A 135,675-nucleotide genomic window follows, 5' to 3' on the forward strand; every position below is an offset into this window, starting at 1 on the left:
TCCTCATAAGAGTGAAGCAGGAGGGTCTGAGTCAGAGAAAGGAGACGTGAGGACAGAAGCAGAGGCTGGAGGGATGAGCACTGAGGCTGGAGGAGGGGGCCACGAGCCAAGGGATGCGGGCGCCTCTAGAAGCTGGAAAAGGCCCGGAAACAGATTCCCCCCGACGCTGGAGTGTCCAGAAAGAGAAGCCCTGCCCACACCCTGATTTTTACCTGTAAGACTCATTTCAGACTTCCGGCCTCCAGAACGGTTAAGAGAATACATTTACATGGTTTTAATTAAGGTGTTGGGTCTGCGACAGTTTGCTAACAGCAGCCGTAGGAGACTGTGCTAGGGAGAAACAGCCCTGCAGCTCAGCTGGGTCCTTCTGGTTTGTGTCCACAGAGCCCGGGGCTCTTTATTGCTCCCGCAGGCCCTGCTCTTAGACCAGGCCTTCAGTGGCCTCAAGAGGCCTCTTTTCGGAGCCATCCTCTACCTCTTTTTGGAGCCATCCTCTACCAAGCACAGACTTAACTTCCGCTGCCCAATGACAATCATATGTAACCTGGATAAATCGCGGGCCCCATGGGGCCCAGCAAGTCCTCAAAGAACCCGTCAACCTCTGCCTCGCAACTGCCAGGGAACTTTGAGAGAGCATTCGAGGGCATCCAATCCAGCGGTCACTGCAATAGCGCTAGATACCCCTTTTCCTTCCTCCCTGTTCTCTAACAGAGTGGCTGGTCTCACTGAGCCCCCCAGGCCAGGCTCCGTCTCCCCAACTCCCAGTGTCCGCTCTCATCCAGGCCTCAGCAAGCCCAGCGTCCGGCGGGACCACAGCTCCTGGCCCCCACTCACTGAGGAGCCCTCTATCCTGACTCCAAAACCAGTTCGCTTGTACTCTGCCTGTTCCTTGAGGATTCCTGATGATTTCTACAAATAAGCAACCTTTTTACAAATAAGTGATATTCACCGAGGGTTTCCTGTGTGCTGGGCACTCTGCCCAACACTCGCTGGCCTACATGACCTTTAAACTTCATGACCATCCTTCAGAATAAGAGTGGGTGTTATTACGCACTCCTCGCCCCTGCTGCAGGAAGGAAATGGGTGGAGAGGTCCGGTGCTTTGCCAAGGTCACCTTACTGGGAGGCAGAGGAGGGGGGGCTGGGCCCCGGCCTGGCCGGGCACAGTCTCCAGCCGCTCCACCGCTTGCAGAGGACCATGTCCTCCGCCAGCCGGAACAGCTTGTCCATGTTTGCTTCCAGAAGGGTGGCCCTCGGGGTCCCCTAAGGCCACGGCTCTCTTTCCCGATGGGAAGAGAAATGGCGCTGGCACTGGGGGTCGGCAGCTGGGCGGGGGGCAGAGGGACTCCGGGGCCGGGAGTGATGACTCAGCACGCACACAGCCCGGCCCAAAGGACGGTTCTTCTCTGCCAGAGGACACGTGACCTCTTGCTCTGGCCGGGCCGGGAGGCTTTGCCGAAACAGCATCCTTTCAAGGAGCCGTACGGGCCACAGAGGGGCCGTGGACGGCACCACCCTCGCCCTCTCCCACCGTCTTGGAAACCTGGGAGAAGCTGAGGAGGAGGAGCCCAGAGACTCCGTTTCTTATCTGTAAAATGGAGCAATAGCCTGTTCCCTGTGCCCAGGTGCCGGGGAAGACGCAGTGAGATCGTGGAAGAGGAAGTATTTTGGAAACTCACTCACTCCCTTAAACACTTCAGTAGAAAGCCTGTGACAGGCTAGGCTGGGGAACGGGACATGCAAGGGGGACCGTCCCATAAGCCCTGCCCTCCAGGTGTTGTCAGTGTGGCCAAGAAGCAAACAGGCCACCAGACCATCACAGATGGGCCTAGGAACCTGAGAGTGCCAGGACATTCTAGAAGGTTCCAACATCAGGAGGGGAGCTGCAGCTGGAAGGATGAGCGGGCAGTTAGCAGTCTGACTCTGGGGAAAGAGCAGTCCTGGAGGAAGCTCCTCAAATGACCAGTGAGGATCCGAGGCCCGGGAGGGAGTGACTGTCCAAGGGCACAGAGCTGGCACCTGGTGGAACCTTCCCACGACAGCCTGTGCAAAGGCCCTGGGGTGTGGGGGACTTAGGAGAAGTGACACGTTTGTACTGGGGGTAGGGGCAGGCTCTGAGACCTTAGGGCCACCCCCAGCCCTGAAACTGAAGTCGTGAGACGGTGATGGGAAGGTGTGGGGTGATCTGAGCCGGAGGGGAGACTGCGGACAGGATCCTTCAGTCCCCGTGGGAAGCACACGTGCCAGGAGCCCCATCCATTCCCTGGTGACTCTCCTCCTCCAGAGTGGGGTGGGGGGAGACTTTCTGGCTGGGGATGTGGGACTCTGCTTGGCCCTATCCTTCTGCAAAAACATTTGGAGCAGGGTGGGGACATTTCCTCCTGGAGATAAGGCCAGGGCAGGCCTCCCGGGCAGCTGCCTGCAAGGACAGCTGTAGACACAGAGCCTGGCTCCCTGGGCCTGGAGATGCTGCAATTTTTCTGCTGATAATTTAGCCCCAAGCCCCCAAAGATCTTAGGGGCTTAACCCACCTCAGGGACTGTATGACGTTTTCAGACAAAATCCAGCTGGAAAGTCTGTAGCCTTAAAAAAAAAAAAAAAACCCACAATTTGATGGGCTGCTCTACTTTGCTGTGTTATGAAGGGCTGACCTTGAAAGAGGGGCTGCAGGACAGAGCCCTAACTTGGAGATGAAATTGAACTCAGGTACCTTTTCTAAACTTTTTTGCTTAGGGGTCAATTTGGGAAAAAATCAAAAGGTTCACAGGTCACTCTTTCCCTCCCCGCCCCTCATTAATTAATAGCTTTAGGGCGTCTCATGGGGAAAACGTGGGTTTTTTTAAAGGAGCTCTTTTGGGGATATAATTCACAGGCCACACGATTCACCCTTTTAAAGTACACAATTGGGTGGGTTTTAGCATATTCAGAGTCTTGCAACCATCAGTACAATGACTTCTAGAATATTCCATCACCCCTAAAAGAATCCCTGTACTCTTAGCCATCCCCTCCGATCCCCCCACCCCCATCCCAGCCCCAGCAACCACTAATCTGCTCTCTGTCTCTATGGATTTTCTTCTGGACGTTGCGTATACATGGAATCCTACAAGCTGTGCTCTTCCGTGTCTGGCTTCTTTCACCCGAGCATAATGTTTTCAAGGTTCCTCCACGTTGCAGCCTGTGTCCGTGCTTCATCCCTTCTTATGGCCAATATACTATTCCATTTTGCAGAGGACCACGTTTTGCTTATCCACACATCTGTTGATGGACATTTGGGTTGTTTCCACTTTTTGGATACTGTGAACAGTGCTGCTATGCACGTTCATGTGCAAGTTTTTGTGTGTACCTAAGTTTTCGTTTCTCTTGGGTGCATAAGCAGAATGGCTGGATCATACAGTAACTCTATAACTTTCTGAGGAGCAGCCAGACTGACTGGGAAACCATAGAGTTTTACAACTTAAACGACCCATTTATTGAAAACTCACTAACACTTGTTGAGCACTTACTCTGGCCAGAGTGTCACATGAATTATCATACTTCGTCCTCAGGACAAGCTTATATGGAGTGTACTATTGTCGTCCCCATTGTCTAGGGCAGGAGCTGGGGATCAGAGAGGTTGCATCACTGAATAGGGTGGCCCAGCTTCAGAGCAGGGATTTGAAACCAGGTAGGGGGTTCCCCTCCTTCCTGAACACCCCTGATGGGCAGCCTCTATTCTAGTGTCAGGAAAAGGACTGGGCTTCCTTTTTCGCTGTAGACGTTCTCATTTTGGAGAACTGACAACCCGAAGACCACTTTCTAATTCCTCCTCCTGGGAATGGATTAGGGACTGGGTCACGATGCTGTGTGACCCCAACTGACTCATTCATCCTTCACATTAACTACCCACCTGGCCCAGCTCCGGCCAAGTCCTGCCGGGCTGGATCCCTGCTCCAGAACCACATCCTTGCAGCAAACTGCACCAAACTGGGCTTTTCTTCCTCAGAGCAGTATTGACACGTGACTGAACACGAACCAGTGTTACCATCTTGCCTGCTACATTGAAAGCAGTGGTTCTCAACCCTGAGCCGATCAGAATGCCCTGGAGGGATGTTAAAACCCAAACTGCCTAAACAACCTAAGTGTCCATCCACAGATGAATGGATAAAGAAGATGTAGGTATCCACAATGGAATACTACTCGGCCATGAAAAAGGACAGAATAATGCCATTTGCAGCAACACGATGGACCTAGAGATGATCATATGAAGTGAAAGAAGTCAGAAAGAGAAAGACAAGTATCATAGGATATCACTTATATGTGGAATCGAAAATATGACACAGGGAATTCCCTGGTGGTCCAGCAATTAAGAATCTACACTCCCAATGCAGGGGGCCCGGGTTTGATCCCTGGTCAGGGAACTAGATCCCGCATGCCGCAACTAAAGATCCTGCATGCTGCAACTAAAAAAAAAAAAAAAATGACACAAATGAACTTATCTATGAAACAGACACAGATATAGAGAAAACACTTGTGGTTGCCAAGGGGGAGGGGGTATGGGGGAGGGACGAATTGGGAATTTGGGATTAGCAGATACAAACGACTATATATAGAATGGATAGGGCTTCCCTGGTGGCACAGTGGTTAAGGATCCACCTGCCAATGCAGGGGACACAGGTTCGAGCCCTGGTCCAGGAAGATCCCACATGCTGCGGAGCAACTAAGCCCGTGCACCACAACTACCGAGCCTGCGCTCTAGAGCCCACAAGCCACAACTACTGAGCCCGTGTGCCACAATTTCTGAAGCCCATGCACCTGGAGCCTGTGCTCCACAACAAGAGAAGACACCGCAATTAGAAGCCCGCACACTGCAACGAAGAGTAGGCCCCGCTCGCCTCAACTAGAGAAAGCCCGCGTACAGCAACAAAAACCCAACCCTGCCAAAAATAAATAAATAAAATAAAATAAAAATGAATAAAATCTATCTTTAAAAAAAAAAGAATGGATAAACAAGATCCTACTGTAGAGCACAGGCAACTATATTCAATATCCTATGATAAACCACAATCGGAAAGAATAATGAAAAAGAACATATGTATGTATAACTGAATCACTTTGCCATACAGCAGAAATTAACACAACATTGTAAATCAACTATACTTCAATAAAATAACTAACTAAATAAAACAAAAACAAATTGCTGGGCCTACCCTCAGAGAGTCTGATGCTGTGGGTCTGGGGTGGGACCTGAGAGTCTGCATTTCCAGCGAGCTTCCAGGTGAGGCTGACTCTGCTGGTCTGAGGCAACAGGAAGTCAGCAGTATTAGGGCTGGTCCGTATGACTTGAATAAGGTGTAAAGTGCTTCTTTCTCTAGTTGGGCAAAACTGCATGTGAGGAATGAGGTTCCTGATTCATTTGGGACCATTTTGGACCTCCACCTGAGGGATGCTTGGAGAGAATGTGGATTCAATTGGAAGGAGGAAGAGGGGCTGCCTAGACGGGGTGGGCAGGAGTTTCACAACTTCTCAAAGTACCAATTCAGACCCCTCCCTTTGTATTTGTAAATTGATCCCTGGTGCTGTGCTGCCCCCTAGTGGTGGGCAATTCTGTACCGCCTCCTTTGGGAGGTGCCCCTTGATCGCTGACTGTAGGTCGGGGGGTGCCTGCTCCCCCGACCCCAAGGCCAGGGTCCTGGTACTTCCTCCTTCTTGGGAACTGATCTGCTGTCAGTCATTTACACTTTAGTAAGAGTCAGTTCAAGTCCTTGAGCTCCGTTCCAGTGGAGACTGCCACTTAAATCCCAAAGCTTATGCTGGAGGACAGGAAGGATTCCCCACTGGCTTCAAGTTTCACGCACCAGAGAATAAAGGGAAGGGTCCTTCCAAGAACCTTGGAGAGCAGCTGCCTCCTCTGACCTGGGAAGGTGGGAGAACCTGGCCGAGGCCCTGTTTCCCAGCTCTGGGCACTCCAACCTGGAAGGACGGTTGTGCATTTTACATCTGCCTTGTGAGACGCTCACCTCTGATTCTGGGCACTTGCCCTGTGCTTAGCATGATTGCTGCATCTTACAGCAGCCCTCCAAGGTCACGGCTACTAGCGGGGGCTCAGACAGGCTCAGAGGCTTGCTACCTTCATAACCGGAAAGCGAAGTGAGTGTCTGGAAGACACCTGAGTGGGCAGGCCAGTGTGGGGTTGGCCCTGGAACTCTATGGACCTGGAACTCAGGGAGGCAAAAGCTGAAGGGGGATGTAGGGTGACCTGCACGTTACTGGCACTTAAAGCTTTTCAGGGAGGGTGGGTCCAAGGGGGAGGGAAGAGGCCCAGGGTCAAGCGTCAGAGGGGAAGGGAAGGAGCTGGCAGGAGACGCCAGGAGGGAGGGGAACAGGGCGGGGGGAGAGGACTGTAGTTGTTGACAGGCAGATGCCAGCTGGAAGTGTGCGGTCTCAGAAAAATCTGTCGTTTGATCAGCCACTTTGCTGGCTGCAGGGCAAAGCCTGACTGCTTTGAAGAGGGGCCAGGGACCCAGCCTGCGCCTCTGTTCCTGGGGTGGAACTGAACTCAGGCATCTTCCCCGTTCTTTTGCTTGAAGGCCAATTTGGAGGGATGCGGCCACAAGCCAAAGAAAGTCTGGGGGCACCAGCAGCTGGAAGGATCTTCCCCTAGAGCCTTCCGAGGGAGGTGACCCTGCCAACACCTTGATTTTTGGACTTCTGGACTCCAGACTGGGAAAATATATATCCAGGTTTCTTTTGTTTTTTATTTTAATTAATTTATTTATTTTTGGCTGTGTTGGGTCTTCGTTGCTGCGCGCGGGCTTTCTCTAGTTGCAGCGAGCGGGGGCCACTCTTCACTGCGGTGCGCAGGCTTCTCATTGCAGTGGCTTCTTGTGGTGGAGCACGGGTCCTAGGCATGCGGGCCTCAGTAGTTGTGGCACACAGGCTCAGCAGTTGTGGCTCGCGGGCTGTAGAGAGCAGGCTCAGTAGTTGTGGTGCACAGGCTTAGATGCTCTGCGGCATGTGGGATCTTCCTGGACCAGGGCTCGAACCCATGCCCCCTGAAGTGGCAGGCGGATTCTTAACCACTGCACCACCAGGGAAGCCCCATGTCTGTTGTTTTAAGTCACTCAGTTTAGGTACTTTGTTATGGCAGCCCTAGAAAACTAATATAATAAATACTGAAATATCTGTATACATATATAGATATAAAATAGATAGCCTCCCTTGCCTACATGTATCATATATTGTACAAAATGAGAGTATACCGGCTGTGTCAGTGTTTTTCAAAGTGTGGTCCGAGCAACCCCTGCATTGCCCAGGGATCTCATCAAAAATGAAGATCCCCGGACCCCTCCCAGACCTACAGGACAAGGCTCTCTGGGTGCGGCCCCCAAATGGGCATTTTAAGCCAGCTTTCCAGGTGATTCTGAAGGACCCGGAGGACTGGAACTCCAGTGGTCCCTGCATGTAGCCGTGAGGGTTACTTGAGGGCAGGTGGGAGGAGATTCACCCCTGAGGGCCCCGGAAAGCATCTGAGCAGAACAAGAGGGACAAGCACAGACTGTTCTGCTGCGGGGAGGTGGCTGGCAGGCCTTCCTCGAGGCTGGTGTGTGCTGGGCCCAGATGTTCGGGGTCACAGGGACCCAGCTCTTCCCCCTTGCAGCTGCCTGTGGGAGGAGCCAGGAGCACAAAGGCTGCTTGACACGCTCCCTCTGCACGCCTGGCCTTACCAGACACTTCGGCAGCTGCTCCATGTCAGGCTCCTCCAGGAATTCCAGGGCCCAGGAAAGAGGCCGGGGCTGACATCCCAGAAGCAGCTGGTGGGATGGGCCACAGGCCCATCTGGAAGTTTCCGGGCCTCAGGGAACACTTATGTAACCAGTTCAGAGGGGACGTGCGGACGGTGGATTAGCTCGGGGGCTGAGGACAAAGGGGCACCCCACACGCTTCGCCGAGGGTCAGGGCAGCCCCTCCCATCCAGTCCGTGTAACGAGGATCATCCCTTATCCTCAAGTGGGAGCCAGGGAACCCGGGAGAAGCCCTTAGCCCAGCCCTGGGAAGAGACTGTCCTTTATCCCGCATGACCCCCGCGTGCTCCACGCTGCCGGGGGAGAAAGGGCAGACGCACATAAGCTCTCCTTGTGCTTCGTCACTCACAGCTGGGCTTGGCACGCGGTCGGCGTTCGCTAGAGTTTGCTGAGTGAATGCATGGACGCGTGGACCAGGTTTCTGCCCAGGAAGTGGAATCTGGGCCGAGCAGGGCTTCTCAGAGTGGGCTGCCCGGCCAGCAGCATCAGCATCCCCTGAGCACTTAGTGGACATGCAGGTTCCTAGGCCCCGCCCAGACCTCTTGAATCAGAAACCCGATGGGTGGGTGACAAGCTATATAACTTTTGGGGGTCCTGCTGCCTCCCCGAGGGAGAGAACTACTGTGTAGCGTGGTGACGGTCCACCCTGGCTGAGTGCTCACGTCACCTCGGGGGCCCACAGCACAAAACCGGCATCAGGCTCCCTGCAGGCTGGCGGATCAGCGTCCCGGCACGGGGCTGGGGCTTAGCTGCGTCCCAAGATTCTCCTGGGCAGCCGGATTGCGAACACACACCAGGCCTGGGAAGTGGCATGGGTTTGGGTTCAAATCCTGACCCTGCCTCTCTTAGCAGCTGGGAGACTTTGGGGAACTCGGTTTCTTCATCTACAAACAGAGGACAGTAGTGGCAGGACCTTTCTCACAGGTGCTGTTCAGTTCTGTCTCGTGCTCCCAGCAGCGTCTGGGGCAGAGCGACTAGTACGTGGGAGTCGCTCTTCCTGGTAGTAGTCCTATCACTGTTCTTACTCCTCCTCCTCCTAGTACTACTGCTGCGGCTATGACTCATGCCATCGCTCTTAGTACTATTGCTACCAGCATTATCACGGTTAGGACTGGTGTCACTATTGCTACCAGTATGAATACTATTATCACTGGTATGAGTACCACGGCTATTACTACCAGTATCATTGCTACTATTAATACTATTACCGTTATTACTACGATCAGTAGTACATCGCTATTGCTACAGCTTCTAGTATTACTGCTGTTAGTATTATTACTATCAGCATTATTGCTACTATGGCTAGTACTACTGCTGCGGCTATGACTCATGCCATCGCTCTTAGTACTATTGCTACCAGCATTATCACGGTTAGGACTGGTGTCACTATTGCTACCAGTATGAATACTATTGTCACTGGTATGAGTACCACGGCTATTACTACCATTGCTACTATTAATACTATTACCGTTATTACTACGATCAGTAGTACGGCGCTATTGCTACAGCTTCTAGTATTACTGCTGTTAGTATTATTACTATCAGCATTATTGCTACTACGGCTAGTACTACTGCTGTGACTATGACTCATGCCATCGCTGTTATTACTATTGCTATCATCATTATCACGGTTATGTCTAGTGTCACTATTGCTACCAGTATTAATACTATTATCACTGGTATGAGTACCACGGCTATTACTACCAGTATCATTGCTACTATTAATACTATTACCGTTATTACTACGATCAGTAGTACGTCGCTATTGCTACAGCTTCTAGTATTACTGCTGTTAGTATTATTACTATCAGCATTATTGCTACTACGGCTAGTACTACTGCTGCGACTATGACTCATGCCATCGCTCTTAGTACTATTGCTACCATCATTATCACGGTTATGTCTAGTGTCACTATTGCTACCAGTATTAATACTATTATCACTGGTATGAGTACCACGGCTATTACTACCATTATCATTGCTACTATTAATACTATTACCGTTATTACTACGATCAGTAGTACGGCGCTATTGCTACAGCTTCTAGTATTACTGCTGTTAGTATTATTACTATTAGCATTATTGCTACTATGGCTAGTACTACTGCTGCGACTATGACTCATGCCATCGCTGTTATTACTATTGCTATCATCATTATCACGGTTATGTCTAGTGTCACTATTGCTACCAGTATTAATACTATTATCACTGGTATGAGTACCACGGTTATTACTACCAGTATCATTGCTACTATTAATACTATTACCGTTATTACTACGATCAGTAGTACATCGCTATTGCTACAGCTTCTAGTATTACTGCTGTTAGTATTATTACTATCAGCATTATTGCTACTATGGCTAGTACTACTGCTGCGGCTATGACTCATGCCATCGCTCTTAGTACTATTGCTACCAGCATTATCACGGTTATGTCTAGTGTCACTATTGCTACCAGTATGAATACTATTGTCACTGGTATGAGTACCACGGCTATTACTACCATTATCATTGCTACTATTAATACTATTACCGTTATTACTACGATCAGTAGTACATCGCTATTGCTACAGCTTCTAGTATTACTGCTGTTAGTATTATTACTATCAGCATTATTGCTACTATGGCTAGTACTACTGCTGCGGCTATGACTCATGCCATCGCTCTTAGTACTATTGCTACCAGCATTATCACGGTTAGGACTGGTGTCACTATTGCTACCAGTATGAATACTATTATCACTGGTATGAGTACCACGGTTATTACTACCAGTATCATTGCTACTATTAATACTATTACCGTTATTACTACGATCAGTAGTACATCGCTATTGCTACAGCTTCTAGTATTACTGCTGTTAGTATTATTACTATCAGCATTATTGCTACTATGGCTAGTACTACTGCTGCGGCTATGACTCATGCCATCGCTCTTAGTACTATTGCTACCAGCATTATCACGGTTATGTCTAGTGTCACTATTGCTACCAGTATGAATACTATTGTCACTGGTATGAGTACCACGGCTATTACTACCATTATCATTGCTACTATTAATACTATTACCGTTATTACTACGATCAGTAGTACATCGCTATTGCTACAGCTTCTAGTATTACTGCTGTTAGTATTATTACTATCAGCATTATTGCTACTATGGCTAGTACTACTGCTGTGGCTATGACTCATGCCATCGCTCTTAGTACTATTGCTACCAGCATTATCACGGTTAGGACTGGTGTCACTATTGCTACCAGTATGAATACTATTATCACTGGTATGAGTACCACGGCTATTACTACCAGTATCATTGCTACTATTAATACTATTACCGTTATTACTACGATCAGTAGTACATTGCTATTGCTACAGCTTCTAGTATTACTGCTGTTAGTATTATTACTATCAGCATTATTGCTACTATGGCTAGTACTACTGCTGCGGCTATGACTCATGCCATCGCTCTTAGTACTATTGCTACCAGCATTATCACGGTTATGTCTAGTGTCACTATTGCTACCAGCATGAATACTATTATCACTGGTATGAGTACCACGGCTATTACTACCATTGCTACTATTAATACTATTACCGTTATTACTACGATCAGTAGTACGGCGCTATTGCTACAGCTTCTAGTATTACTGCTGTTAGTATTATTACTATCAGCATTATTGCTACTACGGCTAGTACTACTGCTGCGGCTATGACTCATGCCATCGCTCTTAGTACTATTGCTACCAGCATTATCACGGTTAGGACTGGTGTCACTATTGCTACCAGTATTAATACTATTGTCACTGGTATGAATACCACGGCTATTACTACCATTGCTACTATTAATACTATTACCGTTATTACTACGATCAGTAGTACGGCGCTATTGCTACAGCTTCTAGTATTACTGCTGTTAGTATTATTACTATCAGCATTATTGCTACTATGGCTATTAACTACTGCTGCGACTATTTTGTCAAGGCAGAAGAACTCTGTCCTCCAAAATTCTTCAAGGAGGGACAATCACCTCTCCTGCAGGCTGAGTTCTGGACTCTTGGATCAGGAACACAACTAAAAGTCCAATCCTTTGCAGAACCAAAGGGGTCAAGGTCTTCCCGGGCCTCCAGTGCTACAGCACCTGGCTGCACCCACCATGGTGGGGGAAAGCCCTTTGGCAATCACTGGCTGGAGGCCGCAGAGGCCTGGAGCATGGCCTCCTTCCCCTGCATTTGCATTTGGGGGGTTCATCTCCCTGGAATGGGGCCGCGATCTTCCCCAGACGGTCGGCAGGGTCCCCCTGGGCCAGACTCAGGTTTTAAAATGTTTCAACCTTTTGCCCTTCCTGAGCAAACAGATGGGATTTATGGGGGAGGCTGCTTCCCAGTGGCTCTTCCCCACCCACATCCTATCTTCTCAGGGTCAGACGTGAAACAAAACAGTGCACCTCTCCACGCTTTTGAAGCCAGGGAAGGGAACACCTCATTTTTCTAGAAAGACCCAAGTACTGCAGGAAGATGTCAAAAGCACTTGGAGCTGTGGCGTCCTTTGCACGTTTCTTTGGGAGAGAAACGGAGAAAATGTGACACTGAACTCAAAAAAGAAAATTCTTTTGGAATTCAGAATACAATCCACACACCTGGATTTAACAAATGGAGCAAAAATTTCTTGCAGAGATAGTGAGGACAGAGCCTGGCTGGCAGCTCCTGGTGGAAGTGGGTGAGGTTAAACTATGGAGTCCCAACTATGGGACTTTCCTCTCCCTGCTCTGAGCAGCCAGACTTACTCTCTGGGAAAAACTGAAAAACTACCTCCATCAGAGGCAAGGATTGTCCTAGAATTGATTGAATGCATATCGATTTTCACTTGTGGTTTTCCCTAATTATTGTATTAGTACATGATCATTAGCGATCATTTGGGAAACAGAAAAAGGTAGAAAGAGGAGAATCCTGTGTTCAGAGAGAACCTCTGTTGATCTTTGGTGAATTTCCTTTCAGTCTTTTTTTGGTACATTTTTAAACAACGATATTGTACTGCAGATTATGTTTTGTATTTTTAAATTTACCACAACAAAGATTTTTCTTTCCCCCTCCCACCTGAGTTACCTAGCCAGGCAGACACCACCTGGACCAGCTTCTCTAAGCCAGTCACCTGGAGGTGACTGTGACCCTGCCTTCTCCCTCTGCCCAAAGCCCATGAACGCCCAAGTCCTGTCAGGGTGGCCCCCTCAGTATCTCTCAGCCCACCCACTTCTCTCCATCCCCTCGGCCACGCCGCCCAGAAGTGGAGGGAAGCACTTTAGAAATATTTGGCTGTGAGCTTCTCACCAGGGCTGGGCTAAGGTCTCCTCCCAGGTTCCCTGGCTCCCACTCTGACCTCCAACCATCCATTCTCCACACTGTAGCCAGAACACGCTTTCAAAATGCAAATGTGATCATGTCCCCCACCCTGATTAAAACCTCAATTGCTGTAGCCCACTGCTCCTAGGATAAAGACCGGATTCCTCCTCCAGGAAGCCTCCCTGACTGCACACATGAACACACCCACTTCATGGCACCACACGCCCCCGACTGCCATTCTCGAGGGTGTTGGCGGGTCCACCGCCCAGCATCCCTGAACCACAGCACCTTTGGGAACCCCCCCATCGGCAGTGCTCAGCCAAGAGCAAGCACTCCGAGAATGCATCTGTGGATGAATGAGCGCCATCCATAAACAGTGTGGGAGCAGCATTATTATTCACATCGCGATTTCTTAAGTCTTGCCTTCTTGCTGAAAGTTGGGATACGTGATCGCGCAGTGTGGTGCATCTCTACACAGCCACAAAATTTTGGCATTGCCATCTTAAACGCTGAGGGTGGTGTGATCACTCCAATTTCATCTGGTTCTTAGTCTATAGACTTTCTGGGGAAATAGCTCAGCAAAAAAGTGGAGACTAGAGACAGTGGTCCCTGAAAACCCTGTTAGTTACCTGCATCCTTGCCTCCCAGGCATGGAAGGAGCAGCCCCAACCTGGGATGTCCCCTCTCCTGGGGTCAGGAGATGCAGCTGTGCTGTGACCATTATACTAATCACTGAAGACCACTGTCAAAGAGGGAGCCGCCTGGGGCCATTCTTTTTTTTTTTTTGCGGTACGCGGGCCTCTCACTGTTGTGGCCTCTCCCGTTGCAGAGCACAGGCTCCGGATGCGCAGGCTCAGGGGCCATGGCTCACGGGCCCAGCCGCTCTGCGGCATGTGGGATCTTCCTGGACCGGGGCACGAACCCATGTTCCCTGCATCGGCAGGCGGACTCTCAACCACTGCGCCATCAGGGAAGCCCCGCCTGGGGCCATTCTGAAAGGCAGCTGCCCAGGTGAGCTGAAGCCACAGGTCCAGCCCAAACAAAACAACTGTTGGAATCTTCCCAGGGGCCAGCTTCTGAACTGTCTCTCCTCGACTATACTTTGGGGTTAGGTCCCCCTGGGACCAATGCAACAATGACACAGGAAGAGGTTACTGAGGTGAAACGTGGAGCCTGAGGTTTGCTGGGACCCATCCCTGCTGACACTTTAGGGTTTTCCTAAGGTTCCCTAAGGTTTGCCATCACTGTTCTTTTGGTTAAAATAATAATTCTCTTCCAAAGGGGCAGGTGGTGAGGTTTGTGACTTTTGCTTTTGGCAAAGAAACAAGGGGAAAAACAAACCCACACAGTCTGGAAGGAAAGGAGCTGGCCAAAGAGTGAGATTTGGACCTAGTTCCTTAGCATCTGGGCCACGAATGGAGAAAATGAAGTGTTTCAGCCTCAAAATCATCGTCATTCTGATCAACATCACCGCCGTCATCATAAAGTGTGTCCAGCCCTGAGCCAAGGCTGTGGGCACTATTACCGTCTGTATTTTAGGGACAAGAAAGTGGAGGTTTAGACTCAAGATGTCAGGGCTTCTAAGTGGCAGGGCTGGGCCTGCCCCGCACGCAGATGCCTTACCTGGGCATCCTTGTCTGCGGTGTCTGCTCCCCAGACGTCCAGGCAGCTCCAGCAGGTAGAAGGCTGAGAAGTTGAAAGATCAGGTTGAGTGGGGACCTTGGGCCCAATTTCCCCACTGGTGTGATCACTCCAATTTCATTATCAGGGGGAAGAAATCTGGCTCTTAGTCTATAGAATTTCTGGGGAAATAGCTCAGCAAAAAGTAGACACTAGAGACAGTGGTTCCTGAAAACCCTGTTAGTTATCTGCACCCTTGGCTCCCGGGGATGGAAGGGGTGGCCCCAACCCCGGATGTCCCCTCTCTGGGAGTGGGTTCTGGTCTCCCCATAGATGTCACCCCTCTTGCTCATAGGAGGGTGTAGCAGTGTTCCAGTGTGGATCCCAAGGCCACCACGTCCTAGCCACAGCACCTCAGGCAAGTTAATTACACGCCTGGAGCCTCAGTTTTCCCACCTATAAAATGGGCTCAGGGTACCTAACTCACAGATTTGCCAGGAAGCATTTTGCCCCCTCTCCTCCTCTGGGCCTTGGTGTAAATTATTTCCACCTGGAAGCCTTTCCGCTCCCATCCTGCTCGGGACAAGTAGGTTCCCGGAGCACCTCTCCTTGGACCCTCCTCACCCTTGAAATTCCTGTCCTGTGTTTGTTGTTTCCCTGAGGGCGAGGGCGGGGGCAGGGTCTGTCTTGTTGACCCTGGAACCACCAGGGTCAGCTCCAGTGCCTGGCACACAGTGGGTGCTTTTGGCATCTCTGGAGCTGGGTGGGAGAGGCGAGGATGTCCGGGGCAGCCGGGGCCTCTCAAACAATCCGAGCAATGGGCCGCCCACCAGAACGTGGTAACCTGCAGCAGCCACTGGGGGACTGAGAGGGCACAGGTGTGTTTCAGTGTCGGTGGATGTTGAGAATCTGAAAGACAGGTGCCGGGCTGCGCTGTGACATCAGATTTGGGGCTACTTCCTTTTTTTTGGTTGTTATTTTCTGTAACTTTTTATTTTGGTATAATTACAACAGAAAAGTTGCAATAATAAAGGGGATTCCCATGTACCTTCACACAGGTTCATTTACATTTTGCCCCATTCTTTCTCTATATATGTTTTCATGTAAATATAATATATACGTAAGTTGCAAACATCAGCCACTTTTCTCCCTAAACAATCTGGTGTGTGTTTCCTAAGAACACGACTTTCTAAATACAATAAAATGACCCAAATCAGGAAGTTTAACATCTCACCAGAGTATAATACAGCCGAACCTCAGAGATATCGCTGGCTCGATTCCAGACCACTGCAATAAAGCAAATATTGCAATAAATCACCTGAATTTTTTGGTTTCCCAGTGCATATGAAAGTTATGTTTATACTATACTGTAGTCTGTTAAGCGTGCAATTACATTAAGTCTGAAAAAACAACGTACATGCCTTAATTTAAAAATACTGCATTGCTAGAACATTCTAACCATCATCCGTGCCTTCAGCGAGTCGTCCTCTCTTTTGCTGGTGGAGGGCCCTGCCTGGGTGTTGATGGCCGCTGACTGATCAGGGTGGTGGCTACTGAAGGATGGCATGGCTGCGGCAATTTCTTTCTTTTTCTTTTTTAGAGAGCAGAAAAATAATTTATTCCAAAGGAGGGCAGAAATAAGAAATTCATCCTGAAAATATACTTTGGTATAATTCTGGGGGGACAGATTTTCCCTCTGAACATGTTCTACTGACTGCCCCACTGGAGTCTTATTGTCGTGTAACAGTTTTTTTTTGTTTTTTTGTTTTTTGGGGTTTTTTTTGCAGTACGCGGGCCTCTCACTGTTGTGGCCTCTCCCGTTGCGGAGCACAGGCTCCGGACGTGCAGGCTCAGAGGCCATGGCTCACGGGCCCAGCCGCTCCGTGGCATGTGGGATCTTCCCAGACCGGGGCACGAACCCGTGTCCCCTGTATCAGCAGGCGGACTCTCAACCACTGCGCCACCAGGGAAACCCATGTAACAGTTTTTAAACACTTCACGGATTCCCATGTTGTGAGCAGGCAGAGCCATCTTCAAATCCACAGTTTCCAAGGAGAGAGTAATGTTATTTCTCAGAAGAACAGCATTTTCTATCTCGGAAGAGTACATAAACATTTTATAGAGGCAGCACAGTTTAGATTCAACAGGCACATCATTCATCAAAGTGCAAAAAGGGCGACAGGAAAAAATACTGCATTGCAGAATAAGATATTCAAACGTGGTGGGAACGTTTAAGGCAGCTGATGGCCAAAGTGGGCGAGTCAAGGAAGGTGGCCTGGGTCTGGAGGTGACTTCGCATCTAGAGGAGTTCTCTTCGTGACCTCAATGACTGGGCACTGGCGAGCAGGTCTTCTTCCTCAAGGCCAATGATGCTTGAGGTACCAGATAGTTTCATTGTTCAACTGTGGTCCAAAGACAGGGTTGAGTTGGGCCAGAATTGCAATCAGCCAAAAGAGGTAGCCGCAAACGGAACAGGTCACCAACGTGGTGATGGTAACTCCCTGGCTGGGACCCTTAGGGATGAACCAGGGCACCAGGAAACCGACGAAGCCCCAGAACACGCTCGTCACGACGAGAGGCACGGTGCGGCCGGCATACGCCATGGCTGCTGCGGGAGGTGCCAGCCCTGACCCGCCGCCTCCCTCATGGCAATTTCTTTCTTTTTTTTTTAAATTAATTAATTTATTTATTTATTGGCTGCGTTGGGTCTTCGTTGCTGTGCGCAGGCTTTCTCTAGTTGCCGCCAGCGGGGCTACTCTTCTTTGCGGTGCATGGGCTTCTCATTGCGTGGCTTCTCTTATTGCGGAGCACGGGCTCTAGGTGCGCGGGCTTGAGTAGTTGCGGCGCACGGGCTCAGTAGTTGCGGCTCATGGGCTCTAGAGAGCAGGCTCAGTAGTTGTGGCGCACGGGCTTAGTTGCCCCGCGGCATGTGGGATCTTCCCGGACCAGGGCCCGAACCTGTGTCCCCTGCACTGGCAGGCGGACTCTCAACCACTGCGCCACCAGGGAAGTCCCGCGGCAATTTCTTAAAATAAGAGGTCAGGGGCTTCCCTGGTGGTGCAGTGGTTGAGAGTCCGCCTGCCAATGCAGGACACACGGGTTCGAGCCCTGGTCTGGGAAGATCCCACATGCCACGCTCCGTGGCCACGCTCAGCTGGCCCCGTGAGCCACAGTTACTGAGCCTGCGCGTCTGGAACCTGTGCTCCGCAGCAAGAGAGGCCACGATGGTGAGAGGCCCCCGCTTGCCGCACCTAGAGAAAGCCCTAGCACAGAAACGAAGACCCAACACAGCCGTAAAAAAAAAAAAAAAAAAAAGAGGTCAGGTTTGCCACATCGATTGACTTTCGTGAACAATTTGTAGCATATAGTGCTGTGTGATAGCATTTGATCCACAGTAGAACTTCTTTCAAAATTGGAGTCAGTCTTCCCAAACCCTGCTTTATCAACTAAGTTGATATAATATTCTAAATCCTTGGGACATGCCGGGCGGTCCAGTGGTTAGGACTCCGCGCTTCCACTGCAGGGGGCGCAGGTTCCACCCTTGGTTGGGGAACTAAGATCCTGCATGCCGAGCGGCGTGGCCAAAAAAAAAAAAAAAAAAATCTAAATCCTTTGTTGTCATTTCAACAATCTTCACAGCATCTTCGCCTGGAGTAGATTCCATCTCGAGAAACCACTTTCTTTGCTCATCTATAAGAAGCAACTCCTCATCCGTTCAAGTTTTATCAGGAGATTACATCAATTCAGTCACGTCTTCAGGCTCTACTTTTTTTTTTTAAACGTTATTTCCAGTGCACTTTTGTTTTCTTAATTAATTAATTTATTCTTGGCTGCCTTGCGTCTTCATTGCTGAGCACGGGCTTTCTCTAGTTGTGGCAAGCAGTGGCTACTCTTCGTTGTGGTGCGCGGGCTTCTCATTGCAGGGGCTTCTCTTGTGGAGCACGGGCTCTAGGCGTGCGGACTTCAGTAGTTGTGGCACGTGGGCTCAGTAGCTGTGGCTCGCAGGCTCTAGAGCGCAGGCTCAGTAGTTGTGGAGTGTGGACTTGGTTGCTCCGTGGCATGTGGGATCTTCCCGGACCAGGGCTCGAACCTGTGTCCCCTGAACTGGCAGGCGGATTCTTAGCCACTGTGCCACCAGGGAAGCCCCCAGGCTCCACTTCTAATTCTAGTTCTCTTGCTGTTTCCACCACATCTGCAGTGCCTTCCTCCACTAAATCCTGAACCCCTGAAAGCTGTCCATGAGGGCTGGAATCGACTTCTTCCAAACTCCTGTGTATGTCAATATTTGGACCTCTTCCCATGAACCATGAATGTTCTTAATGGCTGTTTCCCCTACAGGGATCATCTCTTGTTCGGTGCAGCCACCTTCACGGATGACCTGAGCCACAGCTTCTGGAGGACTTGCTGCAGCATCCCCCTCAGCGCCTGCGGCTCCACCTGGCACTTTTGTGCTGCGGAGGCGGCTTCTGTCCTTCAACCTCACGAACCGACCTTTGTTTCAGACTTTCCTCCTGCAGCTCCCTCCCCTCTCTCAGCCTCCGTAGAACTGGAGACAGCTGGGGCCTTGCTCCGGACTAGGCTGTAGCTTCAGGGAACGTAGCTGGTTGGATCTTCTATCAGGACCACTCAGACTTTCTCCATATCAGCAGTAAGCCTGTTTCACCTTCTTACCATCCGTGTGTTCACTGGAGCAGCACTTTAATTTCCTTCAGGAACCTTCTTTTGCATTCACAACTTGGCTGACAGTTTGGCAAGAGAGGCCTCGATTTTGGTCTGTCTTGGCTTTTAACAAGCCTTCCTCACTAAGCTTCATCGTTTCTAGCTTTTGCTTTAAAGTGAGAGACGTACGACTCTTCCTGAAACACTGAGAGGCTATCGCAGGGTTATTAATTGGCCTAATTTCAATATTGTTGTGTCTGGGAATAGGGAGGCCCGAGGAGAGGGAGAGAGGGCGGAACGGCTGGTCTATGGATTGGTCAGAACACACGTGATATTTATGGATTAAGTCCGCCTTCTAATATGGGTGTGGTTTGTGGTGCCCCCAAGCAATTACAAGAGTCACATTAAGATCACTGATCACAGATCACCATAACAAATATAACAATGGAAAAGTTGGAAACGTTGTGAGAATTACCAAAATATGACACAGAAACAGGAAGTGAGCAAATGCTGTTGGAAAAATGGCACTGACAGACTTGCTAGACGCAGGGTCGCCACAAACCAGCAATTTGTAAAAAACACAGTATCCACGAAGCGCAGTCAAGTGAAGTGCACTAAACCAAGGTTGGCCTGTACTATTAGGGCATCGTAGCATATTTCGTGTACTCTAACCTGTCACAATACTACTGTGTAACCCACAGCTCACTCTCAAGGTCATCCCAGCGAAGCCTCTAAGAAGCCTTTATTTCCGGGGTCCAGGACCCACTTGTGTGTAGTTACCCCGTTCCTTTGTCCCCTCCGATTTGGAATGGTTTCCTGGACTGTCTTTCTTTCTTGACTTGCTTTTAAGAGTGTCCTTCTGGGACTTCCCTGGTGGCACAGTGGTTAAGAATCCACCTGCCAACGCAGGGGACTCAGATTCGAGCCCTGGTCCGGGAAGATGCCACATGCCACGGACCAGCTAAGCCCGTGCACCACAACCACTGAGCCCGTGTGCCACAACTACTGAGCCCGCATGCCTAGAGCCCGTGTTCCACAACGAGAAGCCAATGCAATGAGAAGCCCGCGCACCGCAATGAACAGTAGCCTCCGCTCGCCGCAACTAGAGAAAGCCTGCATGCAGCAACGAAGACCCAACGCAGCCAAAAATAAATATAAATAAATGAATAAATTTATAACAACAACAAGGAGAGTGCCCTTCTTGTTTTGACGCATGAGTTGGGAACTCTGAAAGCCATTTGGGGCCAAGTTTGGAGAATTAAGTGTGTTATGAAACTGATGCCCACCTTTCTGGTCACATCCTGTCACGTGGCCCTGAAATGTGGCTGTGAGCGACCCTGGGTCAGGGACTCCCTCTGAGGGTGGCGCGGCCTAGCGGTCAGGAGCAGGCAGTTTAACCCCACTGCTCGGGCTCAAATCCTGACTCTGTTCCTTCCAGCCTGTGTGACCTTGGGTAAGTCACCTACCCTCTCTGTGCCTCAGTTTCCTCATCTGTGAAATGGAGATAATACTGGTAGCTACCACACGAGGCTGTTTTGAGGACTGATAAGTTAATATTTGTAAAAAGCTGAGAACAGTGCCTGGCTCGGGTGAAATGGGGAGGATTTTTGGAATATGGTGGCTGTCTGGTTTCAACCATACAATCTTAAAGATGCAGTGTGTGTCACATTAATTCTGGGTACAGTGGCTCGGTCTTATGAAAGTATTCGTGCTCCCCGCTATTCCTTTACCCTGGACTCTCCCTTTACACACACACACACACACACACACGAGGAAACACAAGACCTTCTTTCCTCCGTTGATTTTCTAAGCCCAGAACACCAGGCGGGAAGGACATTTAAACTGTCACCTGAGGCTCCCAGCCTCCAATCCACTGCCTTCCGAGACTCTGGCTGGAAAAGGATTGGTCGCCACTCCCCAGACAACTCACCGGGAGAATTCTTCCTCTTCACTGTTTTCACTATTTTAGCTAGAATCACTGAACGAGGCGGGCAGGGTGAACGTGGGGAAGGGGGCCTTGCAGAAACAAGTCCTCTTCTCGTAGGGCAGAGGAAGCAGCCTGTGGATCCAGCTCACAGGCTTCCTGCACAGGGAAATTAAATTCTCCCCCTTCCAACCGTGTGGGCTCGGTTTACAACCACACACATCCTCACCTACAGCCCAGGGCTCCTGACACCGGAAAACAGGGCCAGGCTCCCATGGGCTTCTGCTGGTCTAGTCTGGTCAGTTTCATGTTCATTCATTCACTCATTTGTTCATCCACGTGTTGCTGGTATGAGCACTTTTTGTTGCTCAGCTATTTTTATAACCATTCACTTATTATTGTGATACAATCAGACACATTTGCAGGGCTTCCTTTGTTATTCATCAGCCTTTAGTAAATAGTCCAGGTGTTGTTTTAAACACCTTACACACACTATCTCATCGACTCCTTGTGACCGCTCTATGAGATAGGTACTATTATTGGGCCCCTTGTACAGATAAGGAAATGGAAGCACAGAGAGGTTAAGGAACTTGCCCAAGATCACACAGCTAGAAGAGACCCCGCAGGGACTCTAACCCGGGGGCTCCTCATACTTTAGTTATACTCCCTTGCTTGATGATACCAGAGTTGAAAAAGATTTTTGAGATGGTGAGAGAAGCTAATGGTCACGTGGTTTGAGGACAAAGCCCAGCTCAGGCCTATCAGCTGTGGGACAAGTGTCCAAGGCGGGTGGGTCTCCCACTGGGGCTCAGAGAGGGACCTCAAAGACCACCTACACTCAGCAAGTGGAGTGGACCTGGGATCCAGCGCAGGTTTGCGGTTCTGGCTGTGCACCTGGGTGCTGTGTGCCCCGACGTAGCGGCCACGGTCACAGAGGGGCAGCTGGGTCTACGGGAAGGTTTGGCTAGCATCTGGTGCTGCCTCTTGTCTGCATGACTTTGGCCCAATGATTTAACTCGCGCCTCTGACAAGTGGGCATAATAACAATTCTTATGTCATGGGGCTGACGTGAAGACAAGATAAAGCATTTCAGCACGCTCATCTCAACAAGGCGGAGGAAAGAGGGCCCTTCACTTTGACACTGCACTGTATTTGTTACCTTGAAGCAAGCCAAGGGAAAGCTCAGGAAAGGCGGGAGTGGAGGGGGTGGCAGTGTGGTTTGAATTAAGCTGTTTATATGCACCCTTGTCCAGTGACAAATGGCTGTAGTGACGGAGCAGCGTGGTTTCAATTTTCCATCTGGGATCAGACGTCTCGTGGCTCTGCCAGCCTTGTCCGGAAGTGGGTAGGTCGTCCTAGCAGCCCTGGGAAGGGGGGAAGGTGGGTCTTGATCCTCCTGTCTGCTCCAGGCCTGGCCTGCCTGCGCCACCAGACCAGCCCGGGGAAGGGGGGGGGGGAAGACAGTGCTCACTGACCTCACCTAGGCCTCTCTGGGACTTGCTGTCCTCGCTGCTGTGTCCACACGCACCCCTGCGTGACAAGGCCATCTTATTTGGGGGGCAAAACCGTGTTAGCCCAGGTCCACGCCCATCAGTAGAGATGCTTCATCTCAATCCACCCATGGGCCAGGGCTGGTGCTTCCAGGCCAGCCCAGCAGGGAGGGTCGGGCCATATCGGCAGCCGGAAGGGCAGGCTGGGCTTCTGGTCATTTCCGTCTTGACTTCCGTAGTCCCACAGAGTGCAAGGGCTCACCACAGGCAACTCAAGCTGGAAAGAAGCTCGTGATGAAGGCAGGTCTGGGATTGAGCTCAGGGGACAGATAGGCCTGGGTGGGACCCGTGGCCTGGGGGCCTGGGCAAGGTGCTTGGCTGCGCTGGGCCTCGGTTTCCCCACCTGTAAATGGGGTATTGTGGGGTGTGCCAAGGAATAAATAGGGGATGCCTGTGAGGTGCGGTGAATTTTCCAGCCACCCGCTCCTGTGAGGAAACTTGACCTTTAGATCTCAAGTCCCCCCCCTCCCCCCCAACTAATGAACTTGGTAGAATAAAACTGGTCATTCAGGGAAAGGCATCATGGGTTTCCTTTTTGTTTCAAGTTTAAATCAGTTCATTCAGAAGGCCCTCCTTCCCCCCTTCTCCTTGAGGTGGCTTTTAATGGCCTTTGAAAACAGGAGTCAGAGCCCAGCCCTCCATGGCCCTGGACCCACCTGTGGCCCCCATTCCCCTGGAGTCAAACCCCAGTCCTTCCCACGGCCCGAAGGCTGTCCCCAGTCTGTTCTCGGCTCTCGCCGCCCCTGCCCGTGCCCTCCCTCCCTGTGGCCTCCGCTGGGCCCTTGGACCAGGCACGCGCTCTCCCCGGCACCTTGGGGCTCGCCGCGCCCTCCACCTGCAACTCTCCGCCCTCTGATGCCACTGCGCTCCTCCCTCCCCTCCATCCCCCTTTCCAAAGGTCACCTTCTCAGGGACCTGACCTCACCTTCCTGACCACTCAGTGTAAAATACCAACAGCCCCGGCCTCGGCACTCCCTGCTCCCTTCCTCGTTCTTTGATCTTTACAGCACTTCTCACCAACTGACACAGAACGTGTGTAACTTGTCTTGTTTCATGCCTGCCTCCCCCACATGAAGGTAAGCTCCATGTGGGAGCAGACACACCTGTATCTATTGTTTTTTTTCATCTGTAGTGTCTCTAGGACCCAGACAGTGCCCAACACACAGTAGGTGTTCAATAAATGTCAGATGGATGGAGGGAGGGAGGAATGGATGAATGGATGGATGGATGGATGGATGGATGGGTGGATGGATGGATGGATGGATGGATGGATGGGTGGGTGGATGGATGGGTGGGTGGATGGATGGATGGATGGGTGGATGGATGGATGGGTGGATGGATGGATGGATGGATGGATGGATGGATGGATGGGTGGATGGATGGATGGGTGGATGGATGGATGGGTGGATGGATGGATGGGTGGATGGATGGGTGGATGGGTGGATGGTAGATGATGGATGATGGATGGATGGATGGATGGACGAATGGATGGATGGGTGGATGGATGCAGATGGATGGGTAGATGGTAGATGATGGATGGATGGACAGATGAATGGATGGGTGGGTGGGTGGGTGGGTAGATGGTAGATGGTGGATGTTGGATGGATAGGTGGGTAGATGGATGGGTGGATGGGTAGATGGGTGGATGGTAGATGATGGATGATGGAGGGATGGGTGGGTGGCTGTCTTCAGGCTGCAGGCTGGGGAATCCTGCAAGTTCTGGAAGGAAGTGGGGCACAAGTCCCTTCTACTCTCCAGTTTCCTGGAACTGACCTGGGGGTTTCCTCCCTTTGTCCCCACCTGACTCCAGCAAAATGAGAGGCAGGCACAGGTGGCCCTTCACAGCACCCTGTACTTATTTAAGCAAAAAAGGGACTTGTTACAAGAACACTGTGGTTCCCACAGAATATCAAGGAGGGCTGGAGGACCAGGCAGGAGGGTTCTGCAGCCAGAAATGACACCCAAAATCACTCCACAGAATGGTCTGGTGGGACCTACCTGTGGGTGGCTGCCATACAGCCCGCCGGGGTGGGAGTCCAGACTCTCCTGTTATCTCATGTCTAGGGTTGCCAGATGAAACAGAGGTGAGCCAGTTCACTTTGAACCACACAAAAACAATAGTATTTTAGTAAAGGTATGTTCCATACAATATTTTAATGTTATTATTATTATTTTACTTTGTCTAAATCTGGTACCCCTACCTGCTATCCCTGAAGTCCCACTGCTCCCCCGAGAAAAGTCTCTGGACACCAGCTTCCTTGCACCAGGGGCTCCCAATTGGAAGTTATAGAAACACGTCCCATGCATACACCCTAGCTGCAAGGGATTCTGGGAAAGCAAGTGTCTCCAAGTTTCTACAGCACGAGGTGGGCTCAGCCTCCTGGGGTTGGGGAGCCCCTCAGACCATGGCCAGCAGCTGGGTTTAGGCTGCTGCTCTCCCATTATCTGCAGAGGCTGGGCAGGGTGAAGAACCAGATTCTCCCCAAATCTGTTGTGTGGTCCATGAGATGTGGCTTTTGAGATCCGAGCATCCTTTTCCTCAACCTATTTTCTCCACCAGAGAGTTTCACGTATCTATTTAGATACAGTCTCCACCAAAAGGAAGTAGGGCTCCTTGGAGAAATGACTGATTCCAGGACTAGAGCAAGGAAAGTACAAGGCGAGCCAGGAACACGCTGTGCCAGAAAAGCTGAGCCCAAACTGATGGGCTGTGTGAAAAGGACACGCGCCAGCTGGAAGGGGTTCCCGCCGCTCGAATCTGGGATGATTTGAGCATCAAAAAAACAAAACAAAAAAAAAACAAAAAAAAACACATTGTAATGCACTGCATAAAGTAAGAATTAATGAGTCCACAACAGTATATGCCTGTGTGTATATATATGTGTATATAACATGCGTGTATATATATTGTATATAACATGTATATTCCAAGTAATACACTTGGAATATACGTTTATAAACTACAATGTGTGTGTGAATAAGTAAACGAATACGGGAGAAGGGAAACCTCTTCCTTAGAGGAAAAGTGCCAACTGATAAATGTGGAAGGTGTAGCATAATTAGAGCAGTTACCATTTGACAGCCATCATAAAATACTTGTTTCAGGGAAGAGGCACCACTAGAGGGTAAAACTGGTGACTGAAGGTTTTCTGGGGATAGGATATTTACATAGTTCCAATGTATCTCTCTGCAAGATAATTATCTATTACCAAAAAATATAGGAACTTCACAGTGGAAAAATCTGGCAGACACCACCTTAATCAAGATCTCAAAATTGACATCAGAGCCCACAGCAAATAGACATATGCCCTTGGTAAGAGGCATTGAGAAGCTTACAATGTCACTTCTGTGAGATTCCTTCCACAAATGTGTCATCTGAATCTCATAAGGAAGAAACATAAGACAAACTTGATTTGAGGAATGCTCCACAAAATATTTGGTCAGTCATCTTTTAAAAAATGTCAACATCATAAAAGAACATAAAGTGAGGAGCTGTCCAGATTCAAGGACACTAATAAGACATGAAAACCGAATGTGATTCATTATCTGAGATCTTCTTTTGCCATAATGGACATTCCTGAGACAATCAGCAAAATCTGAATAAGGTCTGTAGATTAGATCACATAATGCATCCATGTTAACTTCCCTGATGCAGATAATTATACCAGGTGTTGTAAGAAAATGTCTCCTTCCTCAGAAGAGAATGTCCTTGTTCTTAGGAAATACTGAAGTATTTAGAGATAAAGTGGGTCTCATGTCTGCAACTCCCTCTTATATAGAAAAGAAAAAAGGCAAAGAAGATGATCAAGGAAATGCAAAACATGTTCATATCTGAGGAAGCTGCATGAAGGGTCGAGGGGAATTCTTTGGAGCATCTGTGTGGCTTTTCTGCAAGTCTGAAATGACGTCAAAAGAAAAAAATTTAAAAACCAGAAATCTGTCTAGCAAATCTAAAGCTAACTAAAATGCACCTGTTTGTCCCTGCTGCTCTGCTGTGGTCTCCCTTCCCTGAGGACAGCAGGGGCTGCTGCCTGAAGGCTCAGGGCAGGGTTTTAGATGGAAAGAAACGGCAGGAATGCACAACCTATTTGTTAAAATGATGGTATACAACTAACATGTATACAGCACTTATTACGTACCAGGCTTCCAAATGTTTTTTAAAAACTGTCCTAACTTCTCTGAATCTCGTAACAACCATACAAAGTAGCTGCTATTGCGGTACCATTCACAATAGCCAAGACGTGGAAACCACCTAAATGTAAACCGAGGAACGGGTGAAGATGCGGCGCATATATACAACGGAACACTACTCAGCCAGAAAAAAAACCATAATGCCATTCGCAGCAACATGGGTGGACCTAGAGATGATCACGTAAGTGAAGTCAGACAGAGAAAGACAAATACCATAGGATGTCACTTCTATGTGGAATCTAAAATATGACCCAAACGAACTTATCTACGAAACACAAACAGACTCACAGACATCGAGAACAGACTCGTGGTTGCCAAGGCGGGGGGGGGAGTGGGGGAGGGATGGAGTGGGAGTTTGGGATGAGCAGACGCAAACCATTATATAGAGAATGCATAAACAACAAGGTCCTACTGTAGAGCACAGGGAACTATAGTCAATATCCTGTGATAGACCAGAATGGAAAAGACTATGAAAAAATATATATATGTGTATGACTGAGTCACCTTGCTGTACAGCAGAAATTAACACAACACTGTAAATCCACTATAGTTCCATAAAATAAATTTAAAAAAAAAACAAAGTAGCTGCTATTATTGTTCCCATTTTATATATGAGGAAACTGATGCACAGAGAGGTTGAGTAACCCGTCCAAGGTTTCACAGAGTATAAGTAGTAGAGCTGGGATTTGAACCCAGGCCCACTGGCTCCAGATTCTTTTCCCACCCCTCAAAAGTGTCATGTTGGGAAGATTTAAAGATTCAAACTATGAGGGGCTGAAAAGGGAAAATGGGACAGGGCACAGACTGGAGACTGGAGCTACATCACTCACTCATTCCCAGAGTGCTGCCCCAACAGTGAGCTACAGAGGGGCTGGGGCAAAGACCCCAAAGAGTGAATGGTGGCAAATCCAAGTGTCCACGGAGATAAGCTATCACGTGGACAACCAGCTACCACTGCTCAGCCTGCAGGACTGGTGTCTACCTGTTAGACTGGGTTGAACAGTATCCCTCCCAAATTCATGCCTTCCTGGGACCTCAGAATGTGACCTTGTTTTGAACTGGGATCTTTGCAGATGTAATTAGTTAAGGATCTTGAGATGGCCATGTAAGCTGGGGCAGGGTGACTGGAGTGATGCGGTCGTAAGCCAAGGGATGCCTGGGGCCCCCAGAAGCTGGAAGAGGCAGGAAGGACCCTCCCCTGGAATCTTCAGAGAGCGCGTGGCCCTGCCCACACCTTGATTTCAGACTTCTGGCTTCCAGAACTGTGAGAGAATACATTGCTGTTGTTTAAGTCATGGGACTTGTGGTCATTTGTTACAGCAGCTCTAAGGAACTACACCTGTGGAAGTTCACAAGTGAGCTGCACCTTAACTACCCAAGGTCCCTTCTCCCATTCTTCTTCATAGGACCCGCTTTACAGTTGGATTTGCAATGTGCTCAGGAAAAAATATGCATCTCTCCCAACTTCCTTGCAGCTAGGAATGGCTGTGGGACCCAATTCTGACCAACAAGTTGTCAGTGGAAATTTACCGGCTGCGACTTCTGGGAAAGCTATGCTTCCATTGTTTTTCTGGGTGCGTCAGACTTGGGTTCTACTCACCCAGCGATGGCAGAGTAGCTAAAATCAGACCAACCATTCTATACGTGGCAACCACAAACTCCAGACAAAATATAAAATACAACTCTCTGATGGTTATTGGGAGAAGCAAAGGCAGGCAGAAACTGCATGGGAGTCAACACTTGGAGGAAGGCGACTGCACTGTGTGAGTCTCCAGTGTTTTTCAACTTTTTGCCTGAACACAGCCCTAGTCAGCATCCTATAGGGGTGGCTAAACGTCTAAAAGAAGCCTCAGATCTTGAAGAACCAGAGGATGCAGCAGCTGGAAAGTGAGAAGGGAACCTCCACAAAGGAGAGGGTTGCAGAAGGGGAATGCCAGATTCTGGGTACAAGCTCTGCCCAAGTCTCTGGCTGACCCCTGAACCATGCAGGCACACAGCAGACTCCCAGCAGCTCGGCGAAGGCCAACAGAACCGAGAGTGATTTCAGTTACCGGCCACTGCAGCCGAGTAGAGTTTGAGTCCAGACAAGTTAATTCCCTGCTCAAACGCAATGTAACAATCTAGAATCTCCAGGAGGCCTTCCTGACAATGTCCAAGATATCATCTAAAATTACTAGACATACAAAGAAATAAACAAACCAAAAAATGTGTCCATCCTCAAGAGAAGAGGTCAGCACACTATGGCCCAGGGGATGGCTGTCTGCTTTTTCTTTTTTTTTTTTTTTTTGGTTTACTTTTAAAAATGAAGTTTTACTGGAACACAGTCATGCTCATCCACTTACATATCGTCTATGGCTGCTCTCAGACTACAACCACAAAGTTAAATCGTGACAGAGATGCTATTGCTCACAACCCTAAAATATTTATCAATTGGATCCTTTAAGAAAAAGTATGCCAACCCCTGTTCAAGAGAAAAGACAGTAAATGGTGAATGGTCCAGATACAGGGATTAGCTGATCTATATCTATGTTGAAGTCATAAAGAAAAATACATTCAAAATAAATGAAAAAATGAGAAATTTCACCAAGAATTAGAAAATTAGGAAAAGAACCAACTGGACATTCTAGAATTGAAAAATACAATATCTATAATAAAAGGGGGCAAAATCAACTGCCATATGCCTTCTGCCTTTTGAAATGTCTCTTCCTTTCTGGAATGTCTATGACTTGCTGGAGGGAACCAGTCATCTTTCTTTTTTTAAAAATTAACTGATTCATTAATTAATTTATTTTTGGCTGCGTTGGGTCTTTGTTCATGCGCGTGGGCTTTCTCTAGTTGTGGCGAGCGGGGGCTACTCTGTTGCATGAGTGGGCTTCTCATTGCGGTGGCTTCTCTTGTTGCAGAACACAAGCTCTAGGTGCACCGGCTTCAGTAGTTGTGGCACGCAGGCTCCGTAGTTGTGGCTCATGGGCTTGGTTGCTCTGTGGCATGTGAGATCTTCCTGGGCCAGGGCTCGAACCTGTGTCTCCTGCATTGGCAGGCAGATTCTTAACCACTGCACCACCAGAGAAGTCCAAAGCAGTCATCTTTCAACCACAGGGACACGTGCCATGTGCTGAGGATGGCAGAGCAGCAAGTGGGAAGGAACCTGGTCCTTGAGAACTTCCCGAGCACTGCACCCTGCTCATCTAGGACATGGGAACTTCTCACAGCATCCTCACCCTCCTACCTTCCACTGTGGCTGGGTCTCTGTTACCTGCAGCCCAACACACTCCTAGCTGACATTTTGACAAAGAAAATCTAATTAGGATTTGAATTATTATATTTGACAAGTATATTGAATTAGCAAGTTGTTGATGGAGACGTGTGCTTAGTAGATGAGACAGCATGTGTCTGGTGCCCATTCAGTCCTGGCACATAGTGGCACTTGGCACAGGTGAGTTCCTTTGCCATCCTCCTGGGTCAGATAGGGGCGGGGGCAGTGGGCCTGGGCTAGTGACAGCAGGATGGAGAGGAAATATCCTTGGGACCACAGCCATGTCTGGTGTAAGGTGAGAGCAGGTGAGCGGGGAGCCTGCTGCCCGACGAGCCAGCCCATCCCCGTCCAGCGTGGTGGCAGCCAGGTCCCACAGGGAGGCCTTCTGCCCACCTCGGAGGCAGGCCAGGCACTGACAGAAGAATTGGTTTAACGGTCTGTCTCCCTGGCCCCTGGGTGAAGGCTGCTACCAGTTTAGTTGGCCAAGATGAAAGAGTCAAAGGAATGCCATGAGGTTTTCAACACCTGGGCCTTTGGCAACACATTTATTTTTTTAAGGGGCTAAAAGACCTTTTAAGGCCCGGTGGTCGTCTAGGACAGGTTTTGGTTTGGTGTGAAAAACTGGAAGGAAAATGGATAAAACAAACAAACAAAATTGAACCCAGTAAGACATAACGGTTTCAGGACCACCTACAAAGCTGTAGGGTTTTTGTTTTTCCTTTATAGAATGAAGTGGCCATGGTTTGAGGAGCCAAGATTCCATAGCTCAGGTCACCCCTTCCGTGGGTCCCCAGGGCCCTCTGGGCAGGGCGGAGGAGGGAAAGGCAGGTCTCTGCTGGGAGCCAGAATCAGGAAAGAGGATTTAAAGTAGATCTAGTCTGAGGATCTTCCAGCTTCTGCTTGTATTCTTCCAAGGATGAGGAGCTCACTCCCTCTTCACAAGGGCCATTTCATGTTTGGAAGTTCCACCCATTTGAATCTTCTTTATTGTGTTTGGTAGAAATCTGTCCCCCTGTGGCATGTAACCACTGGCACCAGTTCCATGCCGCAAAGCAATATAGTGATCAAACGGGGCAGCTGTGTGTGCCCACCAAGGGCTGAGCACGTCTCAAGTCCGACCTCATGTAATCCGCATAACCACCCCTTGGAGCAGACACTGTTATTATTTCCCTCTAACGGAGGAGGCCACTGATGCACAGAGAGGTTGAGCGACTTGCCCGGCGTCACACAGCTGGTGAGAGCTGATGTGGGAGTCAAACCCCGGCATGTCTGCGTCCTAGCTCTTATCTCTTACACCACATGACCCCTTCATGGCCCCCGGTCAGCCTCTCTTTACTCTAAACCTTCCTGTTCTATCACGATTCCTCGTGATAAACCTAGGAATGGGCACGTGACCCATCAGTGATGAAAGGGATTTAGAAACAAGTCTGCTGGGTGATCCCGGGAAAGATTTTCTTCCCTGAGAAAAGAGAGAATACTGTGAGAAGGAGGACCCGCCCTCTCTTCCCTTCGTCCCGTCTCAGACTCAGTGTGGGGACGGTTTGCGGCCAGTGGCCGTCCTGACCACAGAGGACGGGGCGAGATTTGCAGGGATGCTGACCAGGTGTCCCGACATCTGTGAGCTGCTGTCCCCGAATCATCTCCCTCCTGACTTCTCACATAAGATATCTGAACGTTTTTCCGAGCAATGATTCTGCAAGTGAACCAGCAGGAGAATCACCCTGAGGGCTTGTTAACTCCCAGAGGTCTGACTCACTGGGTTTAGGCTGGGGCCTGAGAATCTGTCTTTCTGACAAGTCCCGGGGCTGTTAGATGTGCTTTGTGTTATCTGCAGCCCCAAAGCATGCCAACCAGTACACAGAGTTGCCATTATTAGTCAAGCACCTTTCAGCCTACAGCTCCCCTGTAATCTCTGCGCTGCGGTGAGGATGCTGTGAGAAATTCCCATTTCCTAGATGAGCAGCCTGAGGTCCAAAGAGGCAAGAGTGACTTGTCTGAGGTCCCTCGATGGGTAAGAGGTGGAGCAACCCAGGGACTCCCAAGTCCGTGCTCTGTCCCTGTGTCACCTTGTGCCAGAGCTCCCTGTCGGGGGTTCCCAAGCAGTGTGGTGCTGGCATTCAGCCTGCTTACAGCACTCCTGCAGACCTTTGCTGCGTCTCAGACGGATTCTGCAAGAAGGAAGGGCCAGCTCCCTCCTCAGCTGCCAGTACATCGTTTGTAAGTTGGAGGTTTGGGGCCCAGAAGTTTGGGGCCCAGGATTGTGGCATCCTGGGAGCTCAGAAGAACTTCCAGAAACAGGAGGAAGAGGTACACCAAGGAAGGCTGCAGATTCTGCGGGAGGAAAGCCGGAAGGAAGGCTCCCAATGCCCTGGGGTTGCTGTCAGTGGGGATGGGGAGGGCATTTCTACAGCCTTGACAACGCATTCGTCAGAAACCAGCATTTCCCAAACATCAGTCACTATTACCCCATGTTCGTGGGTTCTGCGGCCCACCTGCACACCTGCTTATGTGATATTTTAGAATCAACATTTAAAAAGCCTTAGATATACTTATTAAAAAGGAAAGCTGGGAGGGCTTCCCTGGTGGCACAGTGGTTGAGAGTCCGCCTGCCGATGCAGGGGACACGGGTTCGTGCCCCGGTCCGGGAAGATCCCACATGCCGTGGAGCGGCTGGGCCCGTGAGCCATGGCCGCTGAGCCTGTGCGTCCGGAGCCTGTGCTCCGCAACGGGAGAGGCCACAACGGTGAGAGGCCCGCGTACCGCAAAGGAAAAAAAAAAAAAAAAAAAAGGAAAGCTAACCCCGCCATCAATGAAAATGAGAAGCACTTGTTACAAATAGAAGGCGCATGAAAGAAAAGGCAGAGGTGGATGGCGAGAAGAAAAAGCAAGGAGCTCCCAAAATCGCTTGTAGGTGACAGCGTTTGGAACACAGGGGGACACACGACTCAACTGGACAAAAAGGGGCTGATGCCTGGGAAGAAGGTGACTGTTAAGGACTGAATTGGGGTCCCCCCTCCCCAAATGCATAGGTTGAAGCCTTAACGCCTGATATGACCGTATTTGGAGATGGAGCCTTTTAAGGAGATAAAGTTAAATAGAGTCTACAGGATAAGGCCCTGATCCTATAGGACCCGTGTCCTTATAAGACGAGGAAGAGACACCAGGGATGCTCGAACAAAGAAGAAGGTGGCCATCTGCAAGCCAAGGAGAGAGGCCTCAGGAGAAAGCAGCCCGGCGGCCCCTTGACCTTGGACTGCCAGCCTCTGGAAGTGTGGGGAAATAAACCTCTGTGGTGTGAGCTCCCCCGCCTGCGGCGCTTTGTCGCGGCGGCCCAAGCTGACTAGGACGGTGCTGGAATGAGGCTAAGCCTGTCATACTCACCACGCAGAGTGTGATTTGCAGGTCAGCAGTCTCAGCGCCACCAGGAGCCCGTGGAAACTGCAGCCCCTCAGGCCCCAGCCCAGACCTGAGGGACCCGGAACCGGAACTTGCGTTTCGACAAGCCCCGCCCCCGCCCCACGTGATTCACGCACATCTCAGGTGAAAATACTGCAACAATTAGCATCTGGACGCCCCGAGCGCCACGTTCCTGGGAGGAGTGGCGTAGAAAAAAGTAACAAGCCTGCAAGGAGGTTTTCATTGTGTTATTCCACAAACTGCTGAGATGTGTCCGTAAAAGATACGTCCCAGAAACGTTTTAGAAATCAAACCAGTTTTATTGAAACGACAGCAACGTGGTCCCTGTTCATGCGAAGCACACACAACATTTACAATAAACTTTTGTACATAGGAAGTAGTAAAATACATCATTTTTCATAGAAAAAAGCACACACGTAAGCTGCGGGCTGAGTGAGCCTACAGACAGTATGAAAAATCAGAACACGACGGGGAACAAATCAGGACACCAAAAATTTTCATTTTGGGGGGCCCAGTAGCATTGTTGGCCGGAGTTATCATGTGTTTATGGGTGAAGTGCTTAAGGCACGATGGTCCTTTAAACACGCTAAATTAGAAGGGGGTCCCTGATTACAAGGTCTTATACTTTGTAGCACTGTGTCCATTTCCGGAAGACAAATGGTTCCAGTTTCAAAATGTTTGTGAAGGTGAAAAAGACAGCAAGGTCTGGTTCTGGGCGAGGACTTTCTAGCCCATTAGACGGGCCGGTTAATGAGGAACTCGGGAATTTTATTTCAAAATGAGAGTGTCCACTCATATTGGACGTTTCAGATTCTTCCTCCGGCAGGATGCTTCAAAAGCAAACCTACTGAAATTCCCCGGGACCGTCACTAATTCTAAAAACCCAAGTTTGCAGTCTGGACGTGGCCACAGACATAAAAGCCTGGTGACAAGCGAAAGTCCGACAGCATAATACCTAGCATCCAGAGGGTTCTTTGGCAGGAACTAGACGCGGTATCTGACAGTCTGACCAAATTCTTCCGCGCTGACATTTGGAGTCGAACAGTCAGTACTTACGAATTATAAGAAGCCACAATGCACGAAGCAAAAACACAGTCCTGCTCATTTCAGCTCGGTCAAGCTAAGAGTTTCATTACTTTTACAAACTCCTTCCGTGGGAGGGGGGAAAGCTATTTACCTTCTGTTTCTTCACTAATTAGGGTTGCCCTGAAACAACACACCAACTTGGTTCCCCAGGTGGAGTTCCTTGTCCAGACTATCTTAGGTTTTGTTTGTTTTTTTGTTCGTTTTAAACTTTCTGCTAGTTCTTTTGCCTTTGAAATATTCTGAGGGAGAGTGAAATCAACTTTGAAATCAGCATCCACAAAAGTGATCTACCGGCCAGCCTGGTGGAGGAGGGTGGAATTTTACCTTCTGCAAAGAAATGCTATTTACAAAAGGGTATTTTATTTCACTGTGGGTTTGGGGTCTAGGCTGATGATGAAGTTTTGTACAGTGATGGCAGCCAGAGAGCACCGCACTCCTCGGAGCCTCAGGAACATTTGGCAAGAACTGTTTCACAAAAATAGGAAGAGAAATCCTTCAAGTGTGTTACCATCTCTTGCTGTTATGCCGCAGGATGGTTTCATAACGGCAGGCTGTCCCTCTTCCCAGAGCTGCTAACCTCGGCGAGGAATGTACTGAGGAATGAAACCATTCCTCTCATTGCTAAAAAATAGGTCATCCGACGGATGGGAAATCTGCACAATTCAAGGCCATTTTTTAAAGGCAGCGACAAAACAGCCCTTCTTTGGCTGTTCTTAGACATCTCAGTGGAACCCACAGAGACAAGGAGTTGGAAAGAAAAAAGTGGGCTGCAAACAGAACTGTTTGCCAAGCAAAGACCCTGGTGGGAGACACAGAAACCAGTCTGGGCAGGGCGTGAACCACAGCAGGGAGGGGATCAAGAAAGGGTCCTGGGGCCTCCCTGGTGGCGCAGTGGTTGAGAGTCCGCGCGCCGATGCAGGGGACACGGGTTCGTGCCCCGGTCTGGGAAGATCCCACATGCCGCGGAGCGGCTGGGCCCGTGAGCCATGGCCGCTGAGCCTGAGCGTCCGGAGCCTGTGCTCCACAACGGGAGAGGCCACAACAGTGAGAGGCCCGCGTACCGCAAAAAGAAAAAAAAAAAAAAAAAAAAAAAAGAAAGGGTCCTGGTTCATTAGTCCTCAGTGAGACCAAAGGTCACGGCAGCAAAGAGATGGGCCACGTGGACGAAGGGAAGGACCAAGACAAGATACATCTCTGGAGTTACGGCTGAACTCGAAGTAAACCAGCACTGCTGTGTATAGAACCAGCCTGCACAGAGCAGGACGGGAACAGGACAGATGCCAGGGCAGAGTCCCCTTGTTCCGGCCCGTTTGTCTGACCAGCAAACATGAAACCCATTTTTCTCCATTGGTGGGGACGGCCTGGGTTTTTTAATGTTTTAAATAGCTACCTTCTACTCCATCCCTGAAACTCCCCCGAGCGTTCTCAGTTCGCCCCTTCCCACACCCGTGAATGCCTCGCAGCATCAGCTCCAAATCCTTTGGAATCCTCTCTCCATCCACAGAAGAACACCTCTCAGGGGGAGACCCCCGGGCCTCAGCAGCATGGTCACCGGCTGTCTGCTCAGGACCCCAAGGATGCTCCCCTGTGTGGAACTGAGACCAAGGCACGGTGGATGGGACACAACGCCAATCAAAGGAAGTTTCCTGACTCTCCATATCCCCGGCCCACCCCCCAAATGACAAAAATAAAAAGCGAACCCCCGAAGCCCTCTTGAAGACGCCCCCTTCTCCCCGACCCTGCAAGCTCACTGCCTGACGGCAAAGATCCGGAAGGCCTTTCCATCTCCAGGGGTCCTCAAGCTGAAAAAGAAGGGAGAGCACATGTTACCGAAAGATCTGCAGGGATGGAGCGGGGAGGGGGGGGAACTGGGTGTCCCCAAGTCCCTGCGGTGGAAGAAGCATGGCCAAGGGACAGTTGGCTAAGCTGTTGGGAGCAGAGAATGCCCCAGCCGGGAGCAGCCGGCAAAGCCCTTTGCCTCTGCAGATGCACCTGGGTCTCAACTGAGGTCAGGGTCGTTAACTTGGAATTTGCTGGCCCCTGTCTGCCTGAACTGAACCCAGCCTCCAAGACTTCTGCCTGGTTTTTGGTACCACCTGTCAACCCAGAGAGTGGCCACCTGCTTGACCGATGAATAGGATGGCATTATAACAATAATGCACGTGCTCCTGTTACTAAAATGGGCGCACTGATCCCACTGGGCTCAGATATTGTGCAAAGGACTTTCTATACGCCTTTACCTCCTTCCAATGAAGAGCAATTAGTATCCCTATTTTGCAGGCAAAGGAGAAATTAAATTTCTGCAAGGTCAACACAGCCAGTAAAAACCACCCACTCAAGATAGGAGCTAAATCCTTTAGCTAACTGAACGCCTTTAAAAAACAACAAACAAACAAACAAACCAAAACTTCATTAAGATATAACATGCCATGAAATTCACACTTCTGAAGTGTACAATTCAATGATTTTTAGTGATGGGGGGGCGGGGCTAGTGCAATCATCTCCACAATCCAGTTGTGGAGTGACCCCGGGCTGCCCCGCTCGTTTCTCGAAAGCTCAGATTCCAGGGCCCTCCTCAGGCCTCTGGGCTACAGGATTTCCCTGGGTCCTCTGCCCAAATGACTAGTCTGGGAGAATCACCCGGAGCTACGAGGCACTCAGCTGTTCCACGTGGTGGGTAAGCCACAGTGGGGACCATTGCCAGGCTTTCTGATGCTGACTCACTACCAGCAATTCTACAGACGGGGCAGTGGGTGCCTCCACGCACAGGGCCCCCCGACAACCCAGGGACAAGGGGCCACTCAGGCTGTCGTCCAGGCTGGTCCCCTAAGGTTCCTGGAGGTCCTGCCCAGTCCTACCAAGCATCCCCATTGAACAACTGGCCCATCCGGAAGGCACGAGCAGGCCCCGCTGAACTGGGTGTGGATTTCTCAACACATCACACAGCTGGCGGACTAGGTGTCATGTGACACCAGCTGTGGTCCCTTCCACTGCTTCAGGCAAGGCCGGCGGGGGGGGTTCCCTATTGTTCAAGCTTCAAACATTTACTGAGCTCTAGTTCTGCTAGAAAAGTTGCCAGTTGTGTGTGTCTGATGAAAAACAAGTGTGATCACATAAATTATAAAATAATCTCCTTTTTTAAATCTTGCCCTCTGACTCTTTTTAGCCTAGTTTGTAGCTCCCACAGGTGTCGAAAAGGAATGTAAATTGGCACAGCATTTCTGGACAATTTTCACAAAAGGTACTGGATGAATTTTCTAAAAGATATTGAACAATTTTCGTAATGGGCATTAAAACTCCTACAAGCAGTTCTGAACAAATAGCTGAACTCAGCATTTTGTCTGTCATTCAACCAGTGTTGACTGAAGACCTACTATGTACAGGCATCAAGTTGGGTGTCAGGGACACAGGGTTAACCAGACCGATGGGATGCTTGCCTTCATGGAGCTTATACAGTCTGGGGGGTGGGAGATCAACAGCTAAATATGTGTGAGAAATACAATAATTTCAGACAGTGGTGGGTCCTGGGAGGAAAACAGCACAGGGTGACGGGATCAGATTAGATCGGGGAGGAGGGCTACTGGAGACCCAACAGCAGGAGGACGCTTCCTCGGGCAGGTGGCATTTGTATGTAGGTCTGAACGACGTGCGGGCCCAGCCATGGGAGGTATAGGAGCTGGGAGGGTCCGGGGTTGGATACTGGCAGGTGCAAAGGCCCTGAGGCGAGATCTTGGTATCCAGGAACAGAGAGAAGGCTAGTGATAGGTACTGCTGTGACAAGGAGGGTGATGCACCAAGAGGGTGGAGAAGTGGGTGGGGTGGTGGTAGGTGTGGACTGCCCGGTAAGGGGCGAGGATTTTATTCTCAGCCCTAGGGGGCAGGGTATCAACAGGAGAGAGACACACTGTGCATCCCAGAAAGAAGTCGATTTGGTAGCTGTGGCTACTCTGATAAAAGGAAGTTACCTAAGAAAAGTGTGGGGAAAGCACACGGGCTTGTGCAAAGATGTTCTTTGCTGTGCTGTTTGCAAGAGCAAAAGAAAAAAAGGAAACAACCCAGATGTCAGTCATCTGGGTAAAGAAATGATGGTCTGGCCACACAATGGAATAGCGTGGAGCCACAGAAATGACAGCATGGCTATGTCAGGCATTGGAAATGTCGGAAAGACACTCACAACCTGCTGCCGATTGAAAAAAAAATAATGAACCGAACGATGCAGAGAGTCTGATCGCTTTTTTTTGTAGAAACAAAAACAAAAAATAAAACAAACACATAAGAAATAAGCTGTTAGTGTGTAAACAGAAAAAAATCTGGAAGGGAACATACCAGAATGTTTATAGTGGGTGTTTCTGGCTATGGGGTTTTCCATGATAGTAATTTCTTTTCTCTCTTTTTTTTTAATTTAAAAAAATGTTTTGGCCACACCACGCGGCATGCGGGATCTTAGTTCCCCAACCAGGGATCGAACCCTTGCCCCCTGCAGTGGAAGCACGGAGTCTTAACCACTGGACCGCCAGGGAAGTCCCATGATAGTAATTTCTTAATATTATTTTCGCTATTTCTTGAAGTTTCTCTAATCTTATTATGAAAAGTAGGGGGGAAAAAAGGAAGGGAGAAGGAGAGAAAGGAAAAGAAAGAAAGAGAGAGAGGGGAAGAGAGAGGGAGGGAGAGAGGGAGGGAGGAAGGGCGGGATGGATGGAAGGGAGGGAAAACCAGCACAAAAATCCCCTCGCAGAACTGGGAAAGAACCTCAGCTGGACTGAGAAGCTTCTGGGGCATCCCCTTGGGCTGACTTAGTGCCCAAGGGTCGCTGACCTACTGGATGAGCTGGGATGGGTGCTCTGGGAAAGGTCGAGTGTCTGCAGCCTCGGGTGGTGTCACCAGCCCAGTCCCGGTGAGTGATTCCAGGCTTCTGATGGCCACTCACTCTGCCCTCGGCTCCAGGGCTCAACTCTTCGTGCCAGCAGCTGTACCCAGCACACACACCACCATACCCCAGACGCCGCCTCCATCCTTTAAGTAATCTTACCCCGTCCATGCCTCACAGCCCCGCACGAGATCTCTAGGGCTCCTTCCACTTACAGAGAGGGAACCAAGGCTCTGAGAGGGGATGTGATTTGCCCCAAATCCAACGCCTGTTCCAGGTACAGCTGGGAGGTGGACGCAGGTCTGTCGATGCTCTGGGACCCTTTCCCAACCCTTATCCTAAATGGGTGGGCTGTGGCCACGCCATCCCTGAGGACCACGCTGGCCGACCCCGTATCGCAGTCGGGGGACTCAGAGGCTGGGAGCCCCTCGGAGGCGGGAAGTTGCAGGTCCTCCAGGAGCTGCAAGGCATAAGGCTGCGTCCTGGAGGCTCACTCCTGCCGGTGAAAATTACTCAGGCAGGAATTGATCGGCGTGCGGCAGCACACAACACAGACTGGATTAAAGAGAGAGGACAGCCAGCCATCTGTCCTGGGAGGGACGGAGGGGTCATCCACCGGTTGGCCGCTGACCCCATGGAGTCATGGAACCCAGCGATAAAAGGATGGCAGAGTGGGCTTCCCTGGTGGCGCAGTGGTTGAGAGTCCGCCTGCCGATGCAGGGGACACGGGTTCGTGCCCCGGTCCGGGAAGATCCCACATGCCGCGGAGCAGCTGGGCCCATGCGCCATGGCCGCTGAGCCTGCGCGCCCGGAGCCTGTGCTCTGCTACGGGAGAGGCCACAACAGTGAGAGGCCCGCGTACCGCAAAAAAAAAAAAAAAAAAAAAAAAGGATGGCAGAGTATTGCTCTTCTGGCTTTTAAATGTGCAATATCTTATTATTAATATCACTTATATGTATGCATGTACATATTTGTATTTATATATGTGTGTGTGTTATACATACATATACAATTTTTCTTTTTAAGATTCTAATCCTGTTCTCCCCCAGTCTCACCCTCTACTGATCTTCCAGGAAAATTCAAGAGTCGGACACAGTTTCAGATCTTATCTGTTGGACCTTGGGGTGGTTAATCTATTTCTCTGAGTCTCACTTCCCACGTATGTAAACAGGGTCCATAAAAGTACCCCCTCCTCAGGGACTTGGTAGGAAGTGAATGAGCTTATCCAGGGAAAGCATCTGAGTCAGTGCCTCGCATTTAGCAGGCGCTCAAAGCCCCACGGATACCGTCACCCTGCCAGGTTTAAGCCTCATTCTCACATCAGGAGAACGGTGGGTACATGCACGGCAATGAACAAGTTATCCACACAAAAGCCCAATCCCCAAGGAATCATCAAACCTCTTCATCTTATTTCATGAAATCTGAAATATTTTTTAGAGAAAAAAATTTCAGAGCAGGGTGTATACATAATCTCCATTTTCATTTTTATGTGTGTTGCCCAGGGAGAAAAAAAGGCCTGGAAGAGCTCTAAATAAGCAGTTCACAGAGGTTAATGGGGTGCCTGCAGGAACTCTTCTTTTCTAATCCCTAGACATATTATTTAAATAATAAGTATGTATTTCTTTTCTAATAAATATTTTTAGGGTGACAAACAAGTATACCTTAGGACTGTAAGGCTCACCCCAACCCCTTCTGGGAAGGGCCTGTGTCCCAGGGTCAACGACTTGGCTGCCGTGAGGAGTCCTGTGTGCTGGTGACAAGCATGGGTGCTGGAGCAGGCGTCCTGGGTTCAAGTCCTGGCCCTGCTGCTTGTTGGCTGAGTGACCTTGGGCAAGTTGCTTTACCTCTCTGTGCCTCCCTTTCCTTACTGATAAACTGTGGTCCCCGCCGCATGGGGCTGTTGGGAGGACGAGATGAGCTAATGTGTGTACAGATCTTAAGAGCGCTGGGAAGCGGGTACAGGGAGGGAGGGAGATGGCAGAGGAAACCAGTGCAGCCTGGGTCCAGCCGGCCTTGGGGAGAGTGCTAAGCTCATTCGGTCTGGAACTAACAGCTCAATGGTTTCTGCTTCCCAGAGTTTCTGGACATGTCAAGAGATTTTCAGACGCCCAACCCTCGAGACTCCCGGAGCTCACAGTGGCTACCCAGTGCTTGAAATGCAGCTCGCCCAAACTGAGACGTGCTCTGTGTGCAAATACCCGGTAGGTCTCCTTTATGAATAAAGGAGAGCACAAGTTTCTCATCAATACTTCTTTTATTCATACGTATTGAAGATAATATTTTTGATACACTGGATTAAATGAAATATACTCTAAATTCTCCCTTCTGTTTCTTTTTACTGTGATTACTAGAAACTTTAAAATCCCATATGTGGCTCGCGGCACGCGTCTGGGACATGCCGCAGTAAACGGAGGCCCCTGAGGATGAAGATTTTTGTCTCTTCCGTCCCTGACATGGCTCCAGCCCCGAGGACAGTGCCCAGTACACAGGAGCTGCCCCAGAAATGCTAGTTCAGTGAGTCTACTATTTGGATAAAGGTCCATCCACATATATACCAGCAACCTCTGTAAATAGGGTATATCTGTTAAAACCAAGTGACCAAGGATGTTATCTGTCATTGTGTGGTATATTTCCCAATCTCATTGTAAAGTCTGCCTTAACAAATGGTCCTGGGGGCTTCCCTGGTGGCGCAGTGGTTGAGAGTCTGCCTGCTGATGCAGGGGACAAGGGGTTCGTGCCCCGGTCTGGGAGGATCCCACATGCCGCGGAGCGGCTAGGCCCGTGAGCCATGGCCGCTGGGCCTGCGCGTCCGGAGCCTGTGTCCCACAACGGGAGAGGCCACAGCAGTGAGAGGCCCGCGTACCGCAAAAAAAAAAAAAAAAAAAAAAAAGGTCCTGGTCTCAGAAAAAATCCTGAACTGATATTCATCCCAATGTCCAGCTTCTTTCCGAGAACATCTGGACAAACCCTGGTCCCAACATCTGAAGCTCTTCCACACCCCTTTTCCTTCCCTTCCTTCATGGGCACGTGCGTGAGAGAGAAAGTGCCTGTCCTCTTACATTATCCCAATTCTGCATGGTCATCTTTCAAAACTTTCAGGAAATCCTCTTCTAAAAACAGACAATTGCTAAACCAAAGCCACTCTGAAGCAGAAACAACTTTTGGCCCATGTCCTGAGAATTCTGTATAGGAGGTTTTGTTTGTTTGTTTGATGGATTGAAGGATTCCCTAAATTTAGAATGCAGCTTGCTGTGAACGGGTTGCTATATGTCCAGTGTCCACATCTCCCTTGGGACTGCTGTGACCACTCCAGGGTCTCAGCAGACACTGGGGACAGAGCCACCCTCCGGCCCCAGGCTGGGTTCCCAGAGCTCGTAATGGGAACAGGCTCTGGGGAAATTTCTCAGCCCTCGTCTCTATGCAGAGGGCCACTGAGGTCCCATCTAAACAAGGGGAGGATGGGGCATGGCCCTGCCTGGGGCATTCAGATGTCTCTGTAGGAGCCACGTCGCCAGGGAGGCACCTCCAGAGAGTAAGATGGGGCACCGCTTGGTGTACTCAGCTCCCTGGTACCTCCCTCCATAGCCATGATGCCTGTGCCCTGCTACTGATGTTGTCATTTCTGCATGGTCTGTCCCCCAACTAGATGATAAGCCCCACCAGGGCAGAGATCAGCCTGTGTGTTCCCTGCTAGGTCCCAGTGCCTGGGACATCGTAACGGCTCACCACGCATATGCCACCTGATGGGTGAGTGCAGGTGGAAAGGATGGATGCCAGGGCAAAAAAATAATTCCTGTAGGATGCTTTTGCCCTTGTCCAGAAGATAATCCATGTAGGTTATTTCCTACAATCGAGTTAGTTGCCCCTACATGAAAAGAACATAGCGTCTTGAGGTTTGCAACAGGCCTTAGAGGTTATGTCATAGCAACGAGGCCAGCGGATCTATCGGACACTTACTCAGAGCCACTGCGGGAGTGCTTTGCACATACTGTCTCATTTAATCCTCACAGTAGCCACTGACAGAGGAGGGACTGAAGCGTGGGGAGACTGCCTGCCCAAGGACACCCAGCTGGTGAGCAGCACAGCGGGCTTGCAAACGCCATCGGACGCTGTGTGCCCTCCTGGCCTGGCCTCTTCCCTCTGTACATGCAGGGCGGACTCCATCATCCTGGTGCCCACGGATCCTAGCACCGGTCCAGGCCACCCTGAATACGTAGTAAATCAATGACTCTTCATCACAAACTCTCAGAATCATGGACAGTGCCGACTGTGTGCCAGGGACATGGTCACCCTTGCATCACCCTCACAGCAGCGGCTCTCACCCTCCAGTGGGCATCAGGACTCCCAGAGGGCAGATCCATGCAGACTGCCCAGCCCGTTCCCCGAGGGTCTGTCTGAGGTGGGCCACAGAATGTGCTTTTCTAGCAAGCCCCCATTGATCTGGATGCTGCTGGCCTGGGAGCCACTTGGAGACCCACTGTTTTACCACCACCCCAGGGGGTAGGTGCTATCATTTTCCCCTCCAAAGCTTGGGAAACTCACCCAGACATCACCACAGATTTCAGCACGCAGGACCTACTCAGGGGGAAAGGGTTCGAGAAGGAAGGGAGCAGAATCTCCACTCACTAAAACTTTTCTGAATAGTGCGGTGGGCATCAGCCACCTTGGGGCCTGGCAAAGGCTGCCTGGAAGAAGATACAGTCGGCCTTCCGTATCCGCGGGCTCGGCATCCGCGCACCCACGATTCAGTCATCTGCGGCTGTGGAGTCCGTGGATGCAGACAGCCTCCTGTACTCTGACACTGTATATAAGGACCTGAGCATCTGCAGATTGGGGTATCTTTGGGGGATCCTGGAACCAAAGCCCCGCAGATACCAAGGGGCCACTCTACTTATAATGACAGCGCAATTTGGGCGGGTCCTTTGGGCAGAGAGAACTACAGGTGGCGGGGGAGTTAACAGTGGGGAAGAAGACACTTTCGGGGAGCCCCTCTCAGTCCCTAACCCTCCCCAGACACCCACCTGTGTCCCAGCCCTGGGATGGGGGTGGCAGCTGCTGGGGTCTTCTCTCTCTAAGGTGGGAATAGAAAACAAAGCCCAGCCTACCAGCTTCTCACCAAGACAGTTTCTCTTAAAGGGGCACAAAGAGCTCAAGAGATTGGTGTCCTGGGATTTCTTTCCAGCCTGGCCAGGAAATTCCACCTAATCAGCTGCTTCATTTCCCTCCCATTAAATCAATGGAATTTCCCTTCATTACGCTTTTCCCAAACAGAGGTTGCAAACTTTGAAGGAGAAAATGCAGAAGCTCTTAACTCTAGCTCAGAACCCTGGGATTCTGTGTCACTTGATTTTGCAGGGTCTTCCCACACCTGGGAAGCACCATCCTGAGGCTCAAAGCGCCCCAGGAGGCTGGGAGGGTGGGGACAGCCGAGAAGTTCCCTGGAGCCGTGAAAGCCCAGGCTTCAAGGGACCCGACAAATTTTGTATTCTTGATTTTACATTCCTTTTCTAAAGCGGTCCCTCAAATATAAAATCTTCAGCATTCCCCTCTGGTATGGGTGAACTGTGGCCCCCCCAAGTTTATCTGTTGAAGTCCTAGTCCCCGGTACCCTCTGAATATGACTGTACTTGGGAGACAGTGACTTCAAAGAGGTGATTAAATTAAAATGCGGTCATTAGCGTGGGCCCCAATCCAACGTGACTGGTGTCCTGGCAAGAAGAGCTAGGCGGGGTACTTCCCTGGTGGCACAGTGGTTAAGAATCCGCCTGCCAATGCAAGGAACATGGGTTCGGGCCCTGGTCCAGGAAGATCCCACATGCCACGGAGCACCTTAGCCCGTGCGCCACAACTACTGAGCCTGTGCTCCAGAGCCCGTGAGCCACAACTACTGAGCCCGCATGCCACAACTACTGAAGCCCACGTGCCTAGAGCCCGTGTTCCGCAACAAGAGAAGCCACCGCAATGAGAAGCCCGTGCGCCGCAAGGAAGAGTAACCCTCGCTCACCGCAACTAGAGAAAGCCCGTGCAGCAGCAAAGACCCAACGCAGCCATAAACAAACAAACAAACAAACAAACAAATAAAAAAGAGCTAGACAACATTTCCATCAAGCTTCCCAATAGCCCCCTAAAGTGGAGACTATGGTTATCCCCATGTCACAGGCGAGGAAAGGGAGGCTCCGGTGCCCTGCTCAAGGTCACAAAGCTGGTAAGAAGCAGAGCCTAGGTCTGTTGCACTCCAGACTCGGCTCTTATTTATGTAACGAAATGCAACTACATTCTGATGTAGCTATACATAACCACTGTGTGACTATAATTTGATCCCACTGTTTTGTTGGGAACGTGGGCAGGGGGACGCACACACACATATAGAAAAAAGACCCTTTTTTGGGACACACAACAAAAATCTCAGCAACTCTCCCAGGTGAGAGGTAACAGATGGTTGTTTTCCTTTGGGCTTATCTGATGCCTCTAAATTGTCTACAAAACATGTGCTGGTCATAGAGAAAAGTTCTTATTGTGAAAAAAGAAAGGAAGAGAAAAGAGAAAGACAGGCTTGTCCTGGGTGTTCTGATATTTTAAAGGGCACTGTCTTTGGCCCTCCTCCAACGCCCCTCACTGGTCTTGGGTGTCGAGGGTCCGTGGACGCAGCCCTACCTTTCAGACTGAACTCCGTTCCTGAGAGAGCCCACGTAGGTCTTCTTTTTATCAACGGGCATCACGTCCACGTAACCCCCGCTCTTGTTCCTGATGACTCCTGCATGCACGGCGGTCTTACAGATGCTTGAAGTCTGAAAGCCCAGGAAGAGGTGTGATCAGTGTCAAGGTCAGGTGCTCGGGTGAAGAAGCCCTGCTGGGGTCAACGGTTACTTGGCCTCCTGGCCGGTGGCCAAGGAACCCCTAGGAAGTAACCACGGCCTAGGAAGTAACCACGGCCTAGGAAGTAACCATGGCTACCTGGATTCCTCAGTGGTCTCTCCAGGGAGACCTGGCCTCATCCATCCATTCATTCATTTGTTCATTTTATCAACAAATATTTTCTGAGCACCTACTATGTGCCGGGCACTGTACTGGATATAGGAGGATTCAGCAGGGAACAAAATAAAGACTCTGCCTTCATGGAGTCAAGGGAGATGGACAAACACAAACAAGGGACTCAGGCTATGAAGAAAACAAAACCAGATCATGAGATAAAATGGCTGGTGGAGGGAACTCTTTTTAGAACGGTTAACAAGGGAAGACTGCTCTTGATGTGACATTTGAGCTCAGATCAGAGTGACAACATGGGAACCAGCCACAGCCATGGGAATATCTCTGGGCAGAGTGTCCCAGGCAGACGGAGCAGCTCGTGCAAAGGCCCTGGGGTGGGAATGAACTTGCCATGTCCAAAGTACAGAAGGAGGGACAGGGTGGCTGGAATACAGTGAGTCCAGCAGAATGTGGCAGGAGAGGGGGAGAGGTGAGAAGGGGCCAGTCACGTGGGTCTGTGAGGGCCACAGGGTGGGGTCTGGGTTCATTCCAGGTGCCAGAGGAGCCACTGGGTTTTCAAGCAAGGGTAGGATGTGTTGTTTTCTAAAGTCATCAAATCATCTAATTCCTGGGTAACAAAATTGTCAAGTTAAACTTTCTTTAGGGTCTTCACTTATCCAATAGAAAAATGGTCCTCAGATTGGACTGTCTGAGAGTAACTAATCAACATTTCCCAAAGTTGGGGAAATTCATTCAGGGGTGGGATGGCTGGTACCTGCTAAAGATGCAGGCTCCTGGGCCTCACCCTGAGCTACTGACTCAGAACCTCCCCAGGTGAGGGCCAGGTGACCCTGACACACACTCAAGGTTAAGAACCAGGTGGGTAGCACCCTCCTGCCTCTTCCACGGTCGTTGCGTCTGGCCTGTGCTGGAACCTGACACTGGCCTTGGCAGTGAGTCCCCACCCTCACTGCAGCTCAGAGCCACCTGCAGCATCTTTACGTGAAGATGATGCCCAGGTCCCCGCCCTTCCCATCCCTCCCACCCCCAGATTCAATTGCTCTGGGGTGAAGCCTGAGACTGAGTGTTTTAAACACTTGCTGGGTGATGGTCAGGTGCAGCCAGGGCTGCAGACATGAGTGGAGCTAATCCATCTGTGGGGTGCACAGCCTCCTTCATGCTAAGTGGAGCTATCGTCGACTCTGAGCTTATTAAATACCAGCCTGGGCTGCCTTTTGTTTGTCATCTCATTTAATCTTCCAATGACATGGGTGACTACTGTTATTCCCACTTTACAGGCCAGAAAGCACAGGCTCAGCAAGATTAGATGACGCTGCCAACGCCCTGCGGACAGTTCATGGTTTGGCAGTGATTCCAAATGAGATGTGGCGGACGGCAAAGTCTGTGCTTCTACGGTTGGCAGAATAAAGGCCCCCAAAATGCCCATCCTCATCCCTGGAACCTGTGGATGTGTGACCTGACATGGCACAAGGACTTTGCAGATGTGACTAAGTTAAGGACCTTGAAATGGGAGAGGATCCTGGATTACCCAAGTGGGCCCAGTGGAATCTAAGGGGGTCCTTACAAGAGGGAGGTGGGAGGTGAGAGGGTCAGAGGCAGACAGAAGCAGCATGGGAAAGACCCAACAGCCTTCCAGACTGTCAGCTCCTGCCACGTCCCTTCAAAATCCAGGTCATTCCAGACAAGTTACTGGTTTTGCAGAAGAAGGAAAAAACGCTCACAGCAGAAGGCCCCGCCCTGCCTGCTCCCTGGGAAGTTAATACTGCTGTTAAAAGGCGGAGAGTCTCAGAGTTGAAAGGCCCCCTCATGCTAAAGACAGGAGAATTGGATTTCTTGGTTTCCACCACTAATTGACTTGAGTAACTGAAGGCCAGTTTTTCTAACCCCGCACAAACATGTCTTGTCTTCAGTAAATAAATTAAATGGATGAGGGCACGGTTCCTTAGCCTGAAGTGGACTCTTGGGCGGGGGGTGGTCTGTGAGGCCCTGAGGCTACAGGCATAACTCTGTGGACCTACAGGGTCAGCAAGAACTTTCAAGGTTTTAGCACCGAGCCCAGGAAACCCCGCATCTCAGGCAAACTGGGATGGTTGGTCAACCCTGTCAGCACAAGGAAGCCTTTTTATCCCCCTGGAGGAAGGATCCACAGCTTTTCAGTTCTCAGAAGGGTTTGTGCCCCCAAAAGATTAAGCAGCAATAAATCTGCCACCATCTAAAAGAGAGGCAGGGAGACTTCGGAAATGAAATGATCATTGTGGAATCCTTCGAAGTTCGCTGCGAGCGGGGCTGAGCTGTGGAAGCGAGCGTGGGTGGGGCTTCTCACCGGCAGGCAGAGCTGGGATTTTTTTCTGTCTCCCTCAGTATTGCTCACCCTCTGAGTTACCAGCCCCAGGGCCTGCCTGGGGAGGCAAATCCTCTGATGGTAGCTGCCAGGAGGTGGGCGCTTTGGTGTTGTGGCCTCTGTGACAGTCCTTTGCCCCGTCCCCGGAGGATTTCTGGGCACGAGAGGCACAGGAGTTTCCCATGATAACATCAAGCCGTGGGAACGGAAACCACACACGCACAGCCTGGTCCTCCGCCCTGCACGGGCCCAGCGATCACTGCACGCGTCTTCCACCGCTGATGCTGGACAAACCCTTTCCTCCCCTTTCCCCCTACCTCTTCCCACCCCTCTCCTCTCCTGCTTCTTCCCCAGAGGTACAAGTTATCTGCTTGCTCTCCTCAGGACCCAAGGCAACACCGATATCTGAATATTTATCAACAACCACTATCAACAAAGATCTGGTCTCAGCAACCCTGTCCCCACCACGTGTTGTCTGTGTGGTCTTGGATGACCTATTTTAACCCCCAGAGCCTCTATTTTCTCAGTATAAAGTGAGGATCAGGGGCTTCCCTGGTGACGCAGTGGTTAAGAATCTGCCTGCCAGTGCAGGGGACACGGGTTCAAGCCCTGGTCCGGGAAGATCACACATGCCGCGGAGCAACTAAGCCCGTGTGCCACAACTACTGAGCCTGCGCTCTAGAGCCCGTGAGCCACAATTACTGAGCCCACGTGCCATAACTACTGAAGTCCGCGCACCTAGAACCCGTGCTCCGCCACAAGGGAAGCCACCGCAGTGAGAAGCCCGTGCACCGCAACGAAGAGTAGCCCCTGCTCGCCACAACTAGAGAAAAAGCCCGCGCGCAGCAACGAAGACCCAACACAGCCAAAAAGAAAATTAATTAATTAATAAAGTGAGGATCATCATTGGTAACCCTTCTGAGCATTAACCACGGTGGGCCCAGTTCTAGGTGTTTCACATGATTGATATGGCAATCTCCCAATAACCTACAAGGTAGGTATTTATTATTATTATTATTATTCCCTCTTAACAGGGGTTAATTGACTTGCCCCAAATCACTGGGCTAGCAAACAGCAGAGCTGCGACTGCCACCCAGAGCCAGCAAGCTGCATACTACTCTACAGGGGTCAGTAAGAACCTAAGAGGGCCTATCGAGACGATTAAGTAAGATCAAGGGCTAAATGCAGGCTTGCACACAGTAAGTGCTCAATAGATGTTAGTTAATAAGACAAATATCACCATAATCATCAACATCACCATCACCATTATCGAAAATTCTCAAGGGACTGTCATCTCTAACCCATGGTCCTCAACGTGTAGTCCCAGACCAGCAACATCAGCGTCACCTGGGAACTCGTTGGAAATGCAGATTCTCTGGCTCTACCCCAGACCCCGTGAGTCGGAAACGCGTGGGGTGGGACCCGGAACTGTTTGAACAGCCCTCTGGGGGATTCTGATGTATGCACGAGTGTGAGAATTTATCCAGCCACGGAGGGAGATAGGACAGATAAGAAAACTCAGGTTCAGAGCAGGGAAAGGCCTGTCCACCATCCCACGACTGGTAAATGTCACAGCTGGGGCTTCAGTTTGCATCTTCTGACCCAGACTTCGTTCGTAGGCTACACCCTGCTGCTTCTCCTGCCTGCAGCTCACCACAAAGTACGGGCCCTGCCAGCTAATGCACTCCGGGGGAGCAGGCGGGAACTGCAGGCGCTATTAGGCCCTTCGAAGGTCTGGAGACAACTCTCCCAAAATAAATCTCTCAGCTAAACAGACATTTTCCAAAAGGCATCATCATTTCCCAGAATACAGAGTGACCTAGAAACCAAGGCCAGAAAAGAACCTCTGAAATGGAGGTAACTTTCTCTTTCTCCCTTTCTTCCTTCCTTCTTTTATTCTCTGAAGAGCTGTTTAAGCACTGACTACTGACTACTGTAGTATTTTTGCTGATTTATTCTTTCAACAAACATGAATAGAACAATTATTGTGTGCCAAGCCCTGTCATGAGCACAGTGCTTCCAAAAGCTCAAAACCCTAGTGAAGAAGTAAGAGACTGTATACAGGTTTTCACAAACAGGCCTGTTCACACCTGTGTATTTATGAGTGTGGGTGCATTCAAACAAGGCAGAACAGGGTAGGGAAAGAACAGACCCTAAGGCAAACTACACCCTCATTTGCATCTCGCCTTTGCCATGTACTAGCTGTGTGATTTGGGGCAGGTTATTCTGAGCCTCACTTTCCTTCTCTGTAAGATGGGGATAACAATACCTAGAGATGGTGTTTTGTTTTGTTTTGTTTTGTTTGGGTACGCGGGCCTCTCACTGTTGTGGCCTCTCCCGTTGCAGAGCACAGGCTCCGGAGGCGCAGGCTCAGCGGCCATGGCTCACGGGCCCAGCCGCTCCACGGCATGTGGGATCTTCCCGGACCGGGGCACGAACCCATGTCCGCTGCATCGGCAGGCGGACTCTCAACCACTGCGCCACCAGGGAAGCCCGAGATGGTGTTTTTTAAGAGCCTAAGATATAGTAAAAAGTAGCCTTATAATATTACTAAATTTTCATCAAGTTCTCCTTGTATTTCTAAAATTTTTTTTCTTTTTCTCTTTTCTTTTTCTTCTTTTTTTCTTTATACGTTTAGCTGCTACACTGTTTGGAGCAGACACATTTGATTTTCATATCTTCATAAATTGTACCTTTTGTGCCACTGCATTACGAATTGTCTTGTCCCGTTCAGTAAGTTTAACTTTAAATTCCACTTCCTCCGATAGCAATATTGCCACTCCTGCTTTATCTGTCTGTTTTTTTGTATTTTGCTGGAATCATTTTGCTCATCCCTTTATACTTCAAGCACTTGAAAATCGAAGATGCTGTCTTTTAGTAGCAGATTTGGGCTCAAACATTTACTATAACAATTGATATACATTATTTTACTCCTTCATTAAACTTTTAGAACTCAATTTTGAATTAGCAGCTTTCAAGGAGAAAAAAAAACTTATTTAATCGGGAAAGAAAAAAAGATGGGAGTGGGGGGCAGGTAGCCACAAAGGTTGCTTTGACTTTGCAGAACTCAGTGAGCTCACGTTTACAGGAATCCAGAATAAATGAAGGCAGATGGGGGTGAAGGTGATGGTCGTGGGTGAGGGAGAACAGTAAAACTGAAGGCTGAGCAAAAATGTCAGCTGGGGATGAGCGATGCTGATCTCATCATGGACTTTTAAATCTAGAAGGTTTCCTGGACTAGAAAATCCCAGCTCTGGCTCATTCTACAGAGAGATAAACGACTTGGCGATAAGATCAAATGGGGCTTCCCTGGTGGCGCAGTGGTTGAGAGTCCGCCTGCCAACGCAGGGGACACGGGTTCATGCCCCGGTCTGGCAAGATCCCACATGCCATGGAGCGGCTGGACCCGTGAGCCGTGGCCGCTGAGCGGGTGCGTCCGGAGCCTGTGCTCCGCAACGGGAGAGGCCACAACAGTGAGAGGCCCGTGTACCGCAAAAAAAAAAAAAAAAAAAAAAAGTCAGCTGGGGATGAGCGATGCTGATCTCATCATGGACTTTTAAATCTAGAAGATTTCCTGGACTGAAAATCCCAGCTCTGGCTCATTCTACAGAGAGATAAACAACTTGTCAAGAAGATCAAATAGGGCTTCCCTGGTGGCGCAGTGGGTGGGAGTCCGCCTGCCAACGCAGGGGACACGGGTTCGTGCCCCGGTCTGGGAAGACCCCACATGCCGCGGAGCGGCTGGGCCCGTGAGCCATGGCCGCTGAGGCTGTGCGTCCGGAGCCTGTGCTCCGCAACGGGAGAGACCACAACAGTGAGAGGCCCGCGTACCGCAAAAAAAAAAACAAAAAAAGATCAAATAGTCTGTTGGTCAGAACTGTGACCACAGTCACATCTTCTGGGTCACCATGTCCCTAAAGCCTGGACCACCGGAGGGAGCAGACTGCTTTCTGTAGGATTCACTTCAGGAACATCAGCCTATGCTATAACTAAATTATTATATATAGGATGGATAAACAACAAGGTCCCACGGTATAGCACAGGGAACTATATTCAATATCCTGTGAAAAACCATAATGGAAAAGAATATGAAAATATATATGTGTAACTGAGTCATTCTGCTGTACAGTAGAAATTAACATAACACTGTAAATCAACTATACTTCAATACAAATTTTAAAAAAGGAAAAGAAAAAGAAAAATCAGGCTAAAGCTTCCTTGCTAAAGTTAGGAGGGAAAAATGGAAGAAAAGACTCCAATATAATAAGAGTGGTTCTTGACAAGTAGTAAATTGGAGGTAGTTTGTATTTTCTTCCATGTGCTCTTAGCTCAGTGTGTACACAGCCACAAAGAAACGCAGTGAGTAGAGTGGATGAATAGCTATAAATGCATCAGGAGAGCCAGAAAGGTTATTAAATATCTGGGGGAATGAAGTGTGTGATGCACGGAAGGCTTCACATGAAAAAAGCATGTCAGTAGAGAAGCAGAATTCAATTTACCAAACTCTGAAGCCACCTGTGTACGAGGAGGTATACCTGTGTCTATTCATTAGCACACATTGGTGGAAGTTCAAAGACTTCTGTAAATGGAGAAACTAGGGCAATGGTAGCAAAAATGAGTGATCTAAATTTAGTTAGAGACACAGGAATGGGATCTCAAGTTTCTGGTGTCCAGACCTTGGAATGTGGTTTTTGTGGGGTGGCAGCTGAAAAGGCCAGAATACTCACGTCTGCATAGATGTTGGTTCCGAGCACGGGAGCCCAGTAGGATGGCTCATCTTTGCAGTGCGCCGGACAATGAACTCTGGAAAACAAGAAGCATTTAGGGGATGGTTATAATCAGCAGAAAACAAAATTTCTTGAGAAAAGCAGCTGGCCCTCTTTATTTGAACGTCAAGATTTAAGTACTTAGGTGAAAGGCAACTACCACACGGTTTACTCTTTAAGAAAAAAATACGCCTCTCCTACCCTAGCAGTGATAAAAAGATATTCTTCCTTAAAAGTGCATATAGAATTTTAAAACCCCATATGGGGAGGCATAAATTGGGAGATTGGGATCAACATATATACACTACTATATATAAAATAGATAACTAATAAGGATCTACTGTATAGCACAGGGAACTCTACTCAATACTCTGTGATGGCCTGTATGGAATAGAATCTAAAAAAGAGTGGATATATATATATATATATATGTATAACTGATTCACTTAGCTGTACACCTGAAACTAACACAACGCTGTAAATCAACTATACTCCAATAAAATTTTTTTAATAAATAAATAAAAATTTTAAAAACTGTAACTAAAATGAAAGGAATTAAAGGTTTTTGGGTCATTTGCTGGTTGATTACTTGATTAAAATTGCTGGTTTACTCAGTGTACCTTAGTAATGCATGCTTTCTGTTTCTTTTTTCTGACCAGTCACTTATTAATAAAATGGAATATCTTTATGGAAAAAAAAAGCCATACGACAAGACATGTACAAACAGCAAGGTGAAAGGAAATACAAATCTAAGAGAGGGGAGTATGGGATTGTAAGGGGTTGTTCCTCCCATTCTTGGATGTTGGCTGGTTCATACTGTGGCTACATTATGGAGATTACGATCAATAGATTTTTTGGAAGGCCACTTCCCTGTGTAGGGGAGGAAAGGGTGGAGGCCTTCACCTCCGTGAGTCACAGAATATTCCAGGCAGGGGGCACTGATAACCCGGGGCAGGAAGGGTCAGCTCACTGCTGTGTCAGTCAGCACATCCCTGCCATAGGGGATGAGGAGAGGGCCTCAAACTGGAATCTCACACCAGGAAAGAGCATGAGCTTTACTTAAACAAAGGTCTTTTGTCTTTATCCGGAACAGGTACACCATGGGCTGGAGCCCAGGGACCAAGGAGCCAAAATGGCAGCCGGAAGCCCTCTGGCTTGTGAGTAGCAAAGGGGAGGATTCAGGAACCCCATCTGGTCCCCTCACTGGCCCCCTCCCGGGGCTCTTCCCTGCTCACACCTCGGGGTTCTCCACCTGTTAGGTTTCTGTTTTGTTTTTGTTTTGGCCATGCCGCACAGCTTGTGGAATCTCAGAGCTACATAACCCGGCTTCTGACAGGATCTAACAGGTACGCTGGAGATACCCCTTCTTTTGTTCTGATGCACCATCCTCCCAAAGCTCAGCCAATTCAGGTTTGGGCAGATGCATGGAAAACCCACTCCTTAGACAAACAGATTGCGGTACATCCACAGAATGGAACGCCTGCCACTTGGCCACATGAAAGGATAAACAAATCACCGATTCACTCAACAACGCAGAGGAATCGCAAAGCACTGTGCAGAGTGGAAGAAGCCAGATACACAAGTCTCCGTGCTGTGACAGCTCCATGTATATGAGATTCCAGAAAAGGCACGATTATACGGACAGAAAGGAGGTCAGTGGTTGGCAGGGATGTGGGTGGGAGTTGGAGGGAGGGGGGCGGGACTACAAGAGAACCTGCTGGGGTGCTGAAAATGTTCTCTGCCTGGATCGTGGTGTACATTTGTCAAACACATCGAACTGTATACTTTTAACAGGTGGATTTTGTTGTGTGTAAATTATACCTCCAAAAAGCTGAGTTTTAACGAGCTAGTTCTAAAGGGACCCATAGAAAGCATAACAGATCAAGTACAAGAAGCAAAGAGCTGATTCCAAGGGGACCAGTGGCACCCAGCTTCCACAGTTCTCTGCTGATCTAAGAGGCCAAGAATGACAGGTCCCAAGGTCTGTCTGGGGGGCTTGGGAAGAGCTTGGTGGCAAATGAAGTCAAATACTCTCTCCTTCGAGTGGAGGTGACATCTAAAAGGGCAAAGTCATCTTTTCAGTTAAGTTCCCAGAGCAGGGCCCTGGGGCCTGGCTACACACGGGGCTCACCCAGAAGCTTCTAAAGATGTGGATGTCCTGCTGGGCCACGCCCGGAGACTGGGATTTGTTCTTTTAATACCTCTCAGGCAATTCCAATGTGCAGCCAGGGTTGAGAACGAGTGGTCTCAGGGAGAGGCCAAGTGGGTCCTTGACTCGGAGCACAAAGCGACTGACTTCCTGGGCGGACACACACCAGGGCCACGTCTAGAACTCAGCTGTGCGTGGCTCCGGGCAGGGACCGCAACCCAACCTGGTCCTTCTTCTCTCGGCCCCCATGTTTGCCAATCCAGATGCCAGGGAGCCTTACCTTGGGCAGTGGGTCCCCGGCTTCTCATATGGGCAGAGCTGGGCCACGGTGGTGTAGCAGTCCAGGTCCTGCACTGTGAATAGGAACACGTAGGGGGAAGGGTCAGGTCACGGGCAAGCCTGAGCCTCAGGCTACTGGCCTGTGAAACAGGCTGCTGGACAACGGGTCCTAGAGGTTCCTTGGGCCCCCGAACTGGGATGAGAGCTGGGATGAGGCCCCGGCAGGTGGCAGGCCCCAGTGCTCCTGGCACCCCCCGCCAGGAGCACTCTAGGGATGAGATAAAACCCGAGGCCCAAGTGTTTTTACAGGTCAAAGGTGTCATCACCCTAAACAGTTTCTCTGTGGGGCGAGCAAACTTTTCAGTTGCGTCGTGCTTTTCCACCTGGAAGCCTCTGCCTCTACTTTATCCTGCTGGAGCCTCATGGCGTGTATTATACTAATGATACAGATGGGGAAACTGAGGTCCAGAAAAGCTAAGAGACCTCCTGAGGCTGCACAGGACATGGTTGAGGGTCCATGTTTCTGATTCCCAGCCTAGAGCTCTTTGCTCACACCCTTCCCAAGGGGCAGGTGACCCTTTCCTTCAAGGTCACATGTTGTGTTTTAACAACAGATGTAAGAAAGCGGTTCTAACACTGGCCACCTGTAGTCTCTGACAGCCTGTCCTTGTCCAGTCCAGGGCTCGGCAAACTCTTCCTTAAAGAGCGAGAGAGTAAACATTTCCAGCTCTGTGGGCCCTACGGTCTGTGTTATAACCACTCAGCTCTGCCATCGTAGCAGGAACCAGCCACAGACAATGTGGAAAGGAATGGGTGCGGCCAGGTGCCACTAAAACTTTATTTACAAAACAGTCAGCAGACAGGATTTGGCCTTGAGGGTTGTAGTTGGCCCACTCTTGGTCCAGCCTATCACTTGGATGGGCCAGGGGTCTATGCAGCAATCCAACAAGGGGACTGGTTTACTACACCAAGGGTCTGCTATACAATGGGATGCTGGGGAAATCATTAAACTGAGGTTTAGAAGTCCACTTAAAGGTATAGAAGACTATTCTTGATATATTATTATTTGAAAAAAAAATCAAAAAATCAGGTTACCAATTCCATTTCAATTTTTAAAAACATATCAATGTATACATTACCAATGTACATACTCTTAAGGCAGAGGGAAAAGAAACACTACAGATGTCCACAAAAATATTCAGAGCAGTCATCTCTGAACGGTGGAATTTAGGTCTTTTTTCCAACAATTCTCTGTATTTTTAAATTATCTGGAATAAACAGGCATTATTTTTGTAATAGGGGGAAAAGCTGCTATATGTTTTTATAAAGATATCTAACCAGATATTCTTGTATCCAGGGTAAATGACAAGAATTGGTTTCCCAAAAGAAGAAAGGGTCAGTGGGCAAGGATCAAGGAGAGGGTCCAGGGGAGGGTGCTGGGTGGGGCACCCTGGCATGCCCGCCTGCCTGAGGCTATTCCAGTCAAGTGTCCAGTCTGGGCAACTATAACCCAGACCCCAATTCTGGTTACAGCATGCTGTCCCATGGATGCATGCCACCCTGCCAAATGAACATCCCGAAGGCCATACAAAAAGCTGGGCCAGAGACAGCAAGTATGGGCCACGGACTTCCCCACGTTTCCCTCTTGTCCATGGCAGACATTACTAATCTATCAAGCTCCGTGCTCTGCTGAACCCAGAATGAGGCCTCAGAATCCTTCTCAAAACAAGGCTCCAGGTAGCCACTATCACTCACTAGAAATTGACACTCCCTATGCAACCTATTAGCTACTCTAGACCCAGGCATTAGTATTTCTGTGACAGTCAGCTGGGAACCCATGCCTGTGTTTCAGGTTAGCTATCTAGGTCCATTGCCAAGTTCAGATTTTTTTTTTTACCGTGCCCCACGGTTTGCGGGATCTTAATTCCCAAACCAGAGATTGAACCTGGGCCACAGCAGTGAAAGCCCCAAGTGCTAACCACTGGACTGCCAGGGAACTCCCCCTAAGTTATGATATTTTAAAAAACTAGTTAAAGAATAGACCTCCTCAGGAACCTCTTTACAATGCTGAGAACAGCAACATCAGCAGACATGGTAAACATTAAATCAATAACTAAGAGGAATGAAATTCCAGGGAAACCCAAGATAACCCGTGTATTGCAGTCATATAAGAAAAGACTGGCCAGCTTACCTTTTACTTCTGACACCGTGAATGAGCTGGAGGGCTTGTATTTGCTGTAAAAGGAATCATTAGGTAAATGCAAACAGAAATGCGTCTAAAAGTACACGCTTGTTCCTGCACTTATTTTATTTATGGCCTCAACTTTACATTTTCCTACTTGTTTCCCATCAGCCTGAAAGCCCTTGGGACATTCTAGAGCAGGATCTAGAATGAGAACATTCTAGGGCAGGGCTCGTTAATTTTCTTTGTGCCAAGGAGCCCTCTAGCAGCCTGGTAAAGCCTACGGACACCTTCTCAGAACAATGATTTTAAAATGCAATGATAAGTTTAAAAGATTAGAAGGAAATCAGGTATTATTATTATTATTTTTTTTTTTTTTTTTTTTTTTTTTTTTTTTTGCGGTACGCGGGCCTCTCACTGCTGTGGCCTCTTCCGCTGCGGAGCACAGGCTCCGGACGCTCAGGCTCAGCGGCCATGGCTCACGGACCCATCCGCTCCGCGGCATGTGGGATCTTCCCAGACCGGGGCACGAACCCGTGTCCCCTGCATCGGCAGGCGGACTCTCAACCACTGCGCCACCAGGGAAGCCCGCTGGGTATTATTAATATCATTATCAAAGTATTAAAACAAATTTGTGTTAGCGTAATAGCTGTGCATCTTTATTAACGTCTTGAAAACAGACTCTAGCGGCAGGCCTTCTAACTACTGTCATTTGGGGATCATGACAGCAGAGACTGTTTCAAGGCGTCTCCATCACGTGGATTCCTACCCGTGAGACAGTTGCTGGCCCTACGAGTGCTACTCAGATTGAGGGCCAACATCCATCACAGAAGAAAACACCACGTTGCAATTAGAGGTTAGTAAAACTAAAGCTTTCATTTGCTTTGCGTTCACAGACTCCCCGACTCTAATTCTAAGACGTGAAGAACCCCACTCTAGATGTAAAGTTGGCCATGGGAAGGGACCAGAAATGGATTCAGGACAAGGGTCCCAGGCAATGCAGGACCTGAACCCTTGGTCAAGCCCACAGCTCCATCGGTGGCGGGGCTGAGCTTCATCAAGGCTGGGGTTGAGGTCACCCAACCGATCTCTCCATGAATATTTTCTTTGCTTTCGTTTAAACTTCCTTGTTCTCTTTTTGTTTACATAAAATCCCCAGCTAAGACAGAAGAAGGAATATTGCAACACTGCCCGAAGAACCAGGCCTTTCCAAACAGAATGACTCACGTAGTTTTTGAAATGTTCTGAGTGGCCTCACTATTTGGAAGGGACATGGACATGCCACCTTGTAACTGTCACAGGAGCATCTGCTGGGTGCCTTCCTGCTGCAGACCCTGGGATGGGCACTGACACGGGGGTCCCTGACATGCTGCCTCGTGGTGGTTTAGCTGGGTGTCCGCCCCGGGTCCTGCCGTGGCCCTCATTTATAAATGAAAGTACTGCCACCCTGACGGGATGAAGAAGCCAGCCCAGGTCACGCAAAGGGAGAAGTCAGAGCCAGGTCTGTTTGACCCTAGAGCCCCCAGTGGGTCCCACCAGCTCCTGGTCACCTTATGCCTCAGATGCCCTGGACAGATCAAGACACAACCTGCCGTGGTTCTTCACGGTCCCCCCATCCCATCAACCCCCAAAAGTCAGAATGGCGAAGGTGGTCTGCCCCGTCAGCCATGCACATACCTTACATGAAAAACACCTTGCGAAAACAAGTAAGTATATTTAAAAAATGAAAAGCCTCGTTCTCAGGGGGAAAAAAAAGTGCCAATCAAGAATTAGCCTATGGGGTGGGATAGGGAGGGTGGGAGGGAGGCTCAAGAGGGAGGGGATATGGAGGGGAGGCTGATTCACTCTGTTATACGGCAGAAACTAACACACTATTGTGAAGCAATTATACTCCAATAAAGATGTATTTAAAAAAAAGAATTAGCCTACAAACTCAAAGATAACATCAATCATTACTGAAGTGTCTGAAGAGTTCTCAGGGACAAGGAAGGGAGAAAAAGCAGGATTCAGAACTCAGATTGCAAGACTGTATGCTTTTGAAGGTCATGTACCTAGATTATCTCCGGGAAGTGGGAATGAAGAGATTAGTATTTCTTTATTTCCGTTTTTCTGTATCTTAATGGCTATGTGTACATTTCATAATTAAGAACAGTGTTCATTTTAAATACACAATAAACTTTCCTAAAACCTACAAAAACAAACAAGAAACAAAACTCAACCACATTAAACACACACACCGAAACCCACTGGGATGAAATAGGCTAAAGGGCCAATGGGGACGATTTCTGAGTTATGGGATTAAGGTCATCTTTACTGTTTTCCTGCTTCTTTATATTGTTCAGTACTTTTCAAAGTTTTGACAGTACTCTCATAATCAGAAAAGAAGTTTTCAGGAACCCTGATCACCAAATAGTTACCTCAAAGACTGCACGCCGTTTCTCTCAGACTTGACGAAAAAGGGGACCTTCCCATTCCTGGTGACGTCCACCAGGCCTCCCTTGTCGTCCAGGACCCCGTAGTGAATGGCGGCCCGGCAGATGCTGGACGCCTGCGGGGGACAGGCCAGATTGTAAGTACATCTGAATTCATCTTTGTCTGCGATCATTTCCAGAAACATCCAAGATGTTTGTCCTCAACCCACAAAAAGCCAAAAAGTCGGGCCAAGGCTCACACCACTTCTCACTCTGACTGCACTCTATAACATGTCTTTGTTCCAGGGGGTGCTTATCTTTAAGAACTCATCCGAGTTGCTTTACAAACTAAGAACAGGGACAAACAGCCCTTTCTCCCCATCCAGTGGAGCATTTAATGCTCAGACTAAAATGGAGACTGGTCTGCTCGAGGGTCATCCCCAGTTCCCAAAAGTGGCTTCACAAGTTTGTGACCCTAGAAACACACATGGATCAGCTCTACAAAAAGGGGGGTTTGACTAAGGAGTGGAAAGAAAATCTGTTCACCTGAAAACCAGCCACCTGCTTTTAAAACATAGACAGGAGTCCACACAAGCCATTTAAAGAAATGCTGGCCATACTTACACTTTCATAAAAGAGAGTCCCAAAGAGCTTTGCCCTGTTGTGCAGGCAGCCTGCTGGGCACTGGTACCTGATGCAGAAGAAAGAAGATGATTTTCAGAGGTAAACACGTTCATGAAACCTCATCATGAATCTATTGGGGTTTTTCCCTTCAACAGCTCTATTATTACATATAGAAAAGCATCAGTGATACAGCATGCATTGTTTTGGAGCAAGTGGCAATTCACCCAGGCTGAAGTTTCTAGTCACACAGACACAACTAGATTCAACTTGACCTCCTTAAAGACTATTTTCATGTGCTTCAGGTTCAAATTGAATAGATGGACAATTCTATGAATAGATAGACAATTCACAGAATAAAGACAAGTGGCTTCAAAGGCACCAAAAAAAATCCTCAGACATCAGTCACCGAAGATGTGCAGACTGAAAGGAGGTGGCATTTTCCAGGCGTCAAGGGTTTTTTAACAGAATAAAACTAAATGATGGTGGTCATGTGCACAAACAACAGTTAATCTTTCCAGAAAGCCTTCAAAATTCATATCCCTTAAACCATAAGCAAAACGGAAAGACAACCTCTGCACTGGGAAAAAATATTTGCAAATGATGCTACCGACAAGGGATTAATTTCCAAAATATACAAACAGCTCATACAGCTTAATATTTTTTAAAAAACCACAAACCAATCAAAAAATGGGCAGAAGACCTAAATAGACATTTCTCCAAAGAAGACATACAGATGGCCAAGAGGCACATGAAAAGATGCTCAATATTGCTAATTATTAGAGAAATGCAAATCAAAACTACAATAAGGCATCACCTCACACCAACCAGAATGGCCATCATTAAAAAGTCTACAAATAAAAAATGCTGGAGAGGGTGTGGAGAAAAGGGAACCCTCTTGCACTGTTGGTGGGAATGTAAATTAGTGCAGCCACTATGGAAAACAGTATGGAGGTTCCTCAGAAAACTAAAAATAGAGCTACCATATGATCCAGCAATCCCACTCCTGGGCATATATGCAGAAAAGATGAAAAACTCTAATTTACAAAGATACATGCATCCCAATTTTCACAGCAGCACTATTCACAATAGCCAAGACAAGGAAGCAACCTAAGTGTCCATCGACAGATGAACGGATAAAGAAGATGTGGCATATATATATATATATATATATATATATATATATATATATATATATGAATATTACTCAGCCATAAAAATATAAAATAATATCATTTGCAGCAACATGGATGGACCTAAAGATTATCATCCTAAGTGAAGTAAGTCAGACAAAGACAAGTATATGATATCACTTATATGTGGAATCTAAAAAAATGATACTAATGAACTTATTTACAAAACAGAAGCAGACTCACAGACATAGAAAACTTATGGCTACCAAAGGGGAAAGCAGGGGGAGGGATAAATTAGGAGTTTGGGATTAACATCTACCCACTACTATATATAAAACAGATAACCAACAAGGACCTACTATATAGCACAGGGAACTACACTCAAAATCTTGTAATAACCTATAATGGAAAAGAATCTGAAAAACAATATATGTATGTATAACTGAATCACTTTGCTGTACACTTGAAACTAACACAGCACTGTAAATTAACTATACTTCAATTTTTAAAAAAATTCATATCCCTTGATTCTTGAATCTCCCAAGCAGAAAGACAGAAAGTCAGATCTCCATGTTATTCCAACCATTTGTAATAGGAAAAAACTGGAAATAAGTCAGCAGGTGTCAAAGGAATAGCCAAATATATTTCTGTGTGGCCAAATGTCAGAGTATTATGCAGCCAGTAGAAGTGAAGTTTTTGAGGAATAGTTATTGACTTTGGAAAACCTTAAGTGAAACCAGTAACACACAAGATCGCCTAACAGTATAGCCTAAGCAGTATTAGCCTGATCAGTGCACAGAAACTACATAGAATGGTTACTGATATTCACGAGATTCTGGGACACTTATTCTTTCCTTTATACTTTGTTTTGGTTGTTGTTTTCCTGAATTACAATGAACAAGAATACCTTTCAAAGTCAAAAAAAAAAGTCCAGTAAATATTATTTTTGTAAAAGCACCACGTACAGAAAACTGACGTGCCAGATGGTGGGACAGCTTCCAGGAGCTGCACCGTGAGCGTTCTTGTGGTTGCAGGTGGGCTGAGTTCTATATCTTGACTGGAGGCATCTCACAGTCTTCCTGTGGACAGACCCTGCCTTTTCCGTGCTTGGGGAGGGTCCCCTCTACCCCCAACCCTGCAGCTCTTTTGATGCTAACAACAAATGCTCTCCAGACCTTGTCATTTTTTCCCCACTGAATATTCAGGCGTGATGCTCTTGTAACAAGCTTGCGGTTCAGAAAGGCACATCACCACCAAGGGGCAACTCGGGGGCGTTCCGGGAATCCCAGACCTGTGAGTTTGCAGAGTGGAGACCCCTCCCGGTGCGAGGGGACAGACGGTTGTCCCACCACCCTCACTGCCACGTCTTGCCCATCTCACCAACAAACTGCCTGGTTCTACTTTTGTAGTACCTGCTGGCCCATCGCCAGCTGCTCGTGGGATGACATATGAGCCCCTTGAACATCTGAGCCTGGGCTGCTCTGTCTGTCCCAGGACACTCCTGCCAAAGTCTGAGTGATGCATTGTCCTGGCAAACCAGATCCCAAAGTCCCCGTGGTATAAAATAGGACCCTCTCTTTTAGGTAATACAATATACCTTCTCTTTTAGCGTGTGCTTTAAAGAACACGATTCAGGGTTTCCCTGGTGGCGCAGTGGTTAAGAATCCGCCTGCTAATGCAGGGGACACGGGTTCGAGCCCTGGTCCGGGAAGATCCCACACGCCGCGGAGCAACTAAGCCCATGCGCCACGACTACTGAGCCTGCGCTCTAGAGCCCACAAGTCACAACTACTGAACCCGCGTGCCACAACTACACTACTGCCCGTGCTCCGCAACAAGAGAAGCCACCATGATGAGAAGGCCACGCACCGCAACAAAGAGTAGCCCCCTCTTGCCACAGCTAGACAAAGCCCGTGTGCAGCAACGAAGACCCAATGCAGCCAAAAATAAATATAAATAAAATAAATAAATGAAAAAAATGCAATTCAGCTTTAGATAAATGGATGCCAGAATCCATAGGAAGATTAAGGGCCCCTCCACCGATAACACAGTTTCCTGCCGTGAACCTGAGGATCTACATAGGGCCGCTACACCTGTCGGCCACTCACTGCCAGAAGGAACAGCCCAGCAGTTACATTGCCAAAACCAAGCTTGTTCTTCTTGGCAGATGTTTTTCAACATCTGAAATGGACAATACTAAGTGACTCCATCAGCTACATAAATTTGTTCAACACTGGGGACACGCAGGCTGCTCTTTGTCTGGTGGGGCCCCTCGGGAAGCAGGCCGACTTGGATTCCACAGCAGCCGTGCTGGACCCGTCCACGGCCACACCTGCCCTAACGATGCCGCAGCCCCAGTCGTAGCCGGCACAGAGCTCTGGGCTAGCCTGTGCTAGCTCTGGGGTAACCCCTTCATGCAGAGAGATGGGAGGGAGCCCCCAGCCTCACAAAAACCTCGGTCAAGATCTCCCTGTCGATAGCACATCTGCTGCTGGCACATCTGGCATTTCTACAGATGTAGATCAGGTGACAGATCATGATGTGACCCATGACGGAGAGCAGGTGCTTCGGAGGGCTGTAGGCGGCGGGACAGGGATGGGCCAGGCCTTACCTGTTGCACGTGGACCCTTTACACTTGTCCTTCATCTTGGTGTCACACCTGACGACTTGGGCTAGGAGAGAAATGCAGAAATACTTGTCAAGGCGAGAAGTGGGAGGACGAGTCTGAGTTAGAAGACCCCATCCCCCCCTCGGAGGAACTCTCTGGAACGTTCTGGAATCCATGTCATAACGAGAGCAGGAGCATGGCCCAGTGGCTGCAGGCTTAGGGTGAGGTTCAAATCCCAGATCCTCTTTCTAGTAGCACTGTCACCTTGGACACCTTACTTCCCCTCTCTGAGGTTCAAATTCTGCTTACTAATCGGGGTGAGTACAGTATCCACCTCCAACGGTTGCTGTGAGCCTTAAATGAGAAAGTAAATGTAGGCTTGGAAGGGAGCCTGGCACACTAAGTGCCCCATAGCCTCCCAGGGCTCTGGAGGGCGAGCCTTGTCCAGCCCGGTTGGCGGGGACACAGCCATTCTCACCAGTGTCGTCTCCCCGCCCCCAGCCAAGATGACTTTGCCAAGCTTTCCTTTTTGGTTTATTTTATAGGGACATATCAGAATCTTGCAGTCGTGTCACAGTTTGACAGAAAGACATATTACTTTGTGATGTTACATTATTAAAGAAAAAAACAACTGAAGTGTTTGGAATTTCTGGACAGACAAGAACATCAGCGTATTTCCTGGTCAAAGAAAGCCACAGCTGACTAAACAGGCAGGAAGCCCAGGAGAAAGACATTTGAAGGCCCAGAGGCTAGAGACTGGTGGGGGCTGAGGGCAGGGCAGTTGACAAAACAGCAGAGGATTTTTGAGAAACATGGCCATGAGCTGGCCTCCTACTCGGGGGTGAGTCCAGTTTTACGCTGTGTGAGGTTTGGAGGGAAAAGAGAGACACCGGTGGGCAGAGAACCCACACTTGGTGCCGTGTCTGTAAGAAAATGTCCTCCAGAGCCTCAACCCTCCAGTAAAGGTGCCGCATACACAGGTGAGCAGGGGAGGGGGTAATCGGAGCCGGGCAGGGGAGGGCAGAAAGAAAGGAGTGAGCCCTAGCAGGCGAAGCGTCTTGGGAGACCAGGGAGAAGAAAGAGGGACAGAGGTGTGCGTGAGAACACTAGACATCTGGGGACTTCCGGAAGTCTCTGGGAGAACATGCAACTTCCGGCCTTAAGGGGGGTGTCGGAGGCAACTTGATGGTGAGCTCAAAGCACAGCTGACGCTGGGTGGCCCCCGTTTACTGCGAATAATCCCCACAGCAAGCTGACAGAGCTGCAACAGCTCTGGTAAGGAGATGCGTGAGGACTAACAGATGAGAACGTTGACATACAGCCCAGGAGGTTTGTCCCAGGTCTAGAATCCACGGCCTTGTTCCTTAGTAATTGCTGCAGTTATCCTTTGTCAAGAACACAATGCCGGGCTTCCCTGGTGGCGCAGTGTTGAAATCCACCTGCCAGTGCAGGGGACACGGGTTTGAGCCCTGCTCCGGGAAGATCCCACATGCCGCGGAGCAACTGAACCCGTGCGCCACAACTACCAAGCCTGCACTCTAGAGCCCGCGAGCCACAACGACTGAGGCTGCCCACCACAAGTACTGAAGCCCGCGCACCTAGAGCCCATGCTCTGCAACAAGAGAAGCCACCGCAGTGAGAAGCCCGCGCACCGCAACGAAGAGTAGCCCCTGCTCACCACAACTAGAGAAAGCCCGCGTGTGGTAATGAAGACCCAACACAGCCAAAAATAAGTAAATAAAATAAATTTAAAAAAAGGAACTCAATGCCTCTTGTAAAATATGGACATATGAAATGCACAGGTCCATATCTCACTGATTTAAAAAAATGCTGACAGAGGCATCACTGCTCCCACTTTACGGATGAGCACATCAAGTCTCAAAGAGTCGGGTGACTGTCTGAGTCACAGGGCTGGTGCATGATGACCACGGGAGCCGGGCTCCACGCTGCACGTTCATTCTCCCTTTGGGAGCCAGGCACTTCCAATAGGAACCCAATTTCAGCCCAAGTCCTCTTTGAAAGGACAAGAGAAGGTCTAACCTTAAAATACCTGCCAGGGGGGAAAAGGCCACCCAAGCACAGCTCCTATAATGCTTCTTTTGAACATTTTTTAGAAACATCTTCAGGTTGTGCATTTTGCAAGCTACACCCCACCCTGTTCCCTGCTGTTTGTCGACTTGGAGACCTCTCAACCCACCAGTTTCCCTCCTCTGCCCACCCCAAAGAAAGGTGCCCCCTCCAGAGGTGGCTGGCAGAGGGCAGAGCCCCACTCACTCATGTAGTTCACGGTGGGGGCTTTCTTGGGCTTCGTGGGTCTGATCACCCTCGGCTGGACCCAGATGTGCTTCTCTTCAGGAATGGGGGCCATTTCCACCTCGTTCATCTCGTCCGTTTCAGGTTTTTGGTCGTACGTCTCTTAATAGTGAAGAGGGAGAGAAAAGCAACATGCTGGGATTCAACCAAAACGCATTTAGGAAAAAATAAAGAAGCAATTTGGAAACTCAAGTTGTTTGAGGTTTGGCTTCACAAAGGGTCATTTCAGTGGCAAAGAGAAAGTTACATTTCAGGACAGCGGGGCCAGGTGAAATTCTCCCCGCCAAGGGGCGATGGATGGCTCTCTGCTCACTGTGTTTGCTTTGGATGCAAGAGTGGCTGGGCTGAACAGAGGTTAGAAGGCCCTGGCGCCCACCCCTGGATCATCAGAATGGTTTCTTGTCCCGTCTCTGTCCAAGGAAGCAGCTTCAGGAAGCTGCCTCATCCTCTGACCCCAAACCGTAGCTGTCTCCGCTGAGGTGCCTCTGGCCCTAGGTTCTCACTGGAGGAGGGGTCCGCCTCATTTACACGCCGTCATGGCACACGAAGACCCTCATCAATGCTCTTGGACCCCACTGCCCCTCACCGCCAGCACATTATGCTTCCTTCTCCACCCCTGCAGGCCAAGATCACTTAACCTTTCTCTGCACTGAAGTTTCGAAGCCCAATAACATTGGAACCATCATCTAGAACGAGCCAAAGACCCAACTCTTGGTTAAAAAACTTAGTTCTTCGGGTCCCAATATCTTCCCCACCCAAATATTATTATTTCTCCAACCATGACCATGAGCTTCCTGTTTCAAAACATTCTAATTCACCGCATACATTGCATTTATTAAGCATCAGTTTATCTTCCAGTTTTCATCATGAAAGTCAACTATTAACCACTCACTGGGATCTGCAATCAGGCCAGCTGGATACCAAAGCATGAATTCCAGCCAAAGTAAAGCAAAGTATTGCTGTTTGAGTTTGCTTGAGCACCCTTACCAAAGAAGAATCAGTGCGCAACTCTGCTGGGGGACCCCCGCCCCTCCAAGGATGTCTGTGGACCCGAGTTGGAAACCCCTGCCTTCCAAGCTCCTCCGGTGAGAAAAGACAACAGATGTGTCTGGGTAAGAACGATTCCAAGGAGCAGGAATGAAGCGCCCTCGCGGCCTCTCTGTGTCAACGGATTAAAACTCAAGTCCCATCACGTGTTCACCAATCCCCAGCCTCATCCTTCTTCTGAAGAGCAACAACTTTTCTCCAAAAAGCAGACCAAGGGTTTGTGTTGATACAAGACATTCAAGAATATGAAGGGCAAGTGACATCTTCTCTGATGTTTTTCAAGGCTGGGATACTCTGCAGCTGTTTCACTGGCCGATTCCTCACGGCACAACCACTACCCTGACCCATGAGGAGGATGGACAGGATTTAAGCCGGAGGAGAACAGCAATCCTGAGTCCCAAGTTCATTATCAGAGCTCATGGACCTCCGTGTACTGCCCCTGGATGGCGTGCTCACCACCACCCACCTCCCCCACCAGCTGTAAACTCCCTGAGGCCAGCAGCCAGCCTGCTTCACACCACACTACACCCAGCTCCCAAAACATAGTAGCTGCTCAACAAAATTTGCTGAGTGAAGGATGATCAAAACGCCCAGCAAATTCTGTCTTTGAACTCTTTTGGGAAAAAAAAAAAAAAAAAAGTCCCAGCAAAGCTTAAAGACATTCAGGAAGGGAATTCTGAAAACATCATGCATAGCCAAACGCTATAGGTGAAATCTTTATGAAGACGCTGGGTTTGCAAACACCACTTGGGACCCAGCGGCTGTCTCTTGTCTGTCTTCCCGTCAATGTGGCTATTCAGGTTTGTCCTTCACTGAAAGCCAGAGCTGTCTCTGGAATAAGCTGGGTTTTCTTCCACTGGCCTTTAGGATTTTTATACCTCATAATCGTAGCTTTATTTAGCCAAATATAGTTGGGTAAAGCAGTCTAAAGCATTTGAGGGCTCACTATTTAAGAAAATGGGTAGACGGTCCTCGCCCTCAGACACACACATGAAAAGTGGAATGCTTACCCAGAGGACGGGCTGTATTTGATCACATCCTAATTAAGATACCCTGTGTGGACCAGCATAGGCCTGGGGAAATTCCGTGCCCAAGTTGGCTGCAAGGTTACCCTGTGCACCGTCCAGCTCCGGACCAGGGCTCCCAAGGCACACAGCATTGCTCCATCATTCTGCAGACTCCCACCTGGTTCCATAAGTGGGGACGAAGCTCATAACTAATGTCAAGCTCTCACCTCATCCTCTCATTGCCCTGGGAGGCATGAGCAGCCCCATTTTACAGACGGGAAAACCGAGGCTCAGAGAGGCTATGTGACCTGCCCAAGCTCACACAGCTGAGAGTCGAATTACCTTTCCCCAAAGTCCACACCCTTCATCGCCACACAGGGAAAGGCTGCAGGGATGGAATCTTCTCTTACGGTCTATCCTTATCCCTGTTCCATCTCCATTATAGGTCAAGGCCTTGCCAGGCACACCTCAATAAACGCTTATTAAGTAGCTTATGCAGATAAGCTGCTTTAGAAGAGACTTTCTGCATGGTTAGCTAAGAAAATCGGGATGCCTGCCAAGCAAAGTTGGGCATTTTCCACCAAAAATAAAGAAACAAGTCCAGGAGGCTTCATTGGGTGGGTTAACCAGCATCTAGGCTATCTTTGTGTGCATTTGTTCTTTGAAAATGACCCTCTGTGGATATCGGGGGTCTGTTTATTCAGACAACATACAGAACACACCTACTACGTGGCCCTGGAGGACCGGGAGTGAACCAGCAGTTGCAACTACAGGTGAATCAAGTTCAAGGAGAGTCTGGGTGCAGTAAGAGCACGGAGGCAGGTGGGCTGCCTGTCTGTGGACTCAGTGAAGTCTCCCTGGAGGAGGTGTGACACCAGAGCTGTGTTTCCCGAGAAGAGAAGGGGTCTGCCAGGATCCTGAGATGGATGGGGCCCCCAGGCTGGGAGAGGGCTCCAGGTACCTCCCAGGTGAGGAAGAACCCCATGCCAGGTGATAAGCGCAGTCATACCTCCCCACTCCCACCTCTCCAAGGAAGTAATGAGCTGTGTTCATAAAGCACTGATTATGTGCAGGCTGCTGTCCTAGCAACTCACATCCTCCTTGTTGCATCCTCCCAGCAAATCATCTGCGGGAGAGCGATGTCATCACGCTTACAGATGGGGAAACCGAGGCTCAAAGAAGGCAAGCAGTGTGCCTGAGCACACACGTCCAGGAACGCAGAGACGCCCCGCTCTGCCTGCCCTGCACCCTGACAGCCTGCCTTGTGCGCACACGGAGCCCCCTCCTAACGCGAGAGCCAAGGGGGAGCCCCAGTGGGCATCCCTCCCTCACGGTCCCCAAATGAGCACTCAGGATCTGATGGGGGGATTTGCCCCTCTGGGTGACTGGACAGCAGCCACAGGACCTGCCTGAATGGGGATTTGCGACCTGATATGCCTGGAGTGTCAGCCTGCATTCTTCTCAGCCCTCCTACGACCCCCAGGGGCTGACACATCACCCCATTTTCACACAGGAAGACTGAGGCTCAGAGAGATGAAATGCCCTGCTCAGGTCCTCACCGCTGGAACATGTAGGGTTGATATTCCTCAGGCAGCTGTGTCGCACTCTAAAACCCACGCTTGTCCCACGAATCCAGGAATCGGAGCTGGGCTATCTGGGAATATTTCACTAAGGACAGGTGTGGGCACCTCCCTCTCGAAGACAGTGAAGAGGTGTTGCCTGAGAGGGGGTGGGAGGGCAGGAGAAACTCCATCTAACAAATGCTTACAGAGCCCCTGCTGCGTGGCAGGCACTGCCGGGACCTGCACATCCCTGTGGGCCCCTCTGCCCCACAGTCTCGTGACCACGATGCCTCATCTTCCAGGCCTTTGCACATGCTGTTCTGCCTGCCAGAAACACCCTTCCCTTCTCTCATTACTAGGCCATGTCCTCTTCCTCAATAGCCGCCTGCTTGGGAAGCCTTCCCTGACCTGGCTGATGGTGGATACTCCTGCTATTAAGCCCTGAGGCATCTGTTACTTCCCCTGAAAGATGCGTGTCACTCCTCGGGGCAGTGGCCCCGCTGGACCTCATGTTCCCGAGGGCAGGACCGTGACTGTCGGGTCCCCATGGTCATCCCCATCCCTGTCACCTAGCAACGTCCTGGCACACAGCAGGCGCTCAGTACACTCACACTAAATGCACCGACTCTCTCATCTGAGCCTGAGATACGTCATGGAAGGCTGGAGTTATCATACCCATTTTGCTGATGGGCAGAGTGATCAGCTGGTTTGAGCAAACAGCCTCCAATCATGGAGAGCCAGAACCAGAAGCCTCATGTCCAGACTTTGGGTTGAGCCCCCTGAGTTTCCCCCGGAGGCTCAGCCACCCGCATATAACTCACGACCCAGGGGACCAGCACGGACTGGACTGTCAGATCCTTGCTTCTCCCCACCTGCAAGATCCCCACGCCCGTCCTGCAGTGGGCAGAATCGGTAGCGAACAGCAGGCCTGGGAGGGTCTGGGAGCCCCACTCTTCACCCCGGAGCCCACTGGACTGATCCTGCGTCGCCCCCCCGCCAATCCCACCTCTCCTGAAAGACCCCTCTCAGCCATCACGAGACCTGTTGATGGAGCCACGGGAAAAAAAACACATCTCAACCTCAAAGACACGGTCAGCTCCTTGGCGGGCTCTCCTCCTTCTGGGACGGAGCCGGAGGAAACAGTCCCAAATGCCAGGAGCACTTGAGGCACGAAAAATGTGCATTATTCACAGGAGCGGGGAATGTGGGAACATTCTGAGCAGCAGGCAATAAGCAAATGCTGGCATCGCCGGAAAACACGGCCTTTGAGAGCTCCGGCTTGGCCTGCGCTGTGGGGTAGGGGAAACAGAGGTTTCTGACGAGTAAGGGCTGGACGAGCTGCACACGCGGCTGGGTGGCCGGCGGGGGACAAGGACGGGCAGGAGGGGCTCTGACAACCCACAGGGGCGGCCCCTGCCCGGCCTGCAGCTCGCCTGGACCATCAATCACGTGGCTGTTTTAAATTCCTTGTTTGCTGTCTGTTTTATACCAAACTCTGAGCACCAAGAGGGCAAGGATGCCTCCCACGGGAGACGCCCACTGGGGGGATGTCCCAGGGGCAGCCGTATCCCCGGGGAGCTGGGGCTGAACCCTGAGCCCAGAGATAGGGAGGGGAGGAGGGGAGGGCCGAGGGTGAGGGCAGGAGGGACCAATTTCCCCCCCAAATTGTCCAACTTCCCCGTTTCACGTCAGCCACTCTGTGACTCAGGGACTGGAGGGGACACCCGTTCCAAAGGGTTTTGAAGTCGTTTCCTACCTCGGTAACACAAGTTGCTCCTGCAGCGGCCTCCGTAACTGGGCGGGCACTCGGAGCAGGGCCGGCCAGTTCTGTAGGGGGCTTCTCCGATCCAGTTCCCCCTGAGGACAGACCAGAAACACCGTCAGGGGGCCGCCACGCCAGGGCCCGGGGGGCTTCTCTCTCCCTTCTGGAGCCTCTCGGGACCCCAGACACGGTCAGGGAGGAAGGAAGGTGTGAAGAGGGAAAGGCACCTGCCCTGAGCCCCTCCTGTGTACAGAGTCTAGAGAATTCCAGAAGAATCCCAGTTGGGAGAAGCATCCTTCTCCCTGCACCTTTGTCCTGTGGCCTCACACAACTCTGAATGCTGTCAGCCACCCCCAGTTCCAGCCCCGATGCCTCTGCACTGGAAGCTGCTGGGATCCTCTGAAGCCATTTCTCAAATGAGTAAAGGTCAGCCTGTTCCAGGGAGTGCCTCGTGTTTACCACATACCTACCTGCTCACTCCATCCTTCCAACACCCCAGGAGGGACGTGCTGGAGTTCAATCCTTTTTCAGAAGAGGAAACTGAGGCTCAGAGAGGTTAAGGGACTTGCCCAAGGTCACACAACAAGGGAGTGGGAGGGCTGGGATTTGAACCCAGGCCGTGGGGCTCAGAGCCTTTGACCACACTCTGCTCTCGGGGCTGGGACCAAGGTCCCTCTGGGCATTACAGGTGCCATCCGCCTGCCTTTGAAGTTCCCAGGGCAGGAAAACCAGAGGCCGGTCAGTGGGATTTCTCCAGGGGCCGGGTTGCAGGTGGTGAGTGGAATTCCCAAGCCCTTCTCCCAGCACCTGGGCCTTTAGCAGCACAAGCTGGAGAGGTGAGTGATTGGGAGCCAGTCTCCGTGATTTGTTCTAGAAACTTCCTTCATGGGTGCCCCGTCACCTGTCTGTCCACTCAGGAAAGAGATTCGCGGCCCCGAGCCTGGGCCAAGCATGGCCGAGTGGTGATGAGCAGACTCCCGGGGCTGGACCTGGCCCTGCCAGCCAGGTGACCCCAGCCAATGCCCCTCGACCCTGAGCCTCTGACCCCTTCTCTGTAGTGGGGTGATCATGAGATGAAGGGGGCGACTGTGTGAATGCCTCCGACTGGGGCCAGCCCCTGGTGACGGCAACATGCTCTCTGAGCATCTGCTAAATCAACATCCTCATTGGGTGACGTTTCTGACGGCTGTCCAGGGTGGCCAAGGAGGGGTCCTGAGAGTGATGGCCAGGAGACAACTGCAGAAAACACACGCTCTGTTTGGCCCCGGACGGCTCAAAATAGCGCAACGGCATCACCCAGGGCCACGTGGGCATCGGGCCTGGGGATGGTGGGAGGGGGGCTGGGGGTACTGTTATAATCTGCACCCACAGATGGCAAAATAACATCCCCCACCAGGCTGCAGACCCTGCTCCGCTGAGCACCTCTGCCCCATGTGCAGGCTGGCTAGGGGCTCACGGGGGGCTTCAGGATGACCCTCCCAAATGGACCATCACCAGGCAGACCCAGGGTACCCCAGCACCTGCCCTGTCACCGGGTGGGGCTCAGTAGGTTTCTGCAGACCCTCCGGGCTTCCCAGACAGGCTCCTCCCCTCCCCCAGCCAAGTTCACCAGCACAGGTAGGCTCCACATTTCCTCAGAGACAAACCAAGTCTCCCACACAGCTGGAGCAGTAACTCTCTGGGTTACCGGTCGTGGATGCGGGCTGGGTGCTAGGCGTCCTGTAGACGGGCAACCTCCCCGCTCCCAACAGCCCCAGGAAGTGAGCACCCTCCCCCCATCCATGAGGCCGTCAAGGTGCAAGACCACCCCACCCCACCCCCTCCCAAAGAGACCTGAGCCCAGACACCACCCCAGGGCCCACCCTCTCAGCCACTGCCCCCTGCACGGCCGGGGGCTCGGATTCTTGAAGAAAGAGGCTGTGGACATCACAGAAAACCACAAAGACATCTGAAAAAAACTGCCCACCGAACACACAACACCACGGACGAATCTCCCAGACACGGTGTTGAGAGGCAGACGGCAGGCACAAGAGGGCATATCTGTCCATTCACAGGAGGGTCCGAACCAGACAGACTGACCGATGGGGAGGGGTGTCAGAATGTCAGCCACTCTGGGGGGCATGAGGGAGCCCCCCGCTTCCAGCCTGGGGCCCTGGAAATACTCCCTCCCTTGACCTGGGTGCTCGTTACACAGGTATACATAAAGCATATACATACGCATGGACTGAACGTGTGTGCCCACCCCCGCAATTCGTATGATGAAACCCTAACCCCCTAACGTGGCTGCATTTGGAGATGGGGCCTCGGAGGAGGTGATTAAGGTTAAAGGGTCACAAGGGTGGGACTCTGATAGGATTAGTGTCCTTATAAGAGGAGACAGAGAGCTCAATTCCCCCTCCCTCTCCCTCCCCCCCAACCCCCAGCACACACTGAGGAAACACCATGTGGAGACACAGGGAGAACATGGCCATCCGTGAGCCAGAAAGAGACTCCTCACTAGAAACTGACCCTGCTGGACCCTGACCTGGACTTCCAGCCTCCAGAGCTGTGAGAAATAAATGTGCATTGCTCAAGACACCCGATCTGCGGTATTGTGTTACAGCATCCTGAGCTGACTAATACACGTCTATATGTGTGAAAATTTATCCAGCTGTGCTCTTAGGATTAGTGTACTTTACTGTACACAAGTCATTATTTTTTCAAGAAAGCGGTAAAGACTAAATAAGGGAAGAATGGTATTTCTGGTTGGATCTTCTAGTGTATTTTTTAATATAAAGACTTAAATCAAATGATTCCTCGCTCCCCACCTGCCCCTCTGCAAGGAGTTCCACCATGGGGACCACCTTACTTCTCTTCCATGGGGCTCAGGACCCTCCCATGGATGACGTAACCCCCCTGCCCTCATCCCTGTGGGCTGCTTGAGACACCATTACCACAGGCATGCCAGATGGTTTACAGAGAGTTTCTATTTTCCTCCCAACCTCAGCGATTCCCTCTTCATGCTACCTCCTCACGGCCACTCCTGATCCAACCCAGTAAATGAGGTCATTCCTGTTTCATGCAGTGATGGAGAAAACATGCCTCAAGGGCACACTGCGTGCAGGGCCCAGTGCTAGGATGGCGGCCAGCCCAGTGGCCAGTGTGCAAACCGTAGGCTGTAAACTGGGTGAGCCGGTCTCTGAGAATCAGCACATACTTGTCTGATGAGCAACGGAGGTGAATGAGTAAAGGGATAAGTGATACGTTGATGACATCGGGATGCTGTCAAGAGGAAGAGGGACTATGACCTAAAGGTGTGATGAGGTCCCTTCTGGAAGGGGAAATATAAAGATGCAAAAACTAGGACTAGCATGAATACCAATTTTTTAGAGTGCTATCTGCTGCATATTTTCAGAGAAAAAGAATCTCTATGACAGACCCCACTGGCTGCCCAGCCAACTACTCCTGTTTCTGACTTATTCAAGTAGCCCCAGGGGATGACTGGCAAAGCCAACTGGGGCAATTTCATTGGTCAAAGCCAACTGGGGCAGTCTTGTTCCCCCTTGTCCATGAGTGGTCTAGTTCTGGCCAATGACATAAGGAGAAAGTGGGCCAGGGGTGAGAAAAGCCTAAGGAGACAGGCCTTTTCTACCCTCCTCTTCCCTTCTGTTGGGAAGATGTGATGCCTGGGGCTCTACAGCCATCTTGGGACCACGAGGAGAGGACAATACAGCAAGAAGACAGAAAGTTCTCATTGACATGCTGAGCTATTAAGCTAACCTAGATGCACCAACCTCTAGATGCCTTGTTAGGTGAAATAATAAAGAGATTTTACCACTGAAGCCAGTTTTAGTTGGGTCTTCCATAGCAGGCAAACACACCCCAACCCATAAAACCATGTCACTTGTTCTTACTTTGGAGAGTAATTGCAGACGAGGTAGACCGCATTCTCCCAAACATCTCCCCAGACATTCATCCTCTGGCAGGTGTTCACAGCACAGCCAATCTTGGTGGTTGTGGCCCAAACTATCTGAAAAGATGACATCCATACATCTGAGCTCAAGGGACAAATGACCAGGGTGACATAATCTGGTCTGGATCCATAAGGTGCTGGCACTAAAGGGGTGTGTGGTGAAGAGGTGAAGGACCAGATTCTTCCCCTAACCCATTAAAGATCCACACATTTCTTTAAAACAAAAGCAAAGAAACAAAAAAAAGAATAAAAAAACACACAAGGAAAATTCCCCAGCAATGTAAAGCTGCCATAGAAGTTTCTAGTGCTTACTCTCAGTTTCCATATTTGTGAACTGGCCACAAACAGCCTGGCCCACCAGCTATACTTTGAGTGGTGCTGAATTAAAGGAAAAAATTAAGGCAATGATAGAGCAGAGGTTTTCTGACTGGGCAAGTCCCACAGGGCCAGGTGAGTGACAGTGTTTGGGGGTGCCAGGCTGAGGTCACACCTGATCTTCAGCCTTACCTGTGTGTAGTGGGTGCACATGGCCCCAGAGCACCTCTCCGGACACCAGGGGTTGCACTCGTGAGGGTAGGGGTAGGTGTAGTCCTTCACCTCGTCATACCAGGACTGCACGTGGAAGCCAGGAGAGCGATACCTGCAGGGGCAGATCAGCTTGTTACGTGCCAGCCACCAAGCATCCAACGACAGAGACCCCCACTGGCAGCACTGCCACCCATGGGGCAGCTGGAGGGGGCGCTTCTTTGGGCCAACAGCCCCATATCCCACCCAGCATCTGTTAAAAGTGCTTAAAACCCAAATTGGCCTCCTCTGGGCTCCAGGAGTGTCCCTGGGTGACCTACAAGCCACCAGTGTGTGTGGGAAACTTTAACCTGGCTCCCGGTGAGTTCTTTTTTATGTTAATAATTATGTATTAACTTTCACGTACGTTTGGGGAATCCCATATTTCACAGCTATTACCGCTTAAGACAAATCCCATATTTCACAGGTATTACTGCTTAAGACAAAACTGAAGGTGTGGGCTTCCCTGGTGGCGCAGTGGTTGAGAGTCCGCCTGCCAATGCAGGGGACATGGGTTCGTGCCCCGGTCCGGGAAGATCCCACATGCCACGGAGCGGCTGGGCCTGTGAGCCATGGCCGCTGAGCCTGCACGTCCGGAGCCTGTGCTCCGCAATGGGAGAGGCCACAACAGTGAGAGGCCCGCGTACCGCAAAAAAAAAAACCAAAAAACTGAAGGTGCAAGTCCATTTAAAGTCAATGTAGAGAAAAACAGTCAGTAGATAACTGAACAGATCCTGCCCAGATAACTGAACTGTGGCAGGGGAGGATCAGGATGTTGGGAGACAGCTGGCTATGGCGGACAGGGTAGACAGGTCCCTGTCTGTCTGTCTCTCTCTCTCTCTCTCTCTCTCTCTCTCTCACACACACACACACACACACACACACAGCCAAAGAGCAGCCTAAAGCCTCACGTTTCTGTAACGTCATGACCAGCTTCGTTCCTTGGCTGCCTGGGGACCCGAGGACTCAGACTCAAGGAAGAAAACTCATTCAAGACACAGGAACCCACAGGTGTGCAGAGCCCTGCAGTCAGCTGGGCAAACCCTTGTACCAAGCTCCCCTTTGGGATTTTATCACCTGAGCCCTCCCTCATCCCCAACCCTGAGGAGTACGCCCCCAGCCACTGCTAGTGGCCACCACCCCCTCGCTTCAGCCCTGTCTGCCAGGTTGGCACCGGGAAAGAAAATAAACCAGACTGGAACCCCCAGTCGCTGTCACCAGCAAGCGTAAACAAAGCGGTTTCAATAAAGAGAACAGATGTGGTGGGGACTGGTGACTTCTGAGGGCACCGTGGGGACCCGGGTGGTTAGAAGTCTTGTAACAATTACTGTCAGGACCCAGGGAATGGTGGCGGTCAGTGCCGCGGCTGGAGAAGCAGCCTCCCTTCCTGGGGCCAGCTCGGGGCAAGAGACACACGCAGCAACAGAGCTCTGGGGCCACAGGGAACCCGTCACCAGTGTGTCTATTTCCCTGGAACCTCACAGCCAGGCTGGGGTGGTTTTGGAAAGAGAACAGTTGGCTGCAGAGGGGTCTTCAGAAGAGGGTCTCTTTTGTAAAGTGAGTTGGCAATATTCATCCAGAAGAGGGACAGTCTCTGTGTCCTGGGACTCATCAGTCCTACCCCTCAGAGGTTTCCTACTGAAATCATTCAAATGAGCCAAGGGGGAAAAGAAAAAAAAAAACCTAGCTACAAGAATGCAATGGCTTGGGCTTCCCTGGTGGCGCAGTGGTTAAGAACCCTCCTGCCAATGCAGGGGACACGGGTTCGATCCCTGGCCCGGGAAGATCTCACTTGCCGCGGAGCAACTAAGCCCGTGCGCCACAACTACTGAGCCTGCGCTCTAGAGCCCGCGCTCCACAGCAAGAGAAGCCACTGCAATGAGAAGCCCGCGCACGGCAACGAAGAGTAGCCCCCACTTGCCTCAACTAGAGAAAGTCCACGTGCAGCAATGAGGACCCAACACAGCCAAAAAAACCCAAAAAACAAATAAATAAATAAATTTTAAAAAAAATAGAATGGCTAAATTCCAGTCTGTCAACTTCGTGGCCCACAGGCAGCCTTGACGAGGCGATAACCTTGACAACTATGTAACAGAAAATTGTTTGATGTCGTATGAGAAGGAAAAAAAAAAAAAAAAAGAATTAACCGCTGTCCTGGCCACGATTACAACTACGTGAAAACATGCCGGCCCAGAGCCAGATGCAGCCCAGAAGCCCAGGAACATGCAAATTGCTGAACCGGGGCAGTGACTCGATGGGTTTGGTTCCCTTTAGACATTTTCTCTTAATGCTGTCGCAAGACTGACTTCATAAAAGCAGAGGAGAATGCTGGGTTGCTGTGGTTCCACGAAGTCACACCCCTGGACCCATGGTGACACCTGCCCGGGTCCTTCCCGGAAGGGCACTGGCTAAAGGAAAATGCAGCTGCTCGTGGCCCCAGTACACTCCACGCTTAAAGAGCTGGAAATAGAGTAAATGGGCGGCTGTAGGCAAGCAAACCCTGACCTGTACTTTGAGGGGCTGTTTCCAGTCCAGGCCAACTTTTCAATAAGTGCGGCACAACGAAAGCAGACCCTGGGCCCCCGGGCCCCCATTCGGAGGACTCGTGTGCACAGCACATGGTCAGTGAGTCTTAACCGGTCAGAAGACATTTTGTCCATTTCCTCTAAGGCAACCACAGCCCCCAGCCCAGGAGGGGCTGCCAGCTGGCTTCGATGCTCGGGAATGTGGCCCGGTTGACCTGGGGGAAGGTCCGTGGGCGACATTTAATAGACACTGTCAAGGCCTTGAAGGCTTGGCGGCGTGAGTGAGACCCCTGTTCACAAGTAGGGGGTCACAGCGGCTCTTACCTGCCCCAGTGCACGGCCAAGTTCTGCCCGATGGACACCAGCAGGCTGTGGGGCCCATGCTCCCAGATGCACTCCTGGGCCCAGGCCACCGCCGACTTCTCCAGCTCTTCATCCCAGGTCTGCAGGGGGACGAGAAATGGGCACCAGGAGGTCAGGGTCAGGGGTGGGTGTAAGAACCCAAACTGCAGAGACGCCCCCAGCTCAGGCCCTGGGAGACCCCGAGGCTGGGCTTCGGCTTCCGCGACACTAGACACAGGGACTTCGTGCATGTCTCCGATGGGTTCCTTGATCGGGAGGTGGGAAGCGGCCGGTCAGCAAAGAACCTAGAGGAGCCCCGATCCTCAGAGCACCTGCTCGGCCCCTAACTTGTTGGGGACACTGGCAAGTCCCTTCTCTCAGCCTCAGTCTCCTCATCTGTGAAATGGGAGGATGAATAAATCCTGGAGATGAATGACGGTGATGGCGGTGATGGTTGCACAGTGGTGTGAATGTAGTTAATGCCACTGAATAGTGCATTTAAAAATGGCTGAAATGGTAAGTTTTATATTACGTATATTTTACCATTATATATATGTATATATATATATTTTTTTTAGGTAGCAAGAAATGCCTTCAACTCGCCCAGTCCTGCTCCCCTCCGGCACAGCCCTCCCTGAGTCAGGGGTCTGGGCCAAAGAATCTGCAGCCCTCTTACCTCCCAGCCGGCCCAGGGAGCACACATAACTCCTCAAGAAAGAACACAGTGAACAAGGCAAGTAGGGTCACTTCTCTTCTGCAGAGGAACAGATGCCAAGCGGCCCTCCCAGCTGCGAGCCAGCGGCTGTCCCGCCCCCCTCCCAGAGTCCTGGGTAAGATGCTCCAGCTCATGGGCAGCCAGGGGCTGTCCCTCGCTCTGGGAAGCCCCAGCCCTGGCACACAGTAGTTGCTCACTGAAAGCCTATCCAGGCAGAGCCCCGGGACCATCCAGGAACAGGAACAGGAGACTGGTTGAACCAACTGTAGGACCCCTGAATGGAAGCTGCCCACTGCCCTCTCCTCCTCCTGTCTCGCTGTCTCCTTCTGGCCAAGATAACTGCGACTCCTCAACACCCAGGGGCAAGTCCTGCCCCAGGGCAGTTGCCTCGGGGGGCCCAGGGTCACAGCCCATTTCAGCTGCAGGGGACATTCTGGGTTTCTCGCCGACATGCCCCACCTTCAGCGCCCACCAAACCCTGTACCACTTCTGCCTCGGATCTTTCTCCAGTGCCCAAGCACAGCCTGAAACAGGGGGTCAACAACCCCCGGGGGCCACACTCCGTCAGTGGGAGACAGGCCTGTTGAGAAGAGCTCGCACCTCCCACCTTCAGAGTGGGGGGCAGTGAGGGGCTCTTGTTAGGTCTCGTTCTTGTCAGGTGAACCTGGGGGTGGTGCCAGGCTCTGCCTCTTGCTGGCTGTGTGACTTCAAGCAAATGGTTTCACCTCTCTGTGCCTCTGTTTCCCTATCTAAATGGGCAAATGGTACCTGGAATAGGATTTGGGGGAAGGTTGAACGAGAGGAGGCATGGAGCCCCCAGATGAGAAGCAAAGTAGCTCTCCGTCAACGGTACCTGGATATTAAAGAAGTTAACTTTCTCAAGCACCCACCAGGGCAGTCATCATCTGAACACCTGCCCGCTGCAGGGAACATTAGCACCATTTTCTTATTTAATTCCCCCAACAAGCCCTGGAGGTATGTTTTCTCTCTCCATTGTTGCAGATAAAATAAACAAACAAACAAACAAACACCTCTGAGGTTAAGAGAGGTTAAGTAACTTGACTAAGGTCACCCAGCTTCCAAGGGGGATCTTCCTGCTCTGCATGTTGCCACCAAGCGCTGGTCCCATTCCACTAAAATAATGGTTACTAAAATAATAGCAACAGTATAATTCACATTTATTTAGTATCATGCATTATCTTATTGACTCCTCCAAACAACTCTGTGAGAAAGGTATTTTTGTCGTCCCTCACTGTGCTTGGTGAGAAATTATAAACACAGAGAGGCTAAGTAATCTGCCGAAGTCACACAGCTAGCACGTGGCAGCTACCTAACCCCAGGCAGGCTGGCTCCAGAGCCTGTCCACTCATAAAACCTCAAAATGGGGTATCTTAACTTCTGGAATGTTAAAATCCACCTCTCGGTGCTGAGCCTGTTTCAAAGGACTGTGGCTCGAAGCCCCAGCAAGCAGGGCCGAGCAGGAAGCCATGACTCTGAGACACTTTCTCAAACCAGTGCCACTTGTCTGGGTGGAGACTGGCCAGGCAGCACTGGGCGGAGGATGCCGGGAGGGAGGGGATGGTGCTAAGCCTCGGACTGCCGGCCCCACCCCGAGGCCCCCTGCTCAGAGGCGGCCTCAACAACACCCCTAAAGGCTCTACTTCCCCCACAGGGGGGCTGTTGAGACCGAAGGAGCCAGATCCCAGCTCCAATCCTGAGATACCATGAAGCAGAATGGGCCGGAAGAGGGCAAGATGGGAGGTGAAACGGCCCCCGCCCCCACTCCAGGGCTGAGGCTGCCCCGATAATCAAGAGAGGATGGAAAAGGCTGGTGGGGTCGGGGTAGGGGGGAAGGTTAAACTGAGCGTGGAGAGGGGACACGAGCACGGGTCCTGGACTCAGCCAGACCCAGGTCAGCATTCGCCTCCGCCTCTACAGCTGTGTGACCTCGGGCCTCAGTTTCCCAGTCTATAAAGTGGGGGGATACCACGGCGCCCGTTTCACAGGGCTGGGGGGATGGGACACGGAGACACATGAGTGAGGGCAGAGCTGGGGACGTGCACTGGGGAGCCAGCTGCTCCTTCTGCTCCGAAATGGGGGGCTTGTCCAGACGCACGGGGGACCCGCCACTGTCCCTTCTCTACTCCTCCTCCCCAGCAGACACCCCATCACTCATGGACTCGGCCACCCCTCGCTACTCAGATGGAAGGCGCAGCTAAACGGTGGGGTGAAGCTAAGGGTGACACAAGGACAGCGGTAACAGCACAGCCCCAGGGCTGAGCATCTGTGCCAGGCAGTCAACACATATGCCGTTAGATGGTCATGGGGGGGCCACATGAGGTGGGATTTCCAAAGGAGACGCTGAGGCTCAGATTGGCTAAGGAGACGTCAAGGTCACACAGTGAAGACGTAGCAGAGCTGGGGTCGGACTCACCAAAGCCCGGCTCTTGACCCTCCCCCTCCCCCTCCCCCTCCAGGAGGGCCGGGGAGCTCGGGCTGAGCTACAGAGAGGTGCAGCCTGTGCTGATCGAGTAGGGCATCCAGAACAGAGGCAGGGGGCCCTCTCTCACCAGGAGTCCCCAAGCCTGCCATCCCCCACCCCTCCCCCCACTGATGGGGCCAGCCCCTGTTGTGTCCCAGCGCTCACCAGGTACTCCATGTTGGAGGCCGGTGGTGACACCTGGCCCCGCAGCTTGTTGTGAAGCATGAGGATCTCCTCCTTGTCCGCCCTGGGGATGGCCCTCCGGACCCGGGAGTGGGGTCTGTCCTGCTGGTATTTGCTGAGCAGCTTCTCTAGGTGTGTGACATTGGGCAGGAAAAAGCCTTGGGTTCCACAGACCAGCAGCACCAGCCCCAAGGGCACAATGCCGTTCAGGACACAGCTCATGGCTCCACACTGGCAGCAAGGGCTGGGATGACAGGGTGGCCTGGGCTCCTGAGGTGCTCGTGTGCTCTGAAAAGAAGCAGAGGGCGGCGGGAGAAGTCAGTCAGTGTCAAACCCACGATGGCACTGACCGGATCGGATGTCATTCTCCCCACTTTGCAGATGTGGAGACTGAGGCCACAGAAGCTAAACCACCAAGGTCCCGCAGGCAGGAAGTGGTGGAGCTGGGATTCAAGCCAAGGGTCTCCAGCAAGGCAAGCTGCCTGATGACACATGGGACATCCTGGCTCGGTCTCTCCTGGACTCAACTTCTCATGGCGCCTTCTATTCTCACTCTGAGTCAGCATTTAGACTCATTGAGGACTGCGGTGGGTCTACGGCCTGAATTAAGTTCCACCTCCTGCCCCCAAAAGAGATTGCTAAAGTCATTTCACATCACGAAAGGACGTGCCGTGAACCAACGTGAGTGGCAAACTTCCTGGTCCCTGTGAAGTAAGACTCAGTTCCCAAAGCGACGGTGAGGCATCCCCAGACCCATCACCGCATGAGGCCCCACCTATCACGGCCCTTCCACCGGGCACCACCCGTGTAACCGTCACACCCTACGACACAATCTCCCAGGACCCAGCCAGGGACCCAGCCGTGCACTCTGCCGATTTGCTCCTTGGAGAAAGTGACAGTGGAAAGAGAGAGGACCTCCAAGGGGTATCTGTGTACCCACTCTCATCCCATCCCTGCCTGGCAAACCCCCTAAACAGCCTGGCGTGCAGCCTCCCGCAGGCAGCTTCTGTCTGACAATGAGCCCGTTACAGGCACTGCCGGGTGTCGCCCTGTTGGCTGCTGAGTTAGTGGTTCATATGGGTTATTAGTGCCCAACAACTGCATCACTAGGGCCTAGGGGACAGAAGATGGTGGCTGGGACTCCCGGTCCTGCAAGGCCCATCTTGGAGCTGCACTTCCCAAGGAGCATTTCTGGAACCCTAACCCTGACACGTGCCGGGCTGGGGGCTGTGGCGCACGGCCTCACGGTCACATTGGTTGGGATTCACCCCTCTCAGAGACCCCCGGTGCCGACTGCGGTGAACCCCTCACTTTATGACCCAGCAAGGACCTTGATGATCCCTCCTTGCCTTTGGGCTACAGGCCCTTTTCCCAAATAACACCGCTCACTAACCTTTCTTAGTTATTAGCGTCTTAGGAAAAGCTGCCTTAGCCTTGGAATACACTTAGGAATTTTAAAATTCCACGGTCCGAAGTTAATTTATTAGGTGAATTTCCGCTGTGCCTTGTGTTCCTTCCCAGAACCCTTCCTGAGCATCTGTGTGGGCCAGTCACCTCATTATGTCATTTCCAGTCCTCTCGACAACCCAGGAGGTCGGCCTGTTATCACTCCCATTTTACAGGTGAGGAGGCTGAGGCTTGAGTGCTGATCCCAAGGCCGCTCTACTGGTAAGACTCGAACCCAGGTGTGGTGTCTCTGAGGGTCCAGGATTTTCCATCGTGCTACCTTGGGTCCATGGGGTCACACTAAAGGTCACAAAGCATGGTCTCCCTCCTGGCTTATTGTCTGGTCCAAGAAGACAAGGCAGGGCTTGAATGAGTGTGTTCGTTCACCCTCTTGCCTCTGCTTTACTCCCAAGGAGAGGCAGTCAGTCACCCAATGACCTTTATTAGACACCTATTTTGTGCTGGGCACTGGGACACGAAGATGAAAAGGGCACTGTCCTGGCCTCAGGGAGCTCCCAGTTGGGCGACAGGTGAGGAAACCCACAGCCCCTACCCAGAGGGACAGGCCTGACAAGACAGCTTTGGGAGCTGGAGGGAGGGGTTCCAGGGGGGGAGAGACAGCCAAGCCTGGACGCTGACCCACCCGGAACCCCGGGTGGCCCCTCTGGTCTTCTCCTATACCGGCAACAGCTGGGTTTTCACTGGGCGCGTGGTCTGGGGCTGCAAGCTGGCAGCTGGAGGAGGACATCCTCAAGGGCGCGTCCGGGGCATCCCAGGAGGCACAGCTGCAGTGGAGGAGCTGTGGGAACGCGGCAGTTCCCATCTCCAGCCCTGGAAACTCTCCAGGGTCCTGACCGAGCTTACGCTTCAGATAAATATAACCGCCATCTAGGGGGAGGCCTGACTCCTTGGAGTGGGTGAGATGTGGCCTCCCTCCCGAGGAGTTCCCTCTGGGGCAGAGCCTCAGGGACCTGGGTGACGGTGGGAGACTTCTGAGTGCTCGTTCGCCCTGCAGGGATCAAGCCAGAAACGCAGATGCTCTCAGGGTCCCTGACGTCTCCCTGCTTAGTCACACCACCATATACGAGCATTTCCCAGCTGCAGAGGCCAGGCTGAAAAGGATGCCAAAACGCACTGACGCTGGGTTAAGATTTAGGACGAAGAAGGAGCAGGATCGACATCACGGAGTGTCCACTCGGGCGTCACGGCAACACCCGATTTGCTTTACTCTTCAGCATCCCGAGGGGCAGGGCACCCCAAAAGGCATGAAATAGGAATTGCTTACATGACTCAGCTAAACTGGGCTTGGTTTAAATCACCAACGGGCACAGCTCAAATGACTCTCAGTAGGGGGATGGGTAAATGAATTGTGAGTCAGTGTGGGTGGAATATTATACAGCAGGTAAAAACGATGACCCGGAGCTCTGTGAGTGCTGGCATAAACAAAGCTCAAATCTGACGTTGGGCTAAAAAAGCAAGTTGTAGAATACTACGCTAAGGGTACTATTTGTGTGCGTTTTAAGGCATATAAACCATACCCTGTATAGTTTATAGGTATGTGTATGTGTACATACATCTGTGTATATGTGTGTATTATACACGCATGTATTATACATGTATGTACACATATGTATATGGTGTGTGTGTGCGCGTGCGCCTGCATGTGTTTGTACGGTAAAAGCAGGACTGAACAGACCAAGTTCGTGGTGGTAGATGATGCCAGGGTGAGGGAAACTGAACCAGGAAGGAGAATATGAGGGAACTCACCTTTATGTCTAACATATTGTTTCTATTAAAAATCTCGGGGCTTCCCCGGTGGCGCAGTGGTTAAGAATCCACCTGTCAATGCAGGGGTTTGAACCCTGGTCCAGGAAGATCCCACATGCCGTGGAGCAACTAAGCCCGTGCGCCACAACTACGGAGCCTGTGCTCTAGAGCCCGCGAGCCACAACGACTGAGCCTGCGTGCCACAACGACCGAAGCCCATGCGCCTAGAGCCCGTGCTCTGCAACAAGACAAGCCACCACAATGAGAAGCCCACGCACCGCAACGAAGAGTAGCCCCGCTCCCCGCAACTAGAGAAAGCCTGCGCACAGCAAAAGACCCAACGCGGCCAAAAATAAATAAATAAATAAATAAATAAATTTATCCAAAAAAAAAAATTCTCCAGCAAATATGGCAAAGTGTAAGCTCCGTTCACACTGAGTGGGCAGGCTGAGTTGGCAGGAATGTGATGTAGTCACCAGACGAGGGTGTCCTCTGGGGCCGGACCTCGGAGGTGAGTGCATACTAGCCTTTGGACTTGTCTACTTTAAATTTTTTAAAATATTAATGAATAAAACAAAGCAAAATGCCAAAGCATGAAAGGACAGTGAAACCACTGCTGGTTCCAAGTGCATTCTCCCGGCATGTTCTCCTGAACAAGGGTGACCTTACTCCAGAAGACTTGGTCAGCCGCCTTCACTCTGAACATTCAAGGGCCTTGCTTGGTCCATGGGCCGCAGACGAGTCCTTCCCTCCAAGGTTCCGGAGACAAGAGATAAAGCCTCGGCTGGAGCTTCAGAGTTGGGAGAACCATGGGGTTTGTTTGTTTGTTTATTTGTTTGTTTATGGCCACACCGCGTGGTTTGCGGGATCTGAGTTCCCCAACCAGTGATTGAACCTGGGCCTTCAGCACTCAAAGCACAGAGTCCTAACCACTGGACCACCAGGGAATTCCCAACCATGGGGTTTAGTCAAACCTTCCCATGGGGAGAAACGCAAGTGAAAAGAGGCGTTTCTCCAAGTGGCTTCTCCAACTTGAGACAGTCGCTAGCCTGGACCACACCAACTTGTCTTGGGTTGGGCCATTCGGGACATGGTGCTGGGTGGCACTTTTGGGTCTGAAAATGGTCTGGCCTGGCTGCAGTTCAGGGAGGGTTGGTGGGGTCCACGCTGGGGAGGGGGCAACGCCTGTACCTTGATGGCTTCTGCTAAGTTTGGGCCACAAGAGAACACTGAAGATTTAAGCAGAATTGTAACAGTAACAGGGTTGGCATCTCACATCTACATTCCAGAGCACAGCACTGGGCTGGCACACAGGGGAAAAAAAACAGAATCCTGGACTGAGTTGTGTGGCCTGCAAATTCCTATGTCGAAGTCCTAACCCCCAGCACTTCAGACTGTGACTGTATTGGAGAGAGGGTCTTTCAAGAGGTGGTTAAGTTAAAACGAGGTCATATGGGTGAGCCCTGCTCCGGTATGACTGGTGTCCTTATAAGAAGAAGGGATTAGGACACAGACACACACGGAGGGACGAGAGTGTGAGATACAGCAAGGAGACCGCCGTCTACACGCCAAGGAGCAAGGCCTAAAAGAAACCAGCCCCACCGACACCTTGATCTTGGACTTCCAGACGCCAGGAGTGTGAGAAAATGAATTTGTGTTGTTTAAACCACTCAGTCTGTGGTACTTTATCCTGGCAGCCCTAGCAAACTAATACAAGCATCAGATAATAAGTGAAGAGAACTGTGTTCTAAGTATCCCACTGGCAGCTGTATGGAAGCGGGTAAGGGAGGGACAGAGAGGCAAATGGGGAGGCCAAGGGTGGGATCATGGCTGGAGCCTGGGCAGTGGCCATCGGCGCTGTGTCACAGCACAAGCCCACCAGCCGAGGCGACTTCGCTGGGGCCACGCCAGCCCGCCTTGGCCTTCAGCCCCTTGGCATTCAGCTTCCACTGCCGAAACGGCTCGGTAAGAGCTTAGGGAGAAAGTACTTCAGCCCCCTTTCCATCTACAATTTAAAAGAAACAGACTCACAGACGTAGAGAATAGACTAGTGGTTGCCAAGGGGTAGAGGGGATGAGGGGGTGGGTGGAGTGGGAGTCTGGGGTTAGCAGATGCAAACTATTATACAGAGAATGGATAAACAACGAGGTCCTACTGTAGAGCACAGGGAACTACATTCAATATCCTGGGATAAACCATAATGGAAAAGAATACGAAAAAGAATATATATTTGTATAACTGAGTCACTTTGCTGTACAGCAGAAATTAACACATTATAAACCAACTATACTTCAATAAAATAAATTTTTAAAAGAAGTTTTCGCAATGAGACACACACACTGCCCATCACCACCTGGGGCTTTCCAATGACACGCACAGGCCCCCACCAGGGAGGCCAGTGGGGCTTACACGGAGGGAGACCCACCACAAGCCCGTTGCTGCATTTCTCACTTCACCCTCTCGATGATTCAGAGGTTTGGGGTCTATTGCTCCCATTTTACAGGTGAGGAGACTGAGGCCCCTGGAGTGTCAGGAACCTGCCCAGGGTCACACACCTGCAAGCAGAAAACCTGGGGCTGGAACGCAGCTCCGTGTGACCTCCAAGCCCCTTCCTCAATGCCACCGTGCCTTCCCGAGGGGTGGGCTTCCTTGGAGATTTCCCGTCACTACCCACACAGGGGAGGGCCGCCCACAAACAACCCAGCACTCACTGCGACCCTCCCTGCCTTTCTCTGCTTCCTGCGTGGATAGTGGGGCTCAGTGGAGACAGGCACTGTGCCCCACCCCAGGTCAGACAGTGACTCTGTAGAGAAGGCATCCATTTGTCGCCCCCAGGGGAATGAAACCTTTACATCACGGTGACATTTCACCAAGATACTCCCCGTCATGGAGCTTGGCACCCACCCAGTCTCTATCTGCTGACGCACCCTTGACTAAAATATGACGCCCGCACTGACGGACCCTCTCTGCCGGGCACCCTCCAGCCCTCCTCACGTTCCCGAGGCGCTCACACTTCAGGGGGTCGACCCGAGCTCCATTCGGTTCCTGGAGACGGAGGCCCACACTCTCCAACTCCGCACTTTTGTCCCCGCTTTCTCCTAGGGTGGCCAAATGCAAGCTTCATTTCTCGAGAAGCTCTTCTCCACGCTCTGTCCCTGGCCTCCTGCCAAAAGCCCCAAACACCCACGTGGACGGCCGTACAATTCACAGAGACGCTGTCTGGGAGACATCATCTCCTTGGCCCCATTTGCAAAACCCAGCCTGGGAGACCACAAACAAGATAACGGCGCCAGGGTCCCATAAGCACATACCAGGGGGCGGGGCGGGGACCAAGAAAGCTTTCAAGCCCCACGGTCAACGGCCAGACCCAACCTGGGGTCAGATTCCTGCAGCACGGCCTCAGCTTTCAGATGCAGTTGGACTCTGGCTGTTTTCTACCCCATTTTCTGGAAAACAAAATTGAGCCCGGGAGACGTTACGTGGTAGCTGTGAGGTTGTGGGTCTGGTTTGAGGTGGAACCAAGGCTTGAAATCCAGCTTTCTGGAAGTGTGGGGAACTCTGAGCACGTGGCTGCTGCGACGTCAGCTCTGCCATCACCCCTCTACCCTGGCCAAGGCTCTGGGGACATTTAGGGCATCCACAGCCCCGCATGTCCCCCATCTAGCCAGGGGTCTCCTCGAGGGCTAGCTCCTGGGGAATGCTGCCACCAAATTCAACTCTCAGGAATGAGAGAAAGAAAGAGAACGTGGTTGGAGTTCCATGTCATCCCGCCTGGGCTGCCTTCGCCTATGTTGAAGAAAGCCTGCCAGAAAGATGACTCTTAGGACGGAGCCTGCCAGCCGTCAGCCCCAAGACCGTGCCAAGCTCTCTGCTTTTGCACATGCTGTTCTCGCGGCTCATCCCATGACCCCAGCCTGCCCCTCCCCCGCCCGGGGCCCGCTGATGAATGAAATCCGGCTCGTGGGTTAAGACTCAACTGCAGGGTCGTTGCGTAATCATGGCCCCAGATCTGTCCGCCTCGCTCACCGTTGAACCGCCAGTGTCTGACCTCGTTGGGACGAGGAGGTCTATACATTCACTACGTAAATATTTACTGAACACCGCTGGCGCCTCTGTGGGTGAACAAGGCTGACAGGTCTGCAGGTGTGATTCACCTCCAGGAGGCTTCCAGAAAGCAACGACCCTTCGGCTGAGTCTTCACTGCTGAGCAGGGATGGATCAGCCTGCAGGGGAGGGGGCAGGCTGGGGTCAAGGGACGAGCCGTGGTACGAGGAATGCTGGAGATGAGGAACACGAGTGTTACAATATTACAGGGTTCGCTACGTGGTCTGTGGCTAATAGTCCACTGGCTATGACAATAGTGATGGTGATGCTAAATGCTCCACAGATGCGTTGTCTGGAGGGATTTGGGGAAGGCTGGAATTAATAACAGGGAACACGGTGAAAAGGCTATTCTCTCTTCATCACATTATTTCAAAGCTCCACCTCTGGGCTTCCCTGGTGGCGAAGTGGTTGGGAGTCCGCCTGCCGATGCAGGGGACACGGGTTCGTGCCCCGGTCCGGGAGGATCCCACATGCCGCGGAGCGGCTGGGCCCGTGAGCCATGGCCGCTGGGCCTGCGCGTCCGGAGCCTGTGCTCCGCAACGGGAGAGGCCACAGCAGTGAGAGGCCCGCATACCGCAAAAAAAAAAAAAAAAAAGTAGGATGCGCTAACTTTTGAGTATTTATTATCTTTGTTTTAAATAAGACTTATTTCACTATCAGTTTATATAACATTTAATGTTGGTGGTGTTCACGGGGAGTTACACTCAATGTTTTGTAATAACCTATAAGGGAAAAAAAAGGTATCTAAAAATACGGGTGTATATACGTATATATGTGTATATAACTGAATCACCGTGCTGTACACCTGAAACTTACACCACATTGTACATCAATGATACAATGATTGTACATTGTACATCAACGATACAATTTTTAAAAAATGATGGTTGGGTTGAACTTTTTGGAAACTTAACCACAACTTTTCTGAATACTTAACCATGGGCTCTCACAAGCCGGGACAAGCCGGTACAAGCCAGCATGACCCAGTCGGCCAGTTCCAGCACAGCACTGGCCGACTGGGTCTTATTCAACTTGAATCCTCAGCGCGTATTAACTGCCCAGCAAACACTTATCCCCAGTAACCCAGCCAACACGTGACGAGTGAGGGCGAAGCGGCAGACATGGTTCTGGGTTCTCTACTCCCAGAATCTCGTATTTCATCCTCTGCACAGACTGATGGGGTCACTGAATTATGATCCCTATTTTACAGATGAGGAAACTGAGGCTCAACACAGACAAGCAGCTTGCTCACGGTCACACAGAGTGCCTGCGGACGATGCCGAGGAGCCTGCCACACTCTGACCGCCTACCCATCCTGCTCTCCAAAACGTCAGGACAGTTCTGACCTGTGCCCCGACGTCAGCCGGACTCAGAGAGAGACCCCGAGGCTAACCCCCAAGCCCGGGGTGCCCCAGCCTCCGCTCTTCTTCAGAAGCACAAAGGAGAACTCAAAACGTGAGTGAGGCCAAGGGCAGAGCAGAGTCAGACCCACAAACCACCCAGAAATTCCAGGAATGAAGTGGTGGCTGGGAGGAGGGGGGCGGGACACCCCAGCCTGTCTCAGGCAGATCCCAGACACCCCAGGGGTGGGGATCTCCCTCCTCCATTGGAGCCAGTTTTCCTTAAACCCTTCTCAACAGAATTAGGGCAGGACAATGGAGGAAACAGGCCTTCCCTTCCCTTGCCAACTGCACTGCCCTCAACCCCACAAAGATTGACACTAGGCTTAACAAAAATGCCGCCCCCCCCAACCCCGCTGCAGGCACTTTCTTTCCTCCTGTCCCCTCAGCCAGAGATACGTCCTTATGGGATACACAGGGCAGTATCTCGGGATGCTTAACTGAACAAATACAATATACAAAACCCATTCAGTTTTTTAAATACTATGCTGAGAATATACACAATTCTGAACAAAAAGAGAACACTCGCTTAACAAACATTTACTTAATCTACTCTATGCAAAAAAAAAAAAAGAACTAAAAACCAGGTTTGTTCAGTGCAAGCCAAGATAATATATAAGAGAAGCCACTTTAAAGTGACTGGATAATAAATTATTATGTTCTTAAAATACCCAGTACATAACTCCTGGGGCCCCTTTCTCCCTTCTTGCAGATGTGTGGATGCTTCCTTGGAAACAATGCTCCCAGCAAAGCTTTACATAAATGGCAGGAAACCTCCACCTCCAAAGGACAAGAAAGCAAGGACTCCCAGGAGGCAGCAGTGATAAGCGTGGACACTGGGTCAACCCCGGTTCGGGTTCGAATCCTGACTCCACAGCATTGAGCTGGGTGCTGCCCAGAGGGTCCCTCAACCTCGTGGAGTCTCCAACTCCTCATGGGCAAAACGAAGCCCTGAATTTCTCCCAGGACTGGGGGAGGATTTGCAGAGTATGGAGATAGTGGTTCTAAAGAGCTCAGCAGCAGAGCCCCAGGATTTACCGGTGTTTAATGACTGTTTTCTTTCCCTCCTCCTCCTGGGTGAATTCGGGCATCCCAGATCATCTCTGCTCCAGGCTATGAGGCTGACAGCATCTGGACCAGCCTCCCACCTGAAATGCATGATTCATTGGTATTGGGTGGTACCTGCAAGGATGAGTCACAGCCTTGAACCAAGCTCAAGAATTCTGTAGCAGCAGGCTCTGGAATCTTCACACTGCTTCACAGATGAATATCCCCAGGGCAAACCCTCAGGTAGCCACGGAGGCCTTGGGATAGGCCAGTGAACGAGACTCTGTCCCCAGGAATGGCGGGGGGGGGGGGGGGGGGGGGGGGGGGGGGCGGGAGGGAGGGAACATCGCAGCAAATAGACATACAGAGGCTGGAGGAAGACAGCCCTGGGACATGGGATGGTGAGGCTGGGCAGAGGGAGAGGCAGGGACCACCCTGGCTGGGGTGAACTCCAGGCAGTAGGAACCGCAAGGACGAAGGCTCTGAGATGGTCACCATCTTGGCCTGACCAAGGAGGGGTGCAAAGCCAGTGTGGCCGGGGAGAAATGGGGTCACAGAGGCAAGCAGAGCCAAGGAGCCGGGGGCCTTGAGGGCCACGACAAGGATTTTATTCTAAATGCAAAGAGGGGGAACTTCCCTGGCGGTCCAGTGGTTAAGACTCTGCGCTTCCACTGCAGGGGGTGCAGATATGATCCCTGGCTGGGGAACTATGATCCCGCATGCCATGCGGCATGGCCATAAAATAAAAACAATAATAATTTTACAGCATAATTGCAAAGAGGGGTGTGTGTGTGTGTGTGCGCGCGCGCGCGCGCGTGCGTGCGTGTCGGGTGTAGGGCAGATGAAGCCGATGGTGACAGGGTCTGATTTATGCTTTGAGAACCTGGCAGATGTAGTATTGCAGACGAAGCTCACAGACATAACACTGAACCAAAGAAGCCAGACTCCAGTGATGAAACATGCATGGTTCATTTATGTAAAGTTCAAAACCAGGCAAAACCAACCTATGCCATCAGAAGTCCGGAAATGGTTACTCTCGGAGGTGGGGCTATGGGAGGGTTCCTGGGGGACGGTCAGGCTCTGTAGCTCTGGGGCCATAGCATGGGCTTGTGCACTTGGAGAAAATTCATCCCCCAACGCACGAATGCATGTGCATTCTTCTCTAGCATGTTGAACTTTAATAAAAAGTTTAAGAGAAATTTAAAGAAGTTCTGGCTTCTGTTGGAAGAACGGCTTCTCCAGAGAAGCTGGAGAACAGATTATGCAAGAGAAAATCCTCCAGGGCTCTCCCCAGGAGGCTCAGCAGTGAGACAAGTCCGGGGCCTGGTCTCCTACAGCCCTTCAAAGTGAACTTGAAGGTGCTGGAGCCCAGATAAAGCTCCGTGCTGCCAGAGCCTCCCACTTGGGCCAGACACCGACTCTCCCAGACAGGGCCCAGTTCATCCCCAGTCTGAAGGGCACTTTGTCCAGCGATGCCAAAGCTGAAAATATCTCAGTCCCTGGGAAGCCCGGCCTTGAAGGTTCCCGGGAATAAACAGTGTTTTTACAGCAGCCTGTGCTTCCCCCATGAGAACAGACTGGCTGTGTTGGAAGCCGGTTTGGGGGTGGGATGGAGAAGTGCAGTGGACACGTGCGTACACACAGATGTATTTTAAATGCTGGGAAGGAAACAACCCATTCTTTCACAGGGGCCGCCCGGGGGTTACAACAGACAGACTTCACAAGCTCCTGGGCACACGGGGCTCTAAATACAGGCTGAAGGAAAAGGCGGGAATCCTTAGGACGCTTGCTAGGGCCCCAGAGCAACGGGTGCCAACAAGCCGAGCGCTCTTCCAGAAGAAAGTCCTAGGCACACGTCAAGAGCCTGTTCTCAGGGGCCTCGGCTCTGGACAGAAGAGGTCATTCTAGCTCCCAAGCCACTGGCTCCATTCTTGCCACGTGACCTGTTTCTGGTCACACCAGGCCCTGTAAACAGAACCTTCCGCCCCCATCAGCCAGCCCCGCCCACCTCATTCTGGGGCCCGGGCCCAGGGCAAGTCTTCTGGGCTTTCCAGGGCAATGGGTCCCACCCTGGAGCCCGCACCAGAAAGTGCTGGCAGCCGAGTGAAAGCGCAGATTGCCGGCCCCACCCCCATCGCTTTAGGAGGCCTGGGGCAGGGCCTGGGAATCGGCATTCGGACGAGCTCCCGGGAGCCGCTGCTGGTCCGGGGACCCCACTTTGAGAACCGCTGCTCTAGGTGGTAACAGCCTCTCAAATCTTCTCACGCCGCACCTTAGACCAGTGTTTCCCGAACTCCAGCCCTTGGCACACCCCCTTCCCCAAGCTTTGCCCACCTTCCTACCATCTCCCTGTTCTAGTTCATACTTCGTATTTTATTGAAGTTGGCTTGCTTTGGGGGTTCAAAGAAATTTACTTTAAAAAGGGAACCTTCTCTCATCAGCAGGTGCAGAGAACCTGAGGCTGGAGTAAAACAGAACACGAGGAAAACGGAAGAGAGTTGGGGCCAGGGGCTTCACTGTAGAGGGCGCTCTCTGTTGTAGCGAGGTCAGGGTGGGGAGGCATTCAGGGCAGAAGGCACCCCCTGATACGGTCGCCTTGCTGTGACACAGAGGAGAGAACAGCGCCCGGTGGGAGGTCTTTGCTGCTGGGTCACTAGACACGCTCAGTCACCTCGGGGACCAGCAGGATGGGCTCCCCACACTTTGGGGGATACTGCTCATCCCACAGTGATCTGTTCTCAGGTACAAAGGCCACCCCGTGACTCTCCTGTGCCCCGCAGCCCAGAGCAGAAAATCCAAGCTCAGTACAGCTGACCCCACCACAGGGCAGGCTCCTCCGCCCTGAGTGACCCTTAGACCCCAGACACCCTGAGCTTCTGGTCATTCTCAGGGTGCCAGGCCCCTCCCCTCCTCCAGGCCTTTGCACATACCTGGTCCTTCCCCTTGGTGTACCCCCCAACACCCCCCCCAAGTCACCTTTCCCTGCCAGAGAACGCTGCCTCTTTGCTCTAAAAGGACTTCTAGGATCTCACCAAGTCAGCCTCAGCAGTTGCCAGCTGAGTGCCAGTTCCCAGTTCTAGAGAGATCCAGGATGTTTTCAATACAAAAGAACCTCAGGGCGGGGTCCATTCTGGGACCACCTGACTGCAAACAAAATGGAAGCTGGATTCTTTTCCCTTCTGGGATTTCACCATTCTGTACTCACTGTGGGATGCGATCCAGAAACTTGTACTGAAAATGTGGGATTTCATAATTTATATTTTTTAAAAATGATGGCCCAAAAGTTGCATAATCCTCATTAGGACTTTTCTATTTCCCCTAAATCTGTGGTTTCTGTCTAAGCTGACACAGCATTTGAGACAATCAGAGAAGATATATCTCCCTCGGGCTGGATCATGAGAAACTGTCTATCCCTACAGCCTTGAAGAGGGGGTGTCTGTCGGTGAGTACCCACAACTGCACAGCCTGGGGTAGAAAGCTGAGCTCCCCCAGGGCAACATCTCCGACAGGAATCTCTGTCAGTTGCTCTCCTGGTGCGGAGGCAGGGGAGCTGTGAACACCGCCCCCCAAACACCCAGGTGCCAGATTCTCATTTCTGAATGAGATGATCTCAGTTGATGTTTCTTCCAGAGGGAAGTCAAGAAAATGGGACACGTGTTCCTTAATACCATGTGACCCAGCTATTCTACTCCTAGGGGTAGACCCAAAACAACGGAAAACAGGTGTACAAACAAAACTGTGTACACAGATGTGAGTAGCAGCATTATGCACAGGAGCCAAAAGGTGGACATGGCCCAAACTTCCATCAGTGGAAGAAGGGATAAATGAAAGATGGTCTATCCATACACTGGAATAGTACTCAGCCATAAAAAGGGATGCAGCGCTGACACAGGCTACATCATGAATGAACTTGGCAACGTTATGCTCAGTGAGAGAAGCCAGACACAAAAAGCCACGGACTGTGGGATTCCATTTACATGAAATGCCCAGAATAAGCAAACCCGGAGAGACAGAAAGCAGATGAGCGGTTGCCAGGGGCCGGGGAGCACAGAGTGGGGAGTGATTGCTAATAATGGTTATGGGGTCTCCTTTTGGGATGACGAAAACATTCTGGAATTAGACAGCGGTGATGGTTGCAGAACATCGTTCATGTACTAGATGCCACCAAACTGTGCACTTTAAAATGTAAACCTTATGTTGATGAGTATTTTACCACAATAAAACCTTTTTTTTTTCAAGGAAAAAAAGAAAGAAAGAAAAAAGAGCATGGCTGGCCCTACCAACCACCACCCAGGTCTGCCTGACCCTCCCTGTTCCAGAACAGAGTGTGCTCCCTTTGGGATTTTATGAGGGGCTCCAGATGCCCTATCCCATGAAGGTCTGAGAAGCTATTCAGCTCAGTGAACTGAACATGAAATGAAATGACGTCTGTGTTATATTTTCCTTTCTTGACAAGCCATGAGCCCCTTTGAGTGATGCTGGGTTTGCACATCTGGGACTGATCAAAAACCAGTGAGTCTGCAAAAAAAGGGGGGGAAAAAAAGCTTCCTAGGTTGGGAGCAAGCAGACACAGAGGCACCTCCCATACGCAGTAAATTACTCTGGTGACAGAGAAAAGAAATGTTCCAGCTCCCACAAGGCCAGAGAGGTCGGCATTTGGGGGTCCTGCCTTTAAAAGCCAGTTTTCAAATGCAACCTACCACAAACCCCAGAGAGCCAACGTGAGGTCTCTGAGGGAGGGATGCAGTTTGGGGGCTTTCAGAAGCTCATGCTCTCCTGCTGAGCTCCAGCCCCTCCCCATCAAGCCAGCTCTCCTTTCCAGACGCGGGACTGTGGGAGCAGCTGGCATTGCTCTGGGCTCCCCAGCGGGGCCCTCTGCACGTTGATACAGGTACCTGTCAGCAGAGTGGATCCCAAGCCCCTCTCCACGCCCACCCTTAACCGGGGCCAGGGATTCAGAGCCCACATGGCAGAAGCCTTGCGCAGCAGCATGCTCTGCGTTGACAGTCCTGTGGCCAGCCACTGGACCGGCATCTTCTTCCAGGATCTCGGGTGGGGTCCAGCCAGGATGGCAGCTCTTCCCTGCTCTGGCCGTGTCACATGGGGTACATACCTTAGTCACTCTGAGCCTCGACTGCCTCCTTGTAAAAAGGAGGACAGTCCAGCTCATAAAGGAGTCAGCAGGATAGGTCATCCATGTAAAACCCCAGGCACATCTGGGCCACAGTAAGTGCCAGATAAATGTCAGCTGCTGGTAGGATGACAGATGCTATCATTACTGTTCCTACTCCCGTTTTTTAAGAGACTGTAAAAATCAAAATCACTCTCTTCCTTCTCCTCCCCGGCTGCGTCATCAGGGACGAGGCTGGGGCTCAACTCTGCTGCTGTTTCACGTGTGAAAATTTCTCAAATGAAACGGTTCCTTGTTGAAGGTCAGGTTCAGACGTAGAGTCAGCAGTTGGGCAGAGAAGTGCCTTAAAGGAGGCAGGACCCAGCCGCTAAGTGTGTAGGGTAAGTAGACAGAGAGACCTGGGGGGACAACATCACACACAAGCTAGGGGACCTCGGGCAAGCACTTCACCTCTTTGAGCCTCGGTTGCCTCATCTGTAATGAAAACCCAGAGGCCTTGTGCTGCAGGTAAAGGTGTGTTGCAGGTAAAGAGGACGGCAAGGGCCCTCAGAGCCAGCACACCAGCAACACAGCTCCCATACCTTCTGCTCCTTGCCCCCCATGCAAACAGCCAGATCAGGGGCAGAAACAGAAAATCAGGTGCACAAGACAAAGAGCCCTGAGAGTTCCCCTCTGGGTCTATCTGGAGAAGGGGGCACGGCCTTCACCTTGTCCTTCACATGGTCTCTCATCTGTCAGGCTCTAGACCCTTGGTGTCCTGACCCCACTGGGGAAGGCAGGCTCACCCTATTCTGCCCGGGCAAGGAGACCAAAGGTTCAAGGTAGAAACTCACAAGCCCACTCTTGGTTGGAAGTTGAGCTGGGCACCTGCCAGACTCCCAGCTGTTTCTCTTGACCAGAGGAGTAACTCACCTCTGGCTAAAACACACCCCATTCAAATCGGACTTCGATGAGCAGGCATCAGCTAAGCCCTTCCTGGCTTGTCCACCAGCCCAGCCCTTTCAAGGGAGGTGCTGGGTCTGCACTGCACGAGGGGCTCGCCCTGGCTCTTCCACCTGGGGCTGCAGATCTCCTAGACCCCAGAGCTGAGCCCTCAGCTCCCAGCTGTCCCCCCACAAGAAGTTTATGCAGATATCCACTCTGGTTGAAGAGACCCAGGAACTCTTCCCAAACCTGTAGGAACTCTGATATGCCCCACGCCTGGACGCACCCACAGCCACATGGAGCTTTGGAGGTAGACAGAACTGGGCCCCAGCCTCCGCTCTGCCTGGACACTTCACCTCTCTGACTCTCAGGAAGACTACCTGGAAGGTCTGCTCCAAACAAAATCATAAAGGGGCGTGGCCCTGTCAACCTGCCGGGCAGAACGCACACGCCGTTAGGATCACCCCGGCCCTCCACACGTGGGCAGGACACATTCGAAGTCCTGCCACATACACACCATCAGCTTTCTATTTATTGACGCCCACTGTGTACACGGGAACGCAACAGATTCTAGCGAACTGCACAGGTGAGAGAGGAGTACACAGCCTCAGGGAGCACGATTCTGCGGTCAGACAGCCTTTGAGTCCTGGCTCCCCAGCTTCCAGCACGTGAGGTCTCAGGCACCTTGCCCTCTCTGAGCCTCAGTTTCTCCATCTGTGGACGGGCATGCTGCCGATCATGGTTCTGAGATGCAGGTGGCGCGCTCAGCTAAGTGCCTGCACACAGTAAGCCCTAAGAGACGGCATCTGCTCTGGCTATTTCAGCTCCTCGGAGACTGCGGGAGCGGATCGTACAGCGCAGAGAGGAGCACAATTTAAGTCACACTTACCTCCCTCCGCAGGGCTCCAGTCACCTCCTCGCCGGCGTCTTCTGAGTGGAGCGGCGGCAGCGGCAGCACAGGTACAGCGGGCGCGGCGGGCAGGTCGCGGGACACAGGACACCGCTGCCGCCGAGAGATGAAGTGGGTCCGAGGACCCTGCGCACCGCCTCTTGTAGGCTGCCCGGAGCCCCGGGGCCACGCCCCGCAGCGGTCGGCGGCGCTGATGGGGCTGCGCCGTCGCGGCCCCGCCCCTGTCCTCCCGGCCTCGCCCCGCCAGGTCCTCCCCCACCCCACCGGCCCCGCCCCTCCCGGCCTCGCCCCACCCCAGGAGCCCTGAGGACACCCGGAGGCGCGGGCGCCTGGGGTCGGGTCGGGGGCGTCGCAGGGAGGGCGGGACCACCCGCGTCCAAAGAACTCGGCTTGACAAGAGGAGGACGCGCTCAGTTTCTCGTCATGACCATAAAAGTATCGTTTCCATTGACAGCTTAACGATGCAACCAGCGCGATGCCAGGCACTTTCCACAAGGGATGTGCAAATTTACCAAATTCCACTTCTCTGCGGCTCAACTGGAAAATGGAAAAAGGGAAGCTATCTCCCGTGGATTGCAGCAAATGAAATCAGGAAGGGCGGGGGCTCCATCAACTATGGTGCAGAATACACACTTGCTAAATTTATTTCCATCCTCTACGCGTGGATAGAAAACTTCACTCTTGCCACCCTGACACACACACACACACACACACACACACACACAGACACACAGACACACAATTTCCAGGGTGCGAATGAAGACAGGAAGACCTTACTGGATGAAGGCAGTAAAGCCGAGGTCCAGGCTAAGTAAGCACTTTACCGTCATTATTCCACTACAGGTTCACAGGAATCCAGTGAGATGTAAATTATCCCATTTCACAGATTGGGCAACTGAGGCTTGGGAAAGCGAGTGCCCCCAAGTCCCCGGAGAACAGGGCAGTTTAACACTCTAATCAATTGAGAGCCAGAAGCAACTGCCTTTGAGAGATGTAAAGCCAATGCCCTTGTTGGCAGGGGAAGAAACCAAGGCTGCAGGAGCTAAAGGACGCCCCCGAGCTCCCCACTCAGTCACATAGTGTGGACCTACTGTGTGCTGGTGGTACCCAAGGGCGAGATGGAGCCTGTCCTCACCACGTTGCTTATTCCTGCATGAAGACACCGAATCAGCCCACTCAGTATCGACTCCCCCCACACAGTTCCCATCCACTCACTCTGCACCCGCCCCTGTGCTATGCGGGGATCTGAGTCTGGGGCGCCCGGACAGGTCAGAGCACACAGGGCGGGGAGGGGGTGTGGACAGGGATGGGGCAAAGATAAGGGAAGAATCTCAGTGACTGGCCAGGCATGTGTGACACGAATTCAGAAAGCTGGAAGCTCTTGAAGATTTTGGTGCAGCTCAAATGCAGATAAAAAATAGTTATCTTTTTAAAACTCATATTATTTTCATTTCTTTTACTTTTCTTCCTTTTCTCAGTTTTTGAAGCATCATTCTCAGCTCAACATTCATTCATCCAATATTTATTAAGCACCTACTATATGCCAGGCTCTGTCCCAAGTACTGGGGCATTTAGTGGTGAGCAAAAGACTGCTGCAGAACAAGTGTCCTCGGTTTGACAAAGAGCAAATCCAAGGGGAGAAGAGATTTGTATTCTTTTTTTTTAATTTACTTATTTATTTACTTTGGCTGCATTGGGTCTTCATTGTTGGGTCTTCGTTGCTACGCGCAGGCTTTATCTAGTTGCGGTGAGTGGGGGCTACTCTTTGTTGTGGTGCGTGGGCTTCTCATTGGGGTGGCTTCTCTTGTTGCAGAGCACGGGCTCTAGGCGCACGGGCTTCAGTAGTTGTGGCTTGCTGGCTCTAGAACGCAGGCTCAGTAGTTGTGGCGCACAGGCTTAGTTGCTCCGCGGCATGTGGGATCTTCCCAGACCAGGGCTTGAACCCGCGTCCCCTGCATTTGTGGGTGGATTCCCAACCACTGCGCCACCAGGGAAGTCCCAGATTTGTATTCTTGACAGATGCCTCTCAGGTACCCAGCCTCATACCCATCATCCTGGCAAACTCCCCGCTCCCAGTGGCCCTCTGAGGCTGGTGCAGTCATCATCAGGAAACTGGGCACAGAGAGGTAAGTAGCTTTCCCAAGGTTACACAGCTCCCTAGTGGAGGAACTGGGATTTGTTTTTTTGTTTGTTTTTGTACCAGGGGAGAAATTTTATTTCACATTTACAATTTCAATTAAACTTTGGTAGAATAGTGATCGTGCATCTGAATCTTAGGAACACTGAGCTGCTTTCTTAAGGCCTCACTCACCTCTCACCTCCCAGGCTGGCTCCCTGCTCTCACGAGCACTGCCTCCCGTCACAAGGAACTGGGATTTCAACTCATGCTCACCCCCACTCAGCTGCCACCACCTTGTGTACCATGAAACCTGGGGTCCGAGGGAGTGGGAGAAAGTGGTCCCTGCCCCAGCAGAGGGGAAGGGAAGCCACACAGAATCAGATTTCGCATGGGCCCAGCATTTGGGTGGGGGTGGGGAGGTGTGGTCAGTACCGAAACATCCACAGCTCAGCTTGCTTGGGCCTCCACCTCCTTTTTGTGGCAACTTTGCAGGCTCCTCGCTGGTCCCGGATGGCTCTGGGGACACCTTTCCCAGCTCAGATGTTCCAGGGGGGCTGTTGGCAGAGCTGCAACTTGAGGGCACCTCTCTACAATGTCGTCCCCCAGCCGAGCTGTCAACTCCTGTCCAGACTGGCAGCCGCTGCCCCAGCACCCTGCACCAAGGAACTTCCAGGCCCCCACCTCCCCTTTTTTCCTTTCCTTTCCCTCTGTGGTCTCCTCTTCATCTGTCCACCTGCTTCTCGTCTGCCGTGCTGAGAGATGGGATCTGACCGTGCCCAGCACTTCCATCCAGCAAGCACTCACGCCTGTGACCTTGGCCCTGAACCAGGTGGTCTGAGAACAGGGAGCAGGACTGCAGTGTGAACCCGTCGGGCATTCCAAGCGACTTCATTTCTCTTTAACATCTCAGTGGGGTTAACATTTCTCAAATGGGATGTTATGGCCACTGGTGCTGTGTAACAAAACATCCCAAAACGTAGTGGCTTAAAACAACCATCTTATTTTGCTCGTAGTTTTGTAGCTCAGGAATCTGGGATGGGCCCCGTTGGATGGTTCTTCCTTGCTTCATTGTGTGGTTGCAGTCAGATGTTGGCTGGGCTGCAGACGTCTGAAGGTTCCACTGGGCTGGTCATCCGAGCTGAGTCACCCACGTGGTAGGTGAGCCACGTGGCCTTTCCAGGAAGGTAGTCTCAGGGTAGTCAGACTTTTTACTTCCCCCAGAGCAAGCCTCCCAAGAGAACCAGGCAGAAGATGCGGGACCTTTAGTGGCCTGGCAATGGAAGTCACAGAACATCACGGCTGCCATACCCTTGGTCAAGACCCAGAGCCTGCTTGGGGTCAAGGAGAGAGGGCACGGACCACATTTTTTAACAGGTAGAGATCAAAGAATCTGCAGGCTTGTTTTAAATCCTCTCCAAGTTTTAAAACGGACACGATAGGGAATTCCCTGGCAGTCCAGTGGTTAGGACTCTGCACTTTTAACTGCCATGGGCCTGGGTTCTATTCCTGGTCAGAGAACTAACATCCTGCAAGCTGTGCCACGCAGCCTAATTAATTAATTAATTAATTAAAACAGACACAATATGTGAAAACACACAGACAGTGCCAAGCACCAAGCAGACACTCAGTGAAAGACAATCAATCCTTCTCAGGGAGCTAACTAGTTAGTCCAGGGGAAGGAGGGTCTAGATGGATGTTTGAATCCTGACTCCACCAGCTTTGTGTCTTTGCTCAAGTCACCTGACCTCTCTGAGCTGCAAGTGCCTCCCAGGCTGGATCACCCAAGGGGCAGGTTGAGCCTCAGTCTGTTGCTTGTGGGTCGCGCCATCTTCTGGAACCAGTAGAGCTGAGTTCAAATCCTGGCTCCTTTACTTCCAAGCTTGGCCTGTGTTCAGGTGCCCATCTGTGAAGTGGGGTGATGAGAACAGCATCTTCCTTCTTCAGGGCTGCCATTAAATGGTTAATATGTGGAAAACAGAACAGGGCCTGGCACTTAGCAAGTATTAGTTAACATTATGGTTACGAGGGGCCAACAAGGTACAAAGAGAGAGGTTTGCTTCCCATCAACTTTTCCATCATTGTGCAATCTTAGACTCTAATTTCCAAAAAATAACATTTGAATCTGAATAAAATGGTGTGTCATGGGCAACATGGGCTCCTGGGAGGTCCTGGATGGGAAAGAACCGAGAGGCACCCAGGAGTCCTCCTGAGAAGGGACTGGCCACTTGTATCCTTGGAAATCCCAGCAAAGGATCCCGTTTGTACCCAGGCAGGAGTTAAGTCATGGAGAGTTTGAGACCAAGGAAAAGGCCCTTCTGGTCATAATGAAGCCCAATCTGGAAAAAAGGAACACTCCGGCCTGGAGAGGTTCCATCCGTCTCTCCACGCGCTCTCTTGGAACCAAGGTGGGCTGATGGGAGGACCACACACGTCTGCAAAACGGTGGGGTTGCACCAGACGGCATCAAGGTCTTTCTTTCCTATCTCGTGAGGTGGTTGCCAGAAAACTAATGGGTCTTGAACTCACACCAACATCTTCTCACCGGTTGTTTTGATTGGCATCTCTGATTTGGACACCAACAGGCAAGGCTGTGGAGTTCTAGCTTCTCGTTTGTTCCTGCCGCACCCATTCAGCAGCCGCAGAAAGCCGCTGAGCCTCAATAAAGACCACTAACAATTTGAGTCAAGGAGACACAGGCGCACCATTTTGTGATGGGCATGGCTTAGAAAGAGGAACGAAAGGGCCGGGAAAGATGATGACACCTCTGTGTTGACAGGTGCCGACCATGTGGTCCTCCGGGATCTCAGTGGGGTGGATTTGCTTGACTTGTTGGAGAGGAAGGGTACCAGTGTGAGTTGCAGGCAACTCTTTGGGGGAGGGGGTATAAATCTAGGGTAAGATCCTGATCAATTGAAGTTGCAAGTAACAGAAACCCACTCCAGTAGGCTTAAGCACAGAAGGGAGGTTCTTGGTAGGATAGTGGGTTACTGTGGAATTCAAGGACTGCCAAGACCCTCAAAGAACTAGCGTGAGTCCTGGAAGGGCGTCAAGCACGCTGGCAGTACTGTCTATTTCTCACACTCTGAAAGGGGTCCCTCCCTTCTCCCTCTGCAGCCAGGCCTCGCCCATTCCCTGTGGACATGACCATCCCACCAGCATGGGAGCTCACATCTCCCTTGTTCCAGGGACCAGCTCAGGTTGTGCCCAATCCTCTCCCAGTTCTAACTTCGTAGAGAGAGAATCTAACTGGCCCTGTTGGGAGCAAATGTGAATCCATGGCCAATCAAATGAGACCAAAGCCCCCAAATGCCTGGGACTTAATGACCCTGAGGCATCGGCTGACAAAGGCTAAAAAGGCTGGGGGTGTAAATACCCCAGATCCTGTGCTCTCGGCTGAGATGATTCAGAGGTGGATGTTTCCCAGAAGGATTCTCTAGCTGATCACATAGTTGTCGGCTTAATGCTGTACGCTTTACCACGTTCCTTCCCTTCCCTGTATCTCTTTCCTGTATTCCTTGCATCTCTCAAATAAGCTGCCTGCCCTCAAATCCTCAGTTCAGGGTCTGCTTCTGGGAACCCAAACTAAGACAAGGACCCTGAAGTCTGGGGAAGGGAATCCAGGAGTCTCTCTATTCTCTGAGGATATCTGTGCCTTCATTCTTCTATGCACTGATTAGTTGAGCACCTACTATATGTCAGACAAAGTGTGGGCAAATATAGGAGAGAAATAGGAAAGAACTGAAAAAGTCTAGACATATAAAGAGGAGGGCTTTTTACAAGAAATTGGGAAGCCAAAGGCTGAGCTGTGGTATTATTTAACTATATAAAAACTATGACTCACATAGGAAAAGTGAACACCAAATCCCAGAATATGATGAGCACCCCCTTAAAGTTCGAGAGAGGTAGTTTAGAGCAAATTAAAGGAATTCTTCAGCCAACAGTGAAAAGCAAATTTATCCACCTCAAGTTACCCCACAAGAAGTAATGCAGGCAGAAAATGTAAATATATTTTTTAAATAAATGAATGCTGGAGTTCACTTTTTATTCTATTTGATGATATTTACTGAGGACTTCCTTTGGACCAGGCATTCTGGGAATAAAGAGATGAATAAGGCAGACATGAGACAAGCCTTTTGATGGGGGGACCCCGGTTGGACAGTCAATGCATCCTCTGTGCTGAGGGCAGTGACAGGGATTTACAGGCTTCCAAGGAGCCCAGGGGGGGCGGGTGTCTGGACCGAGGGGTGAACAGAGGCGTCACGGATAGACGCGATGCAGGGCCAGATGCAGGTTATGGAAACGTAACTAGGATGGACTGAGGAAGAAAAAGAGGTGATGTATCGGCTACTATGAGTGGGAGGCCCAGGGGAGAGACAGTTTCAGGTACACCTGGGACCAGGGCCTCAAAGAAGATGATCACATCCCCCTCCCCAACCCTGACCTCCCCCCTTCTCTCTGGGCTCTGCCTGGCTCCTCTGGTCACCCCACGAGGCAGAGAAGGTGGCCACTGACAGCTATGATTCAACAGGCCACATCTTCCACCTGGCTACAAATTGAGAAGTAAAATCCCAGGGAAAGACACGATTGGCCCAGCTCAGGCCACATGTCCACTTTGGCAGATGCTGTCATGCCCCATCCTGGTCCTAGAACCCTGACGGCTGCGGTGCCTGCCTGCCTGACTTCCAGCTGCCGGCACAGACATTCCTTTGCCTCTGGGCACGATGCCCATGGCAGGTCAAAATTGGCATGGAATCACACCCGTTGGAGCAGCATCAACCAATAAAATTTTTTGTTTTATGTTTGGGGTAGGAGTTTATTAATTAATTTATTTATTTTTGCTGTGTTGGGTCTTCGTTTCTGTACGAGGGCTTTCTCTAGTTGTGGCAAGCGGGGGCCACTCTTCATCGCGGTGCGCGGGCCTCTCACTATCGCGGCCTCTCTTGTTGCGGAGCACAGGCTCCAGATGCGCAGGCTCAGTAGTTGTGGCTCACGGGCCTAGTTGCTCCGCGGCCTGTGGGATCTTCCCAGACCAGGGCTCGAACCCATGTCCCCTGCATTAGCAGGCAGACTCTCAACCACTGCGCCACCAGGGAAGCCCTCAACCAATAATTGAGTAAGACCTGGAGTATAGGTACCCCAGCTCCCTCACCGCTCAGGGGATGACACTTGCTCCCAGAGAACCCAAGGGACTACACTCCAGGTGCCCCCGTGATAGCTGACGTGATGCCCACTCTTTGTTTGCTCTTTCCCTTTTCCCCCTCTTCCTGGTATTCCCTGGGATCATCTCCCCAATAAACTACTTGCACTCACATCCTGTCTCAGAGTCTGTTTTGGGGGAACCCAAACTAATACACTCAGCCATCGGCACAAGCCTGTGGCCAGGGGAAAGGACCTGGCTCACGTGTGCACCCAGTGGCCGGGGCAGCCAGAGCTGTTGATCCGAGTGGGGGAGGATCCAAGGCAGGGGGGCTGGGCAGAGAGATGGGTCTAGAAGGACGAACAGGAGACACAGGGACATACTGGGGAGGCGAGGCTGGGCGTGGGAGCCTGAGCGAGGCTGCTAAGCAATGTAGATGTGAGCCTGGGGGGAGAGAATTAGGAGCCCCCAAAAGGCAGACTTCCATCTGGGGCAGATCATGAGGCAGCCATGGGGAGGACGGCCTGGGGCCAGGGGAGCTGGAATGGATGTCTCGGGGGGAGCTCCTGGCACCAAAGAGGTCAGCCACAGCCCCCCAAACAGCTCCCTTTCTCTCTGGGCACCTGGGTGCTGGGTGAACCCCGAGCCCACAAGAGGGAACTAGGAACCCAAGCTCATCATCTACTGAGTGCTTTACATGAATCCTGTCTCCCATCCTCATGCCGGTACTGTGAGGTGAGATATGTAGCATCCCCATTAAACTGAAAAGAAAACTGAGGTTCACACGCATAAATAGGTGGCCCAGGATCTCACAGAAAGAGATACAGAGGCTGTGAACCCAGTGGACTCCAAAACCTGGGCTTTTAACAAATCTGTGATGTGGTAATTGATCACTCATAGGTCCAACGGGGGGCTCCCTCTCTGTCTTTCTTTCCCTCACTCCCTCCCACCCTCCCTCTCTTCCTCAATCTATTCAGGTCCCGAGTTCCAACTGTGAGCTTCCAGTTAGCAAGGGATACCTGTTGAAGCAAGGAGGTGGTCATAAGGGAGTAACCTACTAAATTCTTTGGTTAGAAAGTACTGGAACATTCAGGGAGCTTTTCTTTACAGGATTTGGGATGGAAACGCTTTAATGGTTTTGAAGTATAAACAATTATCCTGGAACACTCATGAATCCTTCCTCCTCAACCAAGAAAAAGCTTACGAAAAGTGATAAGGTTGCCAGATCATCAACACCCAGGGTGACACAGTTTGTGGCCATCCTGGGACAATGACAGCTTCCCAATGCTCCATCTCAGTGCTAGATCCCTTTCACACAAAATTCGCCAGCAGCGACACAGAATGCTCAAGTTGCCTCCAGATAGCTCATCTCTTTTCTTCCTTAAGAATAGGAAGATTCTTGATTCCTAATCGAGTGCACTGTCACTCAGCTAAAACATGATACTTCGCAGCCAGCCTTGCACCTTCTCCTTTCTGTAGAACTTCATCTAAGTCAAAGAGGAGTCAGTGGAATAGTTTTGTGTGGCTTCAAGGAAGTCTCCCTAAAGGGAGGGGGAGGTTTGCCCTTCGTGGTTCTCCTTCTTCCTTCCTGCCTAGAATATGGGTATGATGGCTGGAGTGCAGCAGCCACTTTGGACCATGAGGTACCTTGGGAACAGAAGCCATAAATGGTGGCACTTGGGTCCATGACTGATATAGGTCTCTATATCAGTTCTACTACCTACGTCAGACTTCTTTTATATAAAAGAGAAATAAACTTCTATCCTTATTTAGGTGGGGAGGAGGGGTGGGGTTTTTGTTCCTCCCTAGTAGCCAATCCTGATAACGACTTTAGTTTAAAAGTGATAATAAATCTAACGTTAGAACAAGGGAGTCTATTTTTTGCTGTTATTGTTTCTTTGTTTTCTCTTTTGTTTTTTTGTTTGTTTGGTTGGTTGAGTTTTTTTGTTTATTTTTTTTTGGCTGCACTGCGCGGCATGCGGGATCTTAGTTCCCAGACCAGGGATCGAACCTGTGCCCCCTGCAGTGGAAGTGCAGAATCTTAACCACTGGATGTCCAGGGAAGTCCTTGTTTTCTCTCTTTTGAATCATCCGTCTGGAACCTCTTCATTCTTGGAGGCAAACAACAAAATGGAAGTATGATTATATCTTTACGAAAACAGGAAGACTACATTTCACAATTTCATGAGACTCTTTGCTCACACTGCTTTGAAATCATTAACCTGAAACACGTCTGGGTTCCCGCCATCACCAGGGTTTCTGCCCCCCTCTCTTCTCTCCAATATCCAAGGAGAAGAGCCAGAGAACACCGATGACTGTGGCTGGGAACGCCTCAGGAAATGCAGCTCTTTTGGCAAACGCTACAACGGTGATTGCTTTCTCCCCGGTGGGCCCTGGGTTTCACACCCAGGGTGTGGCATTTCTGGAAGATTCTAAACCTGTCAGCCTGGGGGGAAGCCAAGCATCCCGATGCTGCCTGTTCTCTCAGGAACGGCATCCCCCAGTGTGTGTGCTGGGTCCTTACGTGAGCTGGACCCCTGCACACCAGCCAGGGGAGAGAGGGATGAACAGAATGAAAACTGGTCTCCCCTCCAGCCCCCAGCAAGGGAATCACAGCACTGCGCCCTCCTGCTAGGGAGGGGCCCTGAGCCTCTAGATCTCCTGCTGGACCTTGAATCCAAGCTCTGTCCCTCTTGGCTTGAGACCCTGGGCAAGTGCTTTGACTTCCCCGTCCCTCGATCTCTCCATCTGTGAGATGGGAATAGTAACAGACCCACTTTACAGAGCTGCTGTAGTAACGAGTTAATTGTCAAGAGTTCTCAGTATCATCCCTCTCATCCATGTCCTCTGAGTCGTCAACACTCCTGTTTCTTTTTTTAAATATATTTATTTATTTATGGCTGCACTGGGTCTTTGTTGCTGTGCGCAGGCTTCCTCCACTCGTGGCAAGCGGGGGCTACTCTTCATTGCGGTGCGCAGGCTTCTCATTGTGGTGGCTTCTCTTGCTGTGGAGCGTGGGCTCTAGAGGCGCAGGCTCAGTAGTTGTGGCACATGAGCTTGGTTGCTCTGCGGCATGTGGGATCTTCCCAGGCCAGGGCTTGAACCCGTGTCTGCTGCATTGGATTCTTAACCACGGAAGTCCTGCCACTTCTGTTTCTATAAATACCGTCCCTCCCAAGCACTATCGCCTATGGGACACCCTCCCTAATCTCCCCCACCCCAGAAAACTATCAAATAAATGGAGTCTGTGGTCAGAGTTTGAAAAGCAGGGTAAATGAGCGTATCCGCGTCACAGGTGTGCCAGAACAAATGACCACAAACTGGGTGCCTCAAAACAACAGAAGTTTGTTCTCTCACACTTTCCGAGGCCAGGGTCTGAAATCGAGGTGTCGGCAGGGCCAGGCTCCCTCTGGAACCTGGAGGGGAGGATCCTTGCTCTCCTCTTCCAGCTTCTGATCTGCCGTGTCCCCTCCTCTCCATATAAGGACACTAGTCACAGTGCATTAGGGCCACACTAGTTCAGTATGACCTCGTGGTATTCGATCTGCAAAGACCCTTTTTCCGAACGAGGCCCCACTCTGAGGTTCCAGTGGACATGAGTTTTGCAAGGACACTATTACCTTGACTCTGAACTGTGTGACCAAGAATATGGCAGAAGTAACGCTGCACCAGGCCTTAAGAACCTGGTAGCTTCCACTTCTTCCTCATGGGACGCTTGTACTTGGAAGCCCACTGCCATGCCATGAGGAAACCCAAGCTGCCCCGGGGAGGAGAGCTGGCAGCCAGCACCAACGTGCAGTTGCAAGTGCGGGTCGTCCAGAACCAGCTGATGCACGAGCAAAATCAATGATTGGTGTTGTTCTGAGGTGGTAGGTTTGGTGGTGGTTTCTTGTACAGCAGCAATAGGTAACAGGAACAGGAAGGGTCAATCCGCTCTTTGCTTTTACAGCACGGGGCTGGGCACACAGAAGGTGGTCACCAAATGTTTGCTGACTGTAACAGAATCATCTCTGACTCCCAAGAAAGCACTTGACAATGGCAGCGACCGAAGTCATTAATACCCTGTGATCTATTGAATAGAACGTGACAGGGATCTGTCTTCCTTCCTGCCTAAACCAAGATAAATTGAGATTCTTATTTCCAAATGATGGGGTGCCCTCTGTGTTCCTATTAAATCCTGGCCCTAATGGAAGACAGATTTCTGGAGTCCCTGGCAGGCTGTGGCAGGGTGAGTCAGTGGATTCGTGCAGATGTGCAAGTCCTAGCGGGTCTCTGACCCGGGGACAATTGTGAGAATGGCCTCTCCCTGCGTGCATGTGTTCCCAATCGTCAGTTGAATGACCTGGGTCTGTTGCTCACTGGGTCTTGCTTTCAACCCAAGCCAAAGCTGGAATCGTCTCCTCAGGAGAGTCAGGACCATGTGGTCAATCGTTAGCATGACGGCTCCCAGGGACCCCCCACCTCCCCGTGTCCTCGCCCCGCTGTGACTCTGCCCCTCAGCTCCTTACCAGGTGGAGTCTATTCTTCCGCCCTTATACCTGGCTTGGCTGTGTGGTTTACTTTGAACAATAGATTACGGTGGAAGTGATGGGGAACCTGCTCCAAGCTTGGGACCCACAGGGTTTGCAGCTTCTGCTGTCACTCCCTCAGACCCAGAGACAACTGTGCTATCAAGAAGCCCAGTCTAGCCCACTGGAGGATGAGAGGATGGGGAGTACGGGGGGCGGGGGACCCCAGTACATGAGCTGACAGCCAGGCCCAACTGCCAGGCACATGAGCGAGTGGCCTTGGACCCTCAGCCCTAGCCAAGCTGTCAGTCCCCTGCAGTGACACCACAGAAGGACCACCCCACAGAACCTGAGAATAATACACTGCATTGTTTGAAGCCCCTATGATTCGGGATGCTTTGTTGGTCAAGGATAGAGTGTTCTGAAAGCCATACATTTCCCCTCCAAACAGCCAACTTTCCCAGGGAAGAATCCCAGGGAATATTTTGTATTTCTCTTATAGGCTGAACTGTGTACCCCGCCCCCCAAATCTGCATGTTGAGTCTGTTAAAAAGAAAACCACAGGGCTTCCCTGGTGGCGCAGTGGTTGAGAGTCCGCCTGCCGATGCAGGGGACACGGGTTCATGCCCCGGTCCGGGAAGATCTCACATGCCGTGGAGCGGCTGGGCCCGTGAGCCACGGCCGCTGAGCCTGCGTGTCCGGAGCCTGTGCTCCACAACGGGAGAGGCCCGCGTACCGCAAAAAAAAAAAAAAAGAAAAAAAAGAAAGAAAACCGCGGGCTCGAAATGGCGTCACTTGCGCTAAAGCCCATGGTAGCAAACCTAGACTCCATACCTGGGTTAACTGTAGTTTCCAGCAACCCATCTCCTCCCCAGCACGGAGGTTTCTCCACACCTCCAAGGCTCTGTGACAGGCTGAATAACGGCCCCCCAAGATGTGCACATCCTGATTCCTGAAGCCCATCAATGCTGATTTATAAGATGCGTTAACCTCCTAGGGCTACTACAAAGGACCAAAAAATGGGAAGGCTTAAAACAACAGAAACTTATGCTCTCACAGTTGTGGAGGCCAGAAGTCCAAAATCCAGGTGTCAGCAGGGCCTTGGTCCCTCTGAGGCTCTGGGAGAGGATGGGTTCCACGCCTCTGGCAGCTTCCGCTGGTCGCAAGTTGGGGTTCCTAGGCTCTACATCCCTCCAATCTCTGACTCCATTGTCCCACGGCCATCTTCCCTGTGTGCCTGTGTCCAAATTTCCCTCTTTGTACGAAGACACCAGTGACTGGGTGAGGACCCACCCTACTCCAGTAGGACCCCAACTTGATTCCATGTGCAAAGACCCCATTTCCAAATAAGATCACTTTCTGGGTGGAGATGGAATTTGGGGGAACACTAGTCAACCCACTACACGTTGTAAAAGGGACTCTGTTAATGGGATTAAGGATCTGGAAATGAGGACATCATCCTGAATTATCCTGTGGGTCCCGTGTGATCACAGGCGTCCTTAGAAGCGGGAGGCGGGGTATGACAGGAACGGTGGCGACACGGCGTTCCGGGACCAGAGTGGGGCACAAGTAATCTTGCTGCTATGCTTCCAAGCTGTAGTTCTGAATCAACCTAAATGTTAAGCAGAAGGTGAACCTCTGAGAAAGTCAGATATACTTTAAAAGTCAGGACGTGGATCCAAGGAGGGCAGCCCTGGCAGCAGTGGCCCTTTTGCATCAACAATGGCTGCAGTCAGTCCCGCACCAGCAGGATCCCAGCCAGATTGACGGGGCTGCACTGGCTCCAGCTTGGATCGCCCAAAGAGAAGCTTCAGGACTGCAAAGCATGGTAGAACCACCACCAGGAAGGATGCCAAATGGACAAGGTATGTCTACCATGGAGTCTGGTCCAAACCATCATGGGAATCTCCAAGGGGATTCAAACTTTAACAGAATGTGGCAACCAGGCTGACAGGGGCTGGGAACACTGGAAACCCCACCCGGCATCTCGGGAAGACAGCCTTCGAGGTCTCTCTGTTGCAACCTATGGTCTTTTTAGCAGCAGCGCTGACAGAGCAAAGCATGTCTGGTCTCCAATTAAAGAGAAATTGTGTCACTATGTGACACATTAGTCTGTCAGAGACACTCTGCTCCTACCATCCACCCACCTTTCTCCTCCCTTTTCTTTCAGGTAGTGAAGATCTTCCGTAAGTTTTTGTCTTTTTTTTTGCTTGTTTGCTTTTTTTTTTTTTTTTTTTTTTTTGCGGTACGCGGGCCTCTCACTCTTGTGGCCTCTCCCGTTGCGGAGCACAGGCTCCGGATGCGCAGGCTCAGCGGCCATGGCTCACGGGCCCAGCCGCTCCGCGGCATGTGGGATCTTCCCGGATTGGGGCACGAACCCGTGTCCCCTGCATCGGCAGGCGGACTCTCAACCACTGCACCACCAGGGAAGCCCACTTGTTTGCTTTTTTTACTTCACAGTATGATTAGGTTCCTTGATGCTAGTTCAGTTTTCTATGACTTGTGTTATTATTTTTAACAGTCACTTCAAATTATTTATAGGTGAATCTTATTTTGATTATGCTAATAGTGAAGTCATAGCTCCTTTTCCTTATTAGTACTTACTATTGTTTCTCAGTGTAAGAATGGAAAACTCAGGAAGTAATCCTCTGATATCACTTTTAAAAGAATAACAAATATTCTAATCTTTAATACTGGGAAGTAGTTCATTTCTAGTTTTCTGGAATCTGTGCCAAATTTTCCCACATTTCCAAATGTTTTGGTTCCTAAGCTCAGCAGTGATTCACCCTGGCATTCCCACTTCCCCGACCTTACTCTGCTGGTGTTCTTTGTGTCCCAGGCAAGTGATTTAACCTCTGTGTGCCTCAGTTTCCCTTCCTGAAACTGGCAAAAAGAGTACCTGATTTCTCCCACCTCACAGGGATGTTGTGAGGATAACTGTGTTCACGGAAGAAAGAAATTCTATAAAAATCTCAAGGTATTATTTTTATGGTATTGTTACTGAACAGAAATAGAAAAATTCAACAGGAAAAAAAAAAGAAAAGGGTGGTGGGGGTCAGAGTCGGAGAAGAAGGAGGTGTGATGCAGAAGCAGAGGCTGGAGGGATGCACTCTGAGGCTGGAGGAGGGGGCCACGAGCCAAGGGATGCAGGCGCCTCTAGAAGCAGGAAGAGGCCAGGAAACAGCTTCTCTCCTGGAACCTCCAGAGGGAACCAGCCCTGCGACACCCTGACTGTAGCCCAGTGAGACCCATTTTGGTCTTCTGACCTCCAGGCCTGCAAGACCATAGATTTATGTTGATTTATGCTGCTTTAAGTCTCTAAGGTTTGGTTCACTTATTACAGCAGCCATAGGACACTAACACTGATCCATGATTCGCTGTGACTGCAAAAGGGCATCAGGGCAGTCATGAAGCTGGGCCACAGGCTCCCGTGCTGCCCCTCAAAGGGGAAACAACTGTGAATCAGCTGCAACGGAGGGAACGGCTTCCAGGTAACGCGGCTCGCACACCACACAGCACTCGGCTCAGCCCTGAGTCATCCGGCTCCAGAGGTGCCTCTTTAGAGCCTCTTCACCGGAAACAACCCGGGTTCACCTGGTTATTTTTCTAGCAATCAAGTAACACTTTCCAGACGCAAAAATCGGACAGGGGCCTAGCTCAGCCTTCATCATCGTGGGCAGCAGCCACCCTCCACCATTGGGGGAGCCCCAGGACGCCTGCAGAAGCTCGGACCAGACTGGACGTGACCGTGGCCGAGACCATGGGCAGAGACTCTGGGCATCCTCGGCGTCTCCCCTCGCACTTCTCATCCCCATGGGACAGACAGCTATGCTCACACATGTGCTCAGAGGTGTGTCTCTATTTTCTATAACGGGGCGGTTGGAGGTGATGTGGGAAATGGTACTTGGACTTGACAAAAAGCAGTAGCCCAGTTTCTCTCACCTGACAGCATCTCTGCTCATTTGAAAAGTCTCAGGTCGCTAATCTGAGATGCGCCACCCAGAGCCTCTCACGGCTGCTTCTTCCTTGACTCTCTCCTTCCTGTGATGCCTCCTGGGGTGGGAGGAAAGTTTAGGGTCTTTGTGGTTTTCCCGGGGGAGGGGAGGGGAGGGGAACCCACCCAACCCCCAGATCCTTTTACGAGACACAGGAGCCAAGATTAGTGTCCTGGGGCTGCCAGAATAAATGACCACAGACAGGGGGGCTTAAGACAACAGGAGGTCATTTTCTTGCAGTTCTGGAGACCAGAAGTCTGAAATCAAAGTGTGGGCAAAGGGTCTGGGGAAAATCCTTCCTGCCCTTTCCAGCTTCTGGGGGCTCAGGCGTTCGTCCCTGTGGCTGCATCACCCCAATCTCTGCCTCCGTCCTCACACAGCCTCTCTCCTTCTCAGAGGGACACTGGTCATTGCATTGAGGGCCCACCTGGGTGATCCAGGATGATCTCATCTTGAGATCTGCTACATGACCACTTGATCACATCTGCAGACTCTTTCTCCAAACGAGGTCACATTCGCCATGCTGGGGGTTGGCGCGTGGACACAGCTTTTTAGCAGCCCCCCTTCAACCTACTCCAGCAAGCTTGGGCTCACCTCTGGCCACTCCCTCCTAGCCAGGCCACTGCAGCAGCCTGGGCCCACGGCGCTGCCCCATGTTGGAGCTCACCCGGTGCACGGTGGTCTCCCTTCCATGTCGCACTGGGGGTGGCTCTGAGTCCTTCTGCTTTCAGCCTCCCCCGTAATCTCCCTCCCTCCCTCAGCTCTGGCTGGGGGGGGCACCCAGGGGGACATCCCAGGGCACTTCGCCACCCCCATTTCTTTCTCATTCCCCCTCACCCGGCTGGAGCTGGGAAGGATGGACTTCCCACCTTCTTGTGTTGCAAGGATGCCCCTTTCACGAAGCCCTGAACTTTACTCCCCTATGGCTGATAATCAGCTTGGAGGCCAAGTTCAATGCGTTTTTTGTGTTTTTTTTAATTGCAGTACAGTTGATTTACAATGTTGTGTTAGTTTCAGGTGTACAGCAAAGTGATTCAGTTATATATATATTGTTTTTTAGATTCTTTTCCATTATAGGTTATTAAAAAATATTGAGCATAGTTCCCTGTGCTATACAGTAGGTCCTTCTTGTTTATTTTATATATAGTAGTGTGTCTTTGCCAACCCTAAGCTCCTAATTTATCCCTCCCCCCTACCCTTTCCCCTTTGGTAACCATAAGTTTGTTTTCTATGCCTGTGAGTCTGTTTCTGTTTTGTAAATAAGTTCATTTGTATCACTTTTTTTAGATGCCACATATAAGTGATATCATATGCTATTTGTCTTTGTCTGGCTTACTTCACTTTGTATGATAATCTCTAGATCCATCCATGTTGCAGCAAACGGCATTATTTCATTCTTTTTTATGGCTGAGTAGTATTCCATTGTATATACGTACCACATCTCCTTTATCCATTCATCTGTCGATGGACACTGAGGTTCCTTCCGTGTCTTGGCTATTGTAAATAGTGCTGCTATGAACACTGGGGTGCATGTATCTTTTTTTTTTTTAATTTATTTTTGGCTGCATTGGGTCTTCGCTGCTGCAGGCGAGCCTTCTCTAGTTGTGGCGAGCAGGGGCTACTCTTCGTTGCAGTGCGCGGGCTTCTCATTGTGGTGGCTTCTCTTGTTGCACAGCACAGGCTCTAGGCACACGGGCTTCAGTAGTTGTGGCATGCAGGCTCAGTTGTGGCGCAGTGGCTTAGTTGCTCTGCGGCATGTGGGATCTTCCCGGACCAGGGCTCGAACCCACGTCCCCTGAATTGGCAGGCGGATTCTTAACCACTGAGCCGCCAGGGAAGCCCGCATGTATCTTTTTGAGTTAGAGTTTTCACCTTTTCTGGATATATGCCCAGGAGTGGGATTGCTGGGTCATATGGTAGCTCTATTTTCAGTTTTTTAAGGACCCTCCATACTGTTCTCCACAGTGGCTGTACCAACTTAAATTCCCACCAACAGTGTAGGAGCGTTCCTTTTTCTCCACACCCTCACCAGCATTTGTTATTTGTAGAACTTTTGGTGATAACAGGCCTGGCTCTTGACACATAAGTGGGAGCTAAAGGGATTTAGAAAACCTTTGTCTTTACCGGTGTCCACTTTCAGGCCTCTGATCTCAGTAAGAACTCCAAAAGCTAGACTCCGACTCTTCTCTCATGCTGAGCTCCTGAAGCATCCCTGGTCCCCCAGAGGCAGACAGAAGCCTCAGCTGAGAAGGGGAAAGGCCAGGTACCCCGAAACACAAAAGAGGGAGGGGCATCCGCGTGTTCTCACAGGACCCCCTTCCACGGACTAGCGGCGCCCACAGTGACCCAAACTCACCAGCAGGGGGCCTCAGAGGCGTTTTAAAATCAAACCTATAGGAGGTTGACTTCAAATAGAGCTCAACCAGTTCCAACAAACGTCTATTCCGCACAACCACAATCACAGGTGGAATGTTTCCACCACCTCATGCCCCTCCCCAGTCAGCCCTGGGCCCTCCCTCACCTCCCACCCCCCTCCCACCTCCCCCAGCTTTGCCTGTTCCAGAAGGTCCTGTAAATGGGATCATACAGTGCATTAAGAGATGACCCTTCCCTTCCCCTACAGGTGAGCACATTCAAGCCTCCAGCTCGTCAAGCCTGGCCAGTGAGGAAAGACTTTACAATAAGTTAAAACTCATTGATTTGTATGCTAAAAAAAATAATACCAGGGACTTCCCTGGCAGTCCAGTGGTTAAGAGTCTGCACTTCCAATGCAGGGGGCGCGGGTTCCATCCCTGGTTGGGGAAGTAAGATCCCCCACGCCGAGCAGAGCGGCCAAAAAATAAAATATTAAAAACTAACCCCCCCCAATAATAATAATACGGATGTCACGAAGTTGTTGTGAGGTTTAAACGCAAAGTGCCCAGCACTCCTTTAAAAACCTGTAAGCAATAGTCATTATGGCTGTGCCTCCTCTCTTCTCCACTTTGTGGCCAGAACTGTCATCTGAAAGTTCAAGCCTGGCCAAGACACTCCAGCTTCGTCCCTGGCTGCCTTCTAGGGTCCTCTCCCGCTACTGCACCCACTTCCCTGCGTCTCCCCTCACACACACGGCCGCCCATGCTTCCGCCTCCTGCCGCTGAGCCCACAGGGGCCTCCATGCCCCTGGGCCTTGGCACATGCTCTATCCCCTCTGCCTGGGGAGCTCCCGCCTTGCATGACCCAGCACAAATGCCACCTCCTCTGTGAAGACAGATGGTTGGCAGGTCACAGGTGCTTAGGTCACTGTCTTCCTCAGCGGCACCTTGTGCTTCCTCTTTTCTTGCATTTATCATGCAATTTACTTTACTCACCTGTCAAAACGGATGAAGTAAATGGAATCAACTGAATTACTGATTCGTCACTAGGCGGGAAGACTGTTCTGCGGCCGCACGGCCTGGGGGCTTGTGTGGCTGGTGGGCAGAGAGTACTCCCCATCTCCTGACTTTGAACTTGGCCATGTTTGATCACTTTCTTTGTTCAAAGGGCTTCTATGATGGCCACAAGGAGAACAGGCCACACTTGGGGGACTGGGCACAGAACAAAGATGTGGGAGCTGGAATGGGATCCAACCTGCAGCCTGGAGGCAAGCCCAGCGGAACCTGGCACAGATCGGGTGATCCCCACCCCCATCCCCAGCTACCTGCAGACGTGGAAACCAGGTAACGCCAGCAACAGCATCTCTACGACAAAGACCGTGTCTCGTTCCCTCTGTCTGCTCAGCACCAGCACGGGGCTGATTCCTGAAGAGGAAGATGTTTCAGAAGGCCCTGTTAAATACTTTATTGTTCATCTCAGCCGTGGGGAAGAACAGACAAAAATAGGAGATCGAAGCACGACGGGCCCTCTCGGGGACAGCTCCGGGGTTTGGAGCATGGGTTCTGATGGGTGGACAGCCCAGACATGAATTCCAGCCGCTGCTGGAAGGGCTGGAGCCTCAGTTTCATCAACCACAAAGTGGGGCTAATTACAGCGGGGACCTCCCAGTGCTGCTGGAAGGAGCAGATGGACTGATGCAGACAAAGCTCTGAGTGTGGTGCCCGGTGCGCTGGCGCTCACGCCCGTCACCAAAACATGTCCTAAAACCGATGCACTGGAGAGACACGCCAGCTAACCCAAGAGCTGGACTTCGCAATTACTGGAAAACACTACTCAGAAGTATGCTTTGGCTGGGGACGTTTTGGAGCATGGAACACGCAGCTCCGGAGAGAGACGCTCAGGAGAGAGAGGCTTAGCACAAGGGAAGGGAGGAGAACCACAGGGAAAAGGGGAGCCGAGATGAGTTCGTCACTGCTGAGGGCTGGGCTTTTAGCCATCACCTCATTCCTCCCAAATTTCCAGAACTCTCCATTTTGCTCCTCTGACAATTCAAACCATAGACACCACACCTGTGAGCTTGGGGAATAAAAGGCACTTGGCTTCTGGGGTAGGTTTACTCTGTTTAACCAGAGGCAAACCCAAATATGCATTTTTATTATTACTGACCTTTTCCTTAACCAATTAATTGCCTCATGATTGGTCTCATTATTTTAGGGAAAATGGCTACTTTCTGTACATCCCTAATGAAACTTCAACTTTCTAAATATCTACAAGCAAATAAAAGAGATAAATTAGAATCAGACAAGCTATGCAACTAATCTAAAAGAAGAGAAGAAAAAACGGTAACAAAGAAAAGACAAATGGAAAGCAAAGTGCAAGATGGCAGGTTTTAATCCAACGATGTTATTTATTTTAAACATAAATGATCTCAACACTCCAATTAAAAGGCAGAGGTTGTCAGATTGTATAAAAAAGCAAGGTGCTGGGGACTTTCCTGGTGGCGCAGTGGTTAAGAATCCGCCTGCCAATGCAGGGAACACAGGTTCGATCCCTGGTCCAGGAAGATCCCATATGCCACGGGGCAACTAAGCCCGTGCACCACAACTACTGAGTCTGCACTCTAGAGCCCACGAGCCACAACTACTGAGACCGCATGCCACAACTACTGAAGCCCGCACACCCTAGAGCCCGCACGCCACAACTACTGAGCCCATGCGCCGCATCTACTGAAGCCTGTGCACCTAGAGCCCGTGCTCCACACAAGAGAAGCCACTGCAATGAGACACGCACCGCAACAAAGAGTAGCCCCTGCTCACCGCAACTAGAGAAAGCCCACATGCAGCAACGAAGACCCAACAAAGCCAAAAATAAATTAAAAAAAATTTTTTAAAAAAGAAAAGATTAAAAAAAAAGACACCTGCACCCTTACGTTCATTGCAGCATTATTTACAATAGCTTAAGGTATGGAAACAACCTAACTGTCCACTGATGGATGAATGGATAAAGAAGATGCTGTGCATATATACAATGGAATATTAGCCATAAAAAAGAATGAAATCGTGACATTTGCAACAACATGGATGGATTTAGAGGGTATTATGCTAAGTGAAATAAGTCAGAGAAAAACGAATACCATATGATTTCACTCGTATGTGGAATCTAAAAAACAAAACCAACAAACAAAAACTCATAGACTGTACACTTAAAACTAACACATTATAAATCAACTATACTTCAATTAAAAAAAAACTCATAGATACAGAGAACAGTTTAGTGGTTACCAGAGAGGAAAGGGGCTGGAGGGTGGGTGCAAAGGGTGAAGGGGGTCCACTGTATGGTGATGGGTGGTAACTAGACTCATGGTGGTGATGACTCTGTAGTATATATAGATGTTGAACTATAATGCTGTATACCTAATACTTATAAAATAACAACAAAAAATAATAATCCCAGCAAGTTATTCTGGGTAGACATTAACAAGCAGATCCTAAAATACACATGGAAACACAAAGAATATAAAATAGTCAAAACAAGTTTGAAAAAAGAATAAAAGTTAGAAGGTTTACATTCCTATTCAAGATTGTTAACATAAAACAGAAAGCAAGACCCACACACGTATGGTCAATTTTTTGTCTGCAAAAGTGCAAAAGCAAATTTGATGAGGAAAGGAGAGTACCTTCAACAAAAGGTGCCGGAAGAATTAAATATCTAAATGCAGAAAATTAACTTTGATCTATACCTTGTACCATATACAGAAATGAACTCAATCAAATCAGGGACCTACATGTAAAACCTAAAATCATAAAACTTCTAGAAGAAAACATAGGAGAAACTCTCTGAGACCTTGGGCTAGGAGGTGATTTCTTAGATACAATATCAAAAGCACAATCCATAAAAGAACAAGTTGATAAATGGGATGACACTGAGTTGTTGGTTTACAATGTGTATAGAGATGATATATGTGGCTACAGTAGCATTTAGTATGGGGGAGGGGTACATGAAAATATACTGTCGCAAGGGTCCTGTATTCTCCTGGAGTAATTCAATATGAACACTACGTAGGCTGTGATCAGTTAAAGATGCACATTGAAATCCCTAGAACAGCCATTAAAAATAATGGTGTTTTCCATGACAAGAGGAAATGCTTCTAAAACATACTAAGCAAAAACAGAGAAAAAGAGCATTATATAAGGGTACAAGCCTAAAAACATATATATACATACATATGTATGTGTGTGTGTGTGTGTGTGTGTGTGTGTGAATATAAAAAGGCCAAAAAGAAATATTCACACATATGAATGTTGAGATTACAGAGGTTTGGGGTTTTTTTCCTTACTGTTCAATGACCAACAAACACGTTTCCAGTGAGCATGTATTACCTTAGGGGGAAATGTGCAAAACAGGAAAATGAAAGAAATATGAGGAGGGAGGGAAGAGAAAGAACAAACAAGGAGAGAAGGGAGAGAGCGAGGAACAGAGGGCGCAAAGCAACACCTTTTGCCAGGGAGCTTGGACAGCAGCTGGAGGGGGGCTTCCCCGCCCTCTAAGGCACCATCAAGTGTACGACGACCTGCCAGGTACCTGCAAGAGCTGGGCATCCGGTCAACGTGGAGGAGACATGTGCCTGTCAAACAGTTCACACCTGGAGCCACCTGGTCTGTCCTCCGTATGGACTGAAGGCAGCTGGAGGCATGGTGCTACTTTCCTATTAAGTGAGAACAGCAACCAAATCCACTTCCCGCCTCTGTGCAGGCGCGTGCACAAATGATGGGGATCGAGTGCTTCTGGTGCGTGGATGGCGTCCCAGGGTAACCCCACTTGTGGTCTGTTTCTGAGATTGATCAAAATGATGAGGAGTGGGCTTCCCTGGTGGCGCAGTGGTTGGGAGTCTGCCTGCCAATGCAGGGGGGACATGGGTTCGAGCCCTGGTCTGGGAGGATCCCACATGCCACAACTAGAGAACGCCCTCGCACAGAAACGAGGACCCAACACAGCCAAAAATTTAAAAAATAATTAATTAATTTAAAAAAAGTTTAAATCTAAAAAAAAAAAAAAATGATGAGGAGTCAGGGAAATTCCTACTTCCACCTCTTGACAAGCCCTAGGGGACGGGTCGGGGTTTGGGCCGCTGAGTCAGTCTTGCTGAGCAGGACAGGGATGGGTCAGGGATGGGTCAGCGGAAGAGACGGTTTTAAAGTTCCCGTGAGTGACGGGATCTTGCTGCAGCCGCGGAAGGAGCCAACTCTGGCGGGGAAACGGCAGCTCTACACAGAAAGGCATCTCTGGCCTCCCAGAATTCTTAATCAAAACAAAACGTCATCAACGTACAAACTCTTCAAGGATAACTCTTCTCTTACCACATTTCCTGCCAGTAAACAAAACTCATCTGAGAGGTTAACGACTTAGCTGCTTTATCAGGTCTCTGTGACACAGAGGCTGATCCTCCGGTTATGCATCAGAAAGGCTGTGACCACTGAAATTATGAAAGTACGCCCTTGAAACATAAGCCAGCCAGCCCGCTGTGTTTACCGGGAAGACGTGTCTTCAGAATTTGACTTTTTAGTTTATCTTGGCTAAGAGACACCGTAAAAATGGGCCTGGGTTTGAATCCCTGCCATGGTGCTTCCTTGCTGTGTGCCCTTGAGAAAGTCACCTGCCTTCTCTGGCCCTCACTCCCCTCTGTAAACGAGGATAGTAAGCATGATCTACCTCCAAGAGACGCTGTGGAGATAAATGAGAGGATTATGAAGTGCATAATGGTCAGGACGCATTAAGTGCTTACTAAGTGGTAGCTCTTATGATTAGTACTTAAAATACAGACTCTGCGCCACATGCATTTGACCCAAGTGTTCCACTGCCTAGATGCATGGTGCTCTGTTAGCCGAGACCCCAAGCACCCTCCAGTGGTGTCACAGCCTGGCCCTGGGACGCAGAGACCAGGTAGGACCCTCACTCTGCCACACCTGTCCTCTCTGTGGCTTAGTTTCTCCATCTGTAACATGACAGGCCTCGGCCAGCTCCTCAAGAACCCGGTCCACTCTGACCGTCTCCACTTTTCCAATGAAAAGCAGAACGAAAATCAGCTCAACACATACAATCAGGATGGAGATGGATGCGCATGCGCCCAGGAGAGTTGAATTCAGGGTGAACCTTACACTACTGTAGAGGAAAAAGCCTTCTAAGCTTAAACCTGATTGACTTCTGGGTCCCTGCGACGCCAGGACGTGCTGAGTTCCTTGACACCCTCAGCTGCCATGGGCTCCCACAGTGATTACCATTATTAAAAATAAAAGCATGGAGGTTTGGGGCTATCAAGATGACCAGCACTGTCCTTCCTGCCTCTCCCACTGAAATCAACTCAGAAGTAAACAGAGGCAGACAGACTCGGGGAGGAGCCAGAACTCAAGGCATCCTGGGGCGGTGGTGAGTTTCCACGCTTCTCCTGGTATCTCCTGGCCTGAGCTCATAGGCGCTGGGAGGGAACTGTGCACCAGGCGGGGCAGAGAGAGCTCCGAGAGAACCCTTCTGTTTCTGCACTGGGCAACACCTAAGGGAAGAGTTAGAGAGAGTGGGGAGTCCCCTGAGTTGTTCTCCCTTTGTTCTGTTTTTCCCGTTGTCTCCTGTCCCGGCCCCCAGGGAGTCTGCGGCAGGGAGGTGGTTGGGCAGGCACCTGGAACTTCAAACTCTGAAAAGCTTCTCTCTACTCAGAAAAACTGTGGTCCCGAGAATGCGGGGGCACCCCTGTAGCTTTTCCCTCACTCTGACCTCTTGCCACTTGGTCCTGGAGGCAGACAGGGGCAGGAAGAGCATGGCAGAGCCAGGAACTAAGGCCCAGGTTCTGTGGCCATGGGAGGGGGAAGGAGAACCGGAGTCAGGGGAGGTGGGAGGAGGAGGGAACTCAAGAAAGCGACCCCATGAAGTGGCAGCGGAACTCCTAGGCTCATCTCTGTGCTGCACATGCATGGAACTCTCAAGACATATTAGAAAATGTTTTGAACTGAAAATGAAAATACAAAGTATCAAAATTGATGGGATGCAACTAAAGCCATCTTTACAGGGAAATTTATAGCATTAGAAAATACTAGAAAAAAAATAATAAAGATCTCAAATCCACAATTTAAGCTCCCACCCTAAGAAACTGGGGAAACAAGAGCAAAATAAACCCAAAGCAAGCAGAAGAAACAAAATAATAAAGACGAAAAGCAAAAATTAATGACACTGAAATCAGTGACAGAAAACCAATGAGAAAATCAATGAAATCAAAGGCTAAAACTTTTAAAAGGCCAGTAAAATTTGACAAATCTCTAACAAGGCTGACAAAAGAGAGAGACAGACAGACACACACAAATGGCCAATATGCGGAATAAAAAGGAGTTAACACCATAGATAGACCACAGAGACACTAACAGGATAATGAGAGAACACCATGAGCATCTCTTTGCACTTAAACTCAACAACTTAGATGAATTAGAACTATTCCTGAAAAGCCACAGATGACCAAAACTCACCCAAGATGAAAGAGATTATCCAGGAGTCCTATATCTATTAAAGTAATTGAACTTGTAGTTTAAAACTTTCCGAAAAAGAAATCTCTAGGCCCAAATGGTTTTACTAGTGAAAACTACCAAACATTTCAAGTAGAAATAACACCAGTCCTACACAAGGAGGGAATACTTACCAATTCATTTTAAGAGGCCAGTACTATTCTGATACCCAAACCATACAAAGACAATACAAGAAATGTGTATGGACCAGTGTGCATCACAAACACAGACACAAAAATCTTCAACAAATATTAGCAAATAGAGTCCAGCAATGTACAAAAAATACACTACACCATGACCAAATGGTGTTTATCCCAGGAATGCAGGCTGGTGGAGTATTAAAAAACCAATCAACACACTCCATCATATTAATAGACTAAAGAAGAAAAAACACAGAATCATATGAATTGGTGCAGAAAAAACATTTGACAAAATTCAACACCCATTCATGATTAAAAATGCTCAAAAAACTCAGAGTAGAAAGGAACTTCCTTAATCTGGTAAAAGACATATACAAAAATCCCACAGCTAGCATATTTAATGGTGAAAGAACTGCCTTCCCTTAGGACCAGACACAAGGCAAGTATATATACTCTTTTTATTTTTTTTGGCCGCATCGTGTGGCATGTGAAACTTCCCCTACCAGGGATTGAAACCATGCTCCCTGCAGTGGAAGCATGGAATCTTAACCACTGGACCACCAGGGAAGTCCCAAGGCAAGAATATATATTCTTAACATTCTTATGCCTCATCTTACTGGAAGGTTTAGCCAATGAAATATGGCAAGAAAAAGAAATCACAGGCATACAGACTGGAAAGGAAGAAACAGAACTGTCCCTGTTTACATACATCTTTGTCTATGTAGAAAATCTTAAGGCATGTATAAAAGCTAATATGAGTTGATCAAGGTCTCAGGATACAAAGTCAATGTACAAAAATCAACCCTATTTCTATTCACCAGCAGTAAACAAATGATAACTGAAAATTTTTAAATAATACCATTTACAATTGCTCCCCAGAATGAAATAATTAGGTATAAATCTAACAAAACTTGTACACGATTTGTATGTTTTATCAGAAGTGCTGATGAAAAAAAATCAAAGAAATCCTAAAAAAGGAAGTCAAAGAAGACCTAAATAAATGGAGAGATATACCATGTTTAGGGGTTGGAAGACTTGACACAATTAGGTTGTAAATCCTCCCCAAATCGATCTCTAGGGCTTAAGACATTTCCAATCAAAATTCCACCATGAGTCTTTGTAGACAGAGGCAAACTGATACTAAAATCAATGTGGAGGGCCTCCCTGGTGGCGCAGTGGTTGAGAATCTGCCTGCTAATGCAGGGGACACGGGTTTGAGCCCTGGTCTGGGAGGATTTCACATGCCGCAGAGCAACTAAGCCTGTGCACCACAACTACTGAGCCTGCGCGTCTGGAGCCTGTGCTCTGCAACAAGAGAGGCCGCAATAGTGAGAGGCCTGTGCACCACGATGAAGAGTGGCCCCTGCTTGCCACAACTGGAGAAAGCCCTCGCACAGAAATAAAGACCCAACACAGCGAAAATAAATTAATAAACTCCTACCCCCAACATCTTAAAAAAAAAAAAAAATCCATGTGGAAAGGCAAAGGACCTAGGATAAAGACTAGGGTTGAACTCAACATTGCCCAGACAGCCCCTCCTCTGAGCTCTCCCAGCCCCCAACTCCTGTTCTGTGACCAGCACTCACTGCTTTATCCACCCCACTGCCTAGGTCCTGCTTTCTCCCACTGACTGTGAACCCTTCAAGATGGGAACTGTCAAACTTCTCGCCTCACTGCATTTATGAGCTGCCTGCAACAAGAAGAAAAACCTAGCACTGAGTCGGTACCAAATAATGGTCTGATGAATGAATTAAATTCACTTAAAATTAACCCAAGATCTGATTCTCATAATAGTTATGAGCATTTCTGGGGGAGGGGGAGACGGTTTTGTGATGGTGGAGACAGACTGGCCAGAGCAGCCTGATCCCCAGACCCCACTGGCACCAGCATAAATTCTCAGCGCGGAGGTCTCCTTGGCATTTACGGTACTAAGAATGGATAGAGAAAAGGCCGCGTAGACACAGTTATTATCAATTAGGACCGGGCTGGAACTACCTAGGGTTTGGAAGAATGTTTTCAGATTATTTTCCAAGTGTTCGATGAAACCCCAAAGACATTTTCCCAGGCATTATTTCCCCCGGAAGTTGTAAACCCATAAGCATTTACATAAGAATTTAACCCTCAGACTGAGGATTTGTTTGTGCTGAACTCATCCCAACAGAACGGCCCGCGGTGCCCAACTTGTGCTCTCTGTATTTATTCAAACGTGGACTTAGATGCTTGCATTCGAGTGCACTCAACTGAATGTCGTATTAATTCTCAAGCCAGTGCTTGAATTCCAAGAGGGTACTGGTTTGACAGATGTGTTTCTCTAATTACTGGAATCAAGATAAGCCTCTGGCATTGCAACATGGCCAAACTACAGACCTTAGAGAACCCCGGACCCTTGGTCTTCGAGAAGTGGGGGATGGAGGGGGGGCTACAGCAGCTACCTGGTCTGGCAACACAGGCTTGGAGACACAGAGGAGAAAATATTTCTAAACTTAGAAAGTAAATGCCCAATGTAGAAAAACTGGAATACACAAATAGACTGGGGGCAGGTACCTACAGAGACAAGCACTGGTGATGTTTGGATGAGGGTATTTGCTTTCAGGTTTTCTGGGGAAGGGGGTTGTTGTTTTCGTTTTGCACTGGGCTTTGGGAACTGGCTTTCAAGGTGGCAAATGCATGGGTGAGATGAAGGAGCAGGGCTGTGTGATTAACCAGCCGTTGGCCCCTCCACTAAAGCGTGGAGCCACCAAGAGGTACTGGTCACCCTCCTGTGGGCAGCAGGGTGAGCTGGCCCGGGGACCAGAAAGCAGGATCCCGGCACTGTCACTCATGCATCCTCCAGAGAACAGGGACACTGTTTTCTGACCGTCTCTCCAAGGCGGAGTGACAGGAGGCGCTCCAGGGTGGATGGAACGCAGTGACTGCAAACCACCACCAGCTAAGCTTGCTTCCTCGTTTAACAAAGGGACTAGCTGGCCCCCTTCCTAAGATTTTGGCGAGGATTAGGAAGATGCTGTGCAAAAACTCAAGGTCACCTGGTTACCCTGGCATTTGCTTATCAGGTGACCATTCAATCACCAGTAACCAGGAATAAAAAGGTTTTCTATCTGGACTATGAGAGTTTATCATTTTGAGAATCATTTACCAGTGGATACACTGATACTTTAGTAACTGGCACACTCTGCATTTATTTCTGCGAGCTTAAATCTGCCTCCCACCCCGGCCCCGGCCCCGGCCCTGGCCCCCTGGGGATTTCAACACAAAGGGATTGTGTTAACGCTGCTACGGGGACAATTATAACTGCAGATTATCTTGGGTGAAGGAAGGTACGGAGTACGTGTTGTATGATGCTGTTTCTATGAAATCCTAAGCAGTCAAATTCACTATGGCAGTGGTTCTCACCTAGGGGTGATTTGGCTCCCCAGGGGACACTTGGCCATGTCTGGTGATGTTTTTGGTTGTCACAACTGGAGGGGGAGTGCAACTGGTATCCAGTAGGTGAGGCCAGGATGCTCACATCCCACAATGCACAGGACAGCTGGCCACACGCAGGTGTCCATGGTGCCGAGGGTGAGAACTGATGTATGATGGACGCCAGGTACTGGTGACCCTTAGGGAGCTCGGGGGCCCTGGGGCCCTGGAAATGCTCTACACATTTACACGGGTGCACAAACATGCAAAAGGCTCCTGAGCTGTCCATTTCAACATGAGTGCCTGGCCGCGTGGAAGTCACAGCTCGAGGCCCGGCCCAGCCTGGGTCCCCTCCAGTGTGACATCACCGCCCTCGCCACAGCCCCCACTTAAGTAGGACAAGGCGTTTTCGTCAATGCACCACTTTTTATTCAAGTGAAATTAAAGGGTTTGGTTGTGGGCGCTTCAAGTCAAACATAAACCATGTGAACGTGCAGACTTGTGGTAGCCACTCGGTTCTTTTTCATAATATTTTCCAAACCACCCAGACGCAGCCAGCAGTTCTGTGAAAAGGGGGCAGGGAGGGCCTGGCCCACCCCTTCCTGCTCCACTGGCTGCAAACCTGCTTGGGGTGTCAGCGCTGGGGGCGTGTAAAGACCCGGGGGTCACTTGCTCAGTGGGCCAGGAGGTCAGATCTGAGAGCTCAGCCACTGGCTGTGCTCACACCATGAGCTGTGATGTCACCCATCCAGCCCAGGGCAAGGACGGGCTGAAGGGTGCACTGGCCGGACCCTGTGAGTATGTCTTTCTGTGGCTGCCGCTGCCCATTTATTCTATTCTTTTTGCAGTGCCTTTTATTTTCCCTTTGAATCGTATTACGTACTGTCACCATTAGGACTAACAGGACAAAAACCCTGAAACAGACTTGGTTTCAAGAGGGAAGCACTCAGAGGTCAGAATAAACGTGGGCTTCAGAGGACAGCCTCAGGCACAGGGATCTAACAGGGTGCCTGAGAAGGCGACACACCCGCCATGAGCAGTGAACAGGCCGAGGAGGTGGACAGCTCCCTACACCCAAAAGGGAGGTCTAAACGAAGACACTGAGACCTTCAGAGCTCGGAGTAAACTGTTTCCAGAAGAGAAATGATGACCGGCCCTTCCCTGTAGAGACCGGGGGCTAGTGTTGAGTTCACTGTCAGCACCGTCTCCGCAGGAGGCCCAGGCTGGACCCACATGCTCCCCTGGGTCCGCGCCCCCCTCCCGGCATGCTTCCTCCCCCTTTTAACCTCCATCTCCTTTGCCTCTCCCACAGTATCATCCCTTCTCTGCCCTGAACTGGTCACCAGACAGAATAAAACCAGATTTCAAGTTTGCTGTGTTTACTGAATGAAGTGTACGTTTTCTTCTTAGTTGTAAACGTGGGTGAGTTGAATTTTTTTTTTTTTTTTTTTTTTTGCAATACACGGGCCTCTCACTGTTGCGGACTCTCCCGTTGCGGAGCATAGGCTCTGGATGCGCAGGCTCAGCGGCCATGGCTCACGGGCCCAGCCGCTCGGTGGCATGTGGGATCTTCCCGGACCGGGGCACAAACCCGTGTCCCCTGCATCGGCAGGCGGACTCTTAACCACTGCGCCACCAAGGAAGCCCATGAGTTGAACTTTTAAACTTTATTTCTTTGAAATCAAACGTTAGGTTGGATGCAAATCTTAGGTTGGACCAGTCTCTGGTTCATTTTTTCTGTGTGCTGATGAATTTTACTTCTTTCTTTAAAAAGTCCCATGATAGCTGTACAGAACGGTAACAGAAAACTCCAGGGTGTGTGTGTGCAGCTCGCCCTGGGTGGGCATCTGCATAAAAGGAAGACAGGGAGGGAGGAATGAACTTTTCTACTGAGCGATTTAGGGGGCACCGGGGGCAGTTGGTGACAGGCCGCCCACTACCCAGACACTCACACTAATTTCTAGTGGAAACTCGGCCAGAAGCAAACATCTCCCTATCCTGGGGGGGCCCTGACCAGGCAAGAGACAGTGCCCAGCTGCCTGGCTTCAACAGAAGCATCCAGAACGGACAGGACAGCAGAACTCAAATGAGGGGACAGGCAAGCAGGGCCAAAGGTCGAGGCAGGAAGAAGATGGAAAATTCAAAAGGTGAATGATCAGACATGAGGCCCGGCCCCAAGCCCTGTGATGACGCCAGAAGGGACAGAGGTGACCAGGGCTCACTGAGCACAAAGCAAATCTGACCCCACAGGTATCAGAGTCCAGAGCTGAGCCCACTGCTGACAACAGGGAATAACCGAGGATGAGTCCATTTTCACATCCGGCAGGAAATCCACGCTTACGTAATAGTCCTTCCATCTTTTTTTTTTTTTTTAAAAGCAGAGGGATTATTTTTTTTTCTTAAATCACGTAGAGAATCCCCCAATGCTCATAAAATGCGTGAGGAGATCTGCTTTCTTTGGAGGACAGATGAGCTCAAGGTCAGGTTCACCAGACCCAACCCCAGCATCCCAGGGCCACCCCGAACACGGCGCAAGCCTCTCAGAGGGCCCAACAGCTGAAACCAAAAACACTCCGCATGGGTGAAGATGCTTGAAAAACAAAAACCAACTGCAATTTCAAAAAAGGACAAAAAAACCCCACGGGGTTGAGGTTCACCCGATTCCTGAACGTGCTGACAGGGACATGGGATTTCTCAGGAAGGGATCGGGAACCCTTCAAACGCACACACGCATCTGACTGGATGGATACCATAGAATGAACAAAGCTACCCTAATATTTACTTGTTAGAAAACCAACAATAAATGCTTCCAACACATGACAGATAAGACAAAGAGTGCGCACTTAAATGGGATCTGGGAGGAAATGGAGTTTATGAAGATGAAAACATCTTGGACGGTATCACTCAATCAATGTGAAGTCCTAGAGTCAAAACACTTCCTAAATCGCACGGCAGCTAGGATCAGGTACATTCCTCTTAATTGAAAAAAAAAAAAAACAATAATTTTTTTAAATTTACTTTTTATTTTATATTGGGATATAGTTGATTTACAATGGCGTTTGTTTCAGGTGTACAGCAAAGTGGTTCAGGTATACATATACACATATATATATCCATTCTTTTTCAGATTCTGTTCCCATATAGGTTATTACAGAATATTGAGTAGAGCTCCCTGTGCTGTACGGTAGGTCCTTCTCCATTATCTGTTTTATATATAGTAGTGTATGTTAATCCCGAAGTCCTAATTTATCCCCCCACCCCTGCCTTCTCCTTTGGTAACCATAAGTTTTCAAAGTCCGTGAGTCTGTTTCTCTTTTGTAAGTTAATTTGTATCATCTTTTTAGAGTCCACATATAAGTGATATCATGTTTTTGTCTTTCTCTGTCTGGCTTACTTCACTTAGTACAATCATCTCTGGGTCCGTCCATGTTGCTGCAAATGCCATTATTTCATGCTTTTTATGGCTGAGTAATACTCCATTGTGTGTGTGTGTGTGTGTGTGTGTGTGTATATACATATAACATCTTCTTTATCCACTCCTCTGTCGATGGACATTTAGAAAACCCCACTAAATTTAAAAGCTTACTTGACAGCTGTTTCCAACAGAAGACACCTGACAAAATGCTACTGTGCTCAGCAAATCAGAGCTTAGCAAGTCATCCCTAATTATGACCGGACTAAGTCTGAGAAACAAAAGGGAAGCACAACTGGCAAACAAATTTACAGTGTAAATCTGCTAAAAGAAGCCCACACTCACTAACTAGGATGATATACCCTTTCTTGTAGGGGTGGGGGGTAGGGGGAGGTAAGAAAAGAGAGTGAAAGATCAGAAAAGGGACCAAGCATTGGTTCACTGGTTCGTTCGTTTACTTCTGAAGAGAACGAACATCACCACAGGGTGAAGCCAAGCTACAAAGTGAATCTCATTTTTCAAACAAATACATTCGTCTCCAAAAGGTATAAGTAAGATGGGAACAGTCAGTCCAAAACATGAATAGTAACAAATTAAAAAAAAAAATCATAGGAAGCAAGAGCTAACGTCTGATGAGGAAAAAGCACACCTGCCTGGCAATCTGCTGTGATTCATTTTAAAAAGAAAAAATAGCATTATGTGTAGAGCAGGCTGTTAACACACGGACTTGTTAGACTTTTCTTAAACTCTAGGATTTTTTTCCTAATGTTTTCGAAGCCCACTGACCCTCAGGAAATTGGTGTAATGGGTACTGTCCTCACCGGGGCCAGTCGACAAGGTATCTTTCCTTCTTGAGCCAGAGAAGTAATAGAAAAGTCTTTGGTCTCTCTTGATGGACTAAGCACTTCCAAAGAGAAGCTTCACGAACCATGAGGGAAGTGGCCACACTGGCAGGACGCCGACTCCTGCAAAGTTAGCTGAGAGCTGTGCAGCATTGAACTCATAGGTTTACTTGGTTAATCCAAAGCAACTGATTTTGACTGCAATCTTAGCTTTCTAACTAGTTGGCCCGGTCAAGTACAAGCACCCTATGAGAGCAATCACCAGAAATTTCCACTAAGGAAAAGTCATAAAATGATGCATTTGCTGGTTACAAAGTTACTACTCGTAGGACCCACACATTAGACCATGACTACATGACTGACCACCTGAAAAATTAAAGAAACAGTTTCTCTGAGCCACCGGGCAGGTGAACATGGATGGCTGTACAAACAGGACAATGGAAGGACCGCCATTTTTCATTCTGAATGGAACCCATTTTTCATTCTTTCGTTCTGAAAGAGGCACGTGCACTTTCTTGGCTTGGGGCAAACAATACACCAACCAGATAAACCTGATTACATTCTTCGTGTAAGAGAACTTCCAAGTCTTGTTAGCAACATTTCACACAGTAAAGAAAAATCTCCCTGTGATGTACTTCTGACGGTACCCTAGCATTCACAGTGGTTTAAAAGCCACTGAGAAAGACATGTTCAAATGCTAATGAAGGAAAATCACTAAATTTGTATCCCCAGCACCAAGGTTAAGGGGCCAAGTTCTTAGTCTAAATGACCCTAAAGCCAACGAAATAGTCTTGGAATTATAAAAATACTAAAAATTGCAGCAGGAAACACTAAACATTTAGCTCAAAATGTCAAGAACAACATGGATAGGCCCACAATTCACCTGGGACCCTAGAAAGCACTGGATTTTCTAGAATGATCGGGTTTTCTATCCAAGGGCCAATCTGTCACTGCAGGGACCAAATGCAGATAATCGTGAACTCCAGGCTAGCATCTCCTTGCTACATATTCGGCCCCTTTATGAGCTTTGCTCTTCGTCTGCAGCTGGGCATGCTGATCCCACTTAAGCACAGGAAAATTGAGAAGCTGTTATCTGTCATAAATACAATTCGAGCTGTTAGGGGGTTGTGGGATTATGCATGCTCTTTCAGACAACACACTCATGTACAGGGTAATAGAGAAGCCATCTGAGGGCTACCAGACAGCTGAATCTAAAAGTCTGATGTGCCAGAGGGGACAGCAGCCTGAAGAGTGAATGCAGGACTTGCCTGGTGGCATAGTGGTTAAGAATCCACCTGCCAATGCAGGGGACACGGGTTCGATCCCTGGCCTGGGAAGATCCCACACGCCTCGGAGCAACTAAGCCCGTGCGCCACAACTACTGAGCCGGTGCTCGAGAGCCCGCGAACCACAATGACTGAGCCCTGTGCCACAACTACTGAAGCCCGCGCGCCTAGAGCCTGTGCTCTGCAACAAGAGAAATCACCGCAATGAGAAGCCCGTGCACTGAAACGAAGAGTAACCCCGGCTCACCACAACTAGAGAAAGCCCACATACAGCAATGAAAACCCAACACAGCCAAAAATAAAATAAATTTTAAAACGTGAATGCAGTACCTCCACACGTTACAGGGTCACCCGAGACACTGGATGCCCCACTGCACTTAATTCATCTCTAACCACTTTTGAGAGAGACAAGACCTTCCAAAGGAAGGCCTTAGTATCTCAGTTTCCAACATATTTTGGGCTTGACAGAATATGTAACTTAGCAATTTAATGAGTATGTAGAGACCCTCGAATGACATTTGAGGGGAAATTTCCTCATCTAAATCCACAAGATGTGTTCTAACACTTGGAAGCAGGCTGGTGTACCAACGACGA

At 50.2% G+C, this 135,675-nt stretch overlaps 2 protein-coding genes and 1 pseudogene across 3 annotated transcripts; 1 reads left to right on the forward strand and 2 right to left on the reverse strand.

Annotated features, from left to right (window-relative positions):
- Nucleotides 1–16,850: 16,850 nt before the first annotated feature.
- Nucleotides 16,851–17,511, reverse strand: LOC309794353 (V-type proton ATPase subunit e 1-like). The gene has a single exon (XM_082605756.1). The coding sequence runs from the start codon at nt 17,332–17,334 to the stop codon at nt 17,089–17,091; it is 246 nt and encodes an 81-aa protein (XP_082461882.1). The 5' UTR covers nt 17,335–17,511; the 3' UTR covers nt 16,851–17,088.
- A 16,495-nt stretch (nt 17,512–34,006) lies between these two features.
- On the reverse strand, nt 34,007–100,435 carry CRISPLD2 (cysteine rich secretory protein LCCL domain containing 2). Its single transcript, XM_082607685.1, has 15 exons — nt 100,321–100,435; nt 83,595–83,900; nt 80,215–80,333; nt 77,309–77,441; nt 76,743–76,858; nt 72,844–72,944; nt 67,433–67,573; nt 65,162–65,222; nt 61,421–61,487; nt 60,803–60,933; nt 58,395–58,438; nt 56,205–56,277; nt 53,737–53,812; nt 46,336–46,469; nt 34,007–36,616 (listed from the first exon to the last, which is right to left on the reverse strand). Exons 2-15 carry the CDS (start codon nt 83,832–83,834, stop codon nt 36,562–36,564), a joined length of 1,491 nt encoding a protein of 496 aa, XP_082463811.1. The 5' UTR covers nt 83,835–83,900; nt 100,321–100,435; the 3' UTR covers nt 34,007–36,561.
- Nucleotides 100,436–111,339: 10,904 nt separating this feature from the next.
- LOC309794954 (arginine/serine-rich protein PNISR-like) lies at nt 111,340–114,056 on the forward strand (annotated as a pseudogene). The gene is made up of 2 exons: nt 111,340–111,434; nt 113,775–114,056. The product of its transcript is annotated as an arginine/serine-rich protein PNISR-like (transcript).
- The last annotated feature ends 21,619 nt before the right edge of the window (nt 114,057–135,675 follow it).

This window comes from Mesoplodon mirus, assembly GCF_964341445.2.
Source record: "Mesoplodon mirus genome assembly, chromosome: 19".
NCBI classification, from domain to species: domain Eukaryota; kingdom Metazoa; phylum Chordata; class Mammalia; order Artiodactyla; family Ziphiidae; genus Mesoplodon; species Mesoplodon mirus.

Coding starts and splice junctions, on each gene's coding strand:
- LOC309794353 (XM_082605756.1), bottom strand. CDS start 17,334: ATGGCGTATGCCGGCCGCACCGTGCCTCTCGTCGTGACGAGCGTGTTC.
- CRISPLD2 (XM_082607685.1), bottom strand. CDS start 83,834: ATGAGCTGTGTCCTGAACGGCATTGTGCCCTTGGGGCTGGTGCTGCTG. Junction 72,945..76,742: donor GTCTGCAATTACTCTCCAAA/GTAAGAACAAGT, acceptor GTCTGTCCTCAG/GGGGAACTGGATCGGAGAAG. Junction 65,223..67,432: donor CCCCACCGTGAACTACATGA/GTGAGTGGGGCT, acceptor TTTCTCTCCTAG/CCCAAGTCGTCAGGTGTGAC.